At 48.2% G+C, this 144,179-nt stretch overlaps 4 protein-coding genes across 5 annotated transcripts in view; 1 reads left to right on the plus strand and 3 right to left on the minus strand.

Annotated features, from left to right (window-relative positions):
- Positions 1 to 6,149: 6,149 nt before the first annotated feature.
- On the minus strand, positions 6,150 to 7,407 carry LOC119979638 (glyceraldehyde-3-phosphate dehydrogenase-like). The gene has a single exon (XM_038822156.1). It carries the CDS (start codon positions 7,234 to 7,236, stop codon positions 6,355 to 6,357), a length of 882 nt encoding a protein of 293 aa, XP_038678084.1. The 5' UTR covers positions 7,237 to 7,407; the 3' UTR covers positions 6,150 to 6,354.
- A 4,202-nt stretch (positions 7,408 to 11,609) lies between these two features.
- Positions 11,610 to 48,705, plus strand: ca6 (carbonic anhydrase VI). Of its 2 annotated transcripts, none has more exons than XM_038773513.1 (9): positions 11,610 to 12,121; positions 12,365 to 12,547; positions 24,065 to 24,213; positions 28,313 to 28,408; positions 35,156 to 35,222; positions 35,660 to 35,817; positions 38,819 to 38,942; positions 39,045 to 39,137; positions 47,877 to 48,704. In XM_038773513.1, exons 1-9 carry the CDS (start codon positions 12,034 to 12,036, stop codon positions 48,491 to 48,493), a joined length of 1,575 nt encoding a protein of 524 aa, XP_038629441.1. In that variant the 5' UTR covers positions 11,610 to 12,033; the 3' UTR covers positions 48,494 to 48,704. The 2 variants fall into 2 exon arrangements, with proteins under 2 accessions (XP_038629441.1, XP_038629442.1); XM_038773514.1 differs by lacking the exon at positions 11,610 to 12,121 and adding an exon at positions 21,181 to 21,327 and having other exon boundaries at positions 12,415 to 12,547; positions 47,877 to 48,705.
- A 2,200-nt stretch (positions 48,706 to 50,905) lies between these two features.
- Positions 50,906 to 100,490, minus strand: slc2a1a (solute carrier family 2 member 1a). The gene is made up of 14 exons (XM_038773718.1): positions 100,366 to 100,490; positions 99,631 to 99,776; positions 92,449 to 92,547; positions 85,483 to 85,643; positions 83,666 to 83,790; positions 80,672 to 80,824; positions 80,455 to 80,580; positions 74,809 to 74,996; positions 73,018 to 73,128; positions 72,824 to 72,925; positions 67,349 to 67,424; positions 55,578 to 55,706; positions 52,114 to 52,373; positions 50,906 to 51,631 (listed from the first exon to the last, which is right to left on the minus strand). Exons 2-12 carry the CDS (start codon positions 99,673 to 99,675, stop codon positions 55,579 to 55,581), a joined length of 1,314 nt encoding a protein of 437 aa, XP_038629646.1. The 5' UTR covers positions 99,676 to 99,776; positions 100,366 to 100,490; the 3' UTR covers positions 50,906 to 51,631; positions 52,114 to 52,373; position 55,578.
- Positions 100,491 to 133,845: 33,355 nt separating this feature from the next.
- gpr157 (G protein-coupled receptor 157) overlaps positions 133,846 to 144,179 on the minus strand; it is a 22,413-nt gene continuing 12,079 nt past the window's right edge. Inside the window, exons 3-4 of the mRNA XM_038773223.1 lie at positions 138,523 to 138,717; positions 133,846 to 134,753 (exon numbers count right to left, since the gene is read on the minus strand). Of these exons, the coding sequence (XP_038629151.1) occupies positions 134,544 to 134,753; positions 138,523 to 138,717 (405 nt within the window). The 3' untranslated portion in view covers positions 133,846 to 134,543. The remainder of the gene's footprint in view (positions 134,754 to 138,522; positions 138,718 to 144,179) is intronic.

A 144,179-nucleotide genomic window follows, 5' to 3' on the forward strand; every position in this document is an offset into this window, starting at 1 on the left:
CCAAAAATCTATTTTATACTCGTGATCAGGCGTCTGCAATTACGTTTTCTCTCCCAGCAACATGAATTATTTTTAAATGAAAAGGTTGTAGCAACAGACTCTGTTGGAATAACCTGTTGTTATGGTCTTGAAGTTTTCCAGAAACTTTAGGGGGTTATGATCCATACATATAATTGTTTCTGTGAATTACTGGCAATATAAATATCAAAATACCAAGCTTAAAGGGCAGTACGGTGGCCTAGTGGTTAGCACAACCGTCTCACGGCGTTGAGGTCCCAGGTTCGATCCCGGCTCTGGGTCACTGTCCGTGTGGAGTTTGCACATTCTCCCCGTGTCTGCGTGGGTTTCGCCCCCACAACCCAAAAATGTGCAGAGTAGGTGGATTGGCCACGCTAAATTGCCCCTTAATTGGAAAAAATAATTGGGTAATCTAAATTTAAAAAAAAAATACCAAGCTTAAAGCCTCATCTTCAATGATCGATTACTTCTGTTGGTGACGGTTTAATTTCCTTGAGAAATAGCCCACAGGTTTCTCAATACCAAGTTCATCTTCCTGTAGCAACACGGCTCCCACACCAATTCCAAACTCCAACAGCCAGTTTAAATTGCTTACCGCAGTTTGGTGATGCTAACACTGTTTTTGTGTAAACACAGATTTTAAATATTTGAATGCTGTTTGGCAGTTCCCCGTCCAATTAAAATCATAGAGTTCGTCATAGAATTTACAATGCAGAAGGAGGCCATTCGGCCCATCGAGTCTGCACCGGCCCTTGGAAAGAGCACCCCACCCACGCCCACAACTCCACCCCATCCCCATAATCCAGTAACCCCACCCAATCTTTTTTTGGACACTAAGGGCAATTTAGCATGGCCAATCCACCTCACCTGCACATCTCTGGACTTGTTTTTCTTTAAATGCTCTGTGAGTGGTGCAACCATACTGCTAAAGTTCAGCCTGATGTTGCGATAGAATCCATTCCCTCCCACAAACCTTACAATCTATTTCTTGTGGTGTGTTTCGGAAAACCTCAAATGGCCATTGGACCATGTCCCCCATCCCGGATATGAAATTTGGGCTTCAGCAAATTCGCTTTTTGCTAGATTCATGACAGGATTGGCTCCTTTAAAGTGGTCAAATAGTTCCTTTAAGTGGCGCAGATTTTCTTCCCAGCTTTGACTGAACACCACTACATCATTTCTTTAAAGTAAATATTTTATTGAGGTATTTATGGTTTTATAACAACAGAAGAAACAATGTACATACAAATATAAACATAGTGCAAAAGCCGTCTGACTCCCTCACAGGTCCCACCTTTCCTAGCCTCCTACTCTACACTAAACTACCACTACCCCCCCCCCCCCCCCCCCCCCCCTTTCTGGTGACAGTTAATTTTCCCTAAAGAAGTCAATTAACAGTTGCCACCTCCGGGCGAACCCTAACAGTGACCCTCTCAAGGTGAACTTGATATTCTCCAAACAGAGAAAGCTAGCCATGTCCGATAGCCAGGTCTCCGACTTCGGGGGCTTTGAGTCCCTCCAAGCTAATAGTATCCGTCTCTGAGCTACCAGGGAAGCAAAGGCCAGAATGTCTGTCTCTTTCTCCTCCCGGATCTCCCGACACCCTGAAAATCGCCACCTCTGGACTCGGCGCCACCCTTGTTTTCAATACTTTGGACGTGACACCCGCAAACCCCTGCCAGAATCCCCTAAGCTTCGGGCATGTCCAGAACATGTGGAAATGTTTCGCTGGTCCTCCCGCACATTTTGTACACCTGTCTTCCACCCCAAAGAACCTGCTCATCCGGGCCGCTGTCATGTGATCTCGGTGAACGACCTTGAATTGTATCAGGCTGAGCCTGGCACATGTTGTGGACGCGTTGACTCGGCCCAACGCATCCGCCCAGAGACCATCCTCTATGTCTCCACCTAACTCCTCTTCCCATTTGTGTTTCAGCTCGTCGGTCTGTGTTTCCTCTGACCTCATGAGTTCCTCGTAAATGTCCGAAACCCTCCCTTCTCTCACCCACACTCTGGAAACTACCCTGTCCTGTATCCCCCTTGGTGGTAGCAGCGAGAAGGTTGAGACCTGCCTGCGTAGGAAGTCTCGTGCCTGTAGGTACCTAAAGTCATTCCCTACTGTTAGTTCAAACTTCACCTCCAACCCCCTCAAGCTGGGAAAGCTCCCCTCTATAAACATATCACCCATCCTCTCGATCCCTGCTCTCTGCCACACCCGGAACCCTCCATCTAACCTCCCCTGGGCAAACCAGTGATTATTGCAAATTGGGGACCAGACCGATGCTCCCTCTGCTCCCACATGTCTCCTCCATTGCCCCCAGACTGTCAGGGCCGTGACCACCATGGGGCTGGTGGAGTAGCATGTCGGCGGGAACGGCAGAGGCGCCATTACCAACGCCCCCAATCTAGTGCCCTTACAAGATGCTGCCTCTACTCACTCACACACCACCCCACCCCCGCCCCCCCCATTGGAAAAAAAAATCGGGTTCTCTAAATTTATATTTGAAAAAAAGAGGCTTGATTTCTTCGTGGTGAGCCGGGTGGTGTTGTTGGGGGGGTGGTGGAGGCGGAGTAAGCGGGCATCGTAATATCGGCATTGGATGGAGGTGAGGCTCAGGAGGGACGGGCGCAGAGTTCAGGGTGGAGGTTTGTCTCGGGTCTTTTGGCAGACAAGGGTTTTTGTGAGACGGTGAGGTGGGCGATTGAGGAATATGTGGAGACGAACCAGAACGGGAAGGTGTTGGAGGCCACTTTATAGGAGGTGCTGAAGGCAGTGGTCCAAGGGGAGATTATCTCATCTAAAACGCCTAGAAATAGGAGGCGGAGGAAAGTGTACGGACGGTTGTTGGAGGAGATAGTTGAGGTGGACAAGAGATACGCGGCGGCCCCTACAAAGAAACAGGGACAATTTGATAGGCTGACAACGGGGAAGACAGTGGCCCAGTTCAGAAAGGCGAGGGGGTGCAATACGAATACGGGGAGAAGGTGAGCCGTATGACGGCTGAGGAGGCAGGCCGCGTCCAGGGAAATTTTAAAAGTAAGAACGGACGGGGGGAGGCAGTATCAGAACCAGGAGAGATAAATGATGCACTCCGTAGATACTATGAGAAGTTATATATGGTGGTGCCAGGTGGAATGGGAGGGGACCTGGGTATGATTCCTAAATGGCTTTGGGTTCCCGAGGTTGGAGGAAGAGAGAAAGCAAGCATTGGAAGAAGCACTGGGTCTGAGGGAGGTGATGGATAGTGTTAGGGGAATGGAGTCTGGGAAAGCACTGAGTTCTACAAGGCGTTTGTCACAGAATTGGCTCCGCACTTGTGTGAGATGTTTCATGAAAGCTGTGGAGAAGGGAGAGTTACCAGAGATATTAACGCAGGCGCTGATTACATTAATCCCGAAAAATGGGAAGGATCCTTTGGAGTGCGGATCATACAGGCCCATTTTGTTGTTAAACACTGACATGAAGGTGCTAGCCAGGGTATAAGAACATAAGAACTAGGAGCAGGGGTAGGCCATCTGGCCCCTCGAGCCTGCTCCGCCATTCAATGAGATCATGGCTGATCTTTTGTGGACTCAGCTCCACTTTCCGGCCCGAACACCAAAACCCTTATTCTTCAAAAAACTATCTATCTTTATCTTAAAAACAAGTTCGCGCACGTGCGCCACGGCCGGCATATTTCCGTGCATGCGCGGAAAGGCCGGCATGATTCCGTGCATGCGCGGGGGTTCCCTTCTCTGCGCAGGCCCCCAGGCAATATGGCGACGCCTGACAGAAGCCCGGCACGGAGGAACATAGGCCCCCATGGAACCAGTCCGCCCGCAGACACACCTTCCAGGTCCTGCAGTGTGGGACCTGAGAAACCCACGCCGGCGGGACTCGGCTGAACTCGGTGGCCACTCGGCCCGTCGGGGCCCGGAGAATCGCCGGGGGTTCGCTTTCAACGGTCTCAGACCGGCATGGCGGGAATCTCGCAGGTGCCCGAGAATCGAGGGGGAGAATCAGGAAGCCGGTGTCGGGGCGCGGGGTCGATTCACGCGGGGTCGACCTGGCACAGGGTCGGAGAATCCCGGCATCTATGTTTGGAAAAGATCAGATTTGAGTTGAGGGGGTCGGAGGAGGTATTCACGGCATGGTAGGCATTGTTCTTGACCAGGGGTGGGCAAACTTTTCCGTGCAAGGGCCAAATTCAGAAATTCACAATTTTAAAGGGCCGCATAGTATATTAAGTAAAATAATTAATATTTAAAATAGCCAAAATAAAAGGTTTTTAAAGAAAAAAAAGCAATTAATTTTTATTAATTAATATTTTAAAGTAGAAACTTCACATGAAACACATGTTGTGCCGAGCAATGATCACCCTACTCAAGTCAACGTATCCACCCTATACCAGTAACCCAACAGCCCCCCCCCCCATTAACCTTAAAATAAAATAAAAATTAAAATTATTTAATGACTTGATTTTGGTGGGCCGCATAAAGACCTTTCGCGGGCCGTAGTTTGCCCACCCCTGTTCTTGACAATATTTGAAGATTTGTTTGTCGCGGTGGGGGGGGGGGGGGGGGGGGGGAGGTAAGGGGTAAAACGGGATAAAATGGTACAAACTCCAGGGGCGAAATTCTCCCAAAACGGGAAAAATCGTCAAACCGCCGTAAAACCCGGGCGGGTTTTACGGCATCGCGCCCCTTCCCGACGGGGGACCGATTCTGGTCCCCCGTCGGGGCTAGCAGCCCGACGTCGGAGGCTCCGACAAGTCGGGCTTAACGAAAATCGTTAAACCCGCTTGTCGGACTTAGCGCCGGCTGACGCGTCATATGACGTCAGCCGCGCATGCGCAGGTGGGAAGACTCCACCCGCGCATGCGCGGGTGACGTCATCGCGTTTTTGCGCGAAACCCGCGCATGCGCGGTCCGGGTTGCCCCTCAGCCGCCCCGCGTATTGATACTGCGGGGCGGCGGAAGGACAAATAGTGCGCGGGCATCGGGCCCGCTGCCCGCGATCGGTGGGCACCGATCGCGGGCCCATGGCACCCTTGACACGGCCGTGGTACTGCCGTGCCAATCGGTGCCATGGTTATTTTTTTCCAGGTGGTCACGACGTTTTTACGAACGGCAGGACCAGGTGTGTTTGCCGTTCGTAAAAAGGTCGTAAAGGGCTGGGACTTCGGCCCTTCTAACAGCTGTGAATCGCTGCCGGCCGTAAAAAAACGGCGGCAGCGATTCGTGTCGGGATTTCGGCGGGGGGGTGGGAGAATAGCGGGAGGGCGTCAAAAAAGTCGGGAAGGCCCTCCCGCTATTCTCCCACCCGTCGTGGGGGGGGGAGAATTTCGCCCCAGGTTGTTGATTGTGTTGTTGTATTTGTTACTGTTCTTGTTGATACATCTTTAGAATAAAATACATTTAAAAAAAGAAGTCATCGCCCCCGGATTCTGCGAGGTCCACGGGGTAGTTAATCATTCCCTAAGTCCATATGGTTCTTCGTCAGAACTGGAAAATATTATGGATTTTGGAAGTAAGGGGCAGCCAGTTCTGTTGACATTTAATTGATTAATTTGTCAAATAGACTCCAGTTTATCTGACTGATTTTCAGATCAGTATGGTTAAATAGCTACAGGCCAACTTTGGTAATTATCTTAAATCAACAGAAAACGATTCTTTGCCGCAACCTACAATAGACCTTAAATCCAAAAGATGTAGGAGGAGAAGTAGGCCATTCGGCCCATCAGATCTGCTCCGCCATTCAATGAGATTCTGACTGATCTGATGTGAGAATCCTCAACTCCAGTTTCTCACCTTATCCACATAACCCTTAATTCCCTCACTGATTAGAAATCTTTCTAATTAGCCTTGAACATACTTTTTTTTTCTATAAATTTAGAGTACCCAATTATTTTTTCCAATTAAGGGGCAATTTAGCGTGGCCAATCCACCTATCCTACACATCTTTGGGTTGTGGGGGTGAAGCCCACGCAGACACGGGGAGAATGTGCAAACTCCTCACGGACAGTGACCCAGGGCCGGGATTCGATCCCGGGTCCTCAGCGCCTTAGGTAGCAATGCTAACCACTGTGCCACCATGCTGCCCCGCCTTGAATATACTTTTTTTTCTTTTTTTTTGATACATACAATTTTTCGTTTATTTAGGTCTATTTCTTGCCATATCAACAGACAGAACTTTCTCTTCATGGAGAGGGTCAGTGTGACGAGGTGGGAGGGGGTTAAGCGTGCAGGTCAAGGGCCAGCGAGCTCCGTGTCCGAGGATCCTCGGGTGGGGCGGGAGGGGGGGTTAACCAGTGAAAAACGCAGCAGGCTCGGGGTCGCCAGGCTGACTTTCAACCTTTACTCCTTGGTGGAAATGTGGAGGATCAGGTCGATGACCCTGTTGCTGTAGGCAAACTCATTATCGTACCAAGCGACAAGCTTCACAAAGTTATCGTTCAATGCAATCCCGGCACCCGCATCAAAAATGGAGGAGTGTGTGTCCCCTTTGAAGTCAGTCGACACAACCTGGTCCTCGGTGTATCCCAGGATTCGTTTCATGGGTCCTTCAGAAGCTGCCTTCATGGCTGCCTTGATGTCTTCATATTTGGCAACCTTTGACAGACGGCAGGTCAGGTCAACCACAGAGACGTTAGGAGTTGGCACTCGGAAAGCCATCCCGGTCAGCTTCCCATTCAGTTCAGGGATGACTTTGCCCACAGCTTTGGCAGCACCAGTTGAAGCAGGAATGATGTTCTGATGGGCGCCTCTACCATCTCTCCGTAGCTTCCCGGAGGGACCGTCCACTGTCTTCTGGGTGGCTGCGTAGGCATGGACAGTTGTCATCAGCGCTTCAATGATCCCAAACTTGTCATTGATGACTTTGGCCAGAGGAGCGAGGCAGTTCGTGGTACAGGAGGCTTTGCTGGCAATGGTCATGCTCTTGTCGAATTTGCCATGATTGACACCCACGACGAACATGGGAGCGTCGGCAGGCGGGGCGGAGATGACCACTCGCTTTGCACCGCCCTTCAGATGAGCTGAAGCTTTCTCGAGGGTGGTGAAGACCCCTGTGGACTCCACTACATACTGAGCCCCCGCGTCGCCCCACTTGATGTTAGCCGGGTCACGCTCCTGGAAAACGCTGACAGGTTTTCCATTGATGGCGAGTTTCCCATTCTCAGCCTTGACTGTTCCTTTGACGGTCCCGTGGGTAGAGTTATATTTGAACATGTAAACCATGTAGTTCACATCAATGAATGGGTCATTAATGGCCACCACCTCGACCTTGCCATTGGCAATGGCAGCCCTGGTGACCAGGCGACCAATGCGTCCAAATCCGTTGATGCCGATCTTCACCACGTTGCAGTGTCTGAGTCCGGGCCCCTTGAGTGCTGTGATTCAGAGAGAGGAAGGGGCGCCTTGAACATACTTAACGGCCCGGCCTCTACAGCTCTCTGTGGTAAAGAATTCCATAGATTCACTATCCTCTGAGAGAAGTAATTGCTCCTCATCTCTGTCTTAATGGACGACCCCTTACTCTGAGATTATGCCCCCTGGTCCTAGACTCTCCCACAAGGGGAAACAACCTGTTAGTATCTACCTCGGCAACACCCTGAAAATCCTGTCTGTCTCAATAAGGTCACCTCACATTCTTCTAAACTTCAATCAGTAAGGGCCCAACCTACTCAACCTCTCCGTACATGGACTTCCTAACATCCCAGCGTTGTCCCTATTCTCACCTTCCCCTGGAATTCTGCAGCTTTCTCTTTGTTCAGGGTGAATGGGCAGGATCTGGGTGCCCACCACCCATGGTCAATATAAATGCTGTTTTCCGTGGTGTCCAACTTCAAAAATAATACAAAATGTGAGAATACTCCCTGACTGCCAGGAGATATTGACTAAAATGAGAAATATAAGCCACAGAAACCAAAGAATGACAACCATCCTTGCCAGCATCAAACCCCTCTCCCCCCCCCCCCCCCCCCCCCAACATCCCCGGAATCGCTGGCATCAGGGTTCTCCAAATGGGCCTCCCTTTAGACTCCTCCCCTTCTCAGCGGAACCAGTGACCACCCGACAGGTGAGTGACATCCCACTATGGTGTGCCAAACATCCCCCTCCATCACTCCCCCCTTCACACCCCCATTCATGACCCCCCCTTCACATTCCCTCTTCTTGACCCCGCTTTCAGCCCCGGCCCCATTCAGGCCTTGCCCAGCACCCTGCCAGTGCCAACCTGGCACTGCCCCTGGTGCAATGGCAATACCAACCTGGCTCCTGCCAGGTTGGCACTGCCAGGGTGTCAGGGGCATTGTCATGCCATGTCCCTGATCATGCTGGTGGTGGAGACCAGAAGTGATTCCTCCTGGACTCACGCTGTGCTGGCCTGGGGTGGGGGATACCAGGAGCAGGGCGAATCCAGCTTCAAACCATCCCAACGCGTTCAAATGATGATTATAACCTGGTTGACGTTCAGCGAGGTGTCAGTTGCAGCGGACTGGGCACACACCTTGTTTAGGGGACTAGATTCTTCTCTTTTGGGACTAAGTCCCCCACGCCGCCAGGAAAACTGTGGTCTTTTACACCAGGAAAACTGGCGTCAAAAGGCCACAGATTCCCTGTCTTGCAGGGGGTTATCAGGCACCTGTCGTGGAGCTCGCAGCTCCAGCTGCCGATACGGCCTCCTGCACATCCGGGTCAGAGGCTGCGCATGCGCACGGTGGCGGCTACCAGCGGCCGCGCCATGCTCCATGGCGGACTCAGCCCGTGGACTTGGATCGGCAAAATAGTGCCCCTGATCAGCCGCTCAGCCGACCCGGACCGCCTGCACACATTATCCCCAGCCGCGAATGAAGCCCCCCCCCCCACCCGCCAATCGGCCCTCCCCCGACTGTGGCGGCCCTGGATTGAGTCCGTACTCCTCGAGTATGCCCATTTTCGGGGGGGGGGGGGGGGGGGAGAATTTAAAAACCGGCGCTGCTCCCAATTTCGGCGGCAAAACGGATTCTCCGCCCCGTCGCTGAGCGTGATTTCAGCGTCGAGGAGGGAATCCAGCCCAGGGTTCCTAGATAGCGTGACTTGCGCTGGGCGCAACACAGCCGGTGAATCACCCCATAACATCTCACCCACAAAGTATGAAATGTTGACCAATAAACTGACTCAAAACCTAATAAAATCAGCAATGATTGCGCCACTGAAGAAAACTGAGTGTTTCTCCGGCATTTTCAATGGCTTCTGTCTTTTAACTCTCTGAATAGTTTGTGTGCTGGGTTGCCCTGTGTGCATTGCCCCATGTAAGGTAGCTAATAGGAAAGAGAATGTCTCCCAAAACCCCGCAAACAGGAACCTAAGTGAATAGCCCGTCTATGGAAAATTTATATTTATTGTCAGCATTAATTTGAAACATTTCCTATGAGACAAAAGAACAGGGTACCAATAACTATTCAACTAGATTGAGATGTGTTGCATTCAAACACTCATTACATTCTGACAGGACATTATTGCAATTTAAAATTATTCACCATTCAAATTCTCCACTAGCACCTAATGCCCTTCATGAAGTTCATTTTCCCCGAGATGGAATGTTCTGCTTACTAATCATTACCTCAACAGACAGTCTGCTTCAGCCCTGGGGCAAATAGTCTTCATACCAGTAAAAACCAGTATTGATTTTGTTTAACAAAGCAGATAAAAGCATGGACAGCAAGAATAGATTGAGTTACTTTAGATCACAGCTGTGTTGCTGTGGCTGTTACGCTAAAATGAATGTCCTCTAATCAAACCTGCCGTGTCCTTCCAATGAACCTTTCATACATCAAAACCTAAAGCCAATGACACAATGACAATGTGAAATGTAAGATCTTCACAAAAGAAAGACTTGCATTTATGCACCGTCTTTCATGACCTCAAGGTATCTCAAAGCACTTTACATCTAATGAAGTACATCATAGAATCCCTACAGTGCCGAAGGAGGCCATTTGGCCCATTAAGTCGGCACCGACCCTCCGAAAGAGCTCCCTATCCCTGTAACCCCAACTACAGTATTCTTTTTGGACACTAAGGGCAATTTAGCACGGTCTTTGGACTGTGGGAGGAAGCCGGAGCTCCCACAGGAAACCCATGCAGACACGGTGGGAATGAGCAAACTCCGCACAGTCAACCTTATTCGGAATTGAACCTGGGACCCTGGTGCTGTGAGGCAGCAGTGCTAACCACCTTGCATACGCAACTTGGCTATCAATTTCTGCTCGGCGATTCTGCGTTGTCGTGCATCCTGAAGGCCGCCTTGAACGCTTACCCAAAGATCAGAGGCTGAATGCCCTTGACTGCCGAAGTGTTCCCCGACTGGAAGGGAACATTCCTACCTGGAGATTTTCACGCTATGTCCATTCATCCGTTGTCGCAGCCAAGTTCTGCATGCATGGGTATGGCCTCAACGGGGAACTTGGATTCGCGTCGTACGGCATTTACCCCCCCACCATCTGGCCTGGGCTTGCAAAATCCTACCAACCGCCCTGGCTTGAGACAATTCACACCTCTTTAACCTGCAATTATCCCTCTCTCTGGATCTGTAAAGACTTAATTACCTGCAAAGGCTCTCATTCAAAGTATCATCTTGCATCATTGACTTTGTCTATATATGTGTTTGTGGAACCCACCTCTTCACTCACATGATGAAGGAGCTGTGGTCCGAAAGTTAGTGATTCCAAACAAACCTGTTGGACTTTAGAACATAAGAACATAAGAACTAGGAGCAGGAGTAGGCCATCTGGCCCCTCGAGCCTGCTCTGCCATTCAATGAGATCATGGCTGATCTTTTGTGGACTCAGCTCCACTTTCCGGCCCGAACACCATAACCCTTAATCTCTTTATTCTTCAAAAAACTATCTAGCTTTATCTTAAAAACATTTAATGAAGAAGCCTCAACTGCTTCACTGGGCAAGGAATTCCATAGATTCACAACTCTTTGGGTGAAGAAGTTCCTCCTAAGCTCAGTCCTAAATCTACTTTCCCTTATTTTGAGGCTATGCCCCCTAGTTCTGCTTTCACCCGCCAGTGGAAACAACCTGCCCGCATCTATCCTATCTATTCCCTTCATAATTTTATATGTTTCTATAAGATCCCCCCGCATACTTCTAAATTCCAACGAGTACAGTCCCAGTCTACTCAACCTCTCCTCATAATCCAACCATTCAGCTCTGGGATTAACCTAGTGAATCTCCTCTGCACACACTCCAGCGCCAGTACGTCCTTTCTCAGGTAGGGAGACCAAAACTGAACACAATACCCCAGGTGTGGCCTCACTCACACCTTATACAATTGCAGCATAACCTCCCGAGTCTTAAACTCCATCCCTCTAGCAATGAAGGACAACATTTCATTTGCCTTCTTTAACCTGATATTCTATAGTTAGAGGTGCCTTTTTGCCCAAATCCAAAAACCCCTTTGGCACAATCCGCTGATTCCCCCCCCCCCCCCCCCCCCCCCCCACATTGTTGGTGATGCAAAATGTGAGGTCCCCCCCCCCATTGTTGGTGATGCAAAATGTGAGGTCAAATCAGCAGCTGTGCGTCTAGGGCTAGACCATCATAGAAGGTCATTGGAGCTCCATTATCTCCCAGACAAAGTGGGAAATCCAAACTTCCATTTAAAAGAAACAGGCCTTTGATGGTCCTTTTGCCACTAGGAAATCTCCAGGGGTGCCCACTCAGACAGCATCCGAATGAAATGCAAACATGAAATCTAATCTGTGATTGGTTCATTTATAACATATTTATTTTCCTTTAATGTTGCTGTGGTGAGTGACTCTGTTTGGAAGTGCAGATTTAACGTTGGTGATTGCTGCTGGCACATCTCATACAAGCAGGACAAATCCAGAACTTGTAATTTGAACAAATGATTTGCCACACCAGACAACACATTATTGGAGCATCGATATTGCACTCTGCTCCATTTCGGACTGGTGACCTCGCTACTGTCACAGTGTGTGTGCCGGATTGCGATAGACTGGCTTAAGATCATCACTGTTCCACTAGCATGGATTGGAAGACAGTTGCTTTGGCAATGCTTCTCCTGTTTTGCACGCAGTCAGGTATTGCTAACAAAGAGCATTGGACCTATCAAGGTAAACAAGATGTTCACCGTATCTACGATATAATTTGGCACAAACTTTAGCTCTGTGAATGTTGTCCTCTTTTTCATCAAGAGTACATGCATTAGAAGGAGGAATGATGACTTGCTTAAATATGAAAAGTGCAAAAAATCTTATATGAGTGCAAAAAATTAGGAGTGCAAATGGGAAATTTGTGGACGAATGGTTTTGAATGTGCTTGCTGAGGTTTTGTGTCCTCTCCCTATTGTTTGCTAGAAGGAGACTTGAATGAAGTTCACTGGAGTTTGAAATATCCAGCCTGCTCTGGCTCCCACCAATCTCCTATCGATATTCAGAGGAAAAAAGTAAAGTTTAATGCGACTCTATCCCATATAGAGTTACGTGGATTTGACGGACCACATGAAGGACCGTTCCTAATGATCAATAATGGGCATTCAGGTATAGTACTCTTTTATGCTACGTTTTAACAATAAAATGACCCTTTATTTAATTTTTTAAAAATCTACAATACTAGTATGAAATGAAATGAAAATCGCTTATTGTCACAAGTAGGCTTCAATGAAGTTACTGTGAAAAGCCCCTAGTCGCCACATTCCGGCACCTGTTTGGGGAGGCTGGTACGGGAATTGAACCGTGCTGCTGGCCTGCCTTGGTCTGGTTTCAAAGCCAGCGATTTAGCCCAGTGTGCTAAACCAGCCCCTTTTTAGTAGGGGCAAAGGGTCAAATTTGGAAGATGTGCAGATGACCAAAGTGTAGAATAAGGTAAAAGAGACCGGTATTATTACGGGGAATTAAAAACAGACCGTGAGAGGGAGGGATAGGGGGCAGAAATCCAACATAAATCAACAGATGTAACTCGAGGTTATAGCAAGAATAAAATTCTAAAACTAAAAGCTCTGTATCTGAATGCACAAAGTATTCAAAACAAAACAGAGGGCACAAATTTGAAATAAGTCAGTACGATTTGATAGCCAGTACAGAGACAACAGAAACATGGATTAGGAATTGAGGACTAGGTGGAGGGTTCCTCTGTTAGTTAATGAAGGCATCAGCACAATAGAGAGGGGGTAACTAAGTTCAGGAAACCAAGACGTGGAAACGGTTTGGGTAGTAAGGAGAAATGACGAAAGCAAGAAGTCACTTATGGGGGTCATGTACAGGCTCCCTAATAGGAACCACATGATAGGGTGCAGCAGAAAGGAAGGAATAATTGGAGTTTGTCAGTAAGGCAGGCTAATAATAGATTTTAATTTACATATAGACTGGAAAATTCAGAAGGGCAAAGGTAACCGAGATGAAGGGGTCAGAGAATGTTTTTGGGAGCCAACCAGAGAGCAGGCTATATTAGACCTGGCATTGTGCATCGAGATTGGATTAATCAATGAGCTCAAAGTGTGGGCAGCACGGTGGCACAGTGGTTAGCATTGCTGCCTCACGGCGCTGAGGACCCGTGTTCGAATCCCGGCCCTGGGTCACTGTCTGTGTGGAGTTTGCACATTCTCCCTGTGCCTGCGTGGGTTTCGCCCCCACAACCCAAAGATGTGCAGCTTAGGTGGATTGGCCAAGCTAAATTGCCCCTTAATTGGAAAAAAATAATTGGGTACTCTAAATTTTAAAAAAAATAAAAAAAAAATAAAAAATGAGCTCAAAGTGAAGCTCCCCTAGATAACAGCGGACATAATACGATGGAATTTCACATTCGGTTTCAGGGACTATGGCCGGTGATTTCTGGCCTTCCCTGTTGGCCGGATCACCGAGCCCCACCAGAGTAGACATCCGCCGTGGATTCCCTGGCAAAGCGCCGTAGACTTTCGCGGAATCGGAAGATCCTGCCTGTGGCCTACGATGAGCCGCCTCTGCTGTGGGGAAACCCACTGCGGCTGGATAATGTATGTTTCTAAACTTAAATAAAGAAGATTATGAGGGCATGAAAGCATAGCTGGTGAATTTGAGTTGGCAAATTAGGCTAAGGGATTGGTCAATAGAGATGCAGTGGCAAACATTTACGGCGACATTTCAGAGTCCACAGAACAGGCACACTTCAAGGAGCAAGAAAAAGTCGAAGGAATGGGCACGTCGTTTGTGGTTATCGAGAACCATTAAACTTAAAGAAAAAGCGTATCATTGTGCAGAGTCAGCTGGAAGCTCAGAAGATTGGACAGAATATAAGAAACAACGGCAGCACGGTCGTGCAGTGGTTAGCACTGCTGCCTCACGGCGCCGAGGTCCCAGGTTCGATCCCGGCTCTGGGTCACTGACCGTGTGGAGTTTGCACATTCTCCCCTGGTTTGCGTGGGGTTCGCCCCCACAACCCAAAGATGTGCAGGGTAGGTGGATTGGCCACGCTAAATTGCCCCTTAATTGGAAAAAAAAATGAATTGGGTACTGTAAATGTATTTTTTTAAAAATATAAGAAACAGCGAAAGGATGACTAAAAATTTAAATAGGAGGGAAAAATTAGAGTACAAACGAAAGCGTGCCAAAAATATAAAAACAGATAGTAAAAGTTTCTCTGAATATTAATAAAAAGAAGCAAGGAAACAATTTGAAAATTGGTCCAATAGAAAGTGAAGCTGGAAAATTGATCATGGAAAACAAGGAGATGGCAGATGAACTGGAAAGGTATTTTGCATCTGTCTTGACTGTGGAGGACACAGGTAACATCTCAGAAGCAGCTATAAACCAGGAAACGGAAGGGGAGGAGGAACGCAGGAAAATTACAATCACCAGAGAAGTGGTACTGAGCAAACTGTCGGAGCTGAGCCTGACAAGATCCGGGGTTCTGACAAACTTCATCCTAGGCTCTTAAAAGAAGTGGCTAGTAGGATAGTCGATGCACTGGTTTTAATTTTATAAAACTCACTCGATTCAGGAAAGGGCCGATTAGATTGGAAGATAGCAAATGTAACTCCATCATTCCAAAAGGGAGGGAGACAGAAAGTGGCAAACCACCGACCAATTAGCTTAACGTCTTGTCACAGGGAAAATGTTAAAAGCTGTTATTAAAGAAGTTATCGCAGTTCAAGGTAATCAGGCAGAGTCAACATGGTTTTGTGAAAGGGAAATCATGTTTAACCAACTTATTGGAGTTATTTGAGGAAGCTGTGGACAAGGATGGATGTACTGTACTTAGATTTGCAGAAGGCATTTGACAAAGTGCCACAGCAAAGGTTATTGTGGAAAATAAAAGCTCATGGTATATTGGGTGACATATTGGCATGGATTGAAGATTGGTTAGCTGGCAGGAATTAGAGAGTAGGCAAAAATGGGTCTTTTTCAATTAGCAAAGTGTAATGAGTGGCGTGCCACAGGGATCAGTGCTGGGACCTCAACTGCATACAATTTATATAAATGACTTGGATTAAAGTATAGTTGCCAAATTTGCTGATGACACAAAGATAGGAAAGTAAGTCGTGAACAGCCATCGTTATTCTGTACATGAGCGCCAGAGAGCTGAGCACAATCTCCCACATGTTGCTGCCAATGCTGTGGAGGATCAGGCTTCCTGATCTGGGCAGGAGGGAGTCTAAAGACTGAAAGTTGCCAGCTCAAGGGGCTGACTGCATGTCACTCAGAGAGAGAAGGCGGGACAGATATCTTTGGGCAGGGGAGGGGGCAATATTTGATTCTCTATTGGGCTTTAAGCTATTGGTCAGCACAAGTGGATAGCACTGTGGCTTCACAGCGCCAGGGTCCCAGGTTCGATTCCCCACTGGGCCACTGTCCGTGCGGAGTCTGCACGTTCTCCCTGTGTCTGCGTGGGTTTCCGCCGGGTGCTCCGGTTTCCTCCCACAGTCCAAAGATGTGCAGGTTAGGTGGATTGGCAATGATAAATTGCCCCTTAGTGTCCAAAAAGGTTAGGACGGGTTATTGGGTTACGGGGATAGGGTGGAAGTGAGGGCTTAAGTGGGTCGGTGCAGACTCGATGGGGCGAACGGCCTCCTTCTGCACTGTATGTTCTACGTTCTATGTTCATGTACTGGGTGCCCAGCTGCATTGAGTATTACAGCACAACAGAAATAAGGTCACAAGATGTTTACGGCTCAGTATCCACGGTACATGTTGGTTTTTGTCTGCCTCTGAATTAGTGTCCTCTCACATTCATGCAAGTCAAACTCGTCCAACCAATTGGCCATCATCATATATCCCACATGGGTCCCAGGAGGTTGTTTAGGGATGTCAACCTCCAGGATCATGAGGAAAAGGAGTGTTGGGAGGGATTGAGTGTCCCAGGATGGATAAGTAAGTAAAGTTTTGTAGTCCCAGATGACCATAGGCTGCTTTCCCCTTTGATGGGGAGAGCTAACTGGTGGTGATTTATACTGAGGGTCACCACACCTCAGGCGAGGGGCAAGGTTGAGAAGTCATGAATAACCTCAGCCGGTACGGGAATTGAACCCGCGCTGTTATGCCTGATCGGTGCTTTACTCAAAGCTTTCCACCGAGGTACTGCCAGGGGTCACGGGAGGGGGTGGGGGAGGGGGGGGGGGGGGGCGTGACTCCAAATGGCCTGACTTCATTGGATGTTGATACTGCAAAGCAAGACACATGGGTTCAGTGAAAGGGAGGAAAACGGGAGAAGGCATTTAGAACTCACTTGAAATAGGTCATATGGATGAAGATTCAGTGGATCCTCATTTCTGGGGTGCAGACCAACCTCGCTTTGACTCATGGTTCTCTCCTGTGCCTCCCCTCCGATCTCCACTGCTCTTTCTTCAGAGGGGGTTAGGAGACGGACCTTGGGCATCATTCCCCGAACTCTTCTCCTTCCCCCTTTGTAGCTTCCCCTTGTTAACTGTACACAGCTGAGCCGCCGTTCAGATGGGTTGGACAACCGGGGACTCCAATTCGGCGCAATTCACATGGGGGTTAATTTATTGCACTCGAACCGGTTTTCGCTCCTGAAATTACACTTTGCAATTTTGGGGCGAAATTCCACCTGGAGCTTTTGAATATTTTCAAGGCAGAGGTGAATACAATCTTGGTAAACAAGGGGGTGGAAAGTTATTGGGTGATAGATGGGATGGGGTAACCTTTTGGTATTGCACCTAAGAGGTTTAATTTTTATATGTGAATGTGAGCCATGAATATTGGCACGCTATTCAGTCATGGAGAACAAACTAGTTAAATCCTTTCCTTAAACCACAAACCCTCTTAAAGATTGTAACGTTTTCGTCGGCTGGCCTGATTTATATTACAAGAATACTTGTAGCTACAAAAGATTTATTAACATTAACTGTGGGTTAAATATATACAAAATAACAGATGAATAATAGCATAAACATGCACAAGCAAGCTCGCTTTCTCAACTTCCCAGTCAGTCTGATGTCATCTGACTCTGACAGTCACTTATATACTAATGGGACTCCTAGTGGTCAGTCGGTGAATTACAACACAACCATGATATTACTATACAGGGCTGGGATTCTCCCTTACCCGGCGGGGCGGGGGGGGGGGGGGTCCCGGTGTGTTGGAGTGGCGTGAACCAGTAAAGGTCTCCGCACCGTTAGAGGCCAAGCCCTCACATTGAGGGGCTAGGCCCGTGCCAGAGTGGTTCCCGCTCCGCCGGCTGGCGTGAACGGCCTTTGGCACCACGCCAGCCGGGGCCAAAAGGACTTTGCCGGCCGACGTAAGTCTGCGCATGCGCCAGAGCGTCAGCAGCTGCTGACGTCATCCCGGCGCATGCGCAGGGGAGGGGGTCTCTTCCGCCTCCGCCATGGCGAAGGCAGAAGAAAAAGAGTGCCCTCACGGCACAGGCCCGCCGGCCGATCGGTGGGCCCCGATCGTGGGCTAGACCACCGTGTGGGCACCTCCCGGGGTCAGATCGCCCCGCGCCCCTCCCCCCCAAGACCCCAGCGCCCGCCCGCGCCGCCTGCTCCCACTGGTAAGGTAGGTGGTTTAATCCACGCCGGCGGGGGAAGGTTGACAGCGGCGGGAATACGGCCCAACGCGGGCCAGAGATTCGCCGCGGGGGGCCCTTCGACCGCCGCGATTCCCGCCCTCGCCGAATCTCTGGTGGCAGAGAATTCGAGACACGGCGGGGGCGGGATTGATGCCTGCCCCGGGCGATTCTCCAACCCGGCGGGGGTCGGAGAATCCCGCCCCAGATTTGTCAGAAAGGGGATGAGGAACATAGGGAATAGGAGAACCCATTTGGCTCCTTGAGCCTGCTCTGCCATTCAACCCGATTATGATTGATCTTTTAAGCACGGTAGTACAGTGGTTAGCACTGCTGCGTTGTGGTGCTGAGGACCCGGTTCAATCCCGAGTCCAGGTCACTGTCCGTGTGGAGTTTGCACATTCTCCCCGTGTTTGCAGTTCGGTTCCAGTCTCCCCGTGTTCGGTTCCAGATGCTGGCAGAAGGTACCCCTGGTTCTAAATGCTGACAGACGGTACCCCTGGTTCTAGACATTGGCAAAAGGTAACCTTGGTTCTAGATGTTGGCAGAAGGTACCCCTGGTTCTAGATGCTGTCAGAAGGTACCACTGGTTCTAGATGCTGTCAGAAGGTACCACTGGTTCTAGATGCTGTCAGAAGGTACCACTAGTTCTGGATGCTTGCAGAAGGTACCCCTGGTTCTAGATGCTCGCAGAAGGTACCATTAGTTCTAGATGCTTGCAGAAGGATCCCCTGGTTCTAGATGCTCGCAGAACGTACCCCTGGCAGGAGCTTCCATCCTGCATCAACCTAATTGAGCTCGAAGAATGTTTTATTTTTCAATGAGATCACCTCTCGTTGTTCGAAACTCTGCAGAGATGGAACTAACTTGATGGTGATGAGAAACTAATGGGTGCGATCGAGCGGTCACGTTGCGCCTGAAAATCAGCTCTTCGATTATGGGCGGGATCACTTTTAGGCAAATCTGCATATTAGAGCGAGACAGCTCTAATATGCAGATTTGCCTCGCTTTAATATGCAATATCCCGAGGCAGCTGAAGAGTTGGGATCTAGCCCCTTCGTCATGGAGACCTCAGGCAACGCCATTCAGTACTGGTCTCCACAAATGGGGACCAGTGGGGGTCTCCCAGGGGATCAGAAGCCCCCAGGTGCTTGCCCTCTGAGCAGGGTGGCACCCTGACACTGGTGCCCTGGCAGTGCTGGCCTGGCATCATGGAAGGGCCACCTGGGTACCAGGTTGGCACTGCCAATGTGCCACACTGGCATTTTTGGCACAGTGGCGATCGGGCCAAGGGTGCCCTGCAAGGTGTTGGGGGTGTGTTGGTGGGCCTGGGAACCCCCTCAGAATGAGTTGGGGCTGGGTGGGGAAGGGGGGGGGGGCATCAGGGGTAACGTTAGGGGCTGCAGAGATCGGAGCTCCTCAGTGCAGAAAACGGGGGCTCTGTGCTACCTCGGCCGTGCGTTCCCCGCTGAGGCTCTATATCTAACCGGGTTAACATAGAACAGTACAGCACAGAACAGGCCCTTCGGCCCTCGATGTTGTGCCGAACAATGATCACCCTACTTTAAACCCACGTAACCCGTATACCCGTAACCCAACAATCCCCCCATTAACCTTACACTACGGGCAATTTAGCGTGGCCAATCCACCTAACCCGCACATCTTTGGACTGTGGGAGGAAACCGGAGCACCCGGAGGAAACCCACGCACACACAGGGAGGACGTGCAGACTCTGCACAGACAGTGACCCAGCCGGGAATCGAACCTGGGACCCTGGAGCTGTGAAGCATTGATGCTAACCACCATGCTACCGTGAGGCCCCTAGTTAAATAGTGTTGTGTTTCTCAGCACTGAAACGGGATCACCATGGGACTTTGTTCCCATTTAGTTAAATTGCGCTCAATGTTTCTGCTCCCATTCCAGGGCACTATAATGCCCATCAGCTGTCTTAACTGTGATTCCAAAATTAGCATAGTATGTGTCAGCTTATGTTTCAAATGTTACACAATGTTACACAGCGATATGGGCTTAGAGGCTGCACAAAGCAGCAATTAGTTTTTTATTGATCCATTGCCTCTATGTTACAGTATCGAGTGAACAGTCCAATGTGATTGGTCCAATTAGGAACACGAGGAAGGGCTATTACGCAGGAAGAATAATAGGACAGCAGCTTACATTTATCAGATACCGTTGATATAATAAAACATCCTTGGGTGCTTCACAAGAGCATTATAAAACAAAGTTAGACAAAATACAATCGGGATGAATAACAGTGGCTGGGAATGTCTGCCGGTGGGGAGGGAAACTGGTGGAGAATCCGACGGGAGCCCGCAAGCGGCTTTTACATCGGCAGGATTTCCCGCTATAATCGTCTGCCCCCCCCCCCCCCCCCCCCCCCACTCCAGCCAATGACATAATGGGGTTCCCGGTATGAAAGGTCGGGAACTCCAGTACCAGACATTTACATCTAATTAGCACACTTCCTCACTCTATTATCCCCCCCCCCCATTAGATAACCTATAACCCCCCCCCCAATGACATCACATGGGGGGGGTCATAGGCGGCAGTACCCGAAAGACGTGCTGATAGACCATTTTGAAATTCTGAGTTCTCCCCGTGTACCCGAACAGGCGCCAGAATGTGGCGACTAGGGGCTTTTCACAGTAACTTCATTGCAGTGTTAATGTAAGCCTACTTGTGACAATACAAATTACTTTATTTTACCTTTTTTTTAAATAAATTAAAAAATACATTCAGTTTTTCCAATTAAGGGGCAATTTAGCGTGGCCAATCCACCTACCCTGCACATCTTTGGGGGTTGTGGGGGCGAAACCCACGCAGACGCGGGGAGAATGTGCAAACTCCCACACGGACAGTGACCCAGAGCCGGGATTCGAACCTGGGACCTCGGCGCCGTGAGGCAGCAGTGCTAACCCACTGCGCCGCCGTGCTGCCCGACTTTCTTTTACTTTACCATGGCACTGGCCCCCTGGCAGTGCCCCCACAGTGTGACGTCTTGGTACCCGCCTCCTGAATATTTTTTGACCGAAGCAGGAAAAGCGGGCAGAGGAGCCAGTGGGCGGCACAACGCTTTCCCAGCCGGAGTTGACACTTGGTTTAAAGATGATAAAATTCCGTCCGGTATCACAATTACCGGCATTGTTTCAAACAGAGAATCTGAATTCCCGACTCACTGACAGAATGAGACAGGGTGAAGCATTGCAGAATTCTTTTCGGCAGCGTAGGACTTCAGAAAGTATACCCCACTGTGTCAAATCAATGATTTGTACATTACTCACAGCTTGATGAAAAGATTCAGGTCGGGCCACGGCATAGTACCATTTTCTCAATCTTTCTGTTAATGCACTTTTGGGAGTCAATAATAATGAGTATTTATTGAGCACTTAGTGGACTGGAGAGGAAGGTCACACATTGTTGTCACTGATAGCGAAGCATGTTTAAAAAAGAGCACGTCCCTGTGCATTCAGCTCCTGTAAGTGAACCGAGCATTGCTGTGCACAGACGAGAGACAGCCTAACAGCCTACCCTTGACGTTCAATGGTATCATTATCGCTGAATCCCCACCATCAATCTTCTCAGAGGTTCAGCATTTACCAGAAAATCAACTGCACCAGTCACATGAATGCAGCTACTGGAGCAGGTCAGAGGCTGGGTATTCTGTGGTAGGTGACGTAACTCCTGAACTCTGAAGCCAACAAGACACATCGGGTGTGTGATGGAATACTTCCCCCTGGCTTGGTTGCAGTTGCAACAACACTTAGTCAACACAATACTATTCAAGGCAAAATAGTCTACATCGATTCCGTTAACCCAAACACGAAAATGAAAATGAAAATCGCTTATTGTCACGAGTCGGCTTCAATGAAGTTACTGTGAAAAGCCCCTAGTCGCCACATTCCGGTGCCTGTTCTGGAAGGCTGGTACGGGAATTGAACCGCGCTGCTGGCCTGCCTCGGTCTGCTTTCAAAGCCAGCGATTTAGCCCAGTGAGCTAAACCAGCCCCAAGTGAGCTAAACCAGCCCCTGCCTCCACTCCATCCACTCCCTCCATCCTTAGTGTACGGTACCTGCGGTGTATATTAACCAGGGCTGGCACTAACAATGGTTAGCACTGCTGCCTCACAGCATGAGGGGCCCGGGACTGTCTGTGTGGAGTTTGCACGTTCTCCCCATGTTGGCGCGAGTTTCCTCCCACAGTCCCAAGATGTGCAGGTTAGGCGGATTGGCTGTGCTAAATTGCCCCTTCGTGTCCAAAGATGTGTAGGTTTGGTGACGTTAGGATGGTACAGTGTGCTCAGTAGGGTGCTCTTTCAGAGGGTTGGTGCAGACTCGATGGGCCAAATGGTCGCCTTCTGCACTGTAGGAATTGTATGGTACAGGATGCACTGCAACAGCAACTGGCCAAGATCAAATGTCTCCAAGTATCCCTTCAAGCTACGCACCGTACAGATTTGGATCTTTATTTCCATTCTTTCATCATCACTGGTTAAATTCCTAGAACTTCCTCCCAATTAGCACCTTCACCACATGTACCGCCAGAAGAAACTTCATCACTCATTTCTCAAGGATAACTAAGTTGGACTAAATTGGCCGTAGCTTTCACAGAGCTGGCACGGAGACGATAGGCTGAATGGCCTTTCTGTGCAATAAAATTCAGTGAGTCCATGCTGGGGTTGGGCAGTGAATCATTTAGCAAACATAAAACATATAATTCCATGAAGTGTATTGAAGTAATGTCCAGAAATGTCAACATCCTCAGAATCAGTAATATAAAAAGAAAAACTGATAAGGGTGACTGTGTGGAGTCTGCACGTTGTCCCCGTGTCTGCGTGGGTTTCCTCCGGGTGCTGCAGTTTCCTCCCACAGTCCAAAGATGTGCAGGTTAGGTGGGGTTTAAAAATTACAGGGATAGGATGGGTGCTCTTTCAGAGGGTTGGTGCAGACTCGATGGGTCAAATGGCCTCTTTCTGCTCTGTCGGGCTTCTAACTATGATTCTAGGAGGAAGATTCACTCCCTGGCCTTCGATGAATAAGCTGATCTCAGTCTTGCGAGAGTGCTGCAATTAGAATATAGAATTTACAGTACAGAAGGAGGCCATTTGGCCCATCGAGTCTGTACCGACCCTTGGAAAGACCGTCCCACTTAAGCCCGCACTCCCACCCTATCTCCATAATCCCTCCTATCCATTTTTGGACTCTAAGGACAATTTAGCATGGCCAATCCACCTGACCTGCACATCTTTGGACTGTGGGAGGAAACCGGAGCACCCGGAGGAAACCCACGCAGACACGGGGACAACGTGCAGACTCCGCACAGACAGTGACCCAAGCCGGGAATCGAACCTGGGACCATCGAGCTGTGAAACCACAATGCTAACCACTGTGCTACCGTGCTGCCCAGTGTCCTTAGCATTGGATTGGAATTAATCAGCTCAGGTTCTTACACCTGATTGATCTCCAGTAACCCCTCCTGATAAATGGTTCTGTAAGGATTGGATGAAGACAGAGTGGGTTTTGACTGTGATATGTCTCCATCCACAGCGATAACTTGCGCTGCCACTTCCCACCTCTGCTCCCCAATTGGAACCTTCTGCCCTCTCTACCCTATTTTGTAGCACCCGCCCCCCAAAACTCTTGCTGCTTTTTTGCGTATGCAATATTTTTTCAATCTGCTCCCGAACTCATCATTGCCTGACATCTGGTTCCTCTCTGTCTCGAGCCATCAGACATGATTTTTGTCAAAGGCATCAGATAAATAATTACCATCATTGAAGGCAACAGTATTTGCGAAGGTAGTTCTGTGGTGACATAGTTAGATATTTAAAATTAATTCAGAATATTCATGAAGATACTAATTAGCTGACAGTGTCTGGGCTCAATACACTTTGTGGAAATATATGTTTGCCGTGATAAAGAATTATCTATTAGTCTGTCGAGATGGTTCTGGGTTTTGGAATTGTGTGCTGCTATGTGTTACATACATGTAAGGAAGATGCACTTTTAAAACCAGTAACCTTGCGCATTTCATTCTCATAGTTGCGATAAACTTGCCACCCTCCATGTTTATCAGCAAAGGATTGTCACATCGTCATACAGCGGTTCAGATGCATTTCCACTGGGGTGGCCTTGACCTGGAGAGCAGTGGCTCAGAGCACACAATTGATGGCATACGATATGTGGCAGAGGTACAGTGAATTCCTTTAGCTTACGTCCACCTTTCCTACATTGCAACAGTGACCACTCTTCGGGAGTACTTCATTGGCGGTACAGTGTTTCGGGCCCTCTTGAGGTTGTGAACGATGCGGCATAAATGCAAATCTTTCTTCTGCTTTTATAATAATAATCACTTATTGTCACAAGTAGTCTTCAATGAAGTTACTGTGAAAAGCCCCTAGTCGCCACATTCCGGCACCTGTTCGGGGAGGCCGGTACGGGAATTGAACCCGCGCTGCTGGTGTTGTTCTGCTTTACAAATGAGCTATTTAGCCCACTGTGCTAAACCAGCCCCTGGTTCACCGGGAATGTGCAGTTGAAACAAACGCCTTGCAATTTTGCGAGTACTCTTCCTGTCAGCCAATCACTCAATAACATTGACAGTATAATCTGGTTATTATATAATTCAAAAACACAAACTCGTTAATATATAAACAGTGTTGAAAAATACATATAGTAACTGATTTTAAGTTTTCCAATTGAAACCTGTTTTGTCCTTACCATAAAAGGGATGGTACTTTGCCTGTCTACAACTTTAACACAATGATGGAGCTGAGTGGTCTAGTGAGCTATTATATTGTCCTTTCATTGCTGCACCCACCTTTGAACCTAAGCCACGCTTCAGGATGAAATTCTTTCTGTCCCATTCGAAGAGCACCAAGTGAAAGTTTGACCAGACCCCCCAGCTTTTATGGGAACGGGACTATCCACAAGTTGGCACTTGGAGAGAGATTATTGAGAGAAGCCAGGAGGTGGCTATTGTGGGAATTGGGAAAATGTCATAATGGTTGGATGGTGGGAACGGTTACGAAGTTAGGCTCGTGGACTTTGAACGTGAAATTCCTTCTGTTGGCGAAGTAATTGACACAGTAGCGTCCACATGTCCGCTTTTTCCTAGTCAAAGCCACTGGGTAGGGATGAAGGACAGGAACGCGGGTTGGAGTTTTCCTCTCCCTAGCCCAGGTGTCTTCACCCGGAATCTCCTTCGCTGGAGTGACTTAGTGCTACACTTTGCCCACTTGGCTTTCAGGGAGCATAATGCAAGCGCTGTAAGTTCAATATAATGGAATGCCTTTGAAATAAATGACTCATGTCATTTGATTAAGTGCCTCAGCCTTGACATTTGATCAGCATATTATTGCATCACATTGTCCGACCAAAACGCCTTCTTTTTATATACCCACTAATCAATCATCATTCTGAAACGTTGACTGCTCGCACTGCCTAATAAATGATTTTATCTGAGTGATTATGCCAGTGAGTTCAAGTAGAACCTTGAACCATAAAATCAGTTTGGAAAACTCGTCCAATCCTGACCAAATTTACAGTCCAATTGTCATTGCACTTGAAGTGGAAACCCAAATTTTTTTTTAACCGTGTTACCCACATCACAACCAATGCCTAATCCTCTTCATTCATCATCGCTACATTGGGTCCTGGTCCAGCAATGTCTCGATTTTAAAATTCCGTGCTCAATTCCTCCATGGTCTTACCCCTCCCCATCTCTGTAATCTCCTCTAGCCTAGCAACCCTGCCACAACTCTGTATTCCTCTAACCCTAGCCTCCTTTGCATCCCCCACTCTTTCACACCACTATTGACGAACCTGTGTTCATCTGCCTTGGTCCCAAACTCCAGAAGTTAGAGGCGCTATATAAATGCAAGCGGTAACGTATTGGGGCTGCGACTCATTAATGCTTTCCCGTCACTTTTCACTGGCGTAAAGTTTGGGGAAATGGCAGCCGACTCCCTCAGTACCGTGGCCTATTAACCCGTCCTCGTTAGACAGTGAAAGCTGATGCATTTCTGCCTCCACGCAATATCCACGCGCGCATACGCCCTCCAACTCACTCAACACCAAATTAGGAGGAGAAAGGGGCCCGATTATTATTTCACCTCGGTAGCCTGGCAACGCTGGGGCCAATTAGAGCACCCACCGGCACCCCAGCTGAGATCAGACAACTCAATCCAGAGCTGGCTTTGTACCTGGGAGATTTGGCACAGCATGGGCCTGCTCTCTTACCCAGTGAGCCACTGGGAGGAGTCCAAGGTAATCCCAGCGTCAGTGAGCCGTGATGATGTGGGGAATTAAATATTACCACCAACTAATAAAATCGACACAAACTTGTGCTCAGCAGCACCACCTTTCCAATAAATTATCTAATTTCTAACCTGGACCTGCAACATAATTGTTTAATCAGGAATCATTTGTTGCCTTTGTTCGCCGAGAAATTAAGTTCTTCATTTTAAATCACGCACCAATTCAGATTGAAGTTCTGTGAACGGAATTGCGTAATGAGCCAGCGTTACACTCCAACCTCCAACGCAAAGAGTAAAAATCCCACTTCCCCAGTTATTAGTTGTGATTGTGTCAACATAATGTTTTGCGCTTCAATTCGCTCCACTCGTTTGCAGAAGGCAACACTGTGCAGCTGTGTGGTATAATACCACGGATAATGCTACCTTTACTGGACCTCATCTCCTTGACTATTCCTCGCGTTATACAGGGTTTTGGTGAGGCCACACCTGGAACATTGTGTGCGGTTTTGGCCTCCTTATCTGAGGAAGAATGTTCTTGCTCGAGAAGGAATGCAGCAAAGGTTTACCAGGCTGATTCCTGGGATGGCAGCAGGGACGTTATGAGGAGAGGTTGAGTCGGTTAGGCTCGTGTTCGCTGGAGTTCAGAAGGGTGAGTGGGGGATCTCATAGAAACCTACAAAATTATAATATGACTAGACAGGGTAGATGCAGGAAGGCTGTTCCCGATGGTGGGTGTGTCCAGATCCAGCGGTCTGAGGATACGGGGGAGATCATTTAGGACAGAGAATTCACCCAGAGAATGGTGAGCCTGTGCAATTCGTTACCACAGGAGGTTATTGAGGTCAAAACAGCATGTTTTCAAGAAGATGTGTTGGGCAGGCTGGGTCGGTGTGGACTGCGTTTGATGCAGTGTAGCGAGAGACAGACTTCCAACACTTGATGAGATGCAACACGATTTTATTTAACATCAAAACTATTTTACATGTTCAACTGTGGGTTGACACTATGCTGACTTGACTGGAGACCTGATGCTAGCCTGACCAGACTTGGCTAGCTCACGAGCTCTGACTGTCTCAGAGGCTGGATCCCGAGAGAGCGGGAAAACTGGTGCCCTCTGGCTTTATAGTGGTCGTGTCCTGTCTGGTGATTGGCTGCTGTGTTCTGTGTGCTCACTGGTCATCCTGTACGTCAATCACTGCCTGTCTGCACTCCATCATATACATGGATGTATATTATGACAGCAGCAATATAGAATTCGGGGTGAAGGGGATCAAAGGATATGAGGGGGGGTGGGAAGGCAGAATCAGGCTATTGAGTTGGATGATCAGCCATGATCATAATGAATGGCAGGACAAGCCCGAAGGGCTGAATGACCTCTGCCTGCTCCTATTTTCTATGTTTCCTGTCCTCACCCAGTGTTCACATTCATTTCCAGCCTGGGGACACCATAGACCGGGGTGGGCAAACTTTTCCGTGCAAGGGCCACATTCAGAAATTCACAATTTTAAAGGGCCGCATAGTATATTAAGTAAAATAATTGATATTTAAAATAGCCAAAATAAAAGGTTTTTAAAGAAAAAAAAAGCAATTAATTTTTATTAATTAATATTTTAAAGTAGAAACTTCACATGAAACACATGTTGTGCCGAGCAATGATCACCCTACTCAAGTCAATGTATCCACCCTATACCAGTAACCCAACAGCCCCCCCCCATTAACCTTAAAATTAAACTTCAAATTATGACTTGATCTTGGTGGGCCGCATAAAGACCTTTGGCGGGCCGCATGCGGCCTGCGGGCCGTAGTTTGCCCACCCCTGCCATAGACCGTTTGGCTAACCCAGATGTCTTCGAGTCAGCATAGACCTAGATGGAAGTTATGAGTCATTATGACAGAAAAGGAAGCCATTCAGCCAATCAAGTCGATACTAGCCAATGACTCAGTACCAGCTTCATGTAGTATGGTTAACACTCTGCCATCAGTGGGTTTTGAACATTGGACTGACACAATTGTTTCATATTTTGTTTTTCAGTTGCATATCGTTCATTATAATTCTGACAAGTACAGCAACTTCTCTGAAGCTTCTGATAAAGCAGATGGATTGGCGGTGCTTGCATTTTTTTACGAGGTACGGTTCAAGGTTTCTGTGAAAGAGGCTTTGCAGTGCTCCAAACCCTACACTGGTGTGCTGAATCACAATCCTCGTAATTCACACTGTGTTATGTTGTATGTGTTGTGTCTCTGTAAGCTCGGTATACGGGCAGTTGCGCGGCTCTGCCCATAGGGGGAGTTTGTACTGGGCTCCACCCATGGCTCCGCCCATGGCTCCTCCCACTAACTGGAAGTATAAACATCTGCAGTTGTGAGCCTGCTGCCAGTTCATCTCGTCGCAGGCAGGCTCAGTTGAAAGACTATTAAAACCACTGTTCACTTCCAACCACGTGTCTTGTAAACTGATGGTCGCTGACATTTTAGTACAGGCATAGCAACAGGCATAACCAGATGATCACCATTTAGGTCCCCATCATGATGAGGTGCTTCAGTTTGGCGAATGGAAACGGTTATGTATTTGCATTAATTCCTATTAGCTCCAGTCAAGCTCTGTTGTGTTAATGTATTCACCAGAAGTGACGAAACAGAGAGAGGAGAACAGCCACGCTGGAGATAAAGCACTGTAAATAAAGCTCCGGGGACAGATTCTCCATTCCTGAGACTAACACACTCATCCCAGTCAACAACAATGCACTGGTTGCGCTGGAGCGCGCCCATCCTGTTGATGGGACAGCTGGGGCCAGAGGGTTCCTAGGGGGGCTGGCCCTCACTGGGCATGATCCAAACATGGACCAGTCACAATGGCACTTGTGGGAGGGGGGGGGGGGTGGGTTCTCTCAGGCCATTAGAAGCCTCCAGGTAGTCGCGGACAGGGAAGGGGAGGGGGAGGGTGGGTTCTCTCAGGCTATTAGAAGCCTCCAGGTAGTCGCGGACAGGGAAGGGTGGCTCCCTGGCACTCCCTCTGGCACCTCCGCGCCTCAGCACTGCCAGCATGTCAGTCTGCTTGCCCCAGGGTGGCCACGTGCCAGATTGGCACTGCCAGTGATCAGACCCGGGGTGGCCCTTACCAGGTCGAGGGGGGTGTTCCCGGGGGGGGCCTTCCCGATGTTGGGGATGGGGGAGGGGAGGGTCAGAAACAGGACGGGGCTGAAAATGGGGTGGGGGAAAAGATTGGGGTAGCCAGACTAAACAAAATGGCTTCCTGATTTGCGAGGCACCTTTCCTGCTGGGCCCGGCAGCAGGAAATGACTCAAGTGTGGCCTCGGTGGAGAGAAACTCACCAAAGCCAAAATAAACAGCAAAGTGCCGTTGAATAGCAGGGTGCTCATCGGCGCTGCAGCTGCCTAGAAATACCCCGCCAAACGCGCCCAAAACTGAACATAGATTGATTTCCGTTGAACCATGCCCGCTGTCGTTGCCAAGAATAGCAGCAACCGGACTCCTTACATTCACTCTTTAAGGGACACAAATTCTTCCAGAATGTTTTTAGTCCTTGAAGATGAACTATTTGCTGTGATTAAAGTATTTATGACATGTTTAGAATCGTATCAGTGACATTGACTGAGGGAGCGACTTGGGTCGTTACTGGGTAAAGACAAAGGAGATTTGTCTGGTAATATCTAAATTTTTTTTAAAAATAAATTTAGATTACCCAATTATTTTTTCCAACTAAGGGGCAATTTAGCGTGGCCAATCCACCTACTCTGCACATTTTTGGGTTGTGGGGGCGAAACCCACGCAGACACGGGGAGAATGTGCAAACTCCACACGGACAGTGACCCAGAGCCGGGATCGAACCTGGGACCTCAGCGCCGTGAGGCGGTTGTGCTAACCACTAGGCCACCGTGCTGCCCTAATATCTAAATTATACTCGTAATGATTTGGCACCTCATCACAGTGAAATACCGTGATGTCCCTCAGGTTTTGAACGGCACTGGGCAACCAGAACAACCATGCTGCACCAACAACATCCTAAAACAGCCAAGCTGTTTTTTTTCCTGGTATTGGTTGAGAACAGAACATGGAATCACCTTGCGAAGGTGCATCTCATTATTGGAAGATGTCAAAGGAAGGAAAAATGCAGCTTCCTTCTCGTTCTCTTGCTGGAGAGTCACTACTCTGTGTGTGGGACATTGTCCTGCATGTGGGAGAGAATGGAGTCAAATCAAACCAACGGTGTATTTAAGAACGGAATTAATGATGATAAAAGGGAAACAGCTGTAAGAAAACATATAAATGAGAGTGTTTGAAAGCTGGCACTATGAAGGTAATATTGCCATACACTACGTGTTGCTTACAGTAGTAAGAATCATATTAATTTCATGGATATTACTTTTGGGGCTGGTTTAGCACACTGGGCTAAATCGCTGGCTTTTAAAGCAGACCAAGGCAGGCCAGCAGCACGGTTCAATTCCCGTACCAGCCTCCCTGAACAGGCGCTGGAATGTGGCGACTAGGGGCTTTTCACAGTAACTTCATTTAAGCCTACTCGTGACAATAAGCGATTTTCATTTCATTTCATTTTCATTTGAAGTGCGCGGGGACATTAGAAAGAGCTGTAATTAATTACAAAAGAGGTTGGTATTATAATTTACACATCTACATTTAAAAACAGCTCAAAGTGCTTCATGGCATAAGATAGAGATATGACGGGCGGGATTCTCCGTAGCCCTGCGACGAAGTCGGGATTGGCGATCGGGCAGAGAATGGCTCCCGACGCCGGATTCGGGGCAGGCGCCAGTTTGACGCTGGTTCGTGATGCTCCGCCCCCCTCCAAATCAACATCATTGGGACACACGCCGAACGCAGTCGCAAAGCCGCTGGCGCATCATCAGCCAGCCCACCCGATGGGCCGAGTTCCCAACGGCACGGGCTACGTGTGGTCCCAGCAGTCAGGAACCAGCGCGCCGGCTGCGGCCAATGTCCATCGCTGCCACACTTGGCCGGGATCCGTGCCGCTAGCTGGGGAGCCTCTTGCTAGGGCTGGGGGGAATGGTGGGGGCAGGCCAGGGGGTGGGCTGTGGGGTCGGGGTGGGCGGGGTAAGGTTCCAGAATGGCTGGAGCCATGTTTTCCAGCGCACCCGTGCAGCTCATCAGCCCTGCGCAGGCGCTGCCCGGGACCCGGCGATTCTGCGGCCATTTTCCACGCGATCCGCGAGTGTTCCACGCTGCACCGGTGCTAGCCCATCACTGGTACTGGAATCGGTTTGCGCAGATTTTCCCGTTGTGAATTCTCCGTTGGCACCGGCACTTAGCCTCAGGAACGGAGAATTCCGCCAGGTATATGTGTTATTGTCAATCACAGTTAAATGATGATCAGGTCAGAATGTAACATGTGAGTCCAAATTCCAAACTAAGGCTGACACAGGTCAGTGAGAATTGCACTGCACCAATATCCAACTGACCATTTCTGGAGCTCGAGGGCCATAAGATATAGGAGCAGAATTAGGCCACTCGGCCCATCGAGTCTGCTCCGCCATGCAATCATGGCTGATATTTTCTCATCCCCATTCTCTTGCCTTCTCCCCATAACCCCTGATCCCCTTATTAATCAAGAATCTATCTATCTCTGTCTTAAAGACACTCAATGATTTGGCCTCCACAGCCTTCTGCGGCAAAGAGTTCCAGAGATTCACCACCCTCTGGTTTAAGAAATTCCTCCTCATCTCTGTTTTAAAGGATCGTCCCTTTAGTCTGAGATGGTGTCCTCTGCTTCTAGTTTTTCCTACAAGTGGAAACATCCTCTCCACGTCCACTCTACCCAGGCCTCGCAGTATCTTGTAAGTTTCAATAAGACCCCCTCTCATTCTTCTAAACTCAAACAAGTACAGACCCAGAGTCCTCAACCATTCCTCATACGACAAGTTCTTCATTCCAGGGATCATTCTTGTGAACCTCCTCTAGACACTTTCCAAGGCCCAGCACATCCTTCCTTAGATACAGGGCCCAAAACTACTCACAATACTCCAAATGGGGTCTGAGCAGAGCCTTATACAACCTCAGAAGTACATCCCTGGTCTTGTATTCCAGCCCTCTTGACATGAATGCTAACATTGCATTTGCCTTCCTAACTGCCGACTGAACCTGCACGGTGACCTTAAGAGAATCATGAACAAGGACTCCCGAGTCCCTATGTGCTTCTGATTTCCTAAGCATTTCCCCATTTAGAAAATAGTCTGTGCCTAAATTCCTCCTTCCAAAGTGCATAACAGGAGTGTAAGGGAGCGAAATTGACGAGGAACAAAAACTCTTTGTACACTGGTCCCAGAAGGGACACTTTGCGGCCAGCTCACACGCGACCTGGTGTTTTCATGTCGTGATGAGTTACCCCGCTGATGAGGGAGCACCACCCCTCAGAGTTGAAGCTTGTATTCCACGAGACTCACGGGAGTCTAACCGGCGGAGGGGAGCAGGTTGATTACTCTCTATTCAGAGGAAAAGCTACAAAGAGGGGGAACCAAGGACGATGTGGAGGAGTGCAATGCATGTGAGGGGCCCAGGCAAACACTCAAAACACATCCAAACTGGGATGAGTCTGGGATGAGAGCTGGCCGATTTATCACCAATTGAATTTTGCGGCGATGCACGTGCTCTTTCCGCATTTTGTGTCGCTTCAGGTCAGAGGCTGCATGTGTGCAATTTAGAAGATACATTGAGTGGGGTCAGTGACCCCTGCGCTGAATTTCAATCATGGCACTTGGGGGAAAAAATTGGTCCCTATTGCATTCTGTGTTCATAGTCTGAATTAGCGAAATCAGCCTGTTAATTAAATGCACCTTAATCTGAATTAGCAGCCTGTTAACTCCAAGCACCATCTGAATGAAGCAGAATATGTTTGGCTTGGTGAGCTTTGCATCTTTCAACTGGTGTGGATCTATCACGGAACAATAAAAACCCATGGCTGGCAGAAAGGATTGAAAAGGAAGCTGTTATTGATCCATTGCCACTGCTAGAGCTGTCAATGAGACATATGTTTGCACTATTTCGCTTTTAAGGGGACTTGCAATCTGCCCATACCAATTACAGCGGAACATTCATTATCCAAAGAGCTCCTCGTCTCGATAGATAATAAAAACTGGCAGATAAACAGGAGTGCCCAGATCTTCTTTCATCAGGAATTGTAAGCAAACTGCCTCCAAAGAGGACAATCGGATCATGCTGCTGTATCCTATCGTGCACCAAGTCCTGTTGCCCCACCAGGGCGGCACGGTAGTACAGTGGTTTGCACTGTTGCATCACAGCTCCAGGGTCCCAGGTTCGATTCCCGGCTGGGTCACTGTCTGTGCGGAGTCTGCACGTTCTCCCCGTGTCTGCGTGGGTTTCCTCCGGGTGCTCCGGTTTCCTCCCACAGTCCAAAGATGTGCAGGTTAGATGGATTGGTCACACTAATTTGCCCCTTAGTGTCCTCCCTACCTTGGTAACCTCCTCTAGCCTTGCAACCCTCTTGAGAATACGGCATTTCTCCAAGTCTGCTACCTTTGCGCCCCATCACGTGCTGTGTTTTCAGCTGCCGAGATCCTTAGTGATGTGATTCCATCGCTACACCTCTCCTCCTCTCTACTTTTATCCCTCTTTCTTTAAGGCGCGTTTTAAATTCTTCTTCTTTAACCAAGCTTCTGATCAACTGTCTCAATCTCTCTTTATCTGGCCTGCTTTCAAATTCCTTTTGGTAATGTTCCTGGGATGGTTTATTAGACAGGAGGCACTATATATAGGCAAGCTGTTCTTTTCATGGAATCATCGACTCATAGAATCCCTGCAGTGCAGAAGAAGGCCATTCGGCCCATTGAACCTGCACCGACCCTCCAAAAGGGAGTCCTACCTCAGCCCCCCCCCCCCCCCCCGGCTCTATCCCAGTAACTCCACCTAACCTTTGGACACGAAGGGGCAATTTATCATGGCCAATCCACCTAACCTGCACATCTTTGGACTGTGGGAGGAAACCGGAGCACCCGGAGGAAACCCACGCAGACACGGGGAAAATGTGCAGACTCCGCACAGACAGTGACCCGAGGCCGGAATCGAACCCAGTCCTTGGCGCTGCGAGGCCTCAGTGCTAACCACTGTGCCACATTTTTATTTACATTTAAAAATAAATGTTTCTTCTTATAAACATTTATATTTATAAGTTTAAACTTATAAACTTAAAAGATTTATAAGTTTAAATTTATAAACTTAAAAGTTTATAAATTTATTTAAAAACTTATATTTAAATATAAATTAAGTTTAATATTTAAAAGTTACTTGCATTGGTAGCCTCGTACAGGAATGGAGCCAATGGGAGAACAGGTGATCAAGTTTTAGTGTATAAACATTCTGGAATCATATGACATAACCAAACTCCAAGAATGAGTATGCAGGTTGCTGATTTAGTGGAGAAACAGTTCAAATGAATCTGGAATCAATAAGGTGCTAATAGATTATTCATTACGTCACTAGTACACTTCCAGACATTTCCTTAAATACCCTTCCAACTCTTTGACTTCAAACTTGCTCCACTCCACCACCCACTGCTCCAATCTTAGTGTAAAGATGTTGCTCATCGCCCTGTAAAGCTCTTTAGATGTCAGAATATAACGAGTGCTATAGAAATGCAAAAGGTTGTTGTTGAATCATAAACATAGGGCTGGATTTACCGTTTTTGAGACTAAGTGCGGAGGAACTGTGGCGTTTTACATCAAAAAATCGGCGCTGACCCCTTGCCGACCCTGCCACCGATGAGGGGCTGGCGGTGAATCCCACCCATGAAGTACAGTCAACAGTCTGCTGAGGAGCTGAGTCTTTGTGATTCTCTGACAAGGTTTTCTTTTTGGTCTTTTCCCAGAGTGGACACTTTGAAAACACATACTACAGCGACTTTATATCCAGCCTAAGCAAAATCAGATATGCAGGTAATAATAATATTTATTAGTGTCACATGTAGGCTTACATTAACATTGCAGTGAAGTTACTGTGAAAAGCCCCTAGTCGCCATATTCCAGCGCCTGTTCGGGGACACAGAGGGAGAATTCAGAATCTCCAATTCACCTAACAAGTCCGTCTTTCGGGACTTGCGGGAGGAAACCGGAGCACCCGGAGGAAACCCATGTAGATACTGGGAGAGCATGCAGACTCCGCACAGACACTGACCCAAGCCAGGAGTCTTTAGTGACTTTGTTTTTAATTCTGGAGGCTCACACCAGAGGTTGTGAAATAGTTTGGTTTGGGGGGCAGCTGGTCACCTGGTAATGTCATTATTAACGGATATTTCTAAGGTCTTTTTTCATTTTTTCTGGTGTTTACTTTCTGTATGTCCTGCGATGCCTTACTTTTCTCTGTTCCATTCCAGGGCAATTTACTGAAATACAGCCAATGGACATCAGTACCATGCTGCCCGATGACCTTTCCCACTTCTATAGGTACAGAGGATCATTGACAACTCCTCCATGTTTTGAGACGATAACTTGGACAATCTTTGACACACCAATAATGCTCTCGTCCAATCAGGTAAAGTTGATGCCAATTATTAAGAAATAAAGATGGTGTTTAGGTTAGCCTCATACTGTGAATAAGAAAATGGGTAAATGTGGTGGGATTCTCCGAAATGGCAGTGCAGACTCGATGGGCACACCATAACTGACAGAGAAACGGGCAGGTCACCACCAAACTGCGAATAATCAACCCACTAGAGCCCTGTCCAATCGTTAGCTTTTCCTTTTAACAAAACAGGTTATACTTGACGAGAAGCGCTTATTGTTCTCCCAATGTAAGAACATAAGAAATGGGAGCAGGAGTGGACCACACGGCCGTTCAGCCGGCTCCACTAGTCAATATGATCTTCTGCTTCTGTGATTGTGTTGAGGGGTGAGTGGCAGGAAGTTCTTGCTATGTGCTGAGGCTGGCTTGAGCATGTGAGGGTTTGGTTCTCAACAGAGGGCGGCACAGTGCTTAGCACTGCTGCCTCACAGCGCCAGGGTCCTGGGTTTGATTCCAGCCTTGGGTGACTGTTTGTGCACATTCTCTCCGTGTCTGAGTAGGTTTCCTCCCACAGTCCAAAGATGTGCAGTTTACGTGGATTGGCTGCGCAAAATTGCCCCTCAGTGTCCAAAAATGTGTAGGTTAGGTGGGGTTACAGGATTACAGCGATAGGGCGGAGGAGTGGGCCTTAGTAGGATGCTCTTTCGGAAGGTCAGTGCAGACTCGATGGGCCAAATGGCCTCCTTCTGCACTGGATGGATTTGATGGAGTGTATGTAAAATGTGGGGTGGGGTTCTCTAATCGCACGGCACTGTGTCCACGCCGTCGCAAACGCCGTTACGTTTTATGATGGCGTGAACGGGCCGACCCAAAGACTAATTCTGGCCCCAACAGGGGGCCAGTGCGGCACTGGAGCGGTTCACGCTGCTCCAGCTGCTGATCCCGGCGTGGACTGGACGGCGCGGGATCCGCGCATGCGCAGTGGCTTCCGTCAACGCGTCGGCCCCAACACAACGTGGCGCAGGACTACTGGGGCCGACGCGGAGGAAAGGAGGCCTCCAGCCAGAGAGGCCGGCCCGCTGATCGGTGGGCCCCGATCGTGGAACAGGCCACATCGGAGGCCCCTCCCTGGGGTCGGTCCCCCGCTCCCCCCCACACAGGCCGCCCCTGACCCTTCCACATTGAGGTCCCGCCGGCTGAGAGCAGTTTAGAACGGCACCGGCGGGACTCAGCGATTTTACGACGGCCGCACAGCCCATCCCGGGCCAAGAATCGGTGGGGAGGGGGCGCGTAGACCAGCCCCTGACTGGCGCTGTGCCAACCACGCCGGCGTTGGGACGGCGTGGCGTGATTCACACCGGTCGTGGGGATTCTCTGGCGCGGCCCTAGAATCGCACCCTTGATGCTATTATGGTTGAAGAACTTGCCAAATCTAACCCAAGCAATGGCTGGCTTAGCTCAGTGGGCTAGACAGCTGGTTTGTGACGCAGACCACGGCCAGCAACCTGGATCAATTCCCGTACCAGCTTACCCAAACAGGCGCCTGAATGCGGCAACTAGGGGCTTTTTACAGTAACTTCATACTTATGACAATAAAAGGTTAGGGGCAGCAGGGTGATGCAGTGGGTTAGCCCTGCTGCCTCACGGCGCCGAGGTCCCAGGTTCCATCCCGGCTCTGGGTGGAGTTTGCACATTCTCCCTGTGTTTGCGTGGGTTTTGCCCCCACAGCCCAAAAGATGTGCAGGGTATGTGGATTGGCCACGCTAAATTGCCCATTAATAGGAATAAATGAATTGGATACTCTAAATTAAAAAAAAAAATCTCACCCAAGCACGAAGAATCAGCCCGGGTGTGGTTTCCTAAAACTGAAGCATAATTATCCTCAAGCAGCATTGGGATAATGCAGAATGCCTATTTTTACTGGGGCACAGCAGATTTTTCAAGATTGTTTTCGGTATGTGCAGTATCTCTGCAGTCCTGCTGGTGGTGCTGTTGAGCCACTGGAATTCTCGGCTGCAGTGTCAGCAAGACCACATTTGTCCTTGGCACTCGTGCTGAAGAAAGAAAAGCCTTGATACAGCACCTTTCCTGAGCAGCAGGCATCTCAAACTGCTTTACAGTCAATGAAGCACTTTTGAGGTATTATTACTGCTGTCGTGTAGGGAACGGGGGAACCAATTCGCACACAGCACAAACAGCAATGTGGCAATGCTGTTGTTTTTGTGATCGAGTGGTTAATATTGGCCAGGACTCCGGGGGAGAACTCGCAGCCTCTTTCTCGAAATAGTGCCATGGGATCTTTTACATGCACAGTGGTTAGCACGGTAGCACATTGGGTAACACTGTTGTTTCACAGCTCCAGGGTCCCAGGTTTGATTCCCGGCTTGGGTCACTGTCCGTGCGGAGTCTGCACGTTCTACCCGTGTCTGCGTGGGTTTCCTCCGGGTGCTCCGGTTTCCTCCCACAAGTCCCGAAAGACGGGCTTGTTAGGTGAATTGGACATTCTGAATTCTCCCTCTGTGTACCCGGACAGGCGCCGGAATGTGGCGACTAGGGGATTTTCACAGCAACTTCACTGCAGTGTTAATGTAAGCCTACTTGTGACAATAAAGATTATTATTATTATAAAAGGAGGAATTTCTTCTCTCACAAGATAGTGGACCTGTGGAATTCTTTACCGCAGAGAGCTGTAGAGGCTAAGTCGTTAAGTATGTTCAGGGATGAGACAGACAGATTTTTCATCAGCGAGCGAATCAATAATAATAATAATATAATCGCTTAGGATAAGGTGGGAAAGTGGGGTTGAGGATTGTATCAGATCAGGCACCATCTCATTGAATGGTGATGGGCTGAATGGCCTACTTCTGCTCCTACGTCTTATGACCTTATGGTCCTGAGGAGCCTGTGGTGGGCTGTGTTCTCGAATTGCTGCAATCCCTGTGGCGAAGGAGCTCTGGTGAGGTGTCGAGCTCAGTATGAGTAAGGCAGCCCTGGACAAAATAGTTTCATTTTTCTTGATACCTTTCTGCAGATCCGGTTGCTGGAAACCTCTGTACTGGACTGGGAGAACAAGACTTTGAGGAATGATTATCGACACGCACAGCCAGTCAATGACAGAGTCGTGGAAGCTTCTTTTCAACCGGTTCTGTTCAAAGGTGCAAGAATCGATTTTTTATTTTCAAAAAGAATTACATTTTCACTGTGTACTCAAGCAGACATTTACCGACATTTTTATCAGATTGATTTTCTTTTCTCAGGTTCTTGCCATCTTGAAACAATTCATACAAAGTTGGACAAAATTGAAGGAATTTTGAACAATTTTGAAGCAAATATGGAATCAAGACAAACAGGTGAAGCACAGCGTGTAATTTTTTATTACCGTTAACTTGCAGACAAAGAAATGACGCAAAACGGATTTTAGATTTGAACTGCTGAAAATAAAAGGGCTACCCTTACTCCATTTTAATAATGTCATCGTAATTATAGCTTATTAGATGTATTGGAGAGACAGACCCTCAGCGTCCCTTTTTCTCGTTCGATTGTGGGATGGGGGTGTCAATGGAAACCCAACAATTATTGCCCATCCCTAATTGCCCTTGAGAAGGTGGTGGTGGTGGTGAACCAACAAGACGGAGAAACATAGCTGACCTCGGCTTCACCAATGTAGACAGGAGTGATCACCCCACAGTCTGTGTGGGGATAAAATGCCTTCACCGTTGAGGATACCCCTTCATCGCGAGGCACTACCACCCTGCTAAATGGGAGAGACTGAGAACAGATCCAGCAACTCAAAACTGGGCAGCCGTGAGGAGCTGTGGGCCATCAGCCACAACAGAATTGTACTCGACCACAATCTGTAACCTCATGGCCTGGCATATCCCCCACTCTACCATTACCGCCAAGCCAGGGGATCACCCCTGGTTCAATGAAGAGTGCAGGAGGGCTTGCCAGGAGCAACGCCAGGCATACTGAAAAATGAGGTGTCAACCTGGCGAAGCTACAACACAGGACTACTTGTGTGCCAGGCAACATACACAACCAACAGATCATATCTGAGCTCTGCCGTCCAGCCACATTCTATCGTGAATGGTGGTGGCCAATTAAGCAACTCACTGGAGGAGGACGCTCCAAAAATATCCTCATCCTCAAAGATGGAGGAGTCTAGCACATGAGCACAAAAGAGAAGGCTGAAGTTTGCAACATCTCCTGCAATAAGTGCTGAGTGGATGATCCATCTCGGTCTCCTCCCGAGGTCCTCAGAATCGCAGCTGTCAGTCTTCAGCCAATTTGATTCACCACGTGATATCAAGAAACAGCTGTAGGCACTGGATACTGCAAAGACTAGGGTCCCTGATAACATTCCAGAAATAGTACTGAAGACATGTGCTCCAGAACATGCCGCACCCCGAGCCAAGCTGTTCCAGTACAGCTACAACACTGGCACCTACCCGGCAATGTGGAAAATTGCCCAGGTGTGTCCTGTACACAAAAAGCAGGACAAATCCAACCTGGCCAATTACCACTCCGTTAGTCTACTCTCAATCATCAGCAAAGTGATGGAAGGAGTCATCAACAGTGCTATCAAGCGGCACTTTGCAATTACCTGCTCACGGACACTCAGTTTGGGTTCTGCCAGGGTCACTCAGCTCCTGACCTCATTACAGCCTTGGGTCAAAGATGGACAAAAAGCTGAAGTTCAAAGGTGAGGTTTGAGGGACTGTACCTGACATCAAGGCAGCGTTAGTTGGAGTGTGGGATCAAAGAGCCATAGCTAACTGGAGTCAATGGGAATTGGAGGGGGGGGGGGGGGGGGGGGGGGGGGGGAGACACACTCTCTGCTGGTTAGTGTCATATCTAACAGAAAGGAAGATGGTTGTGATTGTTGGCTGTCGATCATCTCAGTCCCAGGACATCACTACAGGAGTTCCTCAGGGTAGTGCCCCAGGCCCAACCATGTTCAGTTGCTTTACCGATGACCCTTCCATCACAAGGTCAGAAGTGGGGATGTTCACTGATGACTGCACAATGTTCAGCACCATTCGCGACTCCACAGATACTGAAGCAGTTCAGATCCATCTCCAAATATAGCAAGACCTGAACAATATCCACGGTTTGGGCTGATAAGTGGCAAGTTACATTTGTGCCACACAAGCGCCAGGCAATAACCATCTCCAACAAGAGAGAATCTAACCATTGCTCCTTGACATTCAATGACATCCCCATCGCTGAATTGCCCACTATTAACACCTTGAGGATTACCATTGACCAGAAACTGAACTGGACCAACCATATAATTACTGTGGCTACAAGAGCAGGTCAGCGAGTAACTCACCTCCTGACCCCCCAAAGCCTGTCCACCATCTACAAGGCACAACTCAGGAGTGTAATGGAATACTCTCCGCTTGCCTGGATGAGTGCAGCTCCAACAACACTCAAGGAGCTCGACACTGCCAGGACAAAATGGCCCACTTGCTTGACACCCCATCCACCCAATCTAAACATTCACTCCCTCCACCACTGACGTACAGTGGCAGCCATGTGCACCGTCTGCAAGTCACCGCTGCCCCTTTGATACTCCTTCAGCAGCACCTTCCAGCTTGCAGCATCTACCACCTAGGAGGCACATGGGAACACCACCAACTGCAGGTTGCTCGCCAAGCTACATGCCTTCCTCACTTTCACAGTAACTTCATTGCAGTGCTAACGTAAGCCTACCTGTGACAATAAAGATTATTATTATTAAAATATATTGCCGTTCCTTCACTGTTGCTGGGTGAAAATCCTGGAGTTTCCTCCCTAACAGCACAGTGGATGTACCTACACCTCAGGGACTGCAGCTGTTTAAGAATATGGCTCACCACCATCTTCTCAAGGTCAGTTAGAAATGGGCAATAAATACTGATCTAGCCAGTGATGCCCACATCCTGTGAATAATGTAAAATACCTGCCTTGGTCCTGTACCTCCTCACGTTCTTGCTGAACAAAAGTCTACCTGAGGCGGTGGTGACATTTTCAATTACCTTCGCCTGGGAAGGTTTTCTGGGAGTGAATACAGATTTCCAATGCCTTCAGGGTGAAGAAATGTCTCCTAACGTTATCCCTCAACAGCCAAGCTGTAATTTTAAGATATTGCTTTAGGATTTCACACCCTATTTCAGGACTCCCTCACCAGAGGAAGATTTATCTCGAGTTCCTCTATCGCCTCCTTTAATCATCTCAAACATCACAATTGGGTCAAACGTTAATCTTCCGTATTCAAGGGAATTGAAGCCTAATTTGTGAGATCTGTTCTCATAATTTAACCCTTTTATTCCTGGTCCAGAAAATAATCACCAAATTAATTTGAAGGCTGAAGGGCAATTGGTTATGAGAAACTAAGAGTTCATAGACATATTTTTCATAGAATTTAGAATACAGAAGGAGGCCATTTGGCCCATCGAGTGTGCACCAGCTCTTGGAAAGAGCACCCTACCCAAGCCCATATCTCCACCCTATCCCCATAACCCAGTAACCCCACCTAACACTAAGGGCAATTTGGACCCTGAGGGCAATTTATCATGGCCAATTCACCTAACCTGCACATCTTTGGACTGTGGGAGGAAACCGGAGCACCCGGAGGAAACCCACGCAGACACGGGGAGAACGTGCAGACTCCACACAGACAGTGACCCAAGCCGGAATCGAACCTGGGACCCTGGAGCTGTGAAGCATTTGTGCTAACCACTATGCTACCATGCTGCCCACAGAGAGTTCTCTGTGTTAAGATGAGATGTGTTATGTCTTCTGTCCAAAATTGTGTAATGCTCCACTAGCCAGTGAGGGAGGATGGGATTCAATGACAGTCCCCAGTGGGAGCATTAAATTAGGCAGGAAGGGTACTGCCGCCTTCCTACTTCCAACTCGATTAGGTCAATGGCAGGAGGCCTGTGCATGAACCTTCCTGCCCTGCCGCCTATTGAATCCTTTATCTGGGCCACTCAAGGGCCCCCCTCACCTTGTCTCCAAGAGCGGCTCAACATGCAGGGATCACAGCTCAAGCTGACCTATGCAGCGTTACTTATCCACTCCCGGGGGGGGGGGGGGGGGGGGGGGGGGAACTGCTCCCCTCATGCAAAGGCACTCAATGCCCGATTGAGGAATGCAGCATCGGAAAGATGGGCGGGGGGGAGGTCACTGTTGACAGCCAATCCCCTGTCCTTGCTGCAGTTTAGTATCGGTCAGAATTCAAGCTGTCGAACATTTGCTCCCTTTAGGATGAAACTCTGCTTCCCTAAAATTGGAACGGGAAGAGTCATGCCAGAGGGAAGCCAAGATAAAAAAAAAAGCTGGAGATTGGAACGAAAAGCAAAACGTTCTGGGTTCACACACAGCACATCTGCGCACATCCCAAAGATTTAGATGTGTTAACATTTGACAAATCATTAACCTGCCTTTCAAATGCGGATTGATTCACTGCGTTATTCTGCGATGCTGTCAAAGCTGGCAGAAGCATCAGCATTTCAACAGTTGCAGTATCAATAATCTGTCACTAGGTGTTAACGTAATACCATTTAGAGTTTAGATTTAATGCTGACAATTTGGTTGTTAACCATTACTGCGGAAACCCGTAAACATTCGACTGTGGGTTGAGATATATAGAAGGACCGAGACTGGAAGTGCTGGATGCCATCAGCATCGAAGAGTTGGATCAATGAAAATAAATTGAGAAATAATGATTCACCAAATTGGTTGTTAAATGCTTGATGATTGAAAGGATGAGCCAAAGACTGAGGAAGCTAAAAGGAAATTAAGAGCTGAATATGGTGGGGAAACGATGATCTAGTATCTATCCGTCGACAAGCATCCTAGAGCGGTGTTTTTCAAACTTCTTAGACCGGGACCCACCTTTGACAACCGGATGACCCTTGGGACCCATGTCAAGCGACTTTCGTGACACACGTCACGTTCGTTTACCTTTAATGATGCAAAAAGGGAGCCTGCTTGGCCCTCACAACCTCACTCCAATCACGTTCACAGCAGGAGAGGACAATCCACAAATCCGGTGCTGACTTCAGCTGGTTCCTTTGTGCCGTCTTCATCTTTATGATAAAGGAAAATGCAACTTTGCACATGTCGGCCGTCGTGAAGGGCAATGGCAACAAAATGCTTGTTTTACTCAGCGCCGGATACGCCTGAGAGATGCCATTCTAGAATGCTGACAGCCTCGTGGGCTTTTGGCTTATTTTTACGTGTGGTATCACAGGTCAGATACAGCAGTGTAGTCTTTTAATTTGCAGTCAGCTGTAAATTAACAAGACTCTGAGGTTTCAACCTCAAAAGGAATTTTTCACCCACCACTTCTCTTTCAAATCTTTATATTGCCTTGTTCCTGAATTAAGTTTTTTCTTTGTAGGCTGCTAACCAGAGGCCCTGGACCTCTGTACAGAGCTACAACTAGCACTGCTCTGTTCTTCACCGGACTCTCCTGTGCAGCTCTCTCCAGCAGATTCTGTTGTGAGACCCTGTCCAATAGGTAAACTGGCCGTCTCTTACTTTTAAGAAAACCATTCAACTTCACAGTTTTTAAAAATAAATTTAGAGTACCCAATTAGTTTTTCCAATTAAGGGGTAATTTAGAATGGCCATCTACCTATCCTGCACATCTTTGGGATGGGGGGGGGGGGGTGAAACCCACGCAGACACGGGGAGAATGTGCAAACACTACACGGACAGTGACCCAGGGCCAGGATTTGAACCCGGGTCTTCAGTGTCGTAGGCAGCAATGCTAACCACTGTGCCAGTTCACTTGCCTTGCTTGCCAGCAGCTGGAAAATGGAAGCATCACTGCTCCATGATTTGGCGCCAAAACAGGTACCTTGACGTCACGTGTGCGTGTAGGACGCATGCCTGCTCTCTGCTGCTGCTTCTGGCCGGAAGACTCCACAAAACCCCATTTATTTGCATTTGAAAGGCGGCAGCCATTCTCAATGAAAAAACCGGTAGCGGCCGTTGGATGCTTATCCTGCGATCGGAACCACCGCAGGAACGGCGCTGCCGATCGCTCGGCAACTCTCCCAACACCTGTCCATGACCCACTCGCAGGTCACAACCTGCACTTTGGAAAACCATAGTTTGCGATGTTTTGCCCGGCCCGCCTGCCTCACTGCCAGCTTGGTGTGGGGGTGGGGGGGGGGGGGGGGGGGGGGGGGGTGGGGGGGGGGGGAGAGGGGTGGGCGGGAGGGTGGGGGGGAGGGGGGGCGGGAGGGAGGGGGGAGGGTGGGGGGGGAGGGGGGCGGGGGGGGTGTGAGGGGGAGGGGGGCGGGAGGGTGGAGGGGAGGGGGGCGGGAGGGAGGGGGAGGGTGGGGGGAGGGGGGCGGGAGGGAGGGTGGGGGGGGCGCGGATGTGGGGGGGAGGGGGGAGGGTGGGGGGGGCGGGGGGAGGGGGGTGTGAGGGGGGAGGGGGCGGGAGGGGGGCGGGGGGGGGGGGGGGGGCGGGGGGGAGGGGGGGGGGGAGGGGGCGGGAGGGAGGGGGGAGGGTGGGGGGGAGGGGGTGTGAGGGGGGCGGGAGGGAGGGGGTGTGAGGGGGAGGGGGGCGGGAGGGGGGCAGGAGAGGGGGGCGGGAGGGTGGGGGGAGGGAGGGGACGAGGGGGGCGGGAGAGGGGGGCGGGGGGCAGGAGGGGGGTGGGAGGGAGGGGGGAGGGAGGGGAGGAGGGGGGCGGGGGGCAGGAGGGGGGGCAGGAAGGGGGGGGTCATTGTCACCTTTGGCTGGACTGGCAATCCCACCCAGGGAAGGGCTGTAAAACCCCAGCCCTCGAACCTGCCCCACCAAGTTACCACCCAGGGGATGAAGATTAAAATCTACACCGGTGTATTCGAAGTTTAAGAGGAGCAGAAGAAGAATTAATTCGGGCACCACTAACCGTTATGGAGTAAAAAAAAAGAATTGGGAAGAAGAAGAGGGTGAAGGCTCGGGTGAAGAGAACGATCACCCATTAATTCAGGAATGTGTCTGAAGTATTGAAAGAGCTTTTCTAATGTGGGAGCAGTGATTTGCGAATTGTAGACAGAAGAGCAATTTTGGGATGAAAGATGAAGATCAGTTTGGAATTTGTATTTGAGATTAGGGGGAAAATAATGAGGCCAAAAATGATGGTCGATTTGACTGAAAGTGAAAATGAAATGAAAATCGCTTATTGTCACGAATAGGCTTCGATGAAGTTACTGTGAAAAGCCCCTAGTCGCCACATTCCGGCGCCTGTCCGGGGAGGCTGGTACGGGAATCGAACCGTGCTGCTGGCCTGCTTGGTCTGCTTTAAAAGCCTGCGATTTAGCCTTGTGAGCTAAACCAGCCCCAAGTGCAGACGTCAATATTAATGCTGTAGATCATAGAATTTACAGTGCAGAAGGAGGCCATTCGGCCCATCGAGTCTGCACCGGCTCTTGGAAAGAGCACCTACCCAAGGTCAACACCTCCATCCTATCCCCATAACCCAATAACCCCACCCAACACTAAGGGCAATTTTGGACACTAAGGGACAATTTATCATGGCCAATCCACCTAACCTGCACATCTTTGGACTGTGGAAGGAAACCGGAGCACCCGGAGGAAACCCACGCAGACACGGGGAGGATGTGCAGACTCCGCGCAGACAGTGACCCAAGCCGGAATCAAACCTGGGACCCTGGAGCTGTGAAGCAATTGTGCTATCCACAATGCTACCATGCTGCCCAATGTAGATCAGACTATTGACAGACACAAATTAAAATTGCCTGCTCAGACACAGGAACTGCAAAGGCACGAAGGCCATTCATAATTCATCAGGAAAATAAAATGAAAATGCTGTGTAATCCGGAGATCGGGAATCAAATGAAATGAAAATTGCTTATTGTCACGAGTAGGCTTCAATGAAGTTACTGTGAAAAGCCCCTAGACGCCACATTCCGGCGCCTGGTACGGGACTGGAACCGTGCTGCTGGCCTGCTTGGTCTGCTTTAAAAGCCAGCGATTTAGCTCAGTGAGCTAAACCAGCCCCTGAATCAAAGCAGGAAGTGCTGGGAATGCTCAGCGGGTCCTGCGGCACCTGTGGAGAGAGAAGAGTGAATGTCTCGGGTCCTATATGACGCATGCTCAGAACTCCATTGCCTCTTCTTGGGACCTACGAAGATTAGTCATTTTGGACCAAATGGTTTTTTGAAAATATTTTTTTATTCTCCTTTTTCACATTTTCTCCCAAATTTACACATCCCCCCCCAGCAATAAACAATGATCAGTAACAAATACGTCAATCCCCATATCAATAACAACGATCCCATCCTCCCACCAAACCTGCACGTTCATACAAACAAATGACAAAAAGGAATCAGGGATCACCCATAGTCGCCATTAACACACACAGCCCCCCCTCTCGCCAACCCTCCCACCCGCCCGCCCCAACTAATGTTCGATGTTATCCAGTTCTTGAAAGTGCATAATGAATAATGCCCATGAATTGTAGAACCTCTCCATCCTTCCCCTCAGTTCAAACGTAACCATCTCAAGAGTCAAGAATTCCAACAGGTCCCCCCGCCACGCCAGGGCACAGGGTGGAGAGGTTGCTCTCCAACCTATCAGGATCCGCCTTTGGGCGATCAACAAGGCGAAGGCTACAACATCTGCCTCCGCGCCCATTTCCAACCCCGGCTGGTCCGACACCCCGAACATGGCCTATTTTGGACACAATGTTAACTCTGCTTCTCTCTCCACAGATGCTGCCCGTCCTGCTGTGTTTCCCCAGCACTTTTTGTTTGTAATTCCTATTTCAACATTAAACTGGTGGGTTTACTCCAAGGGGGAGAACAGAAGTCAAAGGAGTACCGTTGGCAGCATTTTTCTGAAGTTTTAATAATAATAATCTTTATTGTCAGAAGTAGGCTTACATTAACACTGCAGTGAAGTTACTGTGAAGTTGAGTTCTGCATTGGAGTTAATTGATTTGATATTGGCACAGAGCGCAAGAAGTTCCCACCTATTAATATTCATTTTTGCATCTTGTGGTGTGGAATAAATCAGAGAATGAAGCTGGAGTGAGCAAACGGCTAATGATTTTTTTTTTTTTGCGATTGATTTCAAAGGCAGCGAGGTGGCTTCGCACCCCATGTTCCACTTCTCCAAGGAAAGCCTTGCGGGCTACGTCAAGATCCAAACTCTGGGCAGCATGGGTCTCAGTTCCTTTACCCTCTGCATGCGGCTCAGGACCAGGGATTTCCAGCCAAGGATTCTGCTGTCCTACGCAACAGGGGACAGTGACAATGAACTCGTTATCTCTGTGGGTCTCGACTGGGGGCTGTGGATTGGGGGGCACTTTGCAAACGTGCCTTTGCATTCCAGTCCAAACGAATGGGTGCACTTGTGCGTGACGTGGAAATCTCAATCGGGCGTTGCGGAAATGTGGAATAATGGGTTGTCTGGAAGGGTGAATTATATTCAGAAAGGGTACGTTCTTAAAGCAGGTGGAACACTGCTGCTGGGCAAAGATCAAGATGGTATCGAGGACATGTCATCTGATGCTTTTATTGGCGACATTACCACTGTTAACATCTGGGATTATATTCTCAGCCCCTCGGAAATTCGAAATTTAATGGAATGCAGATACAGATGGAAGAGGGGAAATATTGTCGGTTGGGGGAAGAGTTCCTCCACATTGTTCGGTGAGGTGAAACTTGTCGAGGACAACAGTTGTTTGGGGTAATTCATTTCAAGTGAATGTTCGGCCACTCACTGGGGGAGGGGAGGGGCAATGATTTTAAAAAATATGTTATTTAAAAAAATGTCATATTAAACAAAATCATCCAAAACAATGGACCAAAATACACAATAGAAGAAAGAGATTTAGAGCATCCAATTTGTTTGTTCCAATTAAGGGACAATTTAGCGTGGCCAATCCACCTACATCTTTTTGGGTTGTGGGGGGTGGGGGGGGGGGGGTTGAGACCCATGCAGACACGGGGAGAATGTGCTAACTCCAAACGGACATGTGACCCATGGTCGGGATCGAACCCGGGTGTTCGGCGCTGTGAGGCAGCAGTGCTAACCAATGCTCCACCGTACCGCCACTCACATGTATTAAATTTTACCCTGGGAAAAAAACTAAACTAAATCCCCTAAAAACTGACAGTGACTTAAAAACGGAAATCAATGCTTGCCATCTTAGGTAGAACCCACCTTCCGCCCCCCTAATGAGGTTAGTGAAATGTTAACCAATAAACCCTTCATGACATCATCACAACAAACTTTGAGGTAGTGTTTCAGGCGCACACCTAGTTGGGTATATGACACGGAAGTGTTCCTGCCTGATGCAGCCCCAATATTGGGCCTTGAGCTTTAGTTCCGATTAGTCAGCAAGGTACAAAGTGTCAGCTGGTGAACGTTAACGAGGATTGGCAAGCTGCCAGTGTCATTGGTAAGCGGAGGCTGGGGAGGGGAGGGGCAATTGCACAATGGGCTGAGTGAGGAGATAAGAAGTCCAGTGAAGAGGCGGAGGAGGAATTAGAACCGTAGAATCCCTACAGTGCAGAAGGAGGCCATTTGGCCCATCGAGTCTGCACCAACCCTCTGAAAAAGCACCATACTTAGGCCCATTCCCCCCCCCTTTCCCTGTAACCCCACCTTACCTGCACATGACCTGAGGGACAATTTTATCACGGCCAATCTACTTAACCTGAACATAGTTGGACTGGTGAATTGGTGGACTGGGCCGGACTAGACTAAATTGGTGGTGATAAAGGAGGAAAGGGGAGCAGGAGCCCCCATTCTATAAATGGTGGGATTGGGAGATGCAGTCGCTACCTTCCAGTTCTTTGTAACAATCAGAGTACAGACCATAATCAACCATCCCACACTTGCAAAACCCAAAACACAACATCCAGATGTGATTCCATGATTGGGAGCACTTGCTGAACAATCCTGAATGTACTGGTAACTACACTGAGCAACTGATATAAGAAAATGAGTTGAGCTTGTACTATAGCTCATTTACGCTTGTTGAAGTAACATCCATTCATACACAGGAGCCTATTCTTTGCAAACAGAAGCAATATGTTCAGGCCCTGTTTCTTCTCTGAATTACCCAGGAATTTGGAGACTCTATAGTTCCCTTTGCTTGTCCATAGTAAGGCTTTGGCCAATCAGAGTCGACTTGTCAACCAATCAGCATCCTTTTCTCCTGTTGTATGAATAAACATGCTCATCTGAAACTTGGCATTCTTTCATTTTTCTCGATGAGTGCAAGATAAAAAACTTCGGCAACATGTCGCTCTTTTCAGCAATGCTAAAGTTTTGTACAATCAAACGACTGTGAGTTTAGAAGTATGAGATGTGACCCTGTTGAAACTCAAAAGATCCTGAGGGGGCTTGACAGGGTAGAAATTGAGAGGAATTTTCTTGTCATGGGGGCACAGTTTAAAAATAAGAATAAGGGGTGGATTTCTCCGTTCCTTTGGCTAAATGCCAACAAAGGCGTGAGACCCGTGGTATTTCACGACTGGCAAATCGGTGCGAAACCCTCACCGATTCAGGTACCGGCGAGGAGCTAGCACCGGCAGCATGTGAAACTCCTGCGGATTATGCCAAAAACGGCCAGAGAATGGCTGGGCCCCGGGCCACGCATGCGCATGGCTGGCGATCGTGCGCCAGCCATGCCCATTAACCTAACCGGCATAACCCGACCCCACAGCCCGCCCCCTAGCCACCCCCGTGACCACCCCCCACCAATCCCCCCCAATCCTAGCAGGCGCACCCCCCTCCCCCCTGGCCAGTGGCGCGGATCATGACACAGTCCGCAACCAGCACGCCGCATCAGACCACACGTGTCCCCCGCTGTCGGGAACTCGGCCCATCAGGGCTGGAGCATCGTGGGTGGGCTGTCCGATGACGTGGCAACGCGCATCACAGTGACGCCATTTTGGAGGGGCGGAGAATGGCGGACCAGCGTCAAACCGGCGCCAGCCCCGATTTTGGCGTTGGAGTCCATTCTCCCCCCCGATCATGATTTTGCCGTCGAGCTATGAAGAATCCCACCCAAGGGGTTCACCGTTTCGGGGACTCGGCCCATCTGGGGGTAGCACGGGAAGTATCAGATATAAAAAAAGGTAGGAAGTCGCAATAAAGAAATAGTTCATTTTTATCATCCTGGTATAACTCACATAATATTTTACAAGCTTAAAGATATTATTCGATTTCATGATTTTAAATCAAATTCTGAAGCTTTTCTGATTATTAAAAAATATAAAGTGGTTGGAAATGCCAGTGAATTAATTTAAACAGCAGCTTTTAAACTGTTCAGAATAATGATATGAAGTTGAACCACATGTCTGATAGATGTTAAAATGCTGAAGTTACAAGGTGCTCTTGATCTTTTTCAACCAAGTCTCACCAGGGGTTGCATATAAACTACTTATTTCCAATGGAAAGTGACCTGGACCCTCAACCCGGGCAAAATAAAAAATAATAATAAGGGCTTGAAATGTTGCAGCTTCAGTACATCAGTGACAGCCAAGTTTCAACATTTTAGAGACCTGCCGATTTATAAAATTATTACAGAAATTGAAACTATTGGAGAATTTCAACCAATGTCTTGGTCAGACCCTGGTTTATATACTGTCATTTCTTTGGCAGCTACGTTTAGTAAACAACAACAACTTGTGCTATGTAACGCCTTTAAAATAGCAAAGTATCCCAAGGTGCATTTGCCAGTCGCCTGTTTCTTGCTCGCGTGATGGGACGATTGTTCGAAATCTTTGCCTTCAATTCGTTATGAGAATGTATCACAGTCAGCATCGTATTTAGTTTTTCGTATCGTCGACAAATCGCCGAACAGCAGAGGTCCAGTCTGAAAGAAACAAATCAGTTGAAATGCCGCGGGACTGACCACATCGTACATTTACATTTCGTGCCTTTAACGTGTTCCAACATCCCTGAGGCAGAATGTAGGAGCATAGCCAGACAATAATTGACACTGCGCCAAAGGAGCAGACATTAGGGCAGATGTCCGTAAGCTCGGTCAAAGGGGTAGTTTTTAAAGCACATTGTTCAGGAGGCAGGAGAGATTGAGGAAGGAGGTTTACTGATTCACCTGCCTGTTACAATAACAAGGGGGTGAAAGTTTATCGGTGGTTAGGCAGGATCGTGGGGTTGAGGTTACAAGCGGATCAGCCATGATCTTATGGAATGGCAGAGCAAGCTTGAGGGGCCGAGTGGCCTCCCATGCTTCCAATTCGTCATTTGTTTGTATCGATTTGTTTGTAATGGATTAGCACTTTTGGCAGACAAAGGAAGTCGACAGAGCTAATGTGCTTGTTACTAATACTGCACCTCCCAGTTTAAACTCCAAGGGCATCACGGCTGAGCTAGAGTTTCGTGTTCTTCGCTGCTTTGCATTCTCCTGCTTCCCTCTCACTCAGTTTCAGGTGCTCCAGTTCCAGTTTGATTTCAGCCTTGTTCCTCTTCGCCAGCATTTGCGTGATTTCCAGGAACGTTTTGCTTTTCGTTTCGGGAATGACGACGAAGATGTAAACAAAGGTCGCGAGGCAGATACCTCCGAAGATGATGAAACTATATTCACCGAGCCCTTTCTGAAAGAATAATTCTTTTGCAAGTCAAACATGTGAAGATGATCAGTATCTACTTACTTCCCAACTTTAGACATAGAACAGTACAGCACAGAACAGGCCCTTTGGCCCTCGATGTTGTGCCGAGCCATGATCACCCTACTCAAACCCACGTATCCACCCTATACCCGTAACCCAACAACCCCCCACTTAACCTTACTTTTTAGGACACTACGGGCAATTTAGCATGGCCAATCCACCTAACCCGCACATCTTTGGACTGTGGGAGGAAACCGGAGCACCCGGAGGAAACCCACGCACACACGGGGAGGACGTGCAGACTCCGCACAGACAGTGACCCAGCCGGGAATCGAACCTGGGACCCTGGAGCTGTGAAGCATTTATGCTAACCACCATGCTACCGTGCTGCCCCTTTCATTCCCAACCATTAATAATCTCACTGAATGCAATGAACAGATTGCACCATCGGCCGCTCATTCCAACTCCGCGACCTCGGCCCCCCAGATGGACGAGGGGAGCAGATGCAATGGAACGTCACCACCTGAAAGCCCCTTTCCCAAGCCACAACCAACCTGATTTGGAACTATATCGCTGGGTCAACATCCTAGAACTCCCTACCTAACAGGACTATGTGTATACCAGCACCAGATTGACTGCAGCAGTTCAAGAAAGCAAGGGCAAATAGGCATGGGAAATAAATTCTGGCCTCTCCTTGCAATCCTCTATTCTCATGAACGTATAATAAATAAATAAATAATGTCCATTTATAATGATCGCGCAGGACAACTCATGGCAGACATACATTGCAACAAAGTCCTGACTAAGTAGGTTTATTTGGGGGGGAAAAAAGCATAATTAGGGCAGCACGGTGGCGCAGTGGTTAGCACTGCTGTCTCACGACGCCGAGGTCCCAGGTTCGATCCCGGCTCTGGGTCACTGTCCGTGTGGAGTTTGCACATTCTCCCCGTGTCTGCGTGGGTTTCACCCCCACAACCCCCAAAGATGTGCAGGCTAGGTGGATTGGCCAAGCTAAATTGCCCCTCAATTGGAAAAAATTGAATTGGGCACTCTAAATTTATTTTGAAAAAGCATAATTAACATTTTGGTGAACCCTGCCCTCGTTAAAATAAATATTCATAAAATCGCAAGGAATAGGAAGTGGTTATAGATGGAAGCAACTAAATATGGTGCAGCTAAAAATGTAACCTTGCCAGAATGCAATTAGACAAATCGGCAGTATTTCTCATGACCAGAGGAAATAGATAGATAGAACAGTACAGCACAGAACAGGCCCTTCGGCCCTCAATGTCGTGCCGAGCAATGATCACCCTACTTAAACCCACGTAACCCGTATACCTGTAACCCAACAATCCCCCCATTAACCTTACACTACGGGCAATTTAGCATGGCCAATCCACCTAACCCGCACATCTTTGGACTGTGGGAGGAAACCGGAGCACCCGGAGGAAACCCACGCACACACGGGGAGGACGTGCAGACTCCACACAGACAGTGACCCAGCCGGGAATCGAACCTGGGACCCTGGAGCTGTGAAGCATTGATGCTAACCACCATGCTACCGTGAGGCCCCCATATCTTCCCCCAAGTTCCCATAACATTAAATGCATGAAAAGACTGAGAGCGAGAGACTAGTTAACCAATGAGGGTGTGAGCCATTAGCTTAGTGATAACTCCCAACTCTGAATTGGAAGGTTAATGGTTTGAGCCCCACTCCAAACAGGCAAGCAAGCGGAGGTTAGAGTATGGTTTGACAATACTGAGTGAGCATCAAAGGAACAGTCGCCTCTGGACAAAATGGCCACAAGCTCAGTGGTAGCATTGCCAACTCCAAGTCAGGGTCTTAATCCCTCACCACACAGTCTGGGTCAGTGGAGGCCAGAACATCACCTCGGAATACTGGGTCCAGAGCGAGATTGCCGCAGATATCCCTCCTATGGTAAAAGGTAAGTGTGGCTCTAGACTAGGATACAGTCCACTGACGGGGACAATGGCTAACATTGTGCAGTGAGGCATGCTGGTAAAAGAGGCTAACAGATTTGTGTGGGAGTAAACTGCAACTCAGCAGAATTAATTTTGTGGCAACAGACAGGACAACTTGCGACTAGATAACACTGTTATGAAACAGCGAAAACAAAGTTCTCTCCAGGACAAATGAGACCCATGTGCTACAAGATTGTTTATACGAATAAACTATAAACCAACAACTAAAACCTTATAAAAAGCAGGGATTTTCGAGATTTCAGCAGTGATAACCCTGGGATCAACATTTGGAATGTTTGGAGTTTGGAAACTCACAGCGTATACTCTCCAGAGCGAGCCTGGCCAAGTTCTCTCTATCCGGTAGTATTTTGAGTTCAAGTTGTGAGTCTTGAAACTTATGATGTGGAGATGAAACTTGAAACTTATGTAACTGTTAAGTGGGCTGGTTAGTGGAGACACACTTAAGTGTGCCTAACTGCACACTTAAATATGCAAATTTAGGTCCTGCCCATTGTGGGCGGGATCCAGATCGCGAAATCTCGCGAGATCCCATTAGATCCTGCGGGGTGTGGAGAGCTGGGTGTGCGAGGCAGCTGTTAGATCGCACCCTATATTTCTAACCCATCCTGACACAATTCAACCAAGTACATAGAACATAGAACAGTACAGCACAGAACAGGCCCTTCGGCCCTCGATGTTGTGCCGAACAATGATCACCCCACTTAAACCCACGTAACCCGTATACCCGTAACCCAACAATCCCCCCATTAACCTTACACTACGGGCAATTTAGCATGGCCAATCCACCTAACCCGCACATCTTTTTGGACTGTGGGAGGAAACCGGAGCACCCGGAGGAAACCCACACACACACGGGGAGGACGTGCAGACTCCACACAGACAGTGACCCAGCCGGGAATCGAACCTGGGACCCTGGAGCTGTGAAGCATTGATGCTAACCACCATGCTACCGTGAGGCCGAGGTCAATACACTATTGACTTAATCCAAAACTCACAGGAGCAACTTTTAGAATATCAGGACGACTTTCTCAACCACCTACATCAGCAGCCTTTCTGGCTTTCCCAAGTATAATTTAGCATTGCATGATATAGTCTGGCTCAAGCTTCCTAAATTCAAATCACAGACTGCAAATGATTGGGCTTAACTCTTAAAAGCAAAATAAGTGAAGTTTAAATGACATCTACCTCAAGAAATGGGGAAAACAAGACCCACGGTGAAGTTGGACAGCCAATGAACAGATCCTGCCACCATGAAGGCAGCTGGCCTGGAAGACTGACGAAACATTTCTGTTGTAATCACGTACGGAATGGGGCCTTGTATTGAGAAAAAAAAGAGAGCTCAGTTAGTTACAATATCAGACCGTCAGAAAAGATCTTTCAAAATTAATCTCTTCTCCATCTCCTCGTGTTTACCTATGTTTGAATATGCTTTTTTCAACCTCATTGCCACACGGTCTATTCCCCGGCTGATGCTGTACCTCTGATCAGCGAGAGAAAATGGGTAGGGGTGTCCTAACATTTTCCCTTTTTCCTTGTGGCAAATGGTCATGTTTTAGTTGTGTATCACTGGCATGCAGCTAAGTGCTCTCAAGATCCCACATTGTGTAGAATCATGGACGTAAACTCGAGTTGTAATTTAAAAAAAACTAATTGGACATGGATGTAAAGGAGTATTGTATTATAATCCAATTTTTCCATGTTTAGTCAATGTTTTTTCTTCTTGTGAAATCTTAAAATTTTTTTTTTAGAGTACCCAATTCATTCTTTCCAATTAAGGGGCAATTTAGCCTGGCCAATCCACCTACTCTGCACATCTTTGGGTTGTGGGCGCGAAAGCCACGCAAAAACGGGAAGAATGTGCAAACTCCCAACTCTGAATTGGAAGGTTAATGGTTTGCGCCCCACTCCAAACAGGCAAGCAAGCGGAGGTTAGAGTATGGTTTGACAATACTGAGTGACCCAGTAGCTGGGGTCGAACCTGGGATCTCGGCGCCGTGAGGCCACAGTGCTAACCACTGCGCCACCGTGCTGCCTCTCTTCTTGTTAAAAGTAATTTGCGGTCTTGTGACTGATACTCCACATTCTATTTAAAAGAAGAAAAAGCTACGGGGCGGGATTGTCCGATCGCTGACGACGAAATCGTGTTTGGCGATCGGCCGGAGAATCAATGTTTGCACTGAAATCGGGGGTGGCGCCGCTTTCGCGATTCTCCATTCCCGCCAAAGGGTACTCTACGCCGCACGCCGTATCGACGGCCTCAGGACGTTGCCCGAGGCCCTCCCCCCCGAAGCTCCGCCGCTGACCAGCCGATTTCCCGACGGCGTGGGTCTCTCATGGTATTACTTGTCGTGGCAGCTGTGGGTGCTGCCATGCGCATGCACGGCCAGAGACCCGACAATTCTACGGCCATATCGGCAGCTAGAGCCGGGTGCTCTACACCGCCTTGCTGCTAGCTCCCAGCCAAACAGAGGATTGATGGCCGTTTTCCGTCGGACGTTCGGTTGCAAAAGGCCACCATTCCCACGCCGGCGTCAGCATTTAGTGTGAGAATCGGAGAATCCAGCCCATGGCCTTTTGAGCCAGGGTTACGATCTGGGATCTTCCCATCCAGTTACAACATCAACTAAGATTGTAACAAAACAATAGTTTTGTGGTCATCATAAGATCTTCTTTGTTATGGAATTTAAATTTCACCATCTGCCGTGGTGGGATTTGGAACCAGGCCCCAGATCATTATTCTGGGTCTCTCGATTTCTAGTCTAGTGATAATTCCACAATGCCATCAAGCTGCCATCAATAAAAGACGTTCTGTTTTCCTCCACTCATTAGAATATCAAACAGAGGGAAGTCATCCCGTGTTGTCAGATTGACATTGCATGACTTTCGAGTGGGGTGAGTAATGTGTAGGTTGTGGTACACAAGGTGTGTACGAGAAATTAGGTGGGTCTCCTTGTCTTTATTGTCAATGTTTGTCCATATGGCATCATGAGTTTGCATTTCTACAGAATTTTGTACAACTTCCAGATGTGGCAAAGTTCTGAAAGGACCATAGGGGCAGGAGGAGGCCATTCAGCCCATCCGACAGGGTGTCCAGAACCAGGGTTCACAGCCTGAGGATTCAGGGTAAACCATTTCGGACAGAGATATGGAGATATTTTTTCATCCAATGAGTGGTGAGCCTGTGGAATTCATTACCAGAGGAAGTAGTTGATGCTAAAACATTGAATATATTCAAGAGGCCGCTAAATATAGCACTTGGGGCAAATGGGGTCAAAGGTTATGGGGAGAAAGCAGGATTGGGCTATTGAGTTGAATGATCAGCCATGATCGTGATGAATGGCAGAGCAGGCTTGAAGGGCCAAAAGGCCCCCTCCTGTTCCTATTTTCTATGTATCTATGTAAACCTGCTTTGCCATGTAATGCGACCACAGCTGATCATCTACTTCAATGTCTTTTTCCACACTATCCCCATATCCCATTATGTCATTGATATTTAGAAATCTGTCAATCTCTTCTTCAAACATACGCAATGGCTGAGCCTCCACAGCCCTCTGAGGAAGAGAATTCCAAAGATTCACAATACTCTCCATAAAAAAAAGAATCTCCTAATCTTGGTCTGAAGTGTCTTTCCTTTGTTGCCTTTGTTGCGCTCCCTCTATGGCAATAATATCCTTCTAAAGGCAAGGGAACCAAAAACTGCACATCTTATTCCAGATGTAATCTAACCAAGATTCTTTACAGTTAAAGCGATACTTTGCTACTTCTGTACTCAAATCCTTGTGCGATAAAGCCTATCATGAGCCTTCCTAATTATTTGCTGCAGCTGCATGTTAGCTTTCAGTAACTTATTGATGAGGACACCCAGGGTCCATTTGTACATTGACACTTTCTAATCTCTTACCATTTAAGAAATACTCTGGACATCTGTCCCTCCTACCAAAGTGGATAACCTTACATTTTTCCGCATTATATTCCATCTGCCATGTTCCTGCCTGTGGTAGTATGACTAGAGGTACTACGGTACCTGCGGGTGTGAGCTACTATTGGTGGAGAAGGCTCGCTGCTCATTGGCCCAAGTGTTGCTTTCTCATTGGCCAAGACGAAGGTAGCTCCGCCCAATGAGGTGGGGTATAAGAACCCGTGTTTTCCAGCAGCCATCATTCTTTCTGTACTCAAGCTGCTGGGGAAACATCTTGTAGATTAAAGCCTTCAATTCGGACTACTCCTTCGTTTCAGTAGTTATTGATCGCGCATCACTGCCCCCTCATTAAACCTGTCCAAATCTCTTCGAAGCCGCTTTGGCGTATTCTTCACAGCACACATTCCCACCTAGCTTGGTCTCATCCATGAACTTGGAAACACGTTTGATCCCCACATTCAAATCATTGAAATATATTGTGAACAGCTGGGGCCCAAGGTCCTTGCAGGATACCCCATGAGTCATTACCTGCCAATTGTGAGACTGACCTGTTCAATCCTTCTCTCTGTTTTCTGATTGTTAACCGATTCTGAATCCATGTATATTACCTCCTATCCCATGTGTTGCACTTTTGCTCACCAATCTCCTGTGGGGTCCTTACCGAAAGCCTTCTGAAAATCCAAGTACACAACATCCGCCAACTCCCCTTTGATTTGATTTGATTTATTGTCACCTGTACCGAAGTACAATGAAAAGTGTTTTTTTGCGGCCGAGGGAACGTACACAGTAGACAAAAGAATAATCAACAGAGAACATTGACAAATGGCACATCGACAAACGGTGATTGGTTACAGTGCAGAACAAGGGACCAAACAAAGCAAATACATGAGCGAGAGCAGCCTAGGGCGTTGTGAATAGTGTTCTTACAGGGAACAGATCAGTCCAAGGGGGAGTCGTTGAGGAGTCTAGTAGCTGCGGGGGAGAAGCTGTTCCTATGTGAGGATGTGCGGGTCTTCAGACTTCTGTACCTTCTGCCTGATGGAAGGGTCTGGAAGAGGGCAATGCCTGGGTGGGAGGGGTCTCTGATAATGCTGTCTGGCCTTCCTGAGGCAGTGGGAGTATACAGAATCAATGTGGGGGGTGGCAAGTTTGTGTGATGCGTTGGGCTGAGTTCGCCACACTCTGCAGTTTCTGGTGATCTTGGACCAAACAGTTGCCATACCAGGCTGTGATGCAGCCCGATAGGATGCTCTCTATCGCACATCTGTAAAAGTTTGAGAGAGTCGATGCAGACATGCCAAATTTCTTTCGCTTCCGTAGGAAGTAGAGATGTTGTTGGGCTTTTTTGACTGTTGCATCAACGTGAGTGGACCAGGACAGACTGTTGGTGTTGGCGAACCCCAGGAACTTATCAACCATGTCCACTTCGGAGCCATTGATGTAGACGGGAGTGTGTGTCGTGTTGCGCTTCCTGAAGTTGATGATCAGTTCCTTGGTCTTTCCAACATTTAGACAGAGGTTGGTTATTTACGGTACACCATGCAACCGAGTGATTTATCTCCCTCCTGTAGTCTGATTCGTCGTTTGATGTCAATTACCACGAGACGAGAATAGTGGAATAATCGAGACTTTATTGAACAAGATGTTGTGCCTCCTGTAGCTGGAACGAGCGCAGGAGAGCACACACATTTATAAACCGCCTGCTGGGCGGAGCCAGCAGGCAGGGATTTACCGTCGTACCTATAATATACAGGCAGTGCCGTAATACATATAATATACCACTAGTGGTGTTCACCACATCGTTGTTTACTGTACAGCCCATCACAGTCGTATTAACTGCAAACTTATAGATTGAGTTGGAGCTAAATCTTGCCACACAGTCCTGTGTCTATAGAGAGTACAGTAGAGGACTGAGCAAACATCTTTGCAGGGCCCCGGTGTCGAGGACTATTGTGGAGGAGGTGCATTGCCTATCCTGAGAGATTGCAGTCTGTTGATGAGGAAGTCAAGGATCCAGCTGCACAGGGAGGGGTCAAGTCCAAGATTGCGGAGTTTGGTTATCAGTCTTGTTGGGATAATGGCGTTGAAGGCGGAGCTGTAGTCGATGAACAGCAGTCTTACATAGGTGTCCTTGTTGTTGAGGTGTTCGAGTGTTGATTGTAGAGCCAGGGGATAGCATCTGCTGTGGACCGGTTGCGGTGATAGGCAAACTACAGGGATCGAGACCGTCTGAGAGGCTGGGAGTGATCCACCTCATGATGGAATTTATCAATTCTGTTAGTAATATCCTCAAAATACTCCAACACGTTCGTCTAACATGATATCCCATTCATAAACCAATGTTGACTATGCCCAATCGCATCATTATTATTAAAGTGTCCTTTTATCACATCCTTCATAACAGATTCTAATGTTTTTCCTACGATTGATGTACGGCTAGACGGGTCTGTAATTCCCTTTTTTCTCTCCCCTTCCCTTCTTAAATAGTAGGGTGATTTTTGCTACCTTTCAATCTGTAGCAACTGTTCCAGGATCTACAGAATTATGGAAGATAATCACCAATGCATTCACCATCTCTATAGCAACCTCTTTCAAACACTGTGATGCAGAATATCAGGGGCTGGATTCTCCGCAACCCGACGCCAAAATCGCGGCTGGCACGGGAGCAGAGAATCCAGTTTCCCGCAAGGAATTGGGATCGGTGCTGTTGCCCCGATTCTGCGGGCACCTAAAAGCAGCGTACTCAGGGAGCAGCGTACCCGCGCCGCCTGGGACCTACCTGGGGGCCATTGCCAGAGGCTCGCTCCGCCATTCTCCGCCCCCGACCGGCCGAAGTCCGGACAGTGTAGATCTAACCTGGTCCAGCCAATCGGGATACCCGTGTAGCGGCTGCGGACTCGGTCCACGGCTGCCCTGGTTGGGGGCGGGCCGATCGGAGGCCAGTGGGGAATATAGGCGGCCTTATAGGCGGCCGGGGAATGTTTGTGCGGGCGTTGAGGGTCGGGCGCGCGGCCGATCGGGGTGTTTCATTGTTGAGTCCAGCTCCACGGTCCGAGTCCGCCATGGAGCACAGCGCGGCCGCTAGAGGCCACTGCCGTGCACATACGCGGCCTCCAACCCAGAAGTGCGAAGACCCGTATCTGCAGCAAAAGCTGCTGGATCTACACCGGGCCTCTGCTAACCCCCTCCAGGGCTACAAATTCGTATCCCTTTCATGCCAGTTTTTCTGGAGTGAAACTCCACCGTTTTGACGCCGGCATAGGGACTTAGTCCCAATAATGGAGAGTCTAGCCGATGGTACTGGGGACTTTATAATTGTTCTGAGGTGTCATGTAATCTACCACTTTAGCAGAGGAAGCAAGTCAATAACCAGAGTACTACTGCTCTCGACTTTTGAGTAGGCCCCAAGTACAACTCTTAAAAAAAAAAAATTTTGCGTTTCCAATTCTTATTTTACCAATTAAGGGGCAATTTAGTGTGGCCAATTCAATTACCCTGCACATTTCTTGGGTTATGGGGGTGAGACCCACGCAGACACGGGGAGACTGCACAAACTCCACAAAGACGAGGCCGGAATTGAACACGGGTCCCTGGCGCTGTGAGGCAGCAGTGTTAACCACTGTGCCACCGTGCCACCCTCCACTTAATGGCACAGCAAGTAAAGCAACAACACTGCCCTTGGATTATCACACATTCCCTGATTGGCAGGGTGGGGGGCAGGAAACAGCGGGAGTACCGAGGGAAACAAAATAAATAACTTACCCTCTGAAATGTGCAAAGAAAAGACTTGAAGAATGTTCTGGCTCTGAATTGCTTCCAGGAGTGAATCCATTGAAAATGAAATGAAATGAAAATCGCTTATTGTCACGAGTAGGCTTTGATGAAGTTACTGTGAAAAGCCCCTTGTCGCCACATTCCGGCGCCTGTCCGGGGAGGCTGGTACGGGAATCGAACCATGCTGCTGGCCTGCTTGGTCTGCTTTCAAAGCCAGCGATTTAGCTGAGTGAGCTAAACCAGGTTAGTGAGAGGTGGTCAAGACTCAAGTTCCTTTCAGTCTGCATTTGAAGCTGCTCAGTAAGTTTCCAGCTCCTCCCTCAGGATTTATCCATGATGTGTGCACCCTCCTGACTGATGCCATCAATCACATGAACCATCGAGACCTCAACATAGTCTTCATATCTATGTAGCAACTTTAGCTTTCCCAAAATACTTTGCAGTCAAATTGTAAATAGGACTGTGATTGATGTCCACCAGATAAATACAATGGAGGTTATCTTTCGTACCATTTTATTTCATCCATCGACAATGGGACCTCCATTTCACCCTATGTGACATCCAACTGTTCCTTTAATAATTTCCATTTCCCTACCCTATGAACAGGTTCTCTCCTGTTGATCACTGATTGACCTGCTGTGAGAGAGGCCTTTAGTTAATGCCATTGGGTCTCTGGTGTTCAGCTGGAAAAGCAGAGATGGCCTCTGTTTACTGCTCTACCTCAAAGGTGGCCCTCTCCAACATCCCACTTTGGAATTCTCAGCCTAAATTATGTTGGCAAGTGCTGCTGAGGCTTATGCGATGATAGGTAAGCTATCATCTGTATATAATATGAGTAGATCATCATCACCTTTATGTGTATTCTAAGTTATAAGTTTTACTGTTGTAGCTCTAGCATCCGACCAGCAGGTGGTGCGAGTATGCAGGCATGTGACCCGGATGCATCATGTGTTCCAGACTAAGGGGTTAGTAAGGAGTTGATAGCAGTTGCCTATTAGAGTAGCTTTATAGTATCTTAGTGTAAGTTAGTGTTAGTCTATTATTTCCATCTGGATTAATCTGAGACACTACAGTAATCCATTACAGTAGAGTTGGTAATAAATACTTCTGTTGTAAAACAAAATCCAATGTTCTTCTGTTAACACTGCCACATCAAGATTCAACATCAGCATAATCAAAGAACATTCCAGCTTACAATTCTGGCTCTCTGACCCAGAAATGAAGGTGCTATCTCTAGGGTAGTGACTTGAAAAGGCAGAATATTGAAGATGAGGAGAGAACATTGATGGTTCAAGTTGAAGAAAAGACCAATACAGACTTAAAAACCTCGAACCATAGAGAAATTTATAGCTCAGACCATGGTGTCCACGCTGACCTAAAAAGAGCTACTCAGTCTAATGCCACCTTCTGACTCTAGGTCCATATCACTGTAGGTTACTACACATCAAATGCATGGTTTGTTATTCATGGCGAGGGTTTCTATCTCTATCGCTCTTTCAGTCAAATGACCTATTCACTATTGTGCCATTCTACAATTCCACCTGTAATTCTTCTAACTTTAGCATACAGCTTTCTGAGCTGGCTAGACCACATGCAGACTGGGGGAGTGCTTTATTGAAAACCTACATTCAGTCCACAAGTATGTCCCTGAGCTTCCGGTCACCTGCCAGTTTAATTCTCCCCCCCCCGTCCCACTCTGACCTCAATCTCCAAAGTTGTTCCGATGAAACTCATAACAAAATAAAGTAACGGCACCTCATCCTTACACTTGGCATTTTTCAACCCTCCGGCATTCATATTTAGTTTAGAGTTTCAACAATTGCTCAAATTTCATTTTGGACATTTTGCAACTCGTTCTACCTTCTCTGAGTCCACCTTTTGTCCATATTTTCCCATTATTTCCCCCCACAGCCATTCCCTCCACCCAAACACGTGCACAGTCAGTCCTTTAGTACACTTCACTGAACCGCCCAATATGTAGCCCATTGCCTTTGCTTCTGTCTTCGCAGATGCCGTCTGACCCTCTGTGATCTTATTCAAATGTTTTCTTTTTCCATTTCTATGATTCATTGTTTGGCCACGGCTCCATTTCTCCTCCTGCAGATTCCAATGTTCCGCTCACACGGAATCAGTAACGCTTTATAAAGGAGGATTTCAGATGTGAACAATGTGATACCATATTTGGGTAACGCGTCAACCACAAACTGCACAAAGTGAGAAGCTCATGTTCAGTCAGGTCCATGAGTTATAAATACTACTCACCAGCCTTGAGGGTTCTATTTACAGAGTGTGATTGCGAAGCAATATAAATGCTTCCATTATAAGATGCGCAGGACAAATGCATTTTTTAAGCTTTAGTGTGGGGATCAAATTTAGCAGTTGTCCAACACAATTCTACAGTATGGCATCATTCTCTTGCCTCTGGACTGGAAGGATATATATGCATTCAGGTCCCACAATAGAATTTAAGGAGACATTAGGCAGATTTTAATGGCTGTAGCAGTAGCCCTTCCTGCCGGCTGTAAGGTTGGAGGCAATCACAACACAGCTATTTCCAGGATCCCAGATGGAACTCAATAGCAATCAGGCAGTTAACTCCTTGCCGCCAGTACTGTGCACCCTTTAAGAGTGGTGATCCTGTCTCCATGATGTGCCGGTCAATTAGAGGGCTGGACGCCCTTCTGCTACAGCAGCACCACAGGGTGGGGGTGTCCACTGCAGCAGGTCCCCGGTCCGGAGTGCTCCAGGACCACACCAAGAGCTACGCAGAGCTGGAGGAATGGAAGGCAGTTGAGTGGGATGGACTCGCCAAAGCCAACCAGGCGGATTCTAGAGGGGAGGTCAAGATGGAGGTTGGTGTTACAGCGAATGTGGCACTTGCCATGGGTGAGGGGCACAGGGTGCTCAATCAGGAGGGCCCAGTACACAACTCACTGGCACACTGCCAAAGCATACATGGTGGTCTCCCCAATTGGCATTTGGTCACCCCTCCATTGACAAAATACAGAAGCAGGGGGTTAAGGCCCTTAAGTGTTCCTGAATTGGCCACTTATGGGGCTCAATTGGCTAGGTCCGGAAAGTCCAATCTCGACCTTCCTCTCTCCTGATTTAATCACGGGGGATTAATGAAGCGGATGGGTCCCCCCACGTTGAGCCCTCCCAAATAATTATACAGCGCTCCGCACCTCCCAGCCCACTCCCGAGGAGGGTGGGCATTAAAGTCCGCCCAATAAATGCAGTACTGAGTGAATGCCACATTGTTGGAGATGCTAACACTGAAAATCTGCAATTGTGTCCTCCCATTGAAATGGTGGCTGGCCGGTACCTGTACACATTGACCCAGCGGTAATCTGGACATCCGGCCTTGCCACTGGGGCTCCTGCTAGCTGGGTGTAAAGTGAAGAAGTTGAGAATGAAGTGGAAGAGAACCAGAGGAGAGATTTGGTTCCTTAAATGTTGTCCCTCTGTTGGTAACACTCCAGACCATTGCTCACTTTTCAACCAGTTGGGCAAGGAAAATGGCCACTTTGATTTGGGTGGATTCCACTTCTTCGACCTGGCGGGGCCGTAGCTCTGCTCCTGACAGGGTTACAGAACGCTGAGGCAGGGTGTGAGCAGAACTGATAGAAATTCTGCTCGATTCTGTCATCACCCCAACCCCATCTCATTCTCTGATCTAAAATACAAGAGAACGCTGGAAAGACCGGCTTACTCTTCATCCTGTCCCGCCCCCAAACGCACCCAGAAAACTGCAGCATATTTTAAAAATTGGAGGGTGGGCGCGGCAGCAGAACAGTGACTCCGCCCAGGTCCAAATCTTATTTCCCCCTGGGGACCTGGCCAATATTCCACACACTCTCAAAAACAGGTGAGGTGATTATTCATTGGAGTGGCAGATGGAGTTTAACCCTGACAAGTGTGAGGTTGTCCATTTTGGAAGGACAAATCTGAATGCGGAATACAGGGTTAATGGTAGGGTTCTTGGCAATGTGGAGGAGCAGAGAGATCTTGGGGTCTATGTTCATAGTTCTTTGAAAGTTGCCACTCAAGTGGATAGAGCTGTGAAGAAGGCCTATGGTGTGCTAGCGTTCATTAGCAGAGGGATTGAATTTAAGAGCCGTGAGGTGATGATGCAGCTGTACAAAACCTTGGTCAGGCCACATTTGGAGTACTGTGTGCAGTTCTGGTCACCTCATTTTAGGAAGGATGTGGAAGCTTTGGAAAAGGTGCAAAGGAGATTTACCAGGATGTTGCCTGGAATGGAGAGTAGGTCATACGAGGAAAGGTTGAGGGTGCTAGGCCTTTTCTCATTAGAACGGAGAAGGATGAGGGGCGACTTGATAGAGGTTTATAAGATGATCAGGGGAATAGATAGAGTAGACAGTCAGAGACTTTTTCCCCGGGTGGAACACACCATTACAAGGGGACATAAATTTAAGATAAATGGTGGAAGATATAGAGGGGATGTCAGAGGTAGGTTCTTTACCCAGAGAGTAGTGGGGGCATGGAATGCACTGCCTGTGGTAGTAGTTGAGTCGGAAAATTTATGGACCTTCAAGCGGCTATTGGATAGGTACTTGGATTAGGGTAGAATAAGGGAGTGTAGGTTAACTTCTTAAGGGCAGCACGGTAGCATTGTGGATAGCACAATTGCTTCACGGCTCCAGGGTCCCAAGTTCGATTTCGACTTGGGTCACTGTCTGTGTGGAGTCTGCACATCCTCCCCGTGACTGCGTGGGTTTCCTCCGGGTACTCCGGTTTCCTCCCACAGTCCAAAGATGTGCAGGTTGGGTGGATTGGCCATGATAAATTGTCCAAAATTCTATGATTAACCTAGGACAAAAGTTCGGCGCAACATCGTGGGCCGAAGGGCCTGTTCTGTGCTGTATTTCTCTAATCTCTAATCTAATTGGCTGTTTGTAGGAATTTCAGAATGGAGTCTAGTTAGCCACCGAGGCTGCAATTCTTTTTAAATGACCATGGGAATGTTCTGGGGTTGGAAAAATTGACATTCATTTAATGGCAATGCAGTGACAGGTTCCTCTGTGAAAATGGGTATCACATCACTTTTGGGGTCACCGTTGCTCCATGCACGGCGGCAGTGTGGCCTAATTTACTTGTAAAATCCAATTTAAATTCAACAACACCAAATCGAGTTCAACATGATGGCTTGTGAAACACAGCCTAAGTGGAACACTTCCCAATGAAAAGGAGAATGAGAGACACTAAACAAAGTAAATGAATGAATAGTTATTACACTTACTGGGTCCGATTGCATGTCCAATAACATAAATGATTATGCAGGTTATGCATAGATAAGGCATCCAGTCAACTTTATCCTGAGGGGGGGGAGAAAAAACAGCCTTTTAATGAGCTTTAATCTGTTTCTTCACTTTAATTCATTCTAATTGCATCTCTTTGCCACCAAATAGGTTCATCGAACAAACGATCATTAAATGGCGGGTGGGCTGATGAAGGATTAAACTCAGGCCCTCTCAGAGAGGGTTTAAAAAAAATCCTGTGCACTGTTTTGGAAAGAGCTATTCATTAGGAAATGAAATGAAATGAAAATCGCTTATTGTCACGAGTAGGCTTCAATGAAGTTACTGTGAAAAGCCCCTAGTCGCCACATTCCGGCGCCTGTCCGGGGAGGCTGGTACGGGAATCGAACCCTGCTGCTGGCCTGCCTTGGTCTGCTTTAAAAGCCAGCGATTTAGCCCAGTGAGCTAAACCAGCCAGGGAGGGAAATCTAAATTATTGAAGAAGCAGTTGGATGCCACAGAGGGTGAAATGGAGGCCCCATTTTTGAAGTTGAGTCATTTCCAATGTTCCGGTCAAACCTTTATCCCTCAATCATCACAAAAACAGATAATCTGCACCATTGTCCCATTTGCTATCTTTGGGAGCTTGCTGTGCGTGAATTGGCTGTGGCATTTGCCCCAATGCAACCATGACTGCATTGTGAAACTACTTAACTGGGTGTAAAGTGACCTGGGACATCCTGAGGATGCGAAAGGCACCATATAAATGCAAACCTGACTTTATTGCTTTTTCACAGCAATGACGCGAGAGATGTGGCCCAAATGCTAATCCCAGGGTGTGTACCATTCACACTGGAAGGCATATTTCACAAACTCAATCAGGAATTCTCCCATTGAAGGATCAAGTGGTAGGGGGAATGAAGGGGCTGGGACCCTTTCAGACAACAGGTACTGGGGTGGGTGGGAGGGGGGGGGGTCACTACATTTAAATACCCTATTCGAAAATTGAGATCAGCTGTTTTTCCCTTCATATTATTAGTCCTGCTCTATGGCCTACGTATGACTTGAAGGGAACAGTTGCTCAAGGCTGCATTTTAGGTGCCCCCCACCACAAGTGTTTATGGTGCAAGGGTGTTGGGGGGGGGAGGGCACAATAAATAGGGTGGCCGCTCCACCACCTTCCCACCCAACCCCAAGCTCACCCCCATTATATGGGAGTGGGGGGGGGGGGGGGGGGCAGGCACTGAGATCGGAAGCCCACCTGCCATATTTTAATAGGTAACCAAGGGTCAATTAGACTTGTTAACCCTAATTGGAGCACAGAATTGTGACGGCGTAGAAGGAGGCCATTTGGCCCATTGTGGTTGCACTAGTTCTCCAAATTTGGGCCATTCCCCTGAACCTCTGCATGTTGTTTCCATTCAAATAATCGTCTAATGTCCTCTGGAATGCCTCGATCGAACCTGTCTCTATCGTATTCCAAGGCCGTGCATTCCCAACCTGAACCATTCATTGTGCGAAAAAGTTTTTTTCTCGCGTCACACTTGTTTGTTTTGCAAATCACTTTAAATCTCTGCCCTCACTTTCTTGAACCTTCTCCGAGTGGGAACAACGCTTCTGGCCATGTTTGGGTTGGACAGTCGGCGGGGGAGCAGACAGACTGATTTTTAAATAATCTTTCAAAGGGCTAGACGGAAGAGGGAGTGGGTTCTGTCTTCTGGATCTGCACTTGCCAATGTGGGGGGGGGGGGGGGGGGGGGGGGGGCACACCCCCTAAGATACAGCCGTACTGTAAGGCATTTTGTTATGTTTTGTATTTCTGTTTGTAAGGGCAAGGTAACCTAGTTGTAATGTGGACCAGCACATGGAGCTCAGCAAGTGGTACCAGCCTCAATTGAAGAGGAGATTGGGGCGAAGGGAGGAGAATTTTCACCAAAGACATTGGGTGGACTTCTCTATCCCAGAGTCTAAGTGCACTCACTAATGAGGAATCGGGACTGGTCCCCACTGGTGTTAGGAATGCCCCCGACATGCAATTCCTTGGCACTTGGTAAACGTTTTGGGGGGAAATTGGCTTTTCCGTGCCATTCTATGGGATGCCCAGATCCGCACGGCAACTGAGAGGAGCGAGACCTAGGGATGGATTCTCCATTGTCCGACGCTGGCATTTGGATTGCTGATCAGGCCAAGAATAGAGCGTTGAAGGAAAAACTGGTTTGGTTACGAGCGTCAAACCCTCTGCGATGCTCCGATCTCTCACCTGTGGCCTCAGTGTGCTACCCGCCCCATGCCGTCGGGAAGATGCAAATCATCGATTTCACTGCTCCCCCCCCCCCCCTCCCCCTCCCCCTCCCCCAACCCTCCCGTTATGCCCCAACCCCACAGCGGGAAATTCACCAGGTGGGCTTTGGTCCAAGTTTGCCCGAATGTGACACAGGGGACTCAAGTGGGTCAAGGGGGTGCCCCCAAGATCCATCGTAAAACTGCCCCTCTCCCCCCACAATGAAATTCTGTGCACCCCCCCCCCCGTGCTGTCTGATGGGGAGGCTGGGGGCTGGGTCAGTGGGGGGTCAGGCCATGCTCAAGCATGCGTGCTGTGGGGAGATGACCTGTTATTCCCATGGTGGTGGTGGGTGGGGTGCTCAGTGAGGGCGAGATTCAGATCACAACGTCCCACGGGATCCCGTTAGATCTCGCAAGGCGTTCTGAGCATCGCAAATCTCACGCGAGGCCTCTCAAGATTTAACGGCCTTGTGGTATCACCGATGAGGCCGTCCGATCATGCCCATCATGTTCTAGAAAGTTCCTTCAAAATTCCCAGAAAATTCTCTTCCTGCTCCCCCATTTTCTGTCACTTGCCACAGAAGGCGCCAGTAATAAAAAAGGTACGGGCAACCCCCACAGTGGTAAATTCACCGGGTGGGCTTTGGTTCAAGTTTGCCCGAGTGTGACACAATGGGCGCCCAAGTGGGTCAAGGGGGTCAGTGCCAACCACACCCCACCCCTACCAACTGGCTTTGTCTGTCTACCACTAGCCCCATCTAGTCCTTCAGTGGGTGTAGGAGTCTTGGCCTGATATTCAGGCCTCTTCTGGCTCCTTTGTCAATTTAACCACTTCAACAGCATTCCAGTCAACGTGGAGGATGGGTGGAGGAGCGGGTGGAAATCTGTCTCAGAATGGGGCGATTATCGTAAAGCAGATACCAATTGATTTTTGTAACAGTGATAGGTGAGAGCCTGTAATACTGATGCATTTATTTCTCAAAGAGGAATGAGTGAGCAATGCCACAGGAAAGCAACTAAACTATGGATAAAACTCATGTTATAAATAAATGAGTGGAATATGTTCATACAATATGAATGATCGCTCTCATGGCGTGAGATGAATTATGAATAAGCCAATTGTACTTTATTCCAGCACTTGTGGCTACTGAGCAAGCATTGAGAGCGCATGACAACTGGAATAGGAGAATGATTGAAAGGGATTTCAGGCACATGGGTTTCAGGTCCCATTATTTGCAATAGCAAATGAGGTGGTCTTCACAGCCTGCTGACAAATCAAACACTGAAAAATAGAATAGAACACAGAAGCAGTGACATAAAATCAAAAAAAGTGTTTTGAATGACAGCACAGCCAGAATTTCATGTTGCCCGGCTGGACGCGTGCCAACACAGAATTGCGACAGGGTGTATGTTCTTTTTTTAAAATTTAGATTAGCCAATTATTTTTTCCAATTAAGGGGCAATTTAGCGTGGCCAATCCACCTACTTTGCACATTTTTGGGTTGTGGGGGCGAAACCCATGCAGACACGGGGAGAACGTGCAAACTCCACACGGACAGTGACCCAGAGCCGGGATCGAACCTGGGACCTCAGTGCCGTGAGGCGAAGGGTGTATGTTCTGATGCCATTGCGCACTTGCGCATTATTTTGGGTGCCGGGCACGTGCAAGAGTCGGAAGCGCACCTGCCGACCATTAAACAGGCAATGTAGCTCCCACGGCACGCAATTGGATGCGGCCCCGTTGGCGGACGGGCTGATTGGCCAAGCGACCTTTATGTTTTAACCTCGATCTGGGGCAGGATTATCATAGAATTTACAGTGCAGAAGGAGGCCATTCGGCCCATCGAGTCTGCACCGGCTCTTGGAAAGAGCAGCCTACCCAAGGTCAACACCTCCACCCTACCCCCATAACCCAGTAACCCCACCCAACACTAAGGGCAATTTTGGACGCTAAGGGCAATTTATCATGGCCAATAACCTAACCTGCACATCTTTGGACCGTGGGAGGAAACCGGAGCACCCGGAGGAAACCCACCCACACACGGGGAGGATGTGCAGACTCCGCACAGACAGTGACCCAAGCCGGAATCGAACCTGGGACCCTGGAGCTGTGAAGCAATTGTGCTAACCACTATGCTACCGTGCTGCCCATCAAATTGAAAAGGTTCCTGGGGGACCAAGTTTTGCGTTTGAATGTGTTGGCTAGACGGCTCTTTGCACAGTTTTCCCATCACAGTGTATTTTTTTTTACAGGCCTGCAACTCCCCGAGATAGCCCCGCAGTAGCTGCCCCCCCCCCCCCCCCCCCCCCCCCCCCCCGAGGGAGGAGGCCTAAAATGCCACCCCGCACCCTCGCTTTTGCCAATGCATCGTATTTATCGTATGTTCTATGTTTTTTCATGTATGGAACGATCTGTCTGGATTGTGCGCAGGACAATACTTTTCACAATACTTTGGTACATGTGACAATACTGTATATCCAAATCTAAATCCTCCCTGGCAGAACTCAGCCTTTCCCATGCCTGTTAATCGGCCAGAGTGAAATCTCCTTCGAAGGCAGACAGTGGCCGGAACTGCGTTTTGAACCTGCTTCGTGTGTCCGACGGATGAAAAATCAAAGCCCACGAGATATCGGGGAACAAGCGCATCACTTTCGCATGAAATACGTTTGTTCATCATTTTAGCGGATGTTAGCCCATAAAAACAAACGGCTGCCTCAGCCAACACTCTAGACCAGTGCTTCTCAAAGTGTGGTATGCGTACTGGTGCCGGTACGCGAGCCATCGTCTGCCGGTACTTGGAGTGTTTCCAGAAAAGAAAGAGACAGTAATCCTGGATTGGCTTGTTTCGCTCACCGGTCCCTGGCACATTGAAAAATAAAACTGCCGGTCTGCCACATCAGATAGTTTGAGATGCACTGCTCTAGTCTAGACGAAAGAATTGCACCAGCAGTAAACACTGGTCTGCTCTTATTGCGCAGAGTAACTTCAAGGTCATTGGCTCCTGTGTGGCATGTCAACGGCTACCTATTGTCCCGCACGTTTGTTGCGTGGAATGTACATAAGACCATAAGACATAGGAGCGGAAGTAAGGCCATTCGGCCCATCGAGTCCACTCCACCATTCAATCATGGTTGATTTTGATACATGAAGGATACATGAAGGTGTTTCACAGAGGAAATGGCTTTCTACAAACCTGAAGGTTTAGACTCATCGTTAAAACGGCACATGAAATGCAGCAAATCGCAAACCCAACTAGGAGAAGTATTCTTCGTCCAACAGCTTCTACTATAGAAACCTACAGAACACAAAGTGACAGCTTGAGCTCAGCACCTTGAGTCACATTCAACTCTAAAAATGTCTGGTAAAGACAACCTTATCCAAACTTACTGCTGCTATGGTCATGAACACGTTGACTGCTCCTGTTCCAACAGTGACGTACTGAATGTCATTTTCCTTCACTCCCGCTGATCGATATATGGTGTCGGCATAATAATATATCTGCCAACAGGAATAGTCACAGTGAATGAAGGGCAATTACTAACGCAGATTTTTCAGTGCTGTTAGGAGATTGGCTGCTGCTATTCTTCCTGTCATTCTGAGTCACCGATACAGAATTTAGATTCAAGATCTGCAGGCCGCCTCGAGAGCACGGCAGATTTTAATCCCATTTAAAGAGACCTTTGCAAGATCGGACCGAGGTGGAGGCCAGACAGAGTCGCTGCAGTTTACACCTCCCACCCTCAGCTAAGGAATTCTGCCATCAAGCTGAAACAGCGGGGGGGCGGGGGGGACAAAATCCCGCACCCGGTTAGAACCATTCACTCAGTGGGATTTTCCCCGGAGCAGCCAATTAATGGTCCAAATCCGGGCTCACTGTCCAATTGAGGATGGGTGGTGGACTCTTGGAAATGAGGGACCAACCCTGAGGCCTTAATCAAACTTATCGGCATTAATTTAACACCACCCACTAACCTGAAAAGACACCATTTAACACAGGATTCAATATATCCTCAAATGGAGGCCTGATTTTGGATTGAAAGCAGCAAGCAGTTAAGTGAGGGAGAGGTCATTTCAAACTGGAGGCCCCCATTCTTGATTAATTTTAAAATTTAAAATAAAAAATGTCTTCACTACCTGCAGGATTGACCTTTGCAAATCTCTGCTGCCCGCCTTGTTCGCACGTAATCCTCGCGCTCACTGACGTACGTTGGGTCCCCGTCCAGCAAGTTGAAATTCTCAATCTTGTTTTCAAGTCATAGAATTTACAGTGCAGAAGGAGGCCATTCGGCCCATCGAGTCTGCACCGGCTCTTGGAAAGAGCACCCTATCCAAGGTCAACACCTCCACCCCATCCCCATAACCCAGTAACCCCACCCAACACTAAGGACAATTTATCATGGCCAATCCACCTAATCTGCACATCTTTGGACTGTGGGAGGAAACCAGAGCACCCGGAGGAAACCCACGCACACACGGGGAGAATGTGCAGACTCCGCACAGACAGTGACCCAAGCCGGGAATCAAACCTGGGACCCTGGAGCTGTGAAGCGATTGTGCTATCCACAATGCTACCGGGCTGCCTCAAGGCCTTGTCCCTCCCAAACTCTGTAACCTCCTCCAGGCTTAAAATCCTTTGAGATGTCTTTGCCCCTTCAGTCTTGGCCTCCTGCGCAACCCCGATTTTAATCATGCCATTGGCAGCTGTGCCTTCAACTACTAGGCCCAAGGCTCTGGAACTCCCTCGCAAAGCCCCTTTCCCTCTCCCCTTCTCTTCCGTTAAGATGCTTCTTAAAGCCTACCACTTTAACCAAACATTTGTTCCTCTGTGCGACACTCTTGCTCATGTGACCCAGTATCAATTTTCATTTGATAATGCTCCTCTGAAGCATTTTGGATAGTTCCACGGCTTAAAAAAATGAAATGAAAATCGCTTATTATCACGAGTAGGCTTCAAATGAAGTTACTGTGAAAAGCCCCTAGTCGCCACATTCCGGCGCCTGTTCGGGGAGGCTGTTACGGGAATCGAACCGTGCTGCTGGCCTGCTTTGGTCTGCTTTCAAAGCCAGTGATTTAGCCCAGTGCTAAATAAATGCAAGTTGGTGTTGGGGTTACAAAAATGCAAACTCTTTCTTTTCATCCACCACCTGCACCCAGAAGCACTTTGGTTTCATTACTTACTGCATTGACTCCAGAAAGCTGCTGTCCCATATTCAGGACAATGATGGATAACAGTTGCCATCTCAGTGACCTGAATGAGAAGAGATGCATCACTGACACGTGGCCTTCTTCCTTCTCTGACTCATACTCCAAGCGCATTTCTTCTATTTCGTCATCCACGTCATCCCGGCCTCTTAACCGTCTTAAAACTTGAACACAAATACATTTGAGCTCCACTACTTGTCATAACATTGCACTTTAACTATTTTCTGTCCAGCCCGACGTTCACCCTGAGGGTGAGCTGGAACTGTTTGGGTCTGGAGTGGAGCTTGCCTCAGACTGGAGGCAAGAACATTAATCGGGGAGCAGTCGATGCCCGAGCAGAGAGGGGTCAAGGAATTTTACCCGAATTCTTCACGCTAATTGTCCCAGGCTTTTTGCCAGCTCTGTTTTGAAATGGTGCTGGGGATCTGGACGTTTATTTTATTTATATTGTTTATTTTTAAAAATATTTAAAAAAAAATTTAGAGTACGCAATTATTTTTTTTCGCAATTAAGGGGCAATTTAGCGTGGCCAATCCACCTAACCTGCACATCTTTTGGGTTGTGGGGGTGAAACCCACGCAGACATGGGGAGAATGTGCAAACTCCACAGGAACAGTGACCCACGGCCGTGATTCGAACCCAGGTCCTCAGCGCCGTAGGCAGCAATGCTAACCACTGTGCCGCATGCCTCCCATGCTTATGTATTATGATGCACAAAGAATCCTTGTTTGTGCAAGGCAGACTGGTTCGACAGAGGGGGTCTTTTCCTCTCCATTATTAATCTCACTGACAAAGAGACCAAAAATAACTGGTTCTGAGAATTCAGAGCAACACACACTGCAGATGCTGGAGACCTGAAATAAACAGAAAGCTCTGCGAAATATTCCACAACTCTGTCAGCATCTGTGGAGAGAGAAAGAGGGTGAAGGGGCGCGATTCAGCCACCGCGTTGTGCTCGAGTGCAGAGCGGGCCGCAAAGGGTGAATCCCGCGAGAGCCCAAAATCAGGCCCCGGACCGATCGCGAGGCAACCGACTCACTCAGCCTGGCACCATCTCGATCTCACCCTCACTGGGGCAGCTCCAGATCAGCATGAGCCATTAGGCCCATTCAAATACCCGGGCGGCGCTTTCAAACAACGCCTGGGAATCAACGGGAGGGATTCTGCGGGAATCGGCGGGGTGGGCAACTCCGGCGCGAAGGAGTGGCGTGAACCACTCCGGCATTGGGCCACCACAAAGGTGTGGCATCCTCCGCACCTTCGGGGGCTAGGCCGGTGCCGGAGTGGTTTGCGCCACGCCGGCCGGTGGGGAAGGGGCTTGGCGCCACGCCAACCGTCGCCTAAGGGCCTCCGCTGGCTGGCGCGAGTTGGCGCATGCCCGCAACGCCAGCGTGTGCTTGCGTCATCCCAGCGCATGCGCAAGGGGAGTTAATCTCCGCGTCGGCCATCGCGGAGGACCACAGCGGCCGACATGGAAAGAATGGAGTGCCCCCACAGCAGAGGCCCGCCCACGGATCGGTGGGCCCCGATCGCGGGCCAGGCGACCATGGGGGCACCCCCTGGGGCCAGAACCCCCCATGCCCGCACGAAGACCCCAGAGGCCGCCCACGCAGCCAGGTCCCTCCGGCAGATACCTAGGGCGCGATTCTCCCAAAACAGGAGAAATCGTAAGGCTGGCGTCAAACCCGGGCGGGTTTGACGCCAGCGCCCCCCTTCCCGACCGGGAACCGGTCGGGGCTAGCAGCCCGACGCCGTAAGCTCCGGCATCACGGGCTTAACGAATTCCGTTAAGCCCGCTTGCCGGAGTTAGCGCCGGCTGACGCGTCATATGACGTCAGCTGCGCATCCGCGGATTGGAAGACTCCAACCCGCGCATGCGCGGATGACGTCATCGCGTATTTGCGCGAAACCCGCACATGCGCGGGCCGGGATGCCCCTCAGCCGCCCCGCAAATGGATACTGCGGGGTGGCGGAAGGAGAAATAGTGCGCGGGCATCGGGCCCGCTGCCCGCGATCGGTGCCCACCGATCGCGGGCCCATGGCACCCTTGGCACGGCCGTGGTACTGCCGTGCCAATGGTTATAAAATGCGAGTTTTTACGGCCGTTTTACGAACGGCCAGACCAGGTCTGTTTGCCGTTCGTAAAAACAGCGTAAAGGGCTGGGACTTTGGCCCATCTATCAGCTGAGAATCGCTGCCGGCCGTAAAAAAACGGCGGCAGCGATTCGTGTCGGGAGTTGGGCGGGGGGGGGGGGGAAGAATAGCGGGAGGGCGGGAAAAATGTCGGGAAGGCCCTCCCGCTATTCTCTGACCCGTCGTGGGGGGTGGAGAATCACGCCCCTAGTGTATTATATACGCCGGTGGGACTGGCCGAAAATGGGCGGCCAACCGGCCCATTGCGGGCTGGAGAATCGCCGGGGGGGGGGGGGGGGGGAGGGGGGGCACTGCCAGTGGCTGCCAACCGGCGCTGTGTGATTCCCACCCACGCAAAATCCCCAGCACCGGAGAATTCGGCAGCCGGCGGGGGTCGGAGAATCCCGCCCAACAGCCGTGCCTGTGAGACCTCGAGCGGGCGCTGTTTAGCACTGGTTTCCACAAATTGGACCAGGCACGACGATGCCTCGGGGTGGGGGGGGGGGGTTCGCAGGTCATTAGAGACCCCTGGGAGGTTGTGGACAGGGTAGGTTGGCACCCTGCTACTCTCGCTGACACCCGGGCACCTTGACAGAGCCATCCAGACAGCCTGACAGTGCCACCCTGACAAGGTTCCTGGGTGCCAGGTTGGCAGTGCCAGGGGTTGGGCCCAATAGAGGAGGGATGAGGGAATGGAGTTCCAGGGGCCAGGAGAAGGTTGGGGGGGGGGAGGGGGCTTGAAGTGGGTATGCCTAGAATGTTGAAGGGAGGATGGGTGCAGAGATTGGGGCAGCCGGTCAAAATGGCGCCCTGAACTGCAAGGAGCCAGGCCTGCTGGCGGTCAGAGCTTGCCAGTGCAGACAATCCATTCAAATGTGGCCGAGGCGAGGAGAAACTCTCCAAGGCCCATAGAACGGGCAAGGTGTCGGTGGATAGAGGGGTCTAACTTGCTGCAGCCAGCAGGAAACACCCTGCCAACCGCGCGGAAAAGCGGACTTTGCTTCATTTCTGCTGAAACACAGCCAACTACCCTGTCCTGTCCTCCTGTATAACCCAATGTGCTGTGATTGAGCCCAAAGGACGAAATCAGCTGGAAAGCTCAACGTAATTTTAGATGCAAGTTGAAAGTGACACTGATTGAATGTTTACATTGTTGGTAGCGTTATGTCTTTATTCCACTCTGCCTCAGGGGGTGCAAGGTGCAGAAGGTTCAGATTTTGCTGCTCTGATTCATTGCTCTGATAGAATCAAAGAGTAAAGTTCGATTTTTTTAACGATGCCCTGCTTGCCTGTTACACTTGTCCAACACTCTCAATCTTAGATTCACAGCTATACAATAGGATCAGAAGAGATTCAGGTTAGAATTCCTTTTCACCTCTAGGCTTAACTATTCTAAAGTATTTCTGGCCAGTGTCCCACCTTCCACCCTCCATAAACCTTATACTCATACAGACACCGGCTTCCCATATTATAATAATAATCTTCATTGTCACAAGTAGGCTTACAGTAACAGTGCAATGAAGTTACTGTGAAAAGCCCCTAGTCGCCACATTCCGGCACCTGTTCGGGTACACAGAGGGAGAATTCAGAATGTCTAATTCACCTAACAGCACGTCTTTCGGGACTTGTGGGAGGGAACCGGAGCACCCGGAGGAAACCCACGCAGACACGGGGAGAACGTGCAGACTCCGCACAGACAGTGACCCAAGCCGGGAATCGAACCTGGGACCCTGGTGCTGTGAAGCAAAAGTGCACCAAGTTCTGTTGAGCCGTGATCCCTGTGCTCCCTGACTTACATTGTCTCAATTTTTAAAATTCTCATCCCTGTTTTCAAATCCCTGCATGGCCTCGCCCATCCCTACCTCTGTGATCTCCTCCAGCACTAAACACCACCTGGGAGATCTGTGCTCCTCCCATTCAGGCCTGTTGTGCACCCCTATTTTAATTGTTCTCCCATTAGTTGGCTGGGCCACAAGTTCTGGAATTTCCTCCCTAATCCTCTCCATCTTCCTCTCCGCCCATTTAAGATGCTCCTGAAAAACCTATGGGCGGACTTTTCCAGCGCTGCCTGCCGCTGGGGTGGTCCATACCAGCCGAAGTTCGATGGACTTTTGGCAGGGCCGTCGAATCCCCCACGATGGGTCCCACCATAAGGGGGGCCAGAAATTCCCGGCCTACCTCTTTGACTCAGCTGTTGATCACCTGCCCTAACTTCGCCTTTACGTGGACTTGTATCAAATTCTGTTTGTTGTCACTCCTGAGAAGTGCCTTTGTTGCTTGACTATGCTAATGGTGCTACATAAACACAAGTTGTTGTTGAGTGAAGAACGCCATTGTCATGTGAGTTATACTGCCGGTTGTGAACCGCACTTTGCCAACTGGGAGACAGTTCGCCACGTGCGCGCTTATATACTCAGGGCTCTGCTCACTGATCACCATTATTCATGTTGGTGTTCAACTGGGATCATCTGCTTCACAGTAACATTAAAAATAAGTTGCAGTGAGTTTGTATGGTGACCAGTGTTGTGTTCTGCTTCTTCATGTAGCATAAGCTGCTTCCTTGATGTATGCTCTGACAAAGGAAGGTTCAGACTTGGAGATCGGTTTAACACATTTATTGAACAGTTAACAATTCTCCTACTTAAGTTCGACTCTCCTGCTAATCTTGTTGTAGTAATCCATGGGAGGCAGGAGTTCCGTCACCACACCAATATTTATTTACAATAACGATATTACAGGAGCAGCTACAAACAGTGCTGCTAGCAGTCCAGTCAACTTAAGACTGCCTCACAAAGCCTACACAGGTGATTATATGGGCCCCCTCAATGAGCTATCATTGAGGGAGCTCATACTCCAATTGGCCAACCGATAAAGCCAATTGGAGTTCATTACACTTGTTATAGTAACTCAATCTAACTAACCAGTCTGCTCTAAGCCACGTGATGGGTGTGATGCTTCTTATCTGCCCCTGTACTTCTCTCTGAGTGTCGCCTGTGGAAAGAGAAAGAGCATGTGTGCCTTGTCCTTTTCTATGGGTTGTGTCAATGCCCCCTTGTGGTAGTGTCACCTCTGGGTGTCTTGACTGCCCATTGGTCGTGTACTATTCTAAGTGTTCATTAGCTGTATGTCTGCATGTCATGATGTCTCTGGTGCTCCCTCTAGTGTTTACTTAGTCTTAGTGTATTTACGTTAACCCCTTGTGTATTTACAGTGATGCATATCACCACAACCAGGACATATTCCCACCTCCTGTCGAGTGCTATTTAAACTAGGCCTCACATGGGCCTCACACGGCACTGCGTTTCCTGCACACTGGCGAGTGGTTAAGTGATTCCGAGGTGGCCTATACAGGGAGGTCTGACACCACCTCGCTGATTAATGCACCAGGTGTCCGACCAGTTTTGACTCTAGAGTTGTGCTGCCCCCTCCACATCAATCCAACCATTTCACATCCCGGGACCCTAACCCACGGCACCTGGCTTTACTTACCTGCTTTTGCTCCCAATTCATTGCCTTTTTGGATCAACATATACCGGGGGCTTTCAGGGCAAAAAGGCAACAGGATGAGCTCCACAATGGCAGGGACCCCAGTCAGTCCCAAAAGCAACGGCCAACCTAAAAAAGGAGAAAGAGAAAAGATAAAGACCTTTGCCTGTTTGTAGGTAATTCATTGTGCTGAAGGTCAATATAACCAGGAGGGGAGTACCTCGTTCACTGGCGAGAATGCTTCTCAGTCCAAATACCTGGGCAATCAGGATCCCGATGGTAATGAAAAGCTGGGGCATCACACCGATGGCACCTCGGAGGTTCTTAGGTGAAAGTTCACCCAAGTACATGGGGACCACATTGGAGCAGAGACCTAGACAGAAGCGCAGGAACAATCATCGATTGGCACTAAATGGCATGTTAATGAGTTACCAAAGTTTGGCAGCAATCACATCGCTTTCCTGATTTGGGGAGGAACACATTGACATCGGCAAATGCTAGGAGAATATCTGCAGCTGGATCTCTACAAATCCACTTTCCTTCTGGTAAAAGAGAACCTCAAAATGTGCAAATATCCACAGAATGGGTTTCGGCATTATGGCAGCTCACTTTGAAGTCCTTCAGCTGGGGAAACAGTTTGAATTCGGTGCTGAGGTCAACAATCCTTCAATGGCTTCAGCTGGCTTTTTAAAATTCACGGGGTGTGGGCATCGCTGCCCATCCCTAATTGCCCTTGAACTGAGTGGCATTTTTTTGGTCATTCCATGGGGCCAGTTAAAGTCAACCACGTTGCTGTGGGTCTGGAGTCACATGTAGTCCAGACCGGGTAAGGACGGCAGATTTCCTTACCTAAAGGACATTAGTGAACCAGATGGGTTTTTACAACAATCGGCAATGGTTTCATGGTCATCATTAGACTTTTAATTCCAGATTTTTAAAAATTGCACTTTAATTTCACTGCCGGGGTGAGATTTGAACTCAGTTCCCAGGTTTGCCCTGGGTTTCTGATGCAGCGATAGTACCACTACCCCACCCCCTCCCCAGTGTGAATGTCTGTGGTGTCACCAGAAATGGATCTCTCAAGGCAGGACTTCAGTGTGTGGGTGATGTTCGCACCTGGGTGGCTAGGGTCACAATGTGAGCTTCCCTTGTGGAGCAAATGGCTACATCTTCCCTGACCCACCCTCAAGCCATTGGATGTTGTCCAGATTGGCTGTGGAAGGTTGAAACCTGGGACCTCACCAGTCAGGTCAGTTAGCAGGTTGCATTTGGTGACGTTTACGGTCTACCAGCCATCAGAGTGCAGAAAGCAGGTATGTTAACTGAAGGTAAATTAAGATCATTTATATTGTGGAACCGACTTCACCAAATACTATTGAAATGCGTGCAGGAATGCTGTGTTCCCGATCTGACCAACACTTAGAAAATAAGTTACTCTGCCTTCGACACTGCCCTGTTTTATCCTCAATGTTTACAGCATGACTTTGGAAATGAGAAAGTGATCAATGAAAGGCTCGTTCTGTAAACGTGTCCCTTGTGTCGGAACACCAATAACTCCCCCACGACCTGCCCCTGGACACTGGTTATGGTGCAAGTAATTACCCAGCACTTGTGAGTTTAAATGCTGTGAAATTGAATTCCACACAACTTATCATTTGCGTCAGCTGCTTTATTGATGGAAACAGCCAACTGGTTCACAAATACTCTGTGGACACATATTCACGCAGTGAGGGTGGGGGTGGGGAGGGGAGAGACACATCCTCCAGTGTGTGTGGAGACCCATGTGATCCAATGTGTGCATGGATAGACATGTGATCCAGTGTGTGTGTGGAGACACATGCCATCCAGTATGTTGGGGGAGACACATATTCACCCAGTATAGTAAGGAAAGATGTTTTAGAACATAGAACATACAGCGCAGAAGGAGGCCATTCGGCCCATCGGGTCTGCATCGACCCACTTAAGCCCTCACTTCCACCCTAACCCAATAACCCTGCCTAACCGTTTTTGACACCAAGGGCAATTTATCATGGCCAATCCACCTAACCTGCACATCTTTGGATTGTGGGAGGAAACCGGAGCACCCGGAGGAAACCCACGCACACACGGGGAGAACGTGCAGACAGCGGCCCAGCAGTGGATCGAACCTGGGACCCTGGCGCTGTGAAGCCACAGTGCTAGCCACTTGTGCTACCGTGCTGCGTGATTGCTAAGCAGCACAGCATCAGAGAAAACTAAACTCTATACTTCAGTGATTCCCATACCTTTTCCTGGTATGATCCCATGTTAATGTCTCAGACTACTTGTGATCCAGAATGGAAATTAGGGAGCAACTAGAGTTGTTGTGGGGGGAGGGGTAGTGTTAACTGTTGAGTGGGTTTTGGGAGGAAGTTTCAGCTGTTTGGGGGGTGGGTGGGGGGGTGGTTATGAACGAACACCACCTTTTTCTAGGCTTTTTTTGAAGCAGCAATGGGGCCTCAGAGGTCGACCCTCTGGATCACAACCACAAACAAAAAAAACCCCCCACAAGGACTTAAAGGAACCTCAGAGCTGCCAGGAACCAATCCAAGCTCCATGGCAACCAATTCCACCTCAGAGCTCACAACCCCATAGTCTTGCCTCGTGACCCCACTGGGGGGGTCATGACCCCTATTTTGGCTGGCCCTGCTGTAGTTACACTGTTCAAATCTATGCTGACGCAGGTCACGCTTAGAGGAACTAACGTCACAAAATTACAGCCATGACAAAACCTATTCAAATCTAATTAATCTCAAGCATGAAATATATTCGTCTGTTGTTGGACTGATTGAAAACAAACTGCCTCAATGTGACATAGAACATACAATTGCAGATGGAGGCCATTTGGCCCATCGAGTCTGCAACGACCCACTTAAGCCCTCACTTCCACCCTATCCCCGTAACCCCTCTAACCTTTTTGGACACTAAGGGCAATTTTGGACACTAAGGGCAATTTATCATGGCCAATCCACCTAACCTGCACATCTTTGGACTGTGGGAGGAAACCGGAGCACCCGGAGGAAACCCACGCACACATGGGGACAACGCGCAGACTCCGCACAGACAGTGACCCAAGCCGGGAATCGAACCTGGGACCCTGGAGCTGTGAAACCACAGTGCTAACCACTATGCTACCGTGCTGCCCAGGTGAGAGTGACTGACCAAGCCCTTACTCACTCTGGGTGACTTCACATACCTGCGCATATCCCAATAATGATTCTCGCCAAAATTATTATTTCGAAAGATCGCGATGCTTTACTTGTTCCCATCAGTATTGCTGGCACAATGGAAAATATATTGTTCAACAACAAGGTGCCCTTTCTGAAGAATATCAGGAAAAATAAATTGTATTAAGATTTTGAAGAGGTGCTGTGCTGTGTAAACCACAGTAATCGTGCCAAGTACAAAGTTCAAAAACATGCCATAGCTCAGCTCAATATTACTTCCCAGTCGCAGTGATAACCATTGATCTTCCTGGTGTGACGTCATCGTACAGCCACACCCCATCTCCCTCCATCCCATACAGATGAATGTCCATGTTCCCGACCTTCCCGAAGAGCCCATCTTTGTATCAATAGACAGGCGCACCCTCTATCCTATTAACTCCCTGAATCTGGTTTTGCTTCCATATCGCCTCCAGCAACCCTTCACCCATTATTGCAGGACCCTTACCCTCCAACCCTATCATCTCCCACTGCTCCCTCTCACCCTCACTATCCCTTCTTATCACTAATTCCCTCAGTAAGTCTCTCAGGACTCATCAGTTGACATCATAGACCTCTCCCTCTGAACCCCATTCTCCTCCTCCCCCCCCCCCTCACATTCCCTTTCACCCACTCATCCCCCACCCAGCCCACACTCCACCCACCCGCTCCATAAATACCATACCCATTCCTGCAGCGTCTCTCTTTCCCCAACCACCCCCAACCTCCACCGTCCCTCTCTAAACCTCCACAGCTCTTCATTTCTCTCCTCCCTGCCTAATCCCCCACCCGCACAGGCCACCACTGCCCAATGGTCCCTCAGGCTGCCGCCCACCTCCGGCACGAAGGCCCAAGCGGCAGGTGCTCCCCCCTCTACTCACAGTGCATGTGCTGTTCCAGGGTCCATGGTCACTGACAGCCTCTGTCTTCCGATCTCTGCCAGCTGCCCCAGGCCTACATCCTGGTGGGTCCCAACATGTCCACACCACCACGTTGGTGATCCGGACCAACATGATATCCTGTCAGCGACATTGATAATTGGACATGGGGGAGGAATTCTGGTTGAGGCTTCATCTGCATCCCAGTTATGGGATGCATAATGTCTTTGTGCCAGCTTTTGTCGGAATGGTGACCCGCCATGATGGGCAGGAACTCACGTTCCCGCCATCATTTCGCGCCAGCGGGAAAACATTTACTCAGCTCCCGGTGGATCCCCCCCCCCCCCAGGACCGCCAATAGATATGCCACTGTTGCGATTGGAAAATCCCAGCCCAGGCGTTGGGAGCCTGGAGTCATTTCTTAGCCCAAGGATAATGAAGTCATTTATAGGATGTCCTCTCTAATTTTCCCTCAGATCTGGAGTTTGATTCTTACTCTGGAACAATTACAGAGATTAGCCATCTTCCTCCAAAAACATTATCATTTCCTGATACTTGACGGTTGATTAACTCCTCAAAACCGTAGTGATTACTTTGGAACTGTTAACCTGTTAACTGACACAATTGCATTGACTTTCAGCGAAGTTAGGGTCATTTAATGGAATTCAAGCATAGAGCTGAATTCACTGATGTCCCCATGGTGCTAACAGAGAGTTGCTCTTGGACAGGGCACCGGTTAGATATTGGGATCTAACACTTCAATTGCAACAGTGATGTGAAGTACCTCAAAGCTATAATATTGTTTAGGGCACACATGATAGAGACTGCTCAAGCTTTACTCATGTGGTTCATGGTGCAACCTGAAACTGTCTTGTAAACGCTCTGGGACATCCCATACTCCACGTTTGATCTGCTGACCTTTTGCTGCTTACCTGCCCAGTTTATTTACCAGCGGAGCAACCAAAAGCGACCCAAAAAATCCTCCGAGTGGATACATGGAGACGGTGAGAGACCACAATGCCGTTTGGAAGCTACTGTCCATGTAGCTCCCATATCGATCAAAGTAAGACTGGTTGTAAAATTGCTGCATGTACTGGAAGATATAAAACATTCATCAAAGTACCAACAACATTCAGAACATTCAACTTTATAATTGGAGGGCTAACTTGTCACTGTTAGTTACACTGGGTTGCCACGGAAATGCCCCACTGAGGAACTTTCTTTTGGCTTGAAGAGGAGCTGGAGGCGTCATTTTTATCAAGAAATGTCTGACAATCCATTCCCTGGGCTGGATTCTCTGATTGGAAGACTAAGTGTTGACGCCAACGCAATAGCTGCATTGATCCTCTGTTTGGGGGCTAGCAGGCACACAGTGTAAAGCCCCCGGCTTTAGCTGTGGATACGGCCAGAGAATTGCCGGGTAGGTTGCCGTGCATGCGCACGGCGGCGGCATGCAGCGGCCGAGCCGTGCAACATGGCGCCGGACGCGTGTGGACCCGGTCTGCCAAATAATACCCTTCTTTGGCCGGGTTCGCCACCCCCGGGTCACCCCCACCAGTGCCCCCAGCTCCAGGCAAAACCCCACCTGACCACAGAATGCCCCCCCCCCCCCCCCACCCTCCCCGACTGCGGCGGCGCTGGACTAAATCCGCAGCCGCCATGCTGGGTTCATGAAAATAAATAGCACATGCGTCCCACGCCGTCGGGAACTCGGCCCATCGGGAGCGAGAGGATCGGGGGGGGGGGGGGGGGGGGAGGGCCTCAGGAGGCCGTCCAAACGGCGTGCGGCGTACCCCACGAGTATGCTGTTTTGGAGGGGACGGAGCATCACAAAAGCGGCACCGCCTCCGATTTCGCCGCAAACAGGGATTCTCCGGCCAATTGCCGAACGTGATTTCGGTGTCGGAGATCGGAGAATCCCAACCCCTATGTTTGAGTGCGGCATAAAGTTAAAAAATGCATCAACCAAATAGCATTTTGGCAATAATGACGAGAAGCCGTTACAGCTCACTGATCAGGAAAGAAAGTAACTAGCATCAGAAAGTCCCATTCACATCTTCAGGCCTCTCTGAATGCTTCGCAGTCAGTAAATTACTTTCGAAGTGTTGTCACTACGAGGAACCAATTCTTATACAGCGGCGTTCCACATACAGCAATGAGCTAAATGACCAATACTAATCTTTTTAATGGCAATGAATAAGGGGTGAATACTGACTGGGATAGTGGGCAAACTCCCTGTTCTTCTACGAATAATGTCATTGTTTAGCATTTACCTCAACAGGCAAATACTTTTCCTGCCACAATCGTAATCACGACCCCCCCCCCCCCCACCATCTAATAATTGAGAATTCCATCAGCAGTTCACTGAGGTGTTAATGAAGACTCGATGGGCCAAATGGCCTCCTTCTACACTGTAAATTCTATGACTATAGTTTTTTTTTTTTTTTTTTCTTTTTTTTAAAATAAATTTAGATTACCCAATTATTTTTTCCAATTAAGGGGCACTTTAGCGTGGCCAATCCACCTACTCTGCACATTTTTGGGTTGTGGGGGCGAAACCCACGCAGACACGGGGAGAACGTGCAAACTCCACACGGACAGTGACCCAGAGCCAGGATCGAACCTGGGACCTCAGCGCCGTGAGGCGGTTGTGCTAACCACTAGGCCACCGTGCTGCCCTCTATGACTATAGTTGACCATTCCCTCTCTCAACATCTCTTCCATAACGAATTCACCTTTAAACAAAAGCTGAATATCAGCATTTAGTACTTATTAGAATTATAACATTTTAGTTGTCGTTACCCTTCGTTATAATGATGTAGCATTACCAAAATATTAATTTCACAAAAAGTGCGTTGCAATTCAAATAGATTACCTTAACAAGAGATTGTTTTACGACCTGGAAGTCTTATTATGCAGTTCAATGGTTTCTATGATATTGTTTGCAATAACACAGCAAGAGAGTAGGTAATTTGGAAAATGAAGGACAGTATATTTTGCAGTTCATTTATTTTACATATTCTTGAGTGAATTGAATCTTTTCCACTGGGTTATATTGAGGCACACATTTGGGATTTCAGTGCTGCTGTCAGACTGAAGCAGAAGAAGCAAATGATACCAGCTGGTGGATATGCAATTGGGTCATAGAAGCTCTGTAAGGTTTAATTTACTCTTTAACTTTCCCAGTTTGTAATTCTATAATGCATCCATTAGTGGGATTAATCCATACGACTTTATGGCAACATTTAGAACAATTTATTTACCCAGTAAATTTTGCCTTTCATCAAAATAACAAAAAATTGAGACAGGAGAAGGATGCACTGGAAAATGATGCATCTATTAGAATGGAAAGCACTAATGGATTAATCAAAGATATTGCAGCTATCAAGAAAGATTTAGCCTCATTAAAGGCTGAAGAAGAATTGGAGTTTCTAGGGAGTGCATTCCTCCAGTGTGTTATAATCTGTACCCCTGGGGCATCACGGTGGCGCAGTGGTTAGCACTGCTGCCTCACGGAGCCATGGTGCCAGGTTCGATCCCGGCTCTGGATCACTGTCCGTGTGGAGTTTGCACATTCTTCCCGTGTCTGCATGGCTCTCACCCCCATAACCCAAAGATGTGCAGTGGCCACGCAATTCGGTGAATTGGCCACGCTAAATTGCCCCTTAATTGGAAATAATCATTTGGGTACTCTAAAAGAAAAAATTAATCTGTACCCCTGGCTTTCAAATGTTTGATGTAAACTCCCAGTTACCTCACCAATCCCGGTATTAAGTTACACAAGAACATACTTGGGAACCCAACAGACTCTCGGCTCCTTTGATATATTCGAATTATATCAGGAGAGGTGAATGATACAGTTATTGACAGATTGTGCTGATCACATTTACATTGGTATAAGCTCTTCACTCAAAACACTCTGTTTCATTTTGATGTAGAAAGACATTTCAAAGTCCTTCACACAGGAAGGGAAGGAAAGAATTAAATGTGAATCATTGCGGGAGAAGTGAGCGCGATGATTAGAAGCTTGGTTGAAAGTTTTGAGAAGATTTTTAAAGATGGGAAGGTGAATCTGCTTATGGAGGGGTTTTTAAGAGAGCACGACTGGGGTAGTTGAAGGTCTGGCCACCAATGATGGGGTGGGAAGGCATGGGGCATGAGAAACAGGTATCCAAGAGATTCACAAAACAAGGTGGGGTGAGGCAATGGAGTTTGGGCATTTTAAATGTGATATTATGGATGATAGCAAATCGATGTAGGTTAGTGAGAATATGAATGCAATAGGTGGGTGAAACCTACGGAGAATCAGGATGTAGACAATAGATTTTTGGGTGAATTGGAGTTTATAGGGATTGGCCGTTTGAAGGACAGGACATTATGAAAGGACTTGACCAGAATAATTCACACTCCATCTGCAAACCTCCCAGGGCAGGATTCGCCGTTGACTGACACCGAAATTGTGAAACGCGATTGGGCGGAGGATAGGTTGCGACACTAAAATCGCCACGGGCGCTGTTTTGATGCCAAATCGCTATTCTCTGTCATCTCGATAGCGGTGTCAGTGCGGTCTAGAACGCACGTACAGGAGACACCGTTTGCATGTCATTATCGGGCCCGACCCGGTATTCTCCAGGGCCACCCCGATTCTCCGCCTCCGATGGGTCGAGTTGCCGATGGCGCGGTTGACTTGTGCTTTTATAAATAGTTAAACCGGTGCTGTGGCTGCTGAGGGAGAGAGAGGGGGAACGGAAAGTCTCCAACATCGCCATAGTTTACTGACAGTTGTGTCACTGGCAGGGGGCTTCTACCAGGGCCGGGGAGTACCTGGGGGGTGGCCAGGAGGTGGGCTGTGAGGTCGGGATGGACAGAGAGGGAACAGCATTGCCGCAGCCGGCAACGCAGCCATGCAGCTGCACACACCGCTAACAGCCCGCTGTGAACCTAGTGCCATGGGTCGTATAGGTGTTCCCCCCAGGCCACCCCCCCTAGGTGCCCTCTGTCCCCAGCCAACCCATCAGCTGTGTGGGCGCGCTCCAGCACAACCAGTGCCATCTTGTTGGCTGGGATGAGTGTGTGTGGGGAGTGTAATGTGTGTGTGCGGCCTGCAGCTTGTCAGCCTCCCGAATGTCAATCACGGACCCAGCGAATCCTGCACGTTTTGTGGCTCTTCCCTCTGGCGGGACGTTCAGGTCCCGCCAATGGTGACACCCTGCCACAGGTTCTCTGGCAGTAGAGGGTGGGAACAATGGGAATCCCCATTGACAGCGGCGGGACCAATGGTGGGCCGTCTCTGCTGCCACAGAACACACCGAGGGGGAGGGGGGAATCCCAACCTTTCAATCTGGAGGTGACAAATCCATAAGGATTTCAGTCTTTTAACTTCAGACATTCTGATTATAATGAAAGTGTGGGCAAAGATACGATAAAAAAATAAACATTCAAAAAAAGGGTACAACGGTTAAAACAGAACATGAACAGTTTTAAGGCAGAGATCGATAGATTCTTAATGAGCTAGAGGGTGAAAGGTTACTGGGGGAAGGCCAGGATGTGGAGTTTAGGTTACAGTTAGATCAGTTATTGAATAGGGAGATCAGCCTGAAGAAGCCAAGTCCATGTAAGCTGAAGCCATAGAATCCCTACAGTGCGGAAGGAGGCCATTTGGCCCATCGAGTCTGCACCAACCCTCTGAAAGAGCTCTCTACCCAGGTTCACTCCCCCTGCCCACCTCACCCAATCCCCTTAATGGAACCTGAACACCTTTTGGACATTAAGCGACAATTTAGCACGGCCAATCCATCTAACCTGCATATCTTTGGACTGTGGGAGGAAACCGGAGCACCCGGAGGAAACCCACGCAGACACGGGGAGAAAATGCAAACCACACACAGTCACCCAAGGCCGGAATTGAAACCAGGGGGTATCTTCTCCGCGCCAGCCATGGCGGAGGTTGACAGCAGCCGGCGCAGAGGAAAAGAGTGCCCCCACGGCACAGGCCCGCTGCGGATTGTTGGGCCCCGATCATGGGCGAGGCCACCGTGGGGGCAGCGCCCGGGGCCAGATCCCCCCACCGGAGGACACTGCAGGCCGCCCGCCCGCAGAGCCAGGTCCCGCCGGTACGGACCTGGTTTGATTTACGCTTGCGAGACTGGCCGAAAACGGGTGGCCACTCGGCCCATCGCGGGCCGGAGAATCGCCAGAGGGGCCACTGCTAGCGGCCCCCAACCAGCGCGACGCGATTCCCGCCCCCGCCAAAACCCTGGCACCGGAGAATTCGGCTGGGGGCGGCGGGGTGGGATTCACGCGGCCCCCCAGCAATTCTCTGACCCGGCTGGGGGGGGGGAGGGGCAGAGAATCCCGCCCCAAGTTCCTGGTACTGAGAGACAGCTGTGGTAACCTTTGTGCTACCACGTCGCTTATCCTACTCCTGTTCCTAATTCGGGAAGGGGCTGGTGAAGTAGTATTGTCATTGGACTAGTAACCCAGAGACCCGGTGTAATGCTCTGGGGACCCTGATTTGAACCCCAGGAGGGATGGCAAAATTTGAATTCGAAAAAAGAAATATGGGCCGGGATTCTCCGAGCCCGCGCCGGGTTGGAGAATCACCGGTGATGCGGGAAATTCCCACCACGCCGCTCTGATGCCGGGATGCGATTCTCCGTCGACCGTAGAATGGCGCCCGCGCAATGACGCAGCGCTGGTCGGGGGCCGCAGTAAGAGGCCCCTGCGGCAATTCTCCACGGTCAACCGGCCGAACTCCCGCCGAGTTCCGCCAAATCCCTGATACCACCCGGCTGGAGCTCGGACCGGCGGCCGCGGTGGCCGTCCTGGTAGTGGGGGGGGGGGGGGGGGGGGGGATCAGACTCCGGGGGAGCCGCCACGGCGTCCAGGCCCGCTATCAGGTGCTACCGATCAGCAGGTGCCCGCGATCTGGAGGAGGCCGATCTCCTTCTGCGTGGGCCCGCTGTAGGGATCCGCCATGTTGTGCAGCGCTGGCACAGAGACGGCCACCACGCCCATGCGCCAGGGTGGAGACGGCCAGCGCGCGCAAGCGTGGACCCGCGCCGGCAGTGCAGGGCCGTGTATCGGCGCCGGAACTATGTGCAGTACTCCGGGTCGTGCTGGTCCCCTGAGGCCCATTGAATCGCTGGGCCAGGGGGCCCGTTGATGCCGGCGTGCACCACCCCAGTGTTTACGCCGGCATCAACACTTGGAATTAAAAGTCTAATGATTTTTTCAAAAATAAATTTAGAGTACCCAATTCATTATTTCCAATTAAGGGGCAATTTAGCGTGGCCAATCCACCTACCCTATACATTTTTGGGTTGTGGGGGTGACACCCACAAAGACACGGGGAGAATGTGCAAACTCCACACGGACAGTGACCCAGAGCCGGGATCGATCCTGGGACCTTGGCGCCGTGAGGCAGCAGTGCTAACCACTGCGCCACCGTGCTGCCCTCAAAAGTCTAACGATGACCATGAAACCATTGTCGATTGTCAGAAAAACCCATCAGGTTCACTAATGTCCTTTAGGGAAGGAAATCTGCCATCCTTACCTGGTCTGACCTACATGCGGCGCACATGTGACTCCAGACCCACGCCAACGTGGTTGACTCCTAACTGACCGCTGAACTGGCTGAGGAAACCATTGAGTCAGCGATGCCTCCATCCCATGAATTGAATAAAAGCAAAATGTTTGAAGGATGGTACTGAGGGCAGAGAGGCACTTAGGAAATAAATGATGAGTCAAAAAAGAATATGCAATAAAGATAAAAAGGACTGCATGCGATGTTACAGTGACCGGGTGCCAAGATAGGCGGAACGACTGAATGCTGCCAAGTTTTACTTGCACACTGAATTCCAATAAGTAATAATGAATGGACAATATCAGTAACTTACCACAGCCGGGGAGTTGACAACAGCAACATTGTAGCCGTATTGGAAGGACGACCCAAAAGTAGACACGAGAGTAGTCAAAACTAGCACTTTGGTCAAATGCTGGGGACAAGTAAGATCATCACATCAAATCATCCAATTAATAAACTCAATTAATAAAAAAGCTTGCAAATTGAGAAATTAAAATAGATTAGCCATGGTTTTAAACAAAGAACAAACAATGGTTTGACTTTCGACCAGGTTTATGATCAGTTGTATTGCACACGCTTGTACATACAAACATGCACAAATGCACAAACACATATGCACACACGCAGGCAGGTGCACAAGCCTGCACGCAAACACACACGAGCCAGATAGCAATCCAGAGTAGGAACGTTGGAAGATTCTTTTCTCCCTCCCCTGCCCCAGAGATGCTGAGGCCAATTGTGATTCCTTAATCAAATATCCTGTCCCACGTTTCAAGGAGGTGTTTGGGGGGGTTGTTGTCGGTGTCCCATAGAATTTACAGTGCAGAAGGAGGCCATTGGGCCTATCGAGTGTGCACTGGCTCTTGGAAAGAGCACCCTACCCAAGGTCAACACCTCCACCCTATCCCCATAACCCAGTAACCCCACCTAACACTAAGTGACCCAAGCCGGGAATCGAACCTGGGACCCTGGAGCTGTGAAGCAATTGTGCTATCCACAATGCTACCGCGCTGCCCGATCAATAATTTACGGGAATGTGGTGGTAATGTCACTGGATTAGCAATCAAAAGGCCCTGGGGACAAGGGCTCAAACTCAACTATGGCAGCTGGTGGTATTTGAATTCAACGAATAAATCTGGAATGTAAAGCTAGTCTCAGTAATGGTGACTAGGAAACCATCACTGATTGTTGCGAAAGCCCATCTGGAACACTAATGCCCCTTTACGGAAGGCAATCTGCCTTCCTTACCTGGCCTGGCCTGCCTGCGACTCCAGATCCACAGCAAAGCGGCTGACTCTGAATTGCCCCAGCAAGCCACTCAGTTCAAGGGCAATTAGCGATGGGCAATAAATGCTGGCCTTGCCCAGCAGCACCCACATCCCATGAAAGAATAAATAAAATCCATCATCACTGAAACAGGCTCTTCCCTGTAGAGGAGGCAAGGAACACCCCAGGAATATCTGTAAATCAGGAAATAGAAGCGAGGGGGAAACTCAGGAAAATTATGATCACCTGGGAAGTGGTACTGAGAAAATTGTTGGAGCTGCGGTCTAACAAATTCCTAGGTCATGATGGACGTCATCCTAGCATCTTAAAAGAAGTGGCATTGGTTTTAATTTTCCACAATTTCTTAAATTTGGGGACGGGTCCTTTAGATTGGAAATAGTGAATGTACTCCTTTATTCAAAAAGCGATGGGGGACAGAAAGCAGAAAACTACAGACCAGTTAGCTTAACATACGCCACGGAATAAAATGTTCGGACGTATTATTAAAGATGTTATTGGCAGGGAACTTAGAAACATTCAAGGTGGGGCAGCACGGTGGCGCAGTGGGTTAGCCCTGCAGACTCACGGCGCCGAGGTCCCAGGTTCGATCCCGGCTCTGGGTCACTGTCCGTGCAAAGTTTGCACATTCTCCCCGTGTTTGCTTGGGTTTCACCTCCACAACCCAAAGATGTGCAGGGTAGGTGGATCGGCCATGGTAAATTGCCCCTTAATTGGAAAAAATTAATTGGGTACTCTAAATTTATAGAAAAAAAAGAAGCATTCGAGGCAATCAGGCAGAGTCAATATGGTTTTGTGAAAGAGAAATTATTGTTAGTTAGGTTATTGGAAGGGCGGAATTGTGGCACAGTGGTTAGCACTGCCTCACAGCTCCAGGGACCCAGGTTGAATTCTGGCCTCAGGAGTTTGCACTTTCTCCTCACGTCTGCGTGGGTTTCCTCCGGGTGCTCTGGTTTCCTCCCACAGTCCAAAGATGCGCAGGTTAGGTGGATTGGCCATGCTAAATTGTTCCCTTAGTGTCCCCTTAGGTGGGGTTACTGGGGTACGGGGATAGGGTGGAGGCATGGGCTTAAGTAGGGTGCTCTTCCAAGGGTCAGTGCAGACTCGATGGACTGAATGGCCTCCCTTCTGTACTGTATAATATATGATTCTATGAGTTTCTGGAACTCTCTTCCTCAAAAGTTGGTGGAAGAAAAGTCTGAATATTTTCAAGACAGAGCTCGATAGATTCTTGATAAGCAAGTGGATGGAAGGTTATCGGGGATAAGCGGGAGGTTACAGTCAGATTGGCTATGGTTTTATTGGATGGCAGTGCTGGCTCAAAGGGCTCCAAAGGCCGAGTGGCCTACTCCTGGCCCTAATTCATATCTTCGCCTGTTATCTGATCACTTATCTCAATACTGTTAGTGAGACTTTGCTGAGTGTAACCTGTCATCCACCAACCGTTGAAGACAAACCGCAGCCCGACAGCGACCCGGAACGCTAGACCGCGCAGACCCACCTACCGATGCAGGAACCACAAGAAAGGCAACAAATCCTGCATCCACACACCGACTGCATACTCTCACCGTCTCCCAGGCTGGAAAAGAAGCAGTCACTCCAGGAAGTGTGGAAAACGTGCAGGCCTGCAGGTGAGAGTGAAACAACGCGGCCCCAAAGCCCCTCTGCCTAGCTTACTCCTAGCTAATCTCTAGAAAACAAGCTAGACAAACTTAAAGCCAGACTCACATTTCAAAGAGAACGAAGGGACTGCTGTGTGCTCTGCTTCACGGAGACACGGCTGACTCCTGCTTCACCGGGCTGTGCCCTACAACCAAAGGGCTTCTCAATTCACCGAATGGACCGTACAGCAGCCTCAGGCAAGGCAAGGGGAGGTGGGGTCTGCCTCCTAATCAACACCTCCTGGTGCCTAGATGTAGCAACACTGGCGAGTTTCTGCCCCCCGGACCGAGAGTACCTGACTCTAAAATGCCGCCCCTTCTACCTTCCGCGGGAGTTCAGCTCCGTTATCCTGACGGCAGCTTACATCCCACCGCATGCGAACGTGAAAATCGCACTGGGCGAAATATTCACCACCACAAATAGCCTTGAAACGAAACATCCCGAGGCCTTGTTCATTGTAGCTGGGGACTTCAATCAGGCCAAACTCAAGAGCGTACTACCAAGTTACCACCAATACGTCACCAGAGGCCCAAATATCCTGGACCTCTGCTACACAAATATCAAACATGCCTCCCGTTCTATCGCCCGCCCACACTTTGGCAAATCTGACCACAAGGCTGTGATCCTGCCTCCTGCTTATAAACAAAAACTGAAGCGGGAGAATCCATCAAAGAAAGTTGTGCATTGTTGGTCTGAGGAATCGGATGATCTCCTATGGGATTGCTTAGAGTCAGTGGACTGGTCAGTATTTAAAAACTCTGCGACCAGCCTGAGCGAGTACGCCACGACAGTAACTGACTTCATTAGTAAGTGTGTAGAAGGCTGTGTCAAAGAAACAAATCCGCGTGTTTCCCAACCGGAAACCCTGGATGAACAGGGATATCCACTGCTTGCTGAAGTCTAGGTCTGAGGCGTTCAAGTCAGGCGACCCTGACCTCTAAAAGAAAGCCAGATATGATCCAAAGAAATCCATCAAAGATGCTAAAAGACAGTACCAGACCAAGCTCGAGCCCCAGGCTAGCCACACGGATCCCCGCCGTCTATGGCAAGGTCTGCAAGACATAACGGGCTACAAGATGAAGGCATGTAAAATCACCAGCTCCAACCCACCCCTCCCTGATGAGCTCAATGCATTCTATGCCCGCTTTGAGCAAGAGGTCAGTGAGAGTGAACCCTCCATCCCAGAAGCCTCGGATGAACTTGTATCTGAGATCACCATTGCAGACGTCAGAGCAGCCGTCTCGAAGGTCAACCCACGGACAGCCACTGGCCCGGATGGGGTACCCGGACGGGCACTCAGGTCTTGCGCGGATCAGCTGGCGGGGGTATTCGCCGACATCCTCAACCTCTCTTTACAACAATCTGAGGTCCCTATCTGCTTCAAGAAGACGACCATCATCCCTGTACCAAAAAAAAAGTCAAGCAGCGTGCCTTAACAACTATCATCCAGTGGCTCTGACATCCATCATCATGAAATGCTTCGAAAGGTTGGTCATGGCACGAATCAACTCCAGCCTCCCGGATTGCCTTGATCCACTACAGTTCGCCTACCGCTGCAACAGGTCCACAGCAGACGCCATCTCCATGGCCCTGCACTCTATCCTGGAACACCTAGTTCACAAAGTCAATAACTATGTCAGACTCCTATTTATCAACTACAGCTCAGCCTTCAACACCATCATTCCTACGAAACTCATCTCAAAACTCCGTGGCCTTTGCCTCGGCTCCTCCCTCTGCGACTGGGTCCTGAACTTTCTAAGCCACAGGCCACAATCACTAAAGATAGGCAACAACACCTCCTCCATGATCATCCTCAACACCAGTGCCCCACAAGACTGTGTCCTCAGCCCCCTACTATACTCCTTATACACCTATGACAGTTTGGCCAAATTCCTCTCCAACTCGATTTTCAAATTTGCTGATGACACCACCGTAGTGGGTGGGATTTCAAACAATGACGAGACAGAGTACAGGAATGAGATAGAGAATCTGGTGAACTGGTGCAACGACAATAATCTCTCCCTCAATTTAAACAAAACGAAGGAGATTGTCATTGACTTCAGGAAGCGTAGTGGAGAACATGCCCCTGTTTACATCAATGGGAACGAAGTAGAAAGGGTCGAGAGCTTCAAGTTTTTAGGTGTCCAGATCACCAACAACCTGTCCTGGTCCCCCCCCATGCCAACACTATAGTTAAGAAAGCCCACCAACGACTCTACTTTCTCAGAAGACTAAGGAAATTTGGCATGTCAGCTACGACCCTCACCAACTTATACAGATGCACCATAGAAAGCATTCTTTCTGGTTGTATCACAGCTTGGTATGGAGCCTGCTCTGCCCAAGACCGCAGGAAACTACAAAAGGTCGGGAATGTAGCCCAATCCATCACACAAACCAGCCTCCCATCCATCGACTGTCTACAATTCCCGCTGCCTTGGAAAGGCAGCCATCATAATTAAGGACCCCACGCACCCCGGACATACTCTCTTCCACCTTCTTCCGTCAGCAAAAAGATACCAAAGTTTGAGGTCACGTACCAACCAACTCAAGAACAGCTTCTTCCCTACTGCCATCAGACTTTTGAATGGACCTACCCCATATTAAATTGATCTTTTCTCTACACCTTAGCTATGACTGTAACATTATATTCTGCAGTCTCTCCTTCCTTCTCTATGTACGGTATGCATTGTTTGTACAGCATGCAAGAAACAATACTTTCCATTGTATACTAATACAACAATAATAATTCAAATCAAATCAAAATTTGCCGTCCTTTTTCGCAATACTAGGCCAAGGACACATCAGAAATGCTTCTTCAGCTAAGATGCACTTTCGAACACCATGAGGATGTGAGCGCAGTTTCTTTCTTTCTGAGATGGGGTAACCCACCACAAAGCAATGGCAGGATTTTCACTGCGGGATTCTGGGCCGTTGCTGTCACCCTCCAAATGGGGGTCAGGGGCTCACACTTTGTGTCGATGAGATGATCCCCAAACAATCAGATTTTTCCATCGAAAGGCCGCCTCCAAGCTGCTATACCGTCCCTCAGCTCCTTTGGGGTTAACAGGCTGATTCCAGCCGCCCTCTGACAATAGGCAATAAAAGGTCCTGAACAAGGTCAATTGGCTACTCACTGTTTGCGGCCATGGAGCCCTGTCAGCACCCCCCAACCTGAGTCTGGAAAAATGGTCCAGAGGTAGCTTGGAGCTGAGAAACGTGCCTGTCGCTGTCCCACTCTCACTAAACATGCACCTCCAGGTATTTATCCTGAGATGTCTAGGCCTAAATAGGTTCCTTCTACACTAAGGTGTATTAACACACTAAACCATTAGGGGTGTTTTCTATTTTGTTTGAAACAGTCCAAGAGATTCTTGCTTCCGCACGGTTGAGTATCAGTTTCTGATTCTGATGAAAGGTCGTCAGACTGAAACATGGGGCTTGATTTTCAATCTGGGGTTCAGGAGTTTGACACCCAGATACTTTCTGGGTCCCCAGCCCTTGCCAGGTCTGTGCGGCTCATGTGGTGCTCAATTAGTGATGCCGAGCGCTGTGAGGCGACGGGAGCTGCCTGCAGAGCATGATCCTCAAAGACAGACGTCAGCCATATTGGGGCCTGTTGGTGGCTTGAGGAGGAGAGGGGACAGGACTTCAGAGACCCAGCAGACGCATGGCGTGGGGAACTGACAAAGCAGTCAACTGAGAGGTACAGACATTCGATCTGAGACTAAAATACATACTGTCAAAATCTTTTCCTCGCAAAAAAAAAATCATTTGATGGCGTGCGGCATTGGATCAATCAGTCGTGCACTACGGTGCACCAGAGTTTTTTTTTAAATTTAGAGTACCCAATTCATTTTTTTTCCAATTAAGGGGCAATTTAGCGTGGCCAATTCACCTAGCCTGCACATTTTTGGGTTGTGGGGGCGAAACCAACGCAGACACGGGGAGAATGTGCAAACTCCACATGGACAGTGACCCAGACCTGGGATCGAACCTGGGACCACAGCGCCGTGAGGCAGCAGGGCTAACCCACTGTGCCACCGTGCTGCCCTGGGTGCACCAGAGTTTGCTGATCAGTGATGTGTAAGTTGCTTGATGGACTTCACCAGCTGATTAATAAGTGCCTCAGGGAGAATATTGGGCCTTTAATCGGAGATGAGCAGGTTTCCAATTCCCCCACCACCATTGCCCTCGTTTTGGAAATACCCTCGTGTTCTGCGGGCGTCAGGACGCTAACACGGTGTTTGTTGGGAACGCTATTTACAAAACGCGCCTGCACCCAGACCACATCCCCACGGGCAATTAATTCTCTCTCTCTCTCTACAGACGCTGTCTGACCTGCTGACTAATTCCAACATTTTCCCTTTTTCAATTTGGATCTGCAGCGTCCACATTGTTTTGCTATTTGAGATACAAGACAGTTGGGGCCGGTGATACTGATTAGAAAAGCTCACAGATAAAGGATAGCGAAAGTGTCAGGCCTCAGCTAAACAACAGTGTGTGAAACTGACAGAACAGAGAAAAATGAGCAATAAAGACTGAAACTCACCCCTTTTCTTTTGGAAGGCTGCTGAAAATCCTCCGGTCCTTCCATAATTTCTCGATTTTGTTAGCAACTTAAAAATGCTAATCTGAAACGTCTTGAATGTTGAGACCTTGGACTTTGGAACCCTTATCAGGAAGAAGCACTATTACCTGTTGAGATGTATAATTGGTTACAATGCAGTCTTTAGGTGGACACGATGGGCTAATTCAATTATTTCATGATTAAGAACAAATATATTCACAGGGGGGAAAAAAACCCTTTGCTGGCCAAAACTGTTTACACCTTGCACAAAGATAAACGTGCACCCTAAACTTTGAAACCTTCACAATACCACACAGCCAGTAAAATAAGTGATGCAATTTTATATGGTGCTTTTTGAGACACAGTCACTATCGCAGCCAATTTTGAACAAAGCAAGAGAATGTCATGAATGATTGGTTGATTTGCTTTTGGAGGTGTTGTTGAGGGATGGACAATGTTCAGGGCACCAGGAGAACTCGTCTCCAAATGGTTCCACAAGATCTTGTGTGTCCACTGGGATAGACAGACCGAGTTTCTAATATCTAATCTGAAAGTTGACACCTCCCCAACAATGCAGTCCACCAGCACGGCACCAAAGTGCCAGATTAGATTATGAACACTTGTCCTGTAGTTTGATTGGAAACCACAACTTTCGAGATAAAACGTTGACAGCTGAACAGTATTTCCATGACTTTAAAAAGTATTTATGGTCCATACCTTTCACGTGGTTACAGGGTATCCTTCCGCTCCTTACACTGTGCCTGAAACATGGACAAAGGGATTCATTGTCATCCCCACATAGGTTTGACCTGGTTTGTAACATCGTGGAGACTTAGCAACCCATTACCTGATGTAAAGTGTTTACATGACTGGGTCCTAGTTATTCATCTACCACTGTACAAACGTTCACATGGAATAACATCAAACTTTAACTTTTGAATAAACTCACTGATCCACTGGAGGAGTGAATGTTTAATTTAATTGTAAATGTTTGAGATAAGCATCAGATTCAACATATTCTTTCCAGAGTCTTTCCAGGCATAGAGCGCGATTCACCCAAAACATTACGAAGGGCGCGGTCTATCCAATGCGGACAGATTTGCTTAGGGCGTGCGATTAGCATGGAGCGCAGAGAAACACCCCCCGCTATCTAATGCCCATCCGATAGATTGGGGGCCACAGTGGGGAACACGTGGCCCAGACCGCACTGAACCCCGTTCCTTCTACTGAGGCGCTCTGCTCACCATGTGCCAGAGGGATTGCCAGGGCTTTACCCTGCCCTATCCCTGACCAGCCGGGAGGCTCCAATAGCCTCCGAGATCCCGAGTAGCCATCACGTCTGGTCTCCGCTTCTGGAGACCAGTACTAATCGGCACGCAGTTGAGGCCTCATCGGTGCAGCTGGTAACTAATAGGCGCCAGATGAATGCAGCCTCAAATTGCCATGCATATTTAAATAAGCTATATCATTACCTGGATCATGCCCAGCGAGGGCGAGATCCAAATTGGGACTCTCTCTCGATTTTCCCAATGATGCGGTGGTAAGATCGCGCCCATAGTTTCGCTTTGAATCGCTTTGAATGCACTCCAGCAGGCAAGATTGGCAATTGGTGGGATCCGAAGGAGCTTCTGATTTCGATCACGACATTATTGTAAATGTTCCTGATGAAATAACGGGCTTAAATAAATATTTATCCACCTCATTTTTTTTTTACAGAATCTCTCTTGCACCTCACAAAATGTTCCTTAATAACAATAATAATCTTTATTATTGTCACAAGTAGGCTTACATTAACACAGCAATGAGGTTACTGTGAAAAGCCCCTAGTCGCCACATCCCGGCGCCTGTTCGGGTACACTGAGGGAGGATTCAGAATATCCAATTCACCTAACAGCACGTCTTTCGGGGCTTGTGGGAGGAAACCGGAGCATCCGGAGGAAACCCACGCAGACACGGGGAGAACGTGCAGACTCCGCACAGACAGTGACCCAAGCCGGGAATCGAGCCGGGGACCCTGGCGCTGTGAAGCAACAGTGCTAACCACTGTGCTACCGTGCTGCCCTTAGTGGAGCACCATAGAATGTCAGTACTGAAGCAAGTTGTACTTCCGCCCGAGGATTATGTCCTCGCAGCGACTGTATCTCTGGAATTACAGGCATGTGTTCTGTAATTTTCCACCTGAGGGATACAAAATGGATTCGAAAATACAAACTGTGCCCTGGAAATTCCTGGAGACTGCATGGCCTGTGGAGGTGCGGTGGAACACCTGCCCACTCTTGCCCAAGCGCAGATCCCTTCACGTTCGCACTCACCGGGGACATCTTCCCCTGATATTTCCCTGTCCTTCACTTGAATGCAGACTTGAAGGTGTTTCTGTAAAGTAATGGAATGCATTAAATGGATTATCCAGCATTCCCACACTCTCAGCAGGAAGCAATACTGATAGACAGCGTGTGTTAAGAACGTTTTTTCCCCCATCCATTTATTCACATTTAATTTTAATGACTATTAATCTCTGGGCTGTGCACTCACAATGTCCTGTCACATGCTCCTTGTGAATGCTGCTGGGATTGTTTCTAGTTATTGTGTTATTGATTTTGCCATAAGGGCCCTAGTGTTTAACTGGCCCCAAGGGACAACGGAGCGTGTAGTTTCACTTTCATCATGACACAACAATGCCAGCATTTTTAGAGGAAGCACTGTTGTTCCTTTAGCCATGAGACTAAAGCAAGCAAGAAGGCTTGCTCCAAGCCTTGCCCTTGTGTTATGTGTTCATTTGGTGTTTCATTGATGAGATTTTGAGACTTATAATCTTGGACATGAACCATTTATTGGCCATACTTAACTATGTATAGACCCCAGTTACTGCCATGCATGATGATGCTGCCATACAGGCAGGTTCATTTTACAGCGTTCTACGAGTGACTCTATACATCAGTGTTCTTCAAACTTTTTTTCCGGGGACCCATTTTTACCAACCGGCCAACCTTCGGGACCCAGCCCGGCCGGCTTGGGGACCCAACGGGGCTGACCTTCGCGACCCACGCCTGCCGACCTTCGTGACACATGCCGGCCGACCTTCGCAACCCACGCCTGCTGACCTTCGCGACCCACGCCTGCCGACCTTCGCGACCCATGCCGGCCGACCTTCGCGACCCACGCCTGCCGACCTTCGCGACCCATGTCGGCCGACCTTCACGACCCACCATTTTCTCTTACCTTGTTTGCTGCTGATAAAAATGGAGGAAATGGTTTTGGGTCTCTTTGGCACGGTAGCACAGTGGTTAGCACTGTTGCTTCACAGTACCAGGGTCCCAGGTTCGATTCCCGGCTTGGGTGACTGTCTGTGCGGAGTCTGCACGTTCTCCCCATGTCTGCGTGGGTTTCCTCCGGGTGCTCCGGTTTCCTCCCACAATGGAACCTGTTGGATGAAGGTGAAGCTTTCTGGTGTCGGAAAGTATGGAGTCTCCATCTGTCCAAAGTTCTGCATTTTTTTCCTGTAAAACTTTATCAAATAAAACCGCCCTGAACTTGTAAAAAAAAATGAAAATAAATGAAAAAAATAAAAATAAAAATAAATGAATAAAATGAATAACCCCCCCCCCCCCCCCCCCCCCGAACTTGAAACAAAAAGCTGCGACCATTTCAAAAAATAGCAGCAGCACTGCGCATGCGCGCACAATCATCGGCGCGCATGGGCAAAACTCTGCGCATGCTCGCCGATGATCATGCATGGGCAATGCGGCCGAATTTTGTCCATATGTTCGCGGCCATTTTAAAGGCCGCTTGAAGCCGGTGTTATTAAAAGCCGGCTGCTGCGCGGAGATTTGCGCGATCGGGAGCGCAGCGAAGGACAGCTCCACGACCCTCCCGACACCCACCCGCGACCCACCCGGGGTGGCGCCCCCGAGTTTGAAGGACACTGCTATACATCATACTGTGGGTGATGCTATTCTCCAATTCCACGTTAACTCTTACTTTGCCAAGTACATTTACATTACAATGGCACGCAGGCACATACAACATCATACAACACACCTGCGATCACTCCCGCACCACCAGCCTCCTTCCGAGATAGGATGGTGGAGGGGAACATGGAGCAATGGTTTTCCTTTAATGTTGCCACTTTTGTTCTTGGCATTAGGGGTCACAGTGGGAGATTGGGTGGGCTGATTGGCCAGGGAACAAGGGTGCTGCTAGATTAACTTTGGTAGGAATAATTAAAATCACCATGTAGAACACTTGATGAATGGTCCAATGTGATATTGATCCAGCAATAATAATAATAATCGCTTATTGTCACAAGTAGGCTTCAATGAAGTTACTGTGAAAAGCCCCTTGTCACCACATTCCGGCGCCTGTTCGGGGAGGCTGGTACGGGAATTGAACCGTGCTGCTGGCCTTATTCTTCATTACGAGCCAGCTCTTTAGCCCACTGTGCTAAACCAGCCCCTCACGATCCCAGGCACAGTTTCTGGCCTGTGCTGAATAGAGTGGTGGTTAGAGTGTTAGAGGTTAGAGTAGAGTGTGCTACAGTTAGGCCTTAGGGCCTTTAGGTGACAAAGGGATCCCTGTTTCAAATCCAGCGTCCACTTATCAGATAAGGGCAGACTGGGCTTAGCTGTATTCTCACAGGAGCACAATGAGATATGAGTTTCCATGGGGAGAGTGGGGATTGACATTATTCTAGGGTTTCCATGGCTCTGCTGTTAAGGGTACAGTGGGCGAGCAGTGAACGTATACCCCCGTCACTCACTCGGCCCAGAGGTGGAATGGATTGGGTACATACTGAAGGATAAGGTAGCTATTCCTCTGAATCTCAGCCAGAGTCACAGTTACCTTCGGGAGCAGAAGTGTTAGAGAATGGTTAATGCCCTGGGTGATACGCTGGTGCAGTGGTTAGCACTGCTGCCTCACAGCGCCAGGGTCCCTGGTTCAATTCCAGCCTTGGGTGATTTTCTGTGTGTAGTTTGCACGTTCTCCCCGGGTGGGTTTCCTCCGGGTGCTCCGATTTCCTCCCACAGTCCAAAGATATACAGGTTAGGTGGATTGGCCATGCTAAATTGCCCCCGAGTGTTTAAAGGTTAGGTGGGGTTACTGGGATAAGGGGATAAGGTGGAGGAGTGGGCCTTGGTAGGGTGCTGTTTCAGAGGGTAGGTGCAGACTCGATGGGCCAAATGGCCTCCTTTGCACTGTGGGTATTCTGCGGAGACAATCCCCACAATTCCCCCGATGTGAATGGCTTGTGAGCAAGGCGCAAACATGGAGCGGTTTGAGTTGAGAAAATCTATCTGCTATGTTTTGAAATGGACTGTTTAGCAAAATAATTTGGTGCTATAAAAATATGGGTGAAAAATGAGAGCAGCCTGCACTTATTAGGGATAATGAAGGCTTGGATTTTGCTGCCTAAACTTTCCTGGACGTGACCCCGCTCTCCAACCCTTTACCACTAGCCTTAAAACCCTCTTTCACCAGGGTTTCGGTGATCTGTCCTAATATCTGCCTTATTTGGTTTGGTGCCAAATTTTGCTTCATTAATGCTCCCGTGAAGCAAAGGTTGAAAGTTGTTGTTGTGATAGCATGGAACCTGTTCACTGTATAATAATTATTGGATCATTGAACAACTACACCATTCACTGACTGGCATGTCTGTGAGCTATCCTTGGGCTAAACGTTGTACTTAGTGGTAAACTAGGGCCCCCTTTTTCTTTGACTGTATATTGCACTTTCAATATGGATTCGCAGCTCTCAAAAATAGACACTGCTCGAAGGGTGAAGGAACATTCAGGTATCTGTGATCATAGTACAGCAATAATCAGTCAAGCCAAACTTCATAATGCTGGGAGTAAAATGCTTGCATTGCAATTTTGTTTCAAAAGACTGATTACATTTTCATTGGTCAATAATTTACCTCTGTGGATTCTATAGCTGAGATAGCGTTATTTATACTTTTAACTCTTAACTGGCCAGCCAGATAATCTAAAGGTTCTCCTGCTGCTCCCTGCACGATACATTTTCCTCATTGGGGGAGAATGACATGATATAAAGGATGAACTCCAGACATTGTAGCTGAACGCTGCTTCTATGCTGCAATATTTATTTATATATTCGTTCCCGGGATGTGGGCACCGATGGCAAGACCAGCATTTGTTGCCCAACCCTAATTGCCCTTGGGAAGGTGGTGTTGAGCTACCTCCTTGAACCGCTGCAGCCCATGTGGTGTAGGCACACCCACTGTGCTGTTAGGGAGGGAGTTCCAGGCTTTGGCCCAGCGACTGAAGGAACGGCAATATATATTTCCAAGTCAAGATGGTGTGCGGCTTGGGAGGGGAACTTGCAGGCGGTGGGGTTCCCGTGTGACTGCTGCCCTTGTCCTTCTCGGTGACAGAGATCGTGGGCTTGAAAGGTGCTGTCGAAGGTCAGTTGCTGCAGTGCATCATGTAGATGGTACACACGGCTGCCAATGGCGGTGGAGGGAGCGGATGTTGGAGGTGGTGGATGGGGTACCGATCAAGCAGGGCTGCTTTGTCCTGGATGGTGTTGAGCTTCTCGAGTGTTGCTGGGAATCATCCAAAAATGTGGAGCATTCCATCACACTCCGAACTTGTGGCTTGTAGATGATAGGAGTAAAGTAGTGTGATATACTTAGAATTGTAGAAGCATTGAAGAGGACTGTTCGGCCCATCAAATTCATGCTGGCTGCTTGAAAGAACAGCTGTTCTTAGACAGAGTCACACTCCCCTCTTTGCTTATTCGCCCATCGCCCTGTAACATTCCTCACCCTCGAGCGTCCGTCCGACTACCTTTTAAAATTAATCATGGAATCAACTTTCACTGCCTTTTGCAGTAGACTGTTCCAGATACCATCAACCTCACCAGAATAATTCACTTGGTTGTGGACCACTGACACATTCAGGTCCAGAACGTCCCAGATTCAGTCCCTAGTCTGTGACCGGTAAACTAATCCCAACTGGGATGGCAATGGGAAATGAAGGAATTAGGAGGGCATATGGAATTTTGGCCTTCATTGCACAGGCAATGGAGTTTAAAAGTGGGGAAGATTTGCTTTAACTGTACAGGGTTTTGATGAGACTACACCTGGAATGCTGTGTACAGGTTTTGGGTTGGATTCTCCCACCCCGCCCGCCGCATGAACGCCATGGGCGATCTGCGTGCAGTGGAAAAATCTATTGACCTCAGGCGGGGTTCTCCTGTCACCGGGAGGATGCAGCGACCGTAGAAACTGGGTCTGAGAATATTTTTAAGGATAACTAAATGCTTCTCGAGGAGTCAAGGATTATCAGGGGAGTTGGGGTATAGGGAGTCGGGGCCATGATCAGATCATCCATCATCTTATTGAATAGGGGGAGCTTGGCTTGACGGGCAAATGGCCTAATTCATAAGTTTATATGTACGTTCGTTCTGTCTGTTTTGGGTCCTGGCCCCCAGATCATTCTATGTGGACACACTGGAAGGCATTGTGCAAACAACTCTGAAATAACTATCCCAACATCAACTGGCAATTGAACAACATTATAAGGGGAACTGAGGGAGAAGATTTAATGCAGTGTATCCAGGAAATGTTTTCCAACCAATTAGTGGCAAACCTAATGAGAGGAGATACAATTCTAGACCTAGTCTTGGGGAACGTAGAAGGGCAAGTGGGTGAAGTGACAGTTGCCGACCATATCAGGGATACTGATCACAATTCAGTTAGATTCAGTGTTACCATGGGAAAGGACAGAGATAAAGCAGGAGTAAAAATGTTGTACTGGGGGAAGGCAAATTTTGTAGAAATGAGAAGGGTCTTGGATGAGGCGGACTGGCCAGCACTGCTAGAGGATAAATCTGTGGGAAAAGTGGGAAGCACTAAAAGGAGAGATCCTAAATGTAGAAGGTACACATTTTTCTGGAGGGGAGAAGAGTGGTACTGCCAAATCTAGACCCCTCTGATTGTCTAGAGGAATACAGGGGAAGATCAAATAGAAAAAGAAAGCGTACGATAGCCATAAAGCCACTGCTAATAGCCCAGACGAGTGTAGGAAGTGCAGGGACAAAGTCAAAAAGGAAATAAGGAAATCAAGGAGAGGGCATGAAAAAAGATTAGCAAGTAAAGTTAAAGAAAACCCAAAGCTGTTTTACCAATATATTAATGGTAAATCGTTTAATGGTTATCATAGAATTTACAGTGCAGAAGGAGGCCACTCGGCCCATCGAGTCTGCACTCGCCCTTACAAAGAGCAACCCACTCAAGCTCACGTATCTACCCTATCCCTGCAATCCAGTAACCCCCACTTAACCTTTTTGGACACTAAGGTCAATTTAGCATGGCCAATCCACCTAACCTGCATATCTTTGGACTGTGGGAGGAAACCGGAGCACCCGGAGGAAACCCACGCACACACGGGGAGAACGTGCAGACTCCGCACAGACAGTGACCCAGTCGGGAATCGAACCTGGGAGCCTGGAGCTGTGAAGCAATTGCGCTAAATGGATGATGCAGATATCGTAATCCAGCGGGATCACTGTAAAATGGGATAATCATAAAGAAAGAGGAAGTAAGTGAAGGATTGAAATCCTTTGAAGTTGATAAGTCGCCAGGAACAGATGAATTGTTTCCGAGGCTACTGAAGGAGGTCAGGGAGGATATAGTACATGCTGAGGATGATTTTCCAATCTTCAGTAGACACAGGGGAGGTACCAGAGGACTGGGGAAATGCAAACATGGTTCCATTGTTTAAAAAGGGATTGAAGGAAATGTCGAACAATTAAAGACCAATTAGTCTTATGTTGGTGGTGGGTGAATTAGTAGAAGCAATCCTGAAAGATAGGATTAACTGTCATATAGAAAGACATGGACTAGTCAGGGATAGTCAACATGGATTTGTTAAAGGAAGGTCTTGCCTCACAAATTTTATCGAATTCTTTGAGGAAGTGAAAAGAAGTGTTGATGAAGATAGTGCAGTGGATGTGGTGTACATGGATTTTAGCAAAGTCTCACATGGCAGACTGGTCAAGAAAGTAAAAGCCCATGTGATACAGGGCAATGTGGAAAACTGGATAAACAGTTCCTTAGAAACAGGAAACAAAGGGTAATGGTCGATCGCTGCCCTTGCAATTGGAAAGTTGATTCAAGTGGTGTTCCACAGGGCTCAGTGTTGGGACCCTTACTGCTTGTGTTATATACTAACAATTATGATGTGAACGTGGGGAGCATGATTGGGAAATTTGCAGAGGACACAAATATTGGCCAAGAGGATAACTATAATCTTCAAAACAATATAGATGGTTTGGTGGAGCGGGCAATAAAGTAGCAGATGGAATTTAAATCTGATGGAATTAGGTGTGAGGTCATGCATTTAGAAAGGTCAAACAGGAGTACACAGCAAATGGGAATGTACAAGGCGGGGTAGGGCAGGGTAGGTGAAGTGAGAGATCTTGGCCTGCAGGTACACAGGTCCCTAAAGGTAGCAGTTCAAATAGACAAGGTTGTTAAGACAGTGTTTGGAATCCTTCATTGGCAGAAGTATAGGATATAAAAGTAAGGACATAATTCTAGAATTGTACAAAACACTGGTGAGGCAACAACTGGAATATTGGGTGCAGCTCTGGACAGCACATTACAGAAAGGACCTTATTGCTCTGGAGAGAGTGCAGAGGAGGTTAACAAGAATGTTGCCAAGACTAGAAAAGTGTAACTACAAGGACAGATTGGATAGGTTGGGGTGCACAAAATTACAAGGGGAAGAGATAGGGTGGACAGGATAAAACTGTTTCCCTTGGTGGAGAATTCTAGAACCAGGGGACATAGATTCAAGATAAGTGGCAGAAGGTGAAATGAAAAATGAAAATGAAAATCGCTTATTGTCACAAGTAGGCTTCAATGAAGTTACTGTGAAAAGCCCCTAGTCGCCACATTCCGGCGCCTGTCCTGGGAGGCTGGTAGGGGAATTGAACCGTGCTGCTGGCCTGCTTGGTCTGCTTTAAAAGACAACGATTTAGCCCAGAGCTAAACCAGCTAAACCAATTAGGTGTAGAGGGGACATGAGGAAGAACTTTTTTACACAGAGGGTAGTGGGAGTCTGGAATTCGCTCTTAAAAAAAAGTATCTGGATCTGCACCTTAAGTGGTGTAAGCTACAGGGCTATGGACCGCGTGCAGGAAGGTGGGATGAGAAAGGGCACCTGGATGTCCTTGGGCTGGCATGGATGAGATGGGTTGAGTGGCCTCCTACTGTGCTTTTCTGTGATTCTGAAGAACAATAAACGGGCACCTGAAATCTCTCCAAGTTGGATTTCTGATTTACAGCACATTGCAGAAATGCAGACACTCATAAATAATTTATTGACACCATTATTTTGTTGCATTAGAGAGCAGCATCATTTATTCACACACACACAAAACTTTATTCCGTGGCTCCCACTGAGACACCTTTTTCTCATCACGAAGCCTTTCATTCTGATGGGAGTCTGTGCTTTTCCTTTCCGTTACGGGGCGGCGAGTTCAATTCTGCACCATTTAGTCTAATTGTTTTGAAGTATTTTCCATAAATTGGATTGCCCGTGCTGCACGGGCACCGCAGTTCAGTCTGAGCATTTCCAGTGTGTTCAGAAGCAAGATACATGTCAGGACCAGTGATTTAGAGAAAACAAACGACTGAATGATGTAAGTTACATAATGCATGATTGCCACTTTCACCGTATATTTCTTTCAGGATGGCAGTGGCTGTCAGCGTCTATTCTACTTTTACAAGGAGTCATCAAGCTGTTTGGCTTTGCGAGATTCTTGCCATGGAACACCCAAAGCCACATAAAGCGATGGCAAAACTTGATGGCCCAATAGTGATAGGCGGAGTCCTCTGTCCCTGTCCTGATATGCAAACATGCAACCAATGAACACTCAGAATAGGACACAACCAATGGGCAGTCAGGACACTCAGAGGTGGCATCACCACAAGGGGGCATGACATAAACACTATGAAAGGGATGAGGCACTCACACTCTGCCCCTTTCCACAGACACCTAGAGAGTTAGACAGGATTAATCAGCAACATCACACCCTAGCACGTGGCTTAGAGCAAGCTGCTACAGTTAGACTGAGTTACTACAGTTAGATTAGCAGAGAGTCCAACTCATTTGAGAACTGTGTTAATAGTTCAATAAACACGTTGAACTCATTTCAGAGTCTGGAGCATCCTTTAGTTAAGACTGCATCAAGTAGCAGTCTGTGTTAGCCGAAGCAGCAGAACACAACAGTCCCCATCAGCAGAAGGACCGTGGGCGGGTTGGGGACCTTAATTTGTGCCGATGTCGGGAAGAACAGTAGGAATTCTGTTCTCGGGGCTAAACGCGCGTTGAGCTGCCCAGTGAACAATGTCGGAAAGCTCTTATGCGTGCACTATTAATATGTCATGATCTCATTAAAAGGCCACCTCGGTAGAAATAAATTCCCCTCCAAATGATCTTCTCTGCCAGCTAGAAATTAGAACGTTCATATTCATGACCGCACTTCAAAAAAAAAATTTATGGGATGTGCGTATCGCTGGTTAGGCCAGCATTTGTTGCCTGCCCTTAGTTGCCCTTGCGAAGGTGGTGGTGAACTGCCTTCTTGAACCGCCTCAGTCCATGTGGTGTAGGTACACCCACAGTGCTGTTAGGGAGGGAGTACCAGGATTTTGACCCAACGACAATGAAGGAACGGATGATATATTTCCAAGTCAGGATGGGGAGTGGCTTGGATGGGAACTTGTTGGTGGGGGTGGGGTTCCCATGTACCTGCTTTCCTTGTCCTCCAAGCTGGTGACGGTCCTGTGTTTGGAAGATGTTGCCTAAGGATCCTTGGTCAGATCCTGCAGTGCATCTTGTAGATGGTGCGCAAGGCTGCTACTGTGTGTCGATGGTGGAGGGAGTGAAGGTTTGTGGATGGGGTGCCAATCAGGTGTGCTGCCTTGCCCTGGATGGTGTTGAGCTTCTTGAGTGTTGTTGGAGCTGCAATCACCCAGGCAAGTGGGGAGTATTCCATCACATGCCTATAGATGTTGGGCTGTTTAGCACAGGGCTTAATCGCTGGCTTTGAAAGCAGACCAAGCAGGCCAGCAGCACGGTTCGATTCCTGTAACAGCCTCCCCGAACAGGCGCCGGAATGTGGCGACTAGGGGCTTTTCACAGTAACTTCATTTGAAGCCTACTTGTGACAATAAGCGATTTTCATTTCATTTCAGATGGTGAACAGGCTTTGGGGAATTCGGAGGTGAGTTACTTACCATAGGATTCCTAGCATTTGACCTGCTCTTGTAGCCAGAATATTGATATGGCTGGTTCACTGTGCCTGGAATGGTTAACTTCTTCCATGATTGACTGTCAGTTGCCACTGCATTGTCCACTTTGGGGAGCGTCTGTAAACACCAGCCTTTGCTTGAGGCCGTTTGGGGCAGTGCAAGTAGTCTGGAGGCTGACCCTGTGAAGGGAAGAAGGCTTAGTGGGGAAGGGTGGAGGAGCGACCAGACAGTAGTGGAAGGGCTAATGCAGACTGTCCAGGTGTGGGTGCTTTTTAAATATGGCCCAGACCTTCAACCCCATGGGGTAACGGCAGGGATGGTGACTTCCTGTCTGCCCCACCGCAAGATTCGCCGTGTTCCGTACATTCGCATAGTTAATGAGCTGACCAGAGCAGGATCGCGAGTGCTCACCCATCCCGGCCCTCTGCAGAAATCAGTTCCACCTCCACCTCCACCATCAAACCTAGACTTCAGCACACAACATTCTGCCCTACTCTGCTGGGCTAGGAATCCGGTGAACTCTGAGCTCAAGCCTCAGTGTGGCTGTTTAAGAACCTGAATTCAGTTATTAAAGGAAGGCTGTTTTCAGTTAAAGGGACTGTGAAGCTGTCGGTTGTCAGGCAATCCCAACTGGGTCACTGTGTTCTTCTGAGAAGGAAAACTGTTGCGCTTACTCGGTCTGGCGTATATGTGACTTTAGCTCAATGTGGCTCAATCTTACCTGCCTCTGATGTGGTCTCACTCCCAAGCTACTTCATCAAACCTCTGCCTGCAGTTCAAGATGAGGAGCTACCCGCCACCTTCTCTGGGCAAGTGGGGATGAGCAATAAACATTGACTTTGCCAGTGCCCACCTGCTGAAAATGAACAATAAAGAACAATTACGATGCTGGCTGCACGATAGTCAAGGGCTGCAATGTAGCTAAAGTGCCAGAACATCAAAATGCTGATGGGTGCACAAAGAGGGCCTGTGGTTTTTCTTGTTTGTTTCATAGGATGTTGCTGACGAAACCAAAATTCATGCCCATCATCATTGCCCTTGAAACCCACTGTAGTCCGTGTGGTGTGGGTACACCCACAGTGCTGTTGGGGAGGGAGTTACAGGATTTTAACCCAACGACATTGAAGTATCAGTGATATAGATCCACGTGAGGGTGGTGTCTAGGACAGGAACATGTAGGTTGATATGTTCCCATGCATCTGCTGCCCTTGCTGTTCTAGATGGTAAATGTTGGTTTTAAAAAGTGCTGTTGGAGAAACCTTGGTGAATTGCAGTGATGTCCTCGGGCTGAGATGTTTGTTTGTCCTCCGACAATCACAAATCTTCCTTTGAACCAGGTATGACTCCAGCCAGTGGTGAGTGTTAACCCTGATTCCCATTCAACCCATCGAGTCTGCATCGACCCTACAAATGAGCTCTCTGCCCATTTTCAAGTGTCCACCTCGCCCTACCCCCGTAACCTGTACACCCTGGACATTAAGAAGCAATTTAGCACGGCCAATCCACCTAAACCGCACATCATTGGACTGTGGGAGGAAACCGGAGCCCCCGGAGGAAACCCGAGGAGTCTCCACACACAGTCACTTGAGGTCAGAATTGGTGCTGTGAGGCAGCAGTGCTAACCACCGTGCCGCCCGAATATCTTTCATCACTTTGCCGATAAGCTGGAGCAAACTAATGGGGTGGCAATTGGCCGGCTGGGGTCTGTCCTGCTTTTCGTAGACAGGACCTATGTGGACCATTTTCCACAAGGCCAGGTAGATGCCCCTATTGTAGCTCCCCTGGAACAGCTTGGCCAGGGGCAGAGTTAGTTGTGGAGTACAAGTCTTCACACCATGGTGCAGTGTTGTCAGGGCGTGAAGTCTTTGCTGTATTTAGTGTTTGGTATCACGTGGAGTGAATTAAATGGCTGGAGTCGGGCTTCTGTGATGGCGAAGACCAGCCCAATCGGATCCTCCCCTCAGTACTTTGAGCTGAAGTTGGCGGCAAATGCCTTTTCCAGGTGATGTTCAACATGGCATAGAACTGAGACATTAGCTGAAGGAGGGCAGGAGGTGATAATCAACAGGAAGTTTCCTGGTCCCTGTTTGACCTTTGATGTCATGTGATTTCATGCGGCCTGGCGTTGGTGTTGACTGAATACCGTTGTGCATCTGTGCTTCCGATTGGGCAAAATATATCCGGGGATGGTGATGGGGGAGTCTGGGATGTTGGCTGTGAGGTATGATTCTGAGAGAATGACTATGTCAGGCTGCTGCTTGACCAGTCTGTGAAGCAGCTGTCCCAATTTTGGCACAATTCTCAGAAATGAATTTACTGGGCTGACAGTGCGCCTTTGTTATGTTTAGCACTTAGGTCAGAGCGGTGAGGGGGGCAGAGGGTGGTGGTCTTATTCTTATTAGACATTTTCAAACCGGTTTGGTCTAACTGAGTGGCTTGCTGGGGCAGCTATAATACTAATAATCTTTGTCACAAGTAGGCTGACATTAACACTGCAATGAAGTTACTGTGAAAAGCCCCTAGTCGCCACATTCCGGCGCCTGTTCGGGTACACAGAGGGAGAATTCAGAATGTCCAATTCACCTAACAAGCACGTCTTTCAGCTCTTGCAGGAGGAAACCGGAGCACCCGGAGGAAACCCACGCAGACACGGGGAGAACGTGCAGACTCCGCACAGGCAGTGGCCCAAGCCGGGAATCGAACCTGGGACCTTGGCGCTGTGAAGCCACAGTGCTAACCACTGTGCGGTCCATAAGAATAAACCACACAGCTGTGGCCCTAGGGCCACAAGTAGGCCAGGTCAGGTATGAATGGCGGATATCCTACTCTAAACAACATTGGCGAACTAGAAATGTTTTAATGCAAATCCAGTAAGTGCGTAACCACTACTACTGATATTAGGGTTTTTTAAATATCCAGATTCATTTGATTGACTGAATTGAGTGTTCCTGCTGGCTTGGTGAGATTTGAACTCTTGTTCCTGGTTCATTCGACTGGATTACCGACCCCACCCTGACAGAACTACTGTGCTACTGTATCCTATTGTCTGTGTTAAAGCTATGTGCTGGGATCAATAGGCACCTCTCTCCCACAGTTTCTGTGTAAATGAAGCAGTTGTGGTTAAAAGGAAAATAGATTTGGGACTCTCCCAGTTGGCCTCCACTCCGGTCACTCCTGCGCTGGACATCCACGATTATGGAAATGAGCTGGCATTGTGTTATCTGGCGAGATTGGTCTACCTGAGCACAAATGCACACAGCACCAATCGTACTTAGCAAGAGCAAATTATCAGTTGCATAAAGTTTAAATCAATTCCAAGGCGCGCAGGTTAGGCAGATTGGCCATGGTCAATGTGCTGGGCTACAGGGGTAGTGCGGGGGAGTGGGCCTGGGTGGAGGGCACCTTAGGAGGGTTGGTGCTGACTCATGGGCCGAATGGCCTCCTTCTGCACGGTAGGGATTCGATGAATTAACCCCAATCCCACTCCCCTGAGCTCCAGTTCTGGTAGGAATCAAGCTGCATTCAAATCTACTCCAAACAGTCCCCAAAGTGGAGGACGGAGTTCTGCCTCTGAATTGTGGGCCGAAATCTAGCAGAATACACGCATCCCACGGATGCCCCTCTTCCTCAACACACACACACCCATCCCCTTGTATCATTGTCTGGGCATTGGCTGCGAGGTAGCAGCAAAGCAAAGTGCCCCTTTTTTTCTCAGTGAAGACTACAGCTGTGGTCACGACTCAGTGGTGACTCTCTACTTCGGATGTTAATTTAGTTATATTGAGAGACGGGATTACTAAACATTCATTTTGTGACAGGACTAAAGCGACAGGAACTGTCCTCCTCTCGACGTTATGGATAGGAACCCTGAGTGGTGGAAATACAACAGCACATTTGTAAAGAATATATCAGCTCTGTCAAAGGGCAATGGATTTTCCAATTGAGATGAAAATGGCAGGAAAGTGAGGTGATGAAGTCCTCCTGTGCTGACTCGGATCCCCCCTCCCTGCCCCCACCAGGACTGCCACAGGACATCCTTTCTCTGCACACCTGCCTCATGTCCCATATCCTCCCGCCTGCCACAGTTGTTGCGTAATGGAAGAGGGTTATGGGGTCGCAGGAATCAAGGTCCCAAGGTCCTCAGATGGAAAGAAAGGGTTCGCTGGATGCGATGTCCTGCCCAGCTACACCTGCACGTTTATGTTGGTAAACCTCAGACTGGACACGCTCCCTTTTGGTGATGCGAATCCCAAAGTGTATTTCTCTCTCTTGTCCCATCCAGATCCTGAAGGGCCGGCTGAGTATTTTCCGTGTTTGTGTGTTTTCCGGGCGTGAATAAACAGAACACACCAAACTGTTTATAGACTAATGATTTTGGTGTAATAGCTTCAACAGATTCCCATCTGCAATTCATTAATTGGAAACAATATCATCAACATTTGTGACTCTGATGCCTCAATGGTAAACTCAAACATTCGAGATAGAAAACCATTCTTAATGTATTAATTGCATTAGTTTCTGAACTGCATGGGGTTGCTAACATGATGCATTTGGTAATCTCTTACACTAGTTGAATTGGTAATTAAATGAAAATTAGTTATGGTGCCTGGATTGTTTACATCATTAGTGCAATAATTCTGAGTGTCATCTCTGAAATTTTTATCACGCCTACTAGCAAACTATCACCCGTCTTTCTTTCTCCATTTCTTCCATTATTGTAAACCCTTGTTCCAGCTCAGATTACACTTGGTCGAGGTGGGAGAGATCTTGGCCTCTCCTTCCTCATGTCCCGCTCACCTCATGGTCAAGAACACTACCAGACTCACTGTTGAAGTTGCGGGCAAGAGATGAGGAGGAGGAACAAAAAACAAAGAACAAAGAAAAGAACAGCACAGGAACAGGCCCTTCGGCCCTCCAAGCCTGTACCGTCCATGCTGTCCGTCTGAACTAAAATCTTTGACACTTCCAGGGTCCCTATCCCTCTATTCCCACCTGGTTAAGTTTCATTTCCTGGAAGGGGGAGCACAAGTTTCCATCCATTCCCACCCCTCTCCATACGACAATGGCTGAAGAGAATCTGCAACCTAGGGCAGGATTCTCTCAGCCCGGGGCCGGGCCGGAGAATCCCCGCGACTGGGCCACGCCGCCCCGACGCCGGCACGTGATTCTCAGCCCGGCGCGGCCGCTCTCCGCAGCCGGTCCGCCGACTCACGGCCAGGGATGGGCCGAGTGGCCACAGTTAAAACGCTGAGTCCCGCCGGCGCCGTTCACACCAGCTCTCAGCCGGCGGGAACTCTGCGTGCAAAGATCGGGTGGCGGCCTGTGGGGCAGGAGGAGGGGGCGCTGACCCCGGGGTGGGGAGGGGGCGCTGACCCCGGGGTGGGGAGGGGGCGCTGACCCCGGGGTGGGGAGGGGCCTCCGATGCGGCCTGGCCCGTGATCGGGGCCAACCGATCGGCGCGCAGGCCTCTCTGTGCCCCGGCCTCTTTTCCTTCGTGCCGGCCCCCGTAATTCTGCACCATGTTGCGTCGGGGCCGGCGCGTTGAAGGAGGCTACCGCGCATGTGTGCACGTTGGCACCGGCGCCACTGCGCATGCGCAGATCCTGCAGTGCCCAGTTTACGCTGGGATCGGCAGCTGGAGAGGCGCCGCTCCAGGGCCGGGCTGGGCCCCTGTTGGGGCCAGAATTATACCTGGCAGCGGCCCGTTCACGCCCTCATAAAACACGACGGCGTTTACGACGGCGTGAACACTCTACGCGCGGGATGGGAGAATCCTGCCCCTAGTGTCAGCATTTAAAAATAGGAGATGAGAGTTCATGGCACAACCAGGTAATTCTCCTAAATATTGGATAGTTAACTGGGATTTCTGATGGGATTCATTTGAATTTTGTTTTGTTACTTTTTATGTTATTTTTCTACTCTTTCCGGTATCCCCTATCCGCTCTTTCTGAGCGAGTGATAGCTCTCCGGGACAGCTGGCAGGGTATTCTGTGCAAACTTCACATTGCTAAGTAGAGTTCAAATCCAACAAGATGCCCTTCAGCTGGTGATTGATGAGAATATCAGAGTAGAGTGAGGGTGAAGGTCAGGAACACCATTGCTAAACACAAATACTGGGCCTCTCCTCCACACTCTACTGCCTCAAAGGGGAGGATTGAACCATCTCCCTGTGACAGTCAGCAACATTACCGTTGAAGAACCCGCCAACAAGGGACACCATTGACCAGCTATTTGAATAGTGTAGTTGCAAGAGCTGTCAAAGGCTGGGTACCTTGACACCCTAACCATTTCCCAACCACTACAGCCACAAGTTAGAGTGTGATGGAATAGTCCTAACTTGCCTCAATTAGTGCAGATCCAGCAACCCTCAAGAAAATCAACACCATCAAATATAAAGCAGTTTGCTTGATTATCAGCCCATCCACCATATTGAACATCACTGACGCACCATGGCAGCAGTGTGTAACAGCGTCTACAACAGGGGTGGGCAAACTTTTCCGTGCAAGGGCCACATTCAGAAATTCACAATTGAAAATGAAATGAAATGAAATGAAAATCGCTTATTGACACGAGTAGGCTTCAAATGAAGTTACTGTGAAAAGCCCCTAGTCGCCACATTCCGGTGCCTGTTCGGGGAGGCTGTTACGGGAATCGAACCGTGTTGTTGGCCTGCTTGGTCTGCTTTAAAAGCCAGCGATTTAGCCCTGTGCTAAACAGCCCCAGCCTGTGCTAAACAGCCCCAGCAATTTTAAAGGGCCGCATAGTATATTAAGTAAAATAATTACTTCACCCGGTTATGATTCTGGGCGCCTCATATAGAACATAGAACAGTACAGCACAGATGTTGTGCCGAGCAATGATCACCCTACTCAAGTCAACGTATCCGCCCTATACCAGTAAGTAACCCAACAGCCCCCCCCCCCCACAACCCATTAACCTTAAAAAAAAGTTTTTTTTTTGTTTTTTTTTATGACTTGGTGGGCCGCATAAAGACCTTTGGTGGGCCGTAGTTTGCCCACCCCTGGTCTACAAGATGCACTGTGGCAACTTACCAAGGTTTCATCAACAGCACCTTCCAAACCAGTGAGCTCTATCCCTCTCCCAGTTACACACCATCCTGACTTGGAAATATACTGCTGTTTCTTTGCTGTTCCTGGAGAATTCCCTTCCTAACATCACGGTGTACCATGGACCTCAAAGAGGTTCAAGAAGCTGGTTCACCATCATCTCCAAGTCAAGTAGGAATGGGCAACAAATACCAATAACATCAATAGTCCATGACTGAATTAAAAACATTGTTGTTCCAACCCATTTCCTGCAGCAAAGCCTTGAGGCCTCACTTCCAGGAGTAATTTTATACAACAGTGTCACTCAGGATCTTTACTGGCAGGAGGTGGATTCAGATTGGCTCAGATTCACGTCCAGGTTCGGGGAGTGAGAAGACTGTGTTCCTTCCCATTGCGTTATCTGCACCCCCCCCCACGCACCTTTTTAATTTACTCTAAACAGCAGGTTTGCTCATTATTTATTGATCCTCAGAACTGCTGTTGCTTTTTGCTGTTGAAATATATTTGACTTAATTTGCACGAAGGTGCAATGGATGGATGGACTGTGGTTTCTGATCTCGGCAGCTTGACAACTGAAGCATCCTGTATTCTCAGGGCCGAGGTCCAGTTTAGGCCCCAGGCTCATCAGAAGCGTACGCTCAGGAGTAAACCAAAATCCGAGACGCATCACTTCCAAAGAAGGAGGGGAAGGAAGAGGGGAAATTACGATCAGGTTAAGTGCTTCATTTTGGTAGTGCCTTTCAGGATAACAACAACCTTCAATGGTGTAAAAGGTCCCAGGGTGCTGAAACGGAGCGGTTATCAAATAAAATTTGATGCTGGATCGTATGAGATAGATAGATAGATAGAGAAATACAGCACAGAACAGGCCCTTCGGCCCACGATGTTGTGCCGAACTTTTGTCCTAGGTTAATCATAGAATTTTGGACACTAAGGGCAATTTAGCACGGCCAATCCACCCAACCTGCACATCTTTGGGCTGTGGGAGGAAACCGGAGCACCCGGAGGAAACCCACGCAGACACGGGGAGAATGTGATGTGCAGACTCCACACAGACAGTGACCCAGCCGGGAATCGAACCTGGGACCCTGGAGCTGTGAAGCAATTGTGCTAACCACTATGCTACCCTTAAAAACAAATGAGATGTCTGGACAGGTGACCAAAGGCTTAGTCGACGCGATTGCTTTTAAAAATGGTGAGGGGGGGGGGGGGGGGGGGGGGGAAAGAGAGGAGAAGATGCAGAGAGATTTAAGGAGTTAATTCCAGAGCTTAGGGTCCAGGCAGCTGAAGGCACGGCTGCCAAAGGAGGAGTGATGAATATCAGAGATGTGCAAGAGACCAACTTTGGAGGAGTATGGAGATCTTGGAGTGTTGTGTGACTGGGGGAGGTTACCGAGATGGAGAGGGAGGGGGACACACAGAGGGTTTCGAAAACAAGGGAATGGAGCACATAATTTAACTTGACATTTCACAGCAGTGCTGGATGAGAAGATAAACTGTTGTCTGTTGAGGTGGGCGTAAAAGATGCCATGGAATTAACCAAAGATGAGTAGTGAGTTCTCCAGGTGCCTAACCAACATTCCTCCCCCAATCATTGTAAGAAGTCTTGCAACACCAGGTTAAAGTCCAACATGTTTGTTTCAAACACTAGCTTTCGGAGCACTACTCCTTCCTGAAAATGAAAAATGAAAATCGCTTTACTGTCACGAGTAGGCTTCAATGAAGTTACTGTGAAAAGCCCCTAGTCGCCACATTCCGGCCCCTGTCCGGGGAGGCTGCTACGGGAATCAAACCGTGCTGCTGGCCTGCTTGGTCTGCTTTAAAAGCCAGCGATTTAGCCCAGTGAGCAAAACCAGTGCGGCAAAGAGTTTCACAGATTCACCACCCTCTGGCTGAAGAAATTCCTCCTCATCTCTATTTTAAAGGATCGTCCCTTTAGTCTGAGATTGTGTCCTCTGGTTCTAGTTTTTCCTACAAGTGGAAACATCCTCTCCACGTCCACTCTATCTAGGCCTCGCAGTATCCTGTAAGTTTCAATAAAATCCCCCCTCACCCTTCTAAACTCCATCGAATACAGACCCAGAGTCCTCAACCGTTCCTCATTCGACACAGTCGTCCATACTGGAAACCTCAGCTACTTCCTCTCTCCACAGAGGCTGTCAGACCTGCTGAGATTGTCCAGTATTTGCTGTTTTTGTTTCAGATTCCAGCATCCGCAGTGATGTGCTTTTATTACAAAGAAATTGGTGTTTGCACAAAATTATTTTGTGGTGTTTGACATTACTGTCCATAACTGCATATCTAAATGTTTCACAAAGTTAGAGTTCTTGCTGATGTGATTTCATTCCCATCTTCTTTCAAAACATCTTTTTCTTTTGACCAAAGTTCTGAATTAATAACTTCATTCACATCAAGATGCAATCAACAAGTTTGTAATTGTTCCTTATTTCCTACCCAACCTTTAACTGTGAATTCCTTGTGTGATTCCACAATTAACACATCTATAAATTCACTCCTTGGGTTTGGTCTGTCTATAGCTGAGATAACGTACTTGGGCTGTGAACTTATTGGGTCCAATAGTCTGGAATGCTTTACTGTTGACAAGGAAGAGGTACATCCAGTATGAACTCAGTGCAGGACTATCTCCTAGTTTGAATTTCGGAGGGTGCACCACTCACTCGGTCAGGTTTCCCTGGTTTCTGACAGTTCGATGTCCCTACTGTTTCCAGGAAATAGTTCCACCACCCTCAGAATTCCTCTACTGCTTGGACCAGTAGGTTTATGGTGGGATACATCCTCTCGTGACTCAGCCAAGCACCACAAACATTCATGACATCTCACAACAATCTAATGAATTAACAAATTGCGAATGGAAGTAGCAAGATAATTAACAGTCAAGATATTTAATAATGGGCATGATTCAGCAACGCCATGTGCCCAGCCTGGATCCAGACCCAATGGATGAATCGTGCTTTAGCCCCAAATTGGGCTCCGCACCAGGCCAATCGTGCGGCACGCCAATCGCTCCGCCTGGTATGAGGTGGATCTCACCCAGCCGCTCATTTACATACCTGAATGCCGGATTCAGCTGGCACCCGAGACTCGATGCCCCCTGCATTGGGAGGCCTCGCCACGGTGCTATTTAGTCCTGGTCCACACAAACCTGGACTACGCGTGATCGCACCTGGGTGGGTCTCCCAGGCCACTGGGGTCAGGGCAGGGTGCACCCTAGCACTTCCCCTGGCACCTGGGCACTGCTACCCTGGCACCCTGACAGGGCCAGGTTGGCAGTGCCAGGGGTCAGGCCCTGGGGGCCTTGTCACATGGAGGGGGTGATGATGGAGGTTCTAGGGACCTCCACAAAGTTGCAAAGTGGGTTTCGGGGGGGGGGGGGGGGGGGGTCAGAAATGAGGGAGGGCCTGAAAGCGGGAAGGGGGGATTGTGGTTGTAATCATAGGGAGTCAGCTGGTGTGATTGTGGCCATTTGCATGCACACTGCAGAAACTACAATGTACCTGTTAAAGATGGAGATGTTGGACCGGTTCCCTGATTTATAGCATTGGGAAAGGTAAATAAACAGGTGTGACATATTCCTTACTCTCTGATGTACCCTCTGGATGATGGTAAGAGTTGCAGAGAATATGATTGGGAGCCAAACAAAGGACCTGCATTCTCTAGTTTTCTGCCATTTACATTAGTGTCCCAGCTTGCAGAACCCCAACAGAAATGTTTGAAAACATATATCTGAAAGATGGCTTAAATGCAGCAGGTTAGCGGATCAACACATAGAACCATTCACACTGACACACCAACACATAGAACCATTCACACTGACACACCAACACATAGAACCATTCACACTGACACACCAACACATAGAACCATTCACACTGACACACCAACACATAGAACCATTCACACTGACACATCAACACATAGAACCATTCACACTGACACACCAACACAGAACCATTCACACTGACACACCAACACATAGAACCATTCACACTGACACACCAACACATAGAACCATTCACACTGACACACCAACACATAGAACCATTCACACTGACACACCAACACATAGAACCATTCACACTGACACACTCACACTGACACACCAACACATAGAAACATTAACACTGACACACAGGAACACAAAACTTACCTAATAGAAGTCTCTTGGAAAACAAAAAGGTTTGATAATGTAGATTTGGAGAAAATAATTACACTTGAGGGAGAGACCAAACTAGAGGTCATGATTAGTAGATTGTCACACATAAATCCAGGAGGGAGTTCAGGAGAAACCTCTTTCGACTAACAATGTTAAGATTGTGGAACTCTGTATCAGAGCAGTAATGAGACAAATAACATTGGGTGAAGCAAGATGAACTCGGAGATCAGAATAGAAATGTATACCGGGGGGGGGGGGGGGGGGGGGGGGTTAGATAGAGGCTCATGTGGTGCATAAACACTGGCATAGGTTGGATGGGCTGAATGGCCTGAGCTGTAGACTCCATAACTCAATGTAATAGCTATTAGGTCCAGATGATTCCAGGTTTAAGACTAGCCAAACAGTTAAACAGGAGTGGCGTCTGGCTGGTATGACTACTGTGATGTTTTCTCTCTTGCTGATGAGTCTGAACATAGAACCTGAACATAGAATACTACAGTGAAGAAGGAGGCCATTCGGCCCATCGAGTCGGTACCAACCCTTTGAAAGAGCGCCTTCTCCAGATGCCTAATCTCACCCTATCCCTGTAACCCCACCTAACCTTTTGGACACTTGGGGGCAATTTAGCACGGCCTATCCGCCTGACCTGCACATCTTTGGACGGAAGTGTCCGAAGAGGATAGTTTCACTAACGAGGCAACAATGATTCCGATGCTCAGAGCACATTCCCAATTGCAAGTCTGAGCATGAACAAGGCAATCAACACGAGAGAACAAATGGATGAGATGGAAACATGCAAGGAATGGTGAGGATCTGTTCTTGGTTTCCAAAGCAACAACTGGAGCAGACACAAGGGAGCTTGTGTGATGCCCCACTGCTGAGCATTGACTGCCAGCCGAGCAGTTGTCTCCAGCAGAAACAGTTGCTTCGCTCCGTTATAACCTGCCCTACAGTAACAGCTGGCAAATGACAGAGAGAAAAATACTGCCCTAATCCAGCAAAGTTTATGGTGCGAGTGGAAATTTGGGGGGGGGGGAAATCATTGACAGTGAAAGAAATAAGAAAGGGTTTGTGTTTATATTGCGTGTTTCACAATCTCAAGACTGCCCGAAGCCCGGGGCAGCCAGTGACGTTAGAAATGCAGGCCTTTTTCTAACATAGGGTAACGTTGTGACAGCAAATGAATTTTCGTGGCTTATCTTCAACTTCGCCACTGTAGTAGAACAGGGGGTCAAATAGGCGTGCCTTGGAGGGACAGGTGTCAGTGTTTGCACTATGTTTATTGTACACTGTTTTTATACTGTTGATGCTTGTAATGCCAAAAATACCTCATTAAAATTGTTTGTTTAAAAAAGAACTTTGCCACTGTAATGCGGTTCTGCTCTCAATAAAGATTATTATTATTATGTCCAAAATGCAAACCAGCTGCCAATGGTCTACACATACATGGCGCCTCCTGCTGGCGCTCTTGATATTGCTTTTGTGGGCTTGCACTGTGATTGTTTTTGTTTTGGTAATCAGGCGCTCCCCTGCTCGACCAGGAAACAAGCATGCTGGCGTACTGAACCGGCGAGGCCTATTCTCAAACGTCTGCAGGGGCTGATCATATCCCAAGCGAGTAAATTGTGAGGTCTCCAAAAATAAAAGGCCTCGGTGGTACATCTACATTTGTCAGTGGTGCCCACAGCATCTGCCCTGTAACCCAGGCTTCCGAGAGCACTGCAGAAAAAGTCGCCAATACTGGGTGGAATTTTCTTGACAAATGGCAGACGGCCGGGTTTAGTCAGAGAACTGCCATGTATCTCCCTAGAGAAACACAGCATTCCCGACGAGATCATCCCACACTTTGCCATTTTGTTGAAGCGTATTTTGCGCAGGTATTGTGAGGGGTGGGGTGTACCCCGGGTAAATGTAGACAGGCTGTTTCCCTGGGCTGGCGAGATTGGGAACAAGCGGCACAGACTAAGGGGCAGGTCATTGAAGACTGAAACAAGGATAAATTCCTCAACTCAGAGGGTGCTGAATCTTTGGAATTCTCTACCTCAGAGGGCTGTGGAAGCTCAGTCAGTGAGTATCTTCAAGACTAAAATCGATATATTTGTGGATACTAATGATATAAAAGAATATGGGGATAGTGGGGGAAAAATAGAGTAGAGGCAGGTGATCAGCCAATGATTTATGTGAATGGCAGAGCAGGCTCGATGGGCTAAATTGCCAGTGTTCCTAATCCACAGCAAAATCAGTTTCCAATCCATTCCTCTTTCTTTCCCAAAGGTGCCGACTCTTACAGCTTCGCTATTATTGGTGGCGCTGATTGACGTTGGGTGAGAAATTAAACTCCCAAATGGATGGGAAAAATGCTTTGGCACCATTTCGCAGCCGGGCAACATAGATTATCGGGCCATCGTCACGTTGCTGTTTTGGGAGCTGGCCGCACATAAATTGGTTAAGTTCCTGACGTTCCAACAGTGACCACGCTTTGAAAGTTCTTCGCTGGCTGTAATGCACATCTGAACATTACTGAGATTATGATATAAATCTTTCTACATGGTTAACCCTTACCTGAGTTGAAGCTGCATGTATCCACAGGAGGTTCAGTCGCTAGGGTCTTATTCCGAGCCAGGATCTGACAACATGCATGGTTCCAGCAGAGACAGCATCAACCAGCGAGAAGTGGGTGGTGTCATGGTATTGTTACTGGAACAGTAACCCAGGGTAACGCAGTCAGTACAGGGGCTCACATCCCCCAACCCCAACCATGGCAGATGATGCAATTTAAGTTTGTCAGGAAGACTGAGATAGTGTTAATTTATTTGTATTATTAAATATGAGAAATAAGGTGAGAGTTTGATTTAGTGGTTTTGTGTAAGGAAGGGTAAACCTATATAGTGACTTACCTGATGAAGGAGCTGCGCTCCGAAAGCTAGTGATTCCAAACAAACCTGTTGGACTTTAACCTGATGTTGTAAGACTTCTTACGATGCCCACTCCAGTCCAACGCCGGCATCTCCACATCATAGATTCATGTTAGTCATAGGTGCACTTTCCTTGGATCTCCTCCTTGCCCCAGTGGAGATACTTGAAGGCCCATCAAGCCTGAGAGCAATGCTGTCGTGAGTCTTAACCACCCAGCAGGGTCAGCCACGCCGGTAAGGTCAAAGGGGAGGAACCAGACAAAAGCGCAATCCAAAACAAGACCTCAATGGCCGATCAGGTGGAAGATACTCGTATTGTATCAATGGCTGCAAAGGTGAAGGCTGAAGCAGGAGGAGGGAGCACATTAGTTATCGGGGTTCTCTGGAACTGTCATCGACCCTGTGTCTACTGACGTGCAACGGCATACCCACGTTAAAAGGTGTCCCACGCCAGGCAATACCTGGAGGAAACCAACACACACCCCACGCAGACAGGTCCTGCTGCGATCGGCGAGAGTTGATGGGGAGAAGACGGTGAGACCTGGAAGTCCCTAGCTTCGGACCAGCACTAACGTGGTGCAGCTTGATTCAGTCGTCTCACTCTTGGAATAGGAACAGGAGAACGTTCCGGCAGCTTTCTTCACGACCGAGCTTCACACTGCTCACCCAGCATGGGGAAAGGACTAGAATAGGTGCCCTAAAAATAGCCTGTTCCTTCCCAACCTGGCTGGAAAACCACATCCAGCAGCTCGTCTGCCCGCGCTCAGAAAATCAAAGTCGAAGCCGCCACTAAACACATGAAGAATGGAAAAGCCACAGGAGTGGACGGGGTTTCAGCGGGGATTTTCAAACTTGGAGCAGAAGAGATCACCCGTCATCTCCATCAGCTGTTCCTGAAAATCTGGAATAGAGAAAAAATTCCTGATGACCTTGGGGATGTCATCATCGCCACCATCTTCAAGAAAGGAGATAAAGTGGACTGTGGGACCGACTGAGGAATCTCACTACCTCCATCCCCGGGAAGGTGCTAGCCTGTATCCTCACTAGCTGCCTTCTCCCAGTCTCTGAAGAAATCTTTACGGAAAGCCGGTGTGGCTTCTGACCAAACCATGGGCAAGCGGACATGATTTTCACAACTCGGTAACTTCAGCCTGGAGCAACATCAACCACTCTACATGGCCTACATCGATCAGGCCAAGGCTTTTCACCAGTCTGTACTCACAGTGCAACAAGGCCGTGTTTGGGATATACCAGTCTGTGCACACAGTGCAACAAGGCTGAGTCTTATATGCCAGCCTGTACACACAGTGCAACAAGGCTGAGTCTTGGATATACCAGTCTGTGCACAGCAAGATCCCAGACCAGGCTCCAACAGTTGCTCAGATACTGGACAGGAACCCAATATTTTATTTAATTTGTAAGACTATAAGGAACGTATACTTCACTCCAGGAGTAATTCCACGCACAAATAGGAATCTGGTATATTAAAATAAACTTTATTTTCAACATAGTATCAAACAAACTTTAACAACACACAAGAAATAGAATACAATTACTTGTTAAACAATGCTAACAATAAAATTAAACACTTTAGCTCCTCACTACTACCTTTTTATCTCCAATCAAGCAAAACCCATCTCAGGTCAAACCCCACTTTTAAATATAGTTAGCACACAGGAATACCTGCCATCTAGAAATGTTTGGGAGAAATGGCTTTGAGAGAGAGCGATCCTTCATGAAACAGCCTGAAGATTCTTGCCTCTGTCAAACAATTGTTAAACTTCTCAGCATTTGGCAAACAGCTCCTGTTCTGTTCACAGCAAAATCTAAACCTGAAACTCAACAGCTGACTGCATCAGCCCCATGTTCCTAGCATTAATTACATAATCTCTATCCCACTAACTGGATTATGACCATCTTTCGAAGGCTAACCACAAAACCACAACCCTTCAATTATCTAAACCCCATAGAATCATACAGTGCAGAAGGAGGCCATTTGGCCCATCGAGTCTGCACCGACTCTTTGAATGAGCAGTCTACCCATGCCCACACATCCGTTCACCCCACTCTCTCCCTGTAACCCCATAGCCTAACCTGCACATCCCTGGACACAAAGGGACAATTTATCATGGCCAATCCACCTGACCTGCACATCTTTGGACTGTGGAAGGAAACGGTAGGAGGAAACTGAAGCACCCGGCGGAAACCCTCGCACATACAGGGAGAACGTGCAAACTCCACATAGTGATCCAAGACCAGAAATGAACCCAGGTCCCTGGCGCAGTGAGGCAGCAGTGCTACCCACTGTGGCACCCAGTGAACCTTCTTTTCTACAAACAAAATTCTAAGAGCCCAATTTAGGTAAACACTATACATGGTTGGTATGAATGATGATCTCACTTTTATGATGTTTTAATGATCCCTTCTGTAGCCAGAGTGTCTGCCTGTCTTTTAAACCAAGATGTTTAAAACCCTTACTGCAGTAGACACATGCAAACACTAACCCAGGCTTTTAGCTATCACTGCGCCAGGTACATACAATACAATATATATCACACTTATTCATATATTTACAATATATTCATCACACTTTTTTCTTTAGGCCGCTGGCAAATCTATCAAGAGATGGTAATGATCATGGGAACTGTTTAAATTTGCATGAGGCGCTCATGTGGCCTGGCACAGACAAACATTTAGATGGTATTTTCTATCACACAAGGGCAACACGGCTACAGCAAAAGATAAAATTAGGACGGTTCTTTCACGACCTCTACAGTAAAACCCTTCCCATCCTGGCCAGCAATAGTATATTTCATTTCACATCCGTGCTGAGCTCGGAGTGAAATTGCTCAATTATCTCAGCTTTGATGCTCAATGTCAAGGCACCCACGGGGAGATCCAGCAGTATCTCTCCAGGCAGTAATGCAGATGAAACTCTGGCCTGTTGCACTATCGCGTTGTGTTCCTGGCCTGCTGGGCAATGCTCCTGTAAAAGCCGACCCAGACTTCAATGCAACTTGACCATCTCAGGATCCATTTTCAGTCGGAAGCCGCAGTGCTCAAAGGTTAATTACACCATTAATACCCATTGCCATTTACTAATGAGCATCCTGTCCATAGCAAAAATGCTTTCAGCACACCTGCTTCACAGAAGCATCGCACCTCATCAACACAGCAAGAAGATCCTCACAGATGGCCGACATCTTAATTAAAATACGTAGTTACACCAGGACTTCCCGGTGACGCAACATAAAATCCTCTTTTAATCTGTTACTGTTTGTCTTAGGAATTCCTTGGTTATTTGCTTCAGAAGATATCTTGCAGGAGGCAATGGCCTCGTTCAAAATGCCTTTATTTACATCACTATTTAAAAAGGTTGTAGAACATCAGGACTTGGCTACAGATCGTCTCTGCTTCTCACTCATTGTCTCTCAGTTGGTCACATCACGATGATATAGCTCCCTGTGCACATGCTCAGTAGCTGTCATTAGAGTTAAGCCTTTAGTCCGCATCTGCCTCCCGAGTCTTTATCTCCAAATACATTTCCTCCTAAACCCCCCCCCCCCAAAGTCTCGTCAAGGGATAATCTCCTTTCATCAGTATTGCTGAACAAGTGCAGACATCCATCCGAGGTAGCTGGGAGTCCATTCTCTCCAAAGTCAGTTCCTGGGGTTTGCGTGATGAATAATGATGACAACCCGCTCTGCGATGAGCTCTGCTGCTCCACATCGTTTGACAACGTCTGACTCCTGCCCATGGCAGCACCTTCCGCCTGGGTGATCCCTGACCGTTCCATCACATGGTCCCATCGAATCCAGCGTGGCCAATTTACCGAACCTGCACATCTTTGGGTTGTGGGGGGCGAGACCCACACAGACACGGGGAGAATGTGCAAAGTACACATGGACAGTGACCCACGGCCAGGATCAAACCTGGGTCCTCAGCGCCGTGAGGCAACGGTGCTAACCACTGCCCCGCCGTGCCTCCTCACGATTGCTAAATTTGCTATGACACAAAGATAGGTCGTAAAGTAAATTATGAAGAGGAGTCTGCAAAGGGATTTAGTTGGGTTAAGTGACTGGGCAGGGATTTGGCAGATGGGGTACAAAGTGGAAAAATGGGAACTTGTCCATTTCGACAAGAAGAATAGAAAAGCAGCATATTATTTAAATGGAGGCAGATTGCTGTACTTAATGGTACAGAGGAATCTGGATGTCCTGGCCAACGAGTCACACAAAAGATAGCATGCAGGTACAGGCAGTGGCTCAGAAGACTAATGGAATGTTGACATTTATTGCAAGGGGATGGGAATATAAAAGTTGGGAGATTTGCTACAGTTGTACAGGGCATTGGTGAGACCACATTGAGAGTATAGAGTACAGTTTTGTCTTTTTTAAGAAAGGATGTAATGACATTAGAAGGTCCACTTGATTGATATTCCTGGGATGAATGGTTTATCTTGTGATGGATGGTTTGGCCTGCATCCATTGGAGTTTAGAAGGATGAGGGATGATCTTATTCAAACAGACAAGATCCTGCGGGGAATTGACAGGGTGGATGGGGAGGGGGGGGGGGGGGGGGGGTAGGATCTTGGACCCTTGTGGTAGATGTCAGGGGACACTGTTTAAAACTAAAAAGGGTCTCCCATTTAAGATGAAGAGCAACCTTTTCTCTCAAGAGGATTGTTAGTCTGTCGAATTCTCTTTCCCCCAGAGAGCACCGAAGGCTGGGTGATTGAATATTTGTAAGGCAGAGTCACATAGATTCCTGATTATCAGGAATCTAAGGATGTAAAAGAGGTGGAGAAGGAAATGGAGTTGAGGTCATATTGAGAACTGCCATGATCTTATCAAATTTTTTTTTTTTTTAAATTTAGATTACCCAATTATTTTTTCCAATTAATGGGCAATTTAGCGTGGCCAATCAACCTACTCTGCACATTTTTGGGTTGCGAGGGCGAAACCCACGCAGACACGGGGAGAATGTGCAAACTCCACACGGACAGTGACCCAGAGCCGGGTTCGAACCTGGGACCTCAGCGCCGTGAGGCGGTTGTGCTAACCACTAGGCCACCGTGCTGCCCATGATCTTATCAAATGGTGGAGCAGGTTTGAAGGGCTGAATGGCCAACCCTGTTAATTCCTATGTCCATATCAGGAGGCAGCTGCTCCCAGCAACCCACCTGCTTTAAAGACCAGTTCTCTTTGCTGCAGTCCGAGAACTCCAATCTAAATCTGGGGCAGATGGCGACGTATTGCTATTGTTACTGGACTAGTAATCCAGAGACCCAGAGTACTCTGGGGTCCCAGTTTCAAATCCCGCCACTGCAAATGGTGAAATTTGAAGTCAATAAAAATATGGAATTAAAAGTCTAGTGATGACCATTGTCAATTGTTGTAAAAACCCATCTGGTTCACTAATTTCCTTTAGGGAAGGAAATCTGCCATCCTTACCTGGTTTGGCCTACATGTGACTCCAGACCCACAGCAACGTGGTTGATTCTCAACTCAAGGGCAATTAGGGATGGCCAATGCGACACCCATGTCCCAAGAACTAATTTTTTAAAAACACATGCGGCAAGAATGGGAAGTAGCAAGTTTCATCCTGGTGCAGAAGAGTGTGTACTGCACGGTATGGATCACATCATTGGCTGAATATCAGCCATAAATCCAAATCAATACTTAAATGATATGCTTGCCTGTGTCGATAACCATTTGTCCAAAAGATTCCAAAGACCAGTAACCCACCAGGCAAATAAATCTCTACCTCCCTGCTTCATTTTCTGATAAGTACAAAACATTTGCTTCCGAACTACAAGCTCACAAACCAGTGAACATAATCTCACTAATTAGTCCCTCAAAATTACATAATTTGTTAAAACCCCTGTTAAATCCACCTTGATTGAAGTCAAGTCTTTTTTCCCTACATTTTGAAGTTCTCATTCTTACCAACATATACTTTAAGAAGCATCAAGACCGTGACTCTCGGAATTCAGGAGCAGCACTCTACATGGAATAAGACCAATTCCATATAGTTCACTATATGCTCAAACATAGCCAAAAGTGTCCAAAACGGCTGGGCTTTGAAAGAAGAGGTGGCCATTTAATTCCAATTCTTTTGAGCAAGAATCAAATGCTTCACCACAGAGACGTCGAGGAAGGACTGGAAGGTTGCTCAAAACCTTATGATATAGGATCATCAATTCACGTAAAACAGGAAGAGTAGAGAGAAAAAGTCATTTAGAAAGGCTACTTTCACGGAAAACTTCAGTGATGTTTTACTGACTCAGAAAATTGAGACAAAAATGCGTTGATTTCCCATTTAGCAAAAATACTTTAATCGTGACCGTATATCACAGTACATTCTCATATCTGTATTATAAACAAACACTTTTCCAAAGATCTATGTTCAAACTTACTGAGAAAACAATAAGCCTAAATTTTCATGTTCTAATTTGACCATATCCATGAATGAACACCAGGAAGGAAACTGGTTGGAATATTTAGAAACTTTTCACAAATTTTAATTTTAGAAAGTGTGACAGAATTGTAGAGCTCGTGGCAATGAGTTCAGGTTTTTACATGCAATTGCTACTTTTGACAATCAAATGGTACTTGCTGCAAGCAAGTGTGAGCAACTTGGCATTTTAATTCCACTGAAAAAGGTATTTCAACATGATCAGGGGAGAGAGAGCAACAACTTCCTTCACCAGTATGGAGCAACAATTTGTAAACAGTTGTATTGCCAGGTGTTCTGTATACGTCACACCCAATGGTTACTTTGAAAGCATAATTGCTGGTGGCGGAACAGAAGGCAGCTATCAAAAGGCATTAGTACATTTACACATCAGAGTACAGCCATAGTTAGTTTATTTTTTAAGTTAGAAAAGATCATTGCGGAGTTTTCTTTTAAAAAAGTGTATGAAAATGTACCCCAATAAAAAGAGTGAGAATGAGAGAAGAAGTGGAGATGGATCCATAATCTTAGCAAATGTTAGATCCAAGATTTTAGTTTAGAGTTTTAGTTCTTTTTTGGATGTTTAATAAAAATTTAAAAATGGAAAAGAAATGGATAGAGCCTGCTCCATGTACATTCCAAAGCGAGTGGAGTGGGGGCACATTTAATATGATCCACCACCTGGGAGCAGACATCACCATGGAAATTAAACGGTTAGAAATAGGCCAAAACGTTGAGAGTCTACCTTCCTGTTCTGCTGTTAAAAGTAGTTCACATTAACATTTTCCTCCCTCTTTCTGCCATCTGCCCCCAACCAAAGGTTTTCCACAATAAAGATAGGGTTTATGAAACAGAAGTCAGAGTTGAATACTGTTCCCAACCATTACCCAAATCAGCATACAGGGATTGGGGTGCTTCAGTGTAGGATTAAATTGATGGTTTCGATGAAGATTCTTCATCTGCGAAAGAGGACACGATAGTTTGACTGTAGCTCAAATGAAACAATTACTCCAGAGGCAAGCTCAGAGGTCACCAGCTCAAGTTTAAAAGATTTAAATCGGGTTTATTTTTGAAGCTCGTTTTGAAGAAAAAAAAATATTTTTTGGTGATAACTTCAGCAAAGGGGCCTGCATGAGGACAAGACATTTTGTCCCTTCACGGACTTTGGTGATAACACAGATAAGAAATGTTAGCCTTTAAATATGACTAACTGGAGCAGCCCATTGTAACAGGTATAGAACGCACGGTTATTAATTCCTCTTAAAACCAACTCTTGCCAATCTCTTTGAGGTCATTCAGTTTGGGGGGGGGGGGGGGACCTCATAATAGGTTTCATGACATGTGGGTGCATGGGGAGGGTGGAGGGAGACTCACATTGTTCCTAGCAGTGTCCAAAATTTTGAAAATAAAAATTGAAGATAACAAAGTGATTTCCAGTTTCAGCTGAAGCAGCGATTACAGTCAAGCTACACAAGCCCCTTGTATCAATAATGGGAACATCACTCCAAAGATCATTTTAGATGTCAGTCAGGGAGGACAGAGAGAGAAATCTTTACAAAAAGTCAGAAGCATCATTTATAATCACATTCCGGTATCCAACGACGTTCAAGTATTGCAGCAGCTCTCTCCTGGCGGGTTTTAATAGTTGCTGCCTTGAGTTTTTATATATTTTTAAAAAACGTAACAGGCACCGTGGTTTACAAAGCGAGCACGCAACTCAAGCGGTCTACCCATTTCCCCATCTTTGTCTGTGCAACGATCGCGTGAGTGTGTTTAGGCTCAGCTGCCCAACGAGGCCCCCTAGTTCAAACACCCGTTGAGTGACTCGTCCAAAAGACCAGAAGTCTTCGGTGTTTAGCACCACGAGTGAACAGACGCTTATCTTACAACAAAGTGAGGCATTTGCTGTACCCAATGTCTTGATAAGGCTCAAAACCGGTCAAGGCCAGCTCCGTTTTGCCTTTCTCACCACGCTCCCCCCGCCCCCCATGTCTTTTAGAATCCACTTACTCTTCAATTACGTACGAGGGAATCATTTCTGCATTTCGGCGAGAGATTACTTCCCCATAATTGTTCACCAAGCCCTTGTGGGGCGCTGGATCAACGTTGTGCCTAAAACAGCTGCATAGGCAGGAAACCAGCCGAGTCCGAACAACTTGTGTGCAAAGGACGAATATAATGCAATTCGCTGCTCCTTGAAAGGTGTTTCCTACTCCCTTTATGTTGGGGTGGGGGAAAAGGAAAACACAATTAGCATGTCGGACGAAAAAATAAGCTACAGAAATCACCTTCTTGCAGACAGCTGATTATGTACAATGAAGCCTTGGTCAATTTGTATATCTTAAAAGGGGTGCCAGCTCCTAAAGCGAGAGAGAGAGAGAGACACACACACTACACCGGGTCAAACTGCAAGATTTGTAACATCACAGACTAGTTGCAAAAATTACTGGATGCCTGTGGTTTTTGTCGAATAACTGTCGAACCTCAAATGGAAGACAACTGCACACCAGCTGAAAATGGAGAGCCCTCTGAAGCTTTTTTAAAAAAAAAATAGGACTTGTATCGCGAGAGAGTATTTCATGACCTCAGGAAATCAGTAACAAAGTGCTGTCTCTCTTTGGGAATTTGGGGGGGGGGGGGGGAAGAGATACATGTGACCCAAACAGCCTCTACAGTGGATAGAAAGGATTTATTTTAGCTTCCATTTCAACAGTGCTACAACTCAAAAGTACTTTATGGCTGGGAAATGCTTTGAGACATCCTGAAGGTCATGAAAAGTGCTTTACGTCTTTCTAATAATCAGATGCCATCATATAACCCAAATGAACAGACACCAGCGTACAACTATCTTTGGGCGGCACAGTGGTTAGCACTGCTGCCTTGCAGCGCCAGGGACCCGGGTTCAATTCCAGCCTCGGGTGACTGTGTGGAGTTTGCACGTTCTCCCAGTGTCTGCGCGGCCACATTCCAAACATGTGCAGTTAAGTGGACTAAGTGGATTGGCCATGCTCAATTTCCCCTTAGGTGTCCAAAAGTTTAGATGGGGTTATTGGGTAACAGGGTATGATCGGGCGTGGACCTAGGTAGGGTGCTCTTTCCATGGGTCGGTGCAGACTCGATGGGCGGAATGGCCTCCTTCTACACTGTCAAGATTCTATGATAACAACAAAGTGAGGCATTTGCTGTACCCAATGTCTTGCTACTGCTTAAAACCAGTTAAAGCCAGCTTTGTGTTGTCTACCCCTTCTCCACCATGTCCTTTACAATCCACTTACTCTTCAGTTACGTATGAGGGAGTCATTTCAAGACAGCCGTGAAGTCAAACCCCCCCCCCCCCCCCTCCCCCCCCGGTGAACCACTCATAAACCACCCCTCCCACTCCCCAGATTTTCACTCTGGGGTCACCAGATATTAGAGGCATTGGATTCACATCGGGGGAAGAATTTGGGAAGCGCTATCCTATGGCCTCAATATAATTTTCAAATCTGCCTTTTGCATTCAGTGTGGATCCTTCCCTGTGAAATGATGATTTTTAAAAAAAAAACTTGCATGTGGAATACTGGAATAATGTGAATTTCAATTCCATTCAATGCAATCGCTCCTGGCTAGGAAATGTAACCAATCTTGGACAACTGAAGGAGAAACGTGCGATTCAATACCTTTTCTACAGGCCGCACTTCACAGGTGAGTGAAGAAGATGTCAGAAGACCAGAGCTACATTCAATTGTGGCTTCATTCATCAGTATTTCTAAACAGTTGGATCACAATTACTTTGCCATTCTTTACTAAAGGTTCACCAGCAGTGCCGAAGGCAATGGTCTTTCAGTGCCCATCACCGTCAACGCTGAACACAATACAGTCCCAAGCAGCCGGTAAAATCGCCATAGACCTGGATGATCATAGGCTGCTTTCCGCTTTTTTTTTTGGGGGGGGGGGGGGGGGGGGGGGAAGCAGCACGGTGGTTAGCACTGTTGCTTCACAGTGCCAGGGTCCCAGGTTCGATTCCCGGCTTGGGTCACTGCCTGTGCGGAGTCTGCACGTTCTCCCCATGTCTGCATCAGTTTCCTCCGGGTGCTCCGGTTTCCTCCCACAAGTCCTGAAAGACGTGGGGTACCTGAGCAGGCGCCAGAGTGTGGCGACTAGGGGATTTCCACAGTAACTTCATTGCAGTGTTAATGTAAGCCTACTTGTGACAATACAGATTATTTAACCGGAGGATCACCATACCTCAGGTGAGGAGCAAGGTTGAGAAGGTTCACGAACAACAAGCAGCACCAGGTGCTTGATGCTACCAACAGGCCAAACAGCTCAACCAATGTTGACCCATGAAGTACATTTGCTTTTTTGAGCCCTTGAAGCGTTCAGGAAAGTCCAGGAGCCAGCCAAATAAAGAAAAGAGCTTAAAGCTGTAGACTGGTTCAAAATGACCCAAAGAGCACAGCATTCTCCCATCAAGATTCCATAAACAGGAATCACAGAACAGCACAGAGAGAGGCCATTCGGCCCATCACATCTGTGTTAGTTCTTTCAAAACTTAGCAACTCAAACGACCCGTCTGCTCATTTCTTTTTAAAAAAAAATTTAGAGTACCCAATTCATTTTTCCAATTAAAGGGCAATTTAGCGTGGCCAATCCACCTAACCAGCACATCTTTGGGTTGTAGGGGTCAGACCCACGCAGACACGGGGAGAATGTGCAAACTCCACACGGACAGTGACCCAAGGTCAGGATTCGAACCCGGATCCTCAGCGGCGTAGGCAGCAATGCTAACCACTGTGCCACCGTGCTGCCCTCTCATTTCTAATGGCGTGGCTGAGGGAAGAATCTTAGTCAAAATAGGACCTTTAAAAAAAAAGTGTGACATCACATTACCCATTTGTACAAAATTATCAGCGTGAAGAACCATGCCGTTCATTAGAGAAGTTCGGAAACACTTCAATCTCAAAAGGACAGTAATAATGCAAATCTCCCTCCGGTACAAAAAGCTTAATTAATATAAATCTGAGATTAATAAGATTTTGCCATCCAAGGACGTTCAAGTATTAAGGCAGATGGATGAACTATAAAAGGCAGATAAGTCATGATCTATGAGATCAATGGCGAGTCGGAGTAATTGGGGCAGTACAGTGCCTCACGGCGCCACGGACCCAGGTTCAATTCCAGCCTTGGGTCACTGTCTGTGTGGAGTTTGCAAGTTCTCCCTGCATCAGCGTGGGATTCCTCCGGGTGCTCCGGTTTCATCCCACAGTCCAAAGGTGTGCAGGTTAGGTGGATTGGTCATGCCTTAGGTGTCCAGGGATGTGTAGGTTAAGTTATGGGGATAGGACGGGGTGGACAGGGGAGTGGATATGGGTAGAGTGCTCATTCGAAGGGCCGGTGCAGACTCGATGGGCCGAATGGCCTCCTTCTTCTGTGATTCAGATTTGAAAGGCAAAATGGACTCCTCCCGTGTTAATACTCAGAATCATAGAATTGTAACAGTGCAGAAGGAAACCATTCAGCCAGTGTTTACACTTCTTGTGGGAGTTCAGGGTAGGCTTTGCTTCATCACTTCTTGCATCTCCACACACTTTAAGGGATGCATGTTACACACAGGACGAGGCAGTTAATAGTTCCCTTGCTCAAAGCAAACTCTTTCAGAGTTAAGTAACACCACCCAGGTAAATACTTTCTCTCAATGACTGCACTTAACACACTCCACTACATATTTGTGAGCGAGAGTGTGCTGACTATGTCCTCTCATTATTTGGCGAGTAGGGACATGGGCGAGTTACATTTCTGCTATCTTTGGTTATTTTTCATGGGTTTTTCAATCTGTTTACGTTTCTAAGTCATTTACCCGACTGCTCATACACGGAAGATACTCAAGTCCTAGAATGGAGTCTGAAGAGATGCCTCCCTGAAGGTTGTCAAGTTGATAGACGGTCATAATTCCGAATTGGCACATCTGAACAACCATGTGTTTTTTAGAATCATTATACTTACATGCAGTATTACTAGCATTCCATTTTGCACAGCAGGCGAATTGCAAAGCGTCAGAATGAACCTCACAGTGCTCCAGATTCGAAGGAAGATGAATATGATGGGTATAATTGTAAGCTTGCGATCTGCGATAGAAGACTGCGTGTGATGCCTGGAGCTGGTGGCGAGGATGGGGCGATACTCTGACAATGCTTCATGCTGGTCAGAAAACAAAACAAAAACACATTTAGTTCCACTGAAGGTCAATGCAACCCTACAGCAGGCAGTGTTACCCTGTGATCATGTAATTTCTGTTCGCAATTTCAAAAGCTGTGGGCAGGCCTCCATACCCACTCTCTGGGAAAGCGAGTATTCTTTTAGTGTCTTAATTTTCTCCTAGATAAACCAGGATTAACATTCACCAAAGTCCCCTTGAATAGGCTGTGGGATGATGGCAAACTGTTGGCCCATTATTCATTTCCTGTTAGAAAATCCAAACCAATATCCAGACAGACATTTCATTCATTCATTCACGGGATGAGAACGTTGCTGGTTATGCCCAGCATTTATTGCCCATTCCTAATTGCCCTCGAGAAGGTGGAGCCGCCTCCTTGAAGAGCTAAAATCCAAGTGGTGTAGCTGCGCCCACGGTGCTGTTAGTGAGGAAATTCCAGGATTTGGACCCAGCGACAGCCATGGAACGTCGATAGAATTCCAAGTCAGGATGGTGTGCGACTTGGGAGAGGAACTGCAGGTGGTGTTGTGGCCACACTTTATTTACGGGTGTTCGATATTAACTCGTCAACATTGCAATTAATTCAAAACTAGATCGGAATCAAATTTGTTTTCTGACAGATGACGAGGTTTTCACGTTAATCAAGGCTGTGTGTTAATTAACACGTAACTATCACGAGGAAGTAATTTGCAGGCTATGGGGAAAGCGGGGCAGTGGGAGTAATTGGATGACTCAGAAAGAGTCGATACAGGAACACTGCGGACTGAATGAACTTCGCTGCTGTAAGATTGAAGGATTCTATACACCGACGTTAGCAACCTGCAGAGGTCTCAATGCAGACAGAAGGAAGTGAAGGCTTGGGGGTGACCAGACCCAGCTGCTGGAGGTGACAAACCCCACAAGTGTTGAATCTTGAAATGGTTCACTCGTCATTTATCGTGTTCGGTTGGATTAAGACAAAAATCCCAAACACGGCAAGCTGTCACAGTTCCACGTTTGCCCTTTCAGTTAGTCCAGTATCTGAAACATGACAACCAACCAGTGTGCAGGAATACAGATTTAGAAATCAGACACAACAAAACTCAAAGGAGGAAGGAAGGGACAATTTGCATTCACATAACAACCTTAACATTGTCCCAAGACACTTCATGGAAGCGATATCCAACAATATTTAACACTGAGCTACATAGATATTAGGACAGGTGGCTCTGTCCTTTTGGCTAAGATCAAGCATCCATTCTCATGTCTACCCTTGTGGGGACCACACATCGGATTTAATTTGAATTTGTTTTTGGAACAAACAAGGACATGGATTACAGGTTTGCCTGGTCCACATTGCGCAACGGCTTTGCAACTCTTGAGAAAGGAATAACTTTTTAAAAAATATATAAACCTTGGTCAAAATACGTAGGTTTTAGCTTGCATCTTAAGAAGGGGGGAAAAGGAAGATGAGAGCAAAGATAATTCTGCTCTAAACTTGCTTCTGTCACCACCAGTTAAGAAATAAATGTCGGGTGAAAATATCTTTTGAATTTCTGATGGCACACCTCAGATTCCAATCACTAGTTACTCCACAAACCACCAAATTCCAGACATAACTTGCCCCAGTCATGATCTGGTTATTATTTAAGAACAAGGAAACAATTATGCTAATTTATCCGCATGTCTGCAAACTGCACAATAGGAGTTGTGAGATGTGGAATATTCTGAAAACTAAACCTGTCCCCAAGTATAGAGCTTCTATCCTCAATCATTAGCCAATCGATTACCTAAAACGTAATCGCACGGACACAAGGATTAACCTTGGCTGTGCTACATCCCATGGTTGAATATCAAATGACACGTACTGCCTGGAACACAATCATAGAAATTTACAGCCGAGGAGGTGGTGGCCATTTGGCCCTTCACGTCTGTGTTGGTTCTTTGAAAAAGTAGTTCTATTGTTCCTTGTTGCTGCCTTTTATCCATTCTCCTACTGTTGCACTGAGGCGCAAGCGACGAGGCAGTGCTTAATCACAATAGTGATTTATTTAACCAAGACAAACAATATATACAGAACAGTACACCTACTACACAGGCAGAGGCTGACTTACACTTTTGGGTGCCCTGCACTCTTCCCCCGCTGCAGGGACCCACATCATGTCCCACCCCCTGGTGGAGGCAGCCCGCCCCCAATGATGTCACACCCCGCCCCCAATGATGTCACACCCCGCCCCCAATGATGTCACACCCCGCCCCCAATGATGTCACACCCCGCCCCCAATGATGGGGCCTGGCGTGTGCTGACTCTGGCCTTTGCCGACCAGTCCAGTTTCTGCCCAGCCCTCTCTCTCTGCCCTGCCGCCTGGCTGGCCTCTGGTTTTGGTTGTTTGCCCCGCTCCCACTGCTCCGAGATAGGGCACCAACGCTTGCTTGGCCTTCTACGCTACGCGCCTCCCGTCTGCTGCTCTTCTCATCTCTCGGCTCTCGCTCGGGTGGCCAGGCCTCGAGCCTCGATGACCGTGGCTGCCTGCCTGGCTATCTGACCTGGTGGCTTCTTTCCTTTTGGTTTCTTCTCCACCTTTTTAAACAATAAATTGCATGAGCAACTAATAGAATTTAGCTCAAGGGAAATGAGACATTCCTGGGTGGCAAAGTTTAGTTTTTCAAGTCAAACAACTCATGGGTGGCACAGTGGTTAGCACTGCTGCCTCACAGTGCAAGGGACCCGAGTTCAATTTCGGCCTTGGGTGGCTGGCTGTGTGGAGTCTGCGCGTTCGCCCCGTGTCTGCGTGGGTTTCCTCCGGGTGCTCCAGTTTCCTCCCACAGTCCAAAGATTTGCAGTTTAGATGGGGTTACAAGGATAGGAGAGGGGGAATGGGCCTAGATATGGCCCCTTACCCTCCACAACGATCAATGGCAGCTGGACTGACCGCTGTTGGGATGATACTGGGATCGATGCCGTCCCCAATATCTTCAGTGAGTCTCCAGTATGGGTGGTTAAGGTGGACAACGTACTGCTGAGTTTCACAGGCTGCAGCGCTCCCTGCAGGTACTAAACGTCTGCTCATCCACTACTGTAGCCGCCTCCATTTTAAGAGGACGGCCTTTGACAATGAGGACAATCTCAGTGGGGCTGTTTTACTTAATCTCACCGTAAGTTTATCTACTTCTGACTTTTCTTCAGGCTCTTCCTCAAGTTTGTTCACTGGAGTCACACTATTTTTTTCGTTGGCACTTAGTCGACGGTCTGACTCTGTATCTTGCTTGTAGATTACCTTTCTATTACATCTGAAACAACTAAAAGCCTTGCAATTGCATCTGTCTTTGAAGTAGGCCCGGGGGTGAAGAGGCCGGCCCACCAATTGGTGGGCCCCGATCGCGGGTCAGACACCATCGGAGGCCCCCCCCACCCCCCGGTGAAGGAACCCCCCCCCTCTCCCCCACAGGCGACCGTTCCCGCAGAGTTCCCGCCAGCAGCAACCAGGGGTGAACGGCGCCAGCAGGACTCTGTCGTGTCGGCGCGGCCCATATATCTTTGACTCAAGTTGCCTCTTATTCTCCCAAACACCAGCAGACACCAGCCTACCCGGTCCAACCTTTCCTCATAAGACAGCCCAGCCATTCCGGACCAATCCAGTAAAACTTCTCTGAACTGCTTCCAACACATTTCCGCACTTCCTTAAATAAGAAGGCCAATAGCTAAATAATACCCAGATGTGGTCTCACCAATGCCCTGTGCAGTTGAAGCATAACCTAGCCCCATCTGCATGGGTCTCACCCCCACAACCCAAAGTGATGTGCGGGGTAGAATCATAGAATGCCTACAGTGCAGAAGGAGGCCATTCAGCCCATCAGGTCTGCATCCTGCCTAAGCCCACGCCTCCACCCTATCTCCCTAACCGAGTATCCCCACATAACTTTTTGGACAGCCACAAAGGGGAAATTTAGAATGGCCAATCCTCCTAACATTTTTGGACTGTGGCAGGAAACCGGAGCACCCGGTAGAAATCCACGCAGACAGGAGGAGAACGTGCAACCTCCACACAGACAGTCTCCCCAAGGACGTAATTGAACCCGGGTCCCTGGCGCTGTGAGGCAACAGTGCTAACCACTGTGCAGCCCAAAGGCAAATTGGCCACACTAAATTGGAAAAGGGAATTGGGTCCTCTAGATTTACAATTGAAGCATAAATCCCTACTTTGGTATTCAGTTCCCCTCACAATGAACAATAACACTATTAACTTTCCTAATTACTTGCTGTACCTTGTTAAAGAAAAAATGGGAAAATATGTCATTTGAAACATGGAAGACTGGCAATACCTGACCTCAGGCTGCGTGAAAGAATGTAGGGAAAAATCCCACAAAGGGTTAACAGCAGCTGCAAACTAAGTTTTTGAAATGCAGATAGCCTTTATCAAACAGGCGTTAAGAAAACAGCTTGAGACTATTCAAGCTGTAAAACTGATGTCTTTTAAGTCACAGCAGATTGAACTTTTAGTTATATGGAAAAAAGCAATATTATTTTAGCAAGCAGTTAGAAAAGAATGGCTAGGAATTTCAGTTGAATTGGGTGACAAATGTTTAGGTGTGAAATTCTGCTGACACCAGGTGAATATGGGAAGCTGGAGACAACGTGTCCACGGGAACACACGTTAGACCCAAATCAGAGTCAGAGTTCTGAGCTGGGGGCACTATTTGATAATAAAGCAACTTTAGAAATGACAGAAACCAGATGTAACACCCCTCCGGGATCAAAGCACTTTGGAACATTGCAAAGGAAACATGTAATCAGAGATCGATGAGCTGAAGTCATACGCAATAGGAATACATAGCCATGTTAGAAACAATTCAGATTAAAGGTATCTTGTACAATCAAGAGTAAATAAAGTTACTTTACGATAATGTCATATAAACTTAATAACTGCTAGAAGGGGTATATAAACCCTTAAAAGAAGGTGACCAAACAGGTGGATCAGGGTAAAGCTGTTGATGTGGTGTATATGGATTTCAGTAAGGCGTTTGATAAGGTTCCCCATGGTAGGCTATTGCAGAAAATAAGGAAGTATGGAATTGAAGGTGATTTAGCGGTTTGGATCAGTAATTGGCTAGCTGAAAGAAGACAGAGGGTGGTGGTTGATGGCAAATGTTCATCCTGGAGTTCAGTTACTAGTGGTGTACCGCAAGGATCTGTTTTGGGGCCACTGCTGTTTGTCATTTTTATAAATGACCTGGAAGAGGCTGTAGAAGGATGGGTTAGTAAATTTGCAGATGACACGAAGGTCGGTGGAGTTGTAGATAGTGCTGAAGGATGTTATAGGATACAGAGGGACATAGATAAGCTACAGAGCTGGGCTGAGAGGTGGCAGATGGAGTTTAATGCGGAAAAGTGTGAGGTGGTTCACTTTGGAAGGAGTAACAGGAATGCAGAGTACTGGGCTAATGGCAAGATTCTTGGTAGTGTAGA

Source organism: Scyliorhinus canicula, chromosome 16, assembly GCF_902713615.1.
Source record: "Scyliorhinus canicula chromosome 16, sScyCan1.1, whole genome shotgun sequence".
NCBI classification, from domain to species: domain Eukaryota; kingdom Metazoa; phylum Chordata; class Chondrichthyes; order Carcharhiniformes; family Scyliorhinidae; genus Scyliorhinus; species Scyliorhinus canicula.

Bases quoted from the DNA above. Each gene is read 5' to 3' on its own strand.
- ca6 (XM_038773513.1), top strand. From the start codon at position 12,034: ATGGATTGGAAGACAGTTGCTTTGGCAATGCTTCTCCTGTTTTGCACG. The intron at 35,223-35,659 runs GTAATAATAATA...GTTCCATTCCAG, and splicing joins AAGCAAAATCAGATATGCAG to GGCAATTTACTGAAATACAG. The intron at 35,818-38,818 runs GTAAAGTTGATG...ACCTTTCTGCAG, and splicing joins TAATGCTCTCGTCCAATCAG to ATCCGGTTGCTGGAAACCTC.
- LOC119979638 (XM_038822156.1), bottom strand. From the start codon at position 7,236: ATGGTTTACATGTTCAAATATAACTCTACCCACGGGACCGTCAAAGGA.
- slc2a1a (XM_038773718.1), bottom strand. From the start codon at position 99,675: ATGGAAGGACCGGAGGATTTTCAGCAGCCTTCCAAAAGAAAAGGG. The intron at 73,129-74,808 runs GTAAGTAATGAA...TCCTGTTGGCAG, and splicing joins AGCTTTCTGGAGTCAATGCA to ATATATTATTATGCCGACAC. The intron at 67,425-72,823 runs GTTTGTAGAAAG...CCCCCCCCTCAG, and splicing joins CGATGAGTCTAAACCTTCAG to GATAAAGTTGACTGGATGCC.